The sequence below is a fragment of the Lithobates pipiens genome, unplaced genomic scaffold (assembly GCF_037356315.1).
Source record: "Lithobates pipiens isolate NorthernLeopardFrog02 unplaced genomic scaffold, aLitPip1_a1.2 Scaffold_16, whole genome shotgun sequence".
NCBI lineage: Eukaryota > Metazoa > Chordata > Amphibia > Anura > Ranidae > Lithobates > Lithobates pipiens.
In genome coordinates, this window is record NW_027507748.1 from 49,282,877 (window position 1) to 49,427,055 (window position 144,179).

Here is a 144,179-nt window from a genome sequence, read left to right on the forward strand (position 1 = left end):
GGCACAAAAATCAGAGGTAGAGGGGGAAATGTAAATCCCCAAGTATTTCATTGTATCTGTCCACATGAGTGGCAGGTCGGGATCCGCAGCTGCTTTGGCCTCCCTATCTATTGACATAATTTGAGATTTATCCCAGTTTACCTTTGAGCCCTGAACAGTCAGTGAAGTGAGAAAGAATAAGTAGCGTCTCCCTGAGAGACTGGGCCGGGTCACTTAAAAAGAGTATGAGGTCATCTGCATATAAGGCTACCTTCTCCTGTATGGAACCCACTTGTATCCCTCTAACTCCCTCCGCCTTCCTGAGGGCCGACGCGAGTGGCTCCATTGCCAGGGCAAACAGAGCCGGTGACAATGGACAACCCTGCCGCGTTCCTCTCCTAACAGCGAAAGGCTCTGACAAGGCGCCACCTATCTTAATCTGCGCCAAGGGCTCCTTATATAAAATATGTATCCAGTTACAAAATCCCACTCCAAAACCCATGGCCTCCAAAACTAAGGACATAAACTGCCAGGCCACAGAGTCAAAAGCTTTTTCAATATCTAGTGTAACTATGACCCTCGTAGAAGACTCAGTGGCCGGCAACTGCAAATGTGTAAACACCCGTCGTAGATTTATATCAGTGGACTTCCCTGGCATAAATCCAGTTTGGTCCATATCAATCAGGGATGACAGGACCGTCCGTAACCTGGTGGCCAGAATTTTCGTCAAGATTTTCAGGTCATAATTTAGCAGGGAGATCGGTCTATAGGAAGCACACAGGGAGATATCCTTGCCAGGCTTGGGGATAAGCACTATATGTGCTTGATACATGGATGGGGGAAGCCCCATCTGAATTTTGCTATCGGAGAACACTTTTAACAACTTGGGAGCAATCAGTGGGGCATACATCCTGTACCAGTCGCCAGGTAGACCATCAGGTCCAGGAGTCTTCCCACCAGGGAGTGAGCGAATTGCCTCCTCCACTTCCTCCAAAGTAAAGTCCTTATCTAGAAATTCCCGGTCCTCCTGTGATAGAGTGGGCAATTTTAAAGAGGAAAGAAATTCCCTCTGCGCTTCCACCGACCCCCCTGGAACCTCAGCATACAGTTGTTCATAGAAGGCCCTAAATTCAGAAAGTATCATGTCGGGCGCGGACACCAACTGACCATCCGACCCATAGATCTCCGAGACAACTGTCTGCATTTTAGAATCAGCTAGTAAATTTGCCAGAAGCTTACCATTTTTGTCCCCGGATTCAAAGATTTTTCCCGCCATAGACTTCAGATCTAAATGCGTGGCCTCTGCAAGATGAAGGGATAAGGCCCGTCTTGAATCAGCCAGCCGGGGTCGGCGAGGCGGAAAAAGCCTCAGCCACCTCGGCCTCGCTCCCCTCAAGCTGCCGCATCCGAGATGACATCTCAGAGCGGACCGCCTTGATAGCCGAAATATATTCCCCCCTGGTATTGGCCTTAAAAGCATCCCAGACCATCTGTACCGAGGCAGAGCCCTCATTCAGATCCCAATATTGTTTCAGCTTAGGAGCGACCTCCTCCCCCACCCGCAAGTCCTGTAACCATTTGGACGCCAGACGCCAACAACCTGTACCCCTGGTGTCCGACAACTGCAAGGTGACCTCCAAAGGTGCGTGGTCAGAGAGACCTGCAGGAAAGTACAGAGCCCCCCTCACCGACGTCAGGGCCCCAGAGTTGCCGAAGACCAAATCAATCCGAGAGCCTGATTTATGTGTGGAGGAGTGGAAAGAATGGGCCCGAACGCCCACATTCTTCCATCTCCAGATCTCAGTGTAGTTAAACGTTTGGGCCCACTGCAGTAGATCTGACGAATAAACCCTGTTCGGGTTGGACGAATCCAGGGATGGGTCTAAAATAGAGTTAAAATCCCCAGCTATGTACAATCTGGAGAACTGTAGGGGAGCCAGCAGTTCACCAATCTTATACAAAATCTGTGGATTGAAAGGGGGGGGCACATATATGTTGACAAAAGCATAAACCACCTGGCTAATCTCTAATAGTAGGACAATAAATCTACCCCCTTGGTCAGTGTGCAGGTGAACAACTTTGTAAGATAGAGATTTGTTTAACAAGATGGCCACTCCCCTCGCATAACTAGAGTATGTAGCATGAAATGCCTGTCTCACCCAGGGCCTGCGCAGGGCAAGGATTTTATTTCCCAGGAGATGAGTCTCCTGAAGAAAAAGAACATGGGGTCTGTGATTATTCAGGTATTTAAACATCAACGCCCTTTTTACCTTATCATTAAGGCCCCGCACGTTCCAAGACACTAGTCTCAAAGCCATGGAAGCAATTGATAATTATGATAGTACAGTAATACACATACAATATCCCAGTATCCTGCCAGTGAGCATGGTACATGTCAGCACAACATTCAAAACAGGTGCATTTATCAGTGGATTCAGAGCGCACAGTGAAAAAAAGAAAAAAGAACAATAAAACAGCAACATAAAAAAGAACCAAAAAAACAACCCACAACTCCCTACTGGCCATGAGTGCCCCAATTGGGAAAAGAAAAAAAAGAAAAATCCAATTGGGCACTAAAAAGCAAGGCCAGTTTGATACGCCATGAGCCTTCTTAATTTTTTTTTTCTGTTATTTTGTATTATTTTTATGTATTTATACTATTAATATTATTATGTTAATGTTTTTGTTTATTATTTTATGTATTATTATTACTTTTATTATTTTACTTTTTTTTAAATCTTTTTTTTATCTTATTTATTTTTATTTTTTTAATGATGTCATAACCCAATTCAACCTGCCATGGCTTTTATTTTTGAATGATTTTTTAAATCTTTTTAAATTTATCTTGTTTATTTACCATCAGGCTTTTCCTGATCATTATTCCTGATCATTATTTTTTTTTTACTATTTTTATTTATTATTATTATTATTATTATTATTATTATTATTATTATTATTTTAATGTTTGACATTTTTATATATTATTATTTTTGAAATTATTCATTTTTTTAATCTTGTTTAATTTATCTTGTTTATTTTATTTTTTTAAATGACGCCTTGACCCAGTTCATCCTGCCACAACCTTCTGCTGACTTTAACCATGACTTAACCCACAGTCTGAGATCTGTTTTTGCATGAGTCTGAATGGTGAGAATGAATAGGGTGGGAAATATATCTATTGCCATGAGCCTTCTTAATTTTATTATTTTTTTTCTGTTATTTTCTATTATTTTTATGTATTTATACTATTAATATTATTATGTTATTTTTTTTATTATTTTATGTATTATTATTACTATTATTATTTTACTTTTTTTTAAATCTTTTTTTATCTTATTTATTTATATTTTTTTAATGATGTCATGATCCACTTCAACCTGCCATGGCTTTTATTTTTGAATGATTTTTAAATCTTTTTAAATGTATCTTGTTTATTTACCATCAGGCTTTTCCAGATCATGATTTTTTTTTTTTTTTTTTTTACTATTTTTTTTTATTATTGTTATTATTATTATTATTATTATTATTAATATTATTTTAATGTTTGCCATTTTTATATATTATTATTTTTGAAATTATTAATATTTTTTTATCTTGTTTAATTTATCTTGTTTATTTTTATTTTGTTAATTACGCTTTGACCCAGTTCATCCTACCACAACCTTCAGCTGACTTTAACCATGACCTAATCCACAGCCTGAGATCTGTATTCGCACGAGTCTGAATAGTGAGAATGAATAGAGCAGGAAATATATCTATTTGCCATGAGCCTTCTTAATTTTATTTTTCTTATTTTTCTGTTATTTTGTATTATTTTTATGTATTTATACTATTAATATTATTATGTTAATGTTTTTTTTTTATTATTTTATGTATTATTATTACTATTATTATTTTTTTTTTAAATGTTTATCTTTTTTAATGTATCTTATTTATTTGTATTTTTTTAATGATGTCATGACCCACTTCAACCTGCCATGGCTTTTATTTTTAAATTATTTTTTTAATCTTTTTTAATTTATCTTGTTTATTTACCATCAGGCTTTTCCTGATCATTATTTTTTTTTACAATTTTTATTTATTATTATTATTATTATTATTATTATTATTATTATTATTATTATTATTATTATTATTATTATTTTAATGTTTGCCATTTTTATATATTATTATTTTTGAAATTATTAAAATTTTTTTATCTTGTTTAATTTATCTTGTTTATTTTATTTTTTTTAAATTACGCTTTGACCCAGTTCATCCTACCACGACCTTCTGGTGACCTAATCCACAGCCTGTGATCTGTATTTGCATGAGTCTGAATGGTGAGAATGAATAGAGCAGGAAATATATATAATGTCATCAGCCTTCTTGCTATTGCCTCTCCCTCCCCCTTGCCTTTCACAACGTGTAACCATTTAGACACACTCCCTTACTCGCCTCCCTTGATATCACCGTCAGTTGCCTAAAGACTACACTGTGCCCCTGGAGGGACAAGGACTGTCTGCAGATCTGAGCTATTTGTTGATGGCAAACACATGAAGGAACAAGCATTAAGGCAAATGAAGCTTCCGCAGGGCTGCAAGGTAGGTGATGCTGAACCATTGGATCCATCTTCTTTTTTTGTGTACAGCATGTCTTAGTGATGTATTTTATTATACATTATATTTTGTTATTATTATACGGGGTTTCTATAGCACCAACAGCATTTTACAAAAATGATGGATCCCTCCAAACAGATATTTGCTTTAGTTGTTTCCCACATATATAGCACTGACACATTCAGCGATGCTTTAAACAGAACGATTCGATGCAGCCCCTCTCTGGAGAAGCCTACAATCTAATAAGGTACACCGCAATAGCCGTCATTTTGGTTGGAATCCATTTAACGCAGTTATATGTTTTTGGGGTTCTCGGAGGAAACGTGAGCAAAAAGCAAAGCGTTGCAAGCACATGGCGAGCAAATGAACTCACTGAACATCTGAAGAACTACAGAGCGGTCGAGATCTCATTGTAGGCGTACTTCTGTAATTCGAGTCTCCCACCTTGCTGTCTTCCTGCCACATTGATGAAACAAAGAAATATAAACACGATAACTATAAAAATCCTCCTAAAATGGATAGGTGAACCTGGAGAAAAAAAAAAGAAAAAAAAAAATGATAGCTATTTGTTCTTTGAAACTGCATGTACTGTGTGACTTACCCAGCATGTGCTCATTGCTTGGTGTAGAAGTTTGGTTGCTGTTCGAATGGGGCAAAAACATTCTTATGCCGCGTACACACGATCAAATAGTAACCGCACTACGCCGGACAATTCGATCGCGTGTGGGCTCCAGCGGACTTTTTCATTGTAAAGTCCGGCGGACTTAGAAAGTAGTTTTGACTCAAAATTTGTCCGCAGGACTTGGCTTTCAGCGGACAATCCGTTCGTCGGTGTGCTAGTCCGGCGGACTAAGAATGACGCATGCTCAGAAGCAAGTACGAGAAGGAAGCTATTGGCTACTGGCTATTGAACTTCCTTTTTCTAGTCCCGTCGTACGTGCTGTACGTCATCGCGTTAGAAATCGCCGGACTTTCGGAGTGTCCGTGTGTGGCCAAGTCCGTTCCTTAGAAAGTCCGGCGGATTGTTTGCCGGATTGTTTTACGGACTAAGTTTGCCGGACAATTCGACCGTGTGTACGCGGCATTAGAGGTTTTACTTTTAGCCCCCAGTTCACACTTGGGCAGTTTGTTTTTCGTTTTGTCTAACTGCGGCTGGCTAGGCAGAATCTAATTGTTTCAAATTACGCTTACTATACTTATTCACACTTGTCGCCCTACATTCAAAAAAATTACACAAGCTTTTTGTTTTGTGTATTCAGGTGTTTTTGTTCCCAAAGACTTTAATTGGAACTCCTGTAAATGCACGATACCCATGTTTTTATGTCTGAAAAATCTTCTTTTCCTATTGAACTGCTCCCCTTCCCATTTCACGGGCACAGGATAAAAAAAAATAAAAAATTCCTGATGTTTGATATACATTCAAAAACACCTATAATACACCTGAAAAACAAAAAAAGAAATAACATGGAATACGCTGTGGTTAGGCTTTGCTCAGGTGTGAATGCCGGCTTTAGATAGAAAGTTCTTACGTTATTTTCTGTTAGGATCAAATATTCTTAATGTTTCTTCCCTTTGATCGAATGTTCTTAGTGCATTTTCTCTTAATTTAGGATTAGGATTAAATGTTCTTGAGCTATTTCTCGTAGGATCAAATGTTCTTAGGGTACTTTATCTTAGGTTTACATGTTCTTAGGGTATTATGTCTTAGGGTTCAATGTTCCTAAGGTATTTTGTCTTAGGGTTGACTGTCTAAAGCCCTGTACACACGGTCGGAGAATCTTTCGGAATGCGTCTTATCGGACCGTGTCATCAGATAATCCGACTGTGTGTGGTATGCATCGGACTGATTCCGTCCAAATCTCCGTCCGACCCAATTTTCCAACATGTTGGAAATATTTCCCGACCAACTGGGCCGGTCGGACCTAGTCCGATCATGTGTATAGCAATTTGATCGGACCAAGTGCCACGCATGCTCAGATCCAATTCCTACATCAAAGCTATTGGCTACTAGCCTGAATGTAGTCCCATCGTAACTAAATTACGTCATCACGTTCTGAAAGATCGGATTTTTCGCCAACTTGGCCCGACCGTGTGTATGCAACAGTTTCGGACACAATCCGTCGGACTAAATCCGACGGGCAAAATCCGACGGATTTGGATGTCAGAATCTCCGACCGTGTGTACAGGGGCTTAGTGTCTATAGAGTATTTTCTCTTCTAATAGGGTTTATTTCTCCTCTGATCAAAAGTTCTAAGAGTATTTATTCTTATGCCACGTACACACAATTGGACTTTCCAACGGGAAATGTTGGATGTGAGCTTGTTGGCTGAAAGTCCCACCGTGTGTATGCTCCATTGAACACTTGTTGTCGGACTTTCCGCCAACAAATGTTGGCTAGCAGGTTCTCAAATTTTCCACCAACAAAACTTTGTTGTCGGACTTTCCGATCGTGTGCACACGAATGCTTGGAATTAGGGATGAGCTCGGTGTTCGACTCAAACGCATATTTGAATCGAACATCGGCCGTTCGTCTGTTTGGCGAATTCAGAACTTTGTGACCCGTTCGCACCAAATTCGTGTGGCACAAACAGCCCACAATGCACTACGCCATCTCAGTGCATTGCTGGCTCATGATTGGCCAAGCATGCAATGCTTGGCCAATCACAGCGCAGGCAGCGAGGAGAGCCATAATTGGCCACAGGCAGGATGCCTGTGGCCAATTATAGCTCAGGGGGGTTTAGTACACGCCCCACACTATATAAGGCTGCCAGCGTGGCGGCTTTGTGTAGTGTGTTCCGGTGTGCAGGGAAAGAGCTGGATAGGCAGGGACAGTGTGTTCTTTTCTCAGGCATCTTAAAGTTAAAGTGGTGTTGTGTGCCTCCAGCTAGTGATGGACGAACTTCCGACGGGACGTTTCGCGAAAGCGAAATGCGAACGGACCCAAACGTTCGCGAAACCGAACGTTCGCCGCGGGCCCCATTGACTTCAATGGGAGGCGAACTTTGCAAACCTTCATGTCGAATTTGCGGCCACGTGGTAATTATTAGGGGGTAAAACGTAGTCCCACCATCTGGACAATGACATAATACATGTATGAGGTGAATTTGGGATCGATAACTACAAGCATTTTTATTTTATTTGGGAAATTGTTCTAACAATTCAGGACTATGGAGCTAATGAAGGCAATGGAGGAGAGGGAAGGTCAGGGACCAGGGTAGGCAAAGAAGAGGGTGCAGGAGATGATCACCAGCAGCGTGACATACCGGAATGACACATGCACCGTGATAGAGGCATCTGACAGCAGCACCGTAATACAGAGCACTGACAGCAGCACCGTGACATACAGCGCTGACAGCAGCACCGTGACATACAGCGCTGACAGCAGCACCGTGACATACAGCGCTGACAGCAGCACCGTGACATACAGCGCTGACAGCAGCACCGTGACATACAGCGCTGACAGCAGCACCGTGACATACAGCGCTGACAGCAGCACCGTGACATACAGCGCTGACAGCAGCACCGTGACATACAGCGCTGACAGCAGCACCGTGACATACAGCGCTGACAGCAGCACCGTGACATACAGCGCTGACAGCAGCACCGTGACATACAGCGCTGACAGCAGCACCGTGACATACAGCGCTGACAGCAGCACCGTGACATACAGCACTGACAGCAGCACCGTAAGCAGCCCCAGGAGGAAGTCAGCACAGCACAGGGATGGTGTGATCCCCTCATAATAAGAACCCCCAGGAGGAAGTCAGCACAGCACAGGGATAGTGTGATCCCTTCATAATAAGAACCCCCAGGAGGAAGTCAGCACAGCACAGGGATATCATAAGCAGCCCCAGTAGAAATATGACACCGCTCAACCTCTTCAAAGAGGAGGGTAGGGGCATATAGTACGGTGTGCTTTTTTGGGTCAAGGAAGTGAGCCAAATGAATTAAGAAGGTCTGTGTGCTTGATTAAAAAAATAGTTTATAGACATATACATGGTCTACTGGTCACATGTGTTGAATTCCTCCGAGATCCATGCCTCATTCATTTTTAGAAATGTGAGGTAGTTAACACTGTGGTGAGCTAGGCGAGTACGCTTATCGGTCACAATCCCCCCTGCTGCGCTGAACGTCCTTTCGGACAGGACACTGGATGAGGGGCAAGCCAACAGTTCGATTGCAAATTGGGCAAGCTCTGGCCAGAGGTCAAGCCTGCCCACCCAGTAGTCTAGGGGTTCATCACTCCTCAGAGCGTCCACATCGGCCGTTAACCCAATGTAGTCGGACACCTGACGGTCTAGGCGTTCCCTGATGCTGGATCCGGATGACACCTGTCGATGGGTCGGCTGAAAGAATGACCTCATATCCGAAGTCACCAACACATCTTCAAACCGGCCTCTTCTTGCAGGCGCTGTTGGATTGGTACCCGCAAATCCTTCTCTGGGAGTGGGAATTGCTCCTCTGCCAGCGCACGCAAAAGCAGAATGCAGCATTTCTCGAAGCAAGGCCTGGAAGTGCTGCATTCTGACAGCCCTCTGCGACGGCGGTAACATTTCCGCCATTTTGTGTTTGTACCGGGGGTCTAAGTACGTTGCCACCCAGTACTGGTCCTTGACCCTCATGCTTTTTATACGGGGGTCCCTATTAAAACACTGGAGCATGAAGGCCCCCATTTGCACTAAAGTGGAAGCGGTGTGGTGGCCTGGCTCCTGCTCATCATCCAGGATAATGTCGTCCTCTTCATTCTCCTCTCCCCATCCTCGCACAACAGGGATCCCAGAAAGGTTTAAAGCATGCTCTTCTTGCTCCTGCTCATCCGCCCCGGCACCATCCTCCTCTGACTCCTCATCAGACTCCTGTTGTTGACTTGTCTCAGATAGAGTAGCCCCCCCTGGGAATTCATCCAGCATTGCGACTTCCTCATCTTCCCGCTCCTGCTCCTCCACAGCCTGATCAATGACACGACGCAATGCACGCTCCAGAAAGAAGGCATAAGGTACCATGTCACTGATGGCGCCATGGCTGCGACTGACCAGTTTGGTGATCTCCTCAAATGGCCGCAGAAGTCTGCATGTGTCGCGCATGAGCAGCCACTGGCGCGGTGAAAAAAAACCCAGCTCCCCAGAACCGTTTCTTTCGCAGAGTTCATACAGGTAGACGTTAACTGCACGTTTCTGCTGGAGCAGCCTATCAAGCATATAGAAGGTTGAGTTCCATCGCGTCGGGCAATCGCAAATAAGACGTCTGACCGGCAGATGGTGTCGCCGCTGAATGTCAGCAAGGCGAGCCATGGCCGTGTAAGATCTTCTGAAATGGGCCGAGATTTTCCTTGCCTGCCGCAAGATGTCCTGGACCCCAGGGTATTTGACAAGGAATCGCTGCACGACCAAGTTTAAGACGTGTGCCATGCACGGCACGTGCGTGATTTTGCCCTGTTTCAATGCGCTAAGCAGATTGGCACCGTTGTCACACACCACTTTACCAACTGTCAAATTGAGCGGTGTTAGCCACTCATCTGCCTGTGAACGCAAAGCTGAAAGGAGTGCCGGGCCAGTGTGGCTCTTTGCTTCCAGGCACAACAGACGCAGCACGGCATGGCAACGTCTCACCTGGCATGTGGAATAGGTTCTGGGGAGCTTGGGCGGTGCAGTGGAAGAGACGCTAGCAGCGGAAAAGGAGGAGGCAGCTGAGGAGGAGAGGGAGGAGGATGGAGTAGGAGGAGGAGAAGAAGAGTCAGGCCTGCATGCAATCCGTGGCGGTAAAACCAAATCTACACGGGTGCCACGGGTTACATGCTTGACGGCCGTCAGAAGGTTCACCCAGTGGGCAGTAAAACTGATATACCTTCCCTGCCCGTGTTTGCTAGACCACGTGTCTGTGGTCAGATGTATCTTGGCACCGACACTGTGTGCCAGAGATACATTCACTTGCCGCTGAACATGGCCATATAGCTCTGGGATGCCCTTCTCTGAGAAATACTTCCTTCCTGGGACCTTCCATTGTGGTGTTCCAATGGCCACAAATTTGCGAAAGGCCTCCGAGTCCACCAGTTTATATGGCAGTAGTTGGCGGGCTATGAGTTCTGACAAGCCAGCCGCCAACCGTTGGGCAAGAGGGTTATCCGGCATCATCATTTTTTTACGCTCAAACATTAGGCCCACGGAAGCCTGCCTTTTTGCAGAAAAATGTGAGCTTGGCGTGATGGAAGGTGGAGTGGAGGACAATTGTGAGGAGAGAGGAGAAGGAGAAGTAGAAGACGAGGCTGGACGGTGAGAGCCTGCAGTGTGGCTTTGTGTGTTCCGTTGCTCCCACTGGGCTCGGTGATGGCTGCTCATGTGCCTTCTTAAGGCGGTCGTCCCTAGGTGAGTATTGGGCTTACCGCGACTAACGCGTTGACTGCAAAGATTGCAGATGGCAACGCTATTGTCAGCAGCGGACACGTTAAAAAAAGCCCACACTGCGGAGCCATGTGCCGGTGTCCTGGGAGCGCCAGATGTGACCGTACATGGTCGATGACTCGCTCCTGATACATTTGCAGTCTGCTTTGTCCCTGCTGTGCAATGTAAGTCATTGCTGCTTCTCCTCCCTATCTGCTGGTCCATATCTCCCTCTGAACTCCCCTCCTCTTCCTCTCTTGTGGGCACCCACGTGACATCACTAGACACGTCATCATCAACGTCACCTTCCCCACCGCTATAAGTAGAGATCTCGGAGTAGGCAGCAACACCGGGGACCAACCTCCTCCTTGGGCTGATCTGGGTACTGGCGTCAGACTGCTGAGTAGCGCTTGTTGCTACCTCCTCTTCCTGATCCAATACCAAGAGTGGCTGCGCATCAGAAATGTCCTCTTGATATGGATCGGAAAATAATTCCAGTGACTCAAGCGGAAGGTATGTGGTGGTGGTGGTGGTGGTCGTGTTGTTGGTGGTAGTGTCTTTGGGGGTGCACATAGCAGAGAGTGAAGAAGAGGGTGCAGATCGAGAGGATGAGGAGGGTGCAGAAGAGTAAGGCTGAGCGAGCCACTCAACCAAGTCTGGTGCATCCTTTAAAGTAATTGAACGCACCTTCTGCAACTTCCCACTTTGGCTCAAGCCTGTTGCTCCTGCCCTACCCCTACCACCCCTGCGGAAGGGCCTGCCTCTTCCTCTGCCTGTCATTTTTTAAATGACCCTGTGACAAAACTCTTAGTCCCTATACCGCTGAAGGACTGCTGCAGTATAGGTGAGCGGTCAGCAGTGGTGCACGTCAACCCTATCTATTGTGGACCTATAGCGGTCCTTACAGAACAGCAGACTGTACCGCACTCAAGCCTATGTACCGTAGCACCCTATACCAAGTTACCAGTCCTTATAAGAACTTTTGTGGACCAAGCAGGTTGTGTATTAGTGTTTAGCAGACTGTACGTCAGTCCCTATACCGCTGAAGGACTGCTGCAGTATAGGGCAGCGGTCAGCAGTGGTGCACGTCAACCCTATCTATTGTGGACCGATAGCGGTCCTTACAGAACAGCAGACTGTACCGCACTCAAGCCTATGTACCGTAGCACCCTATACCAAGTTACCAGTCCTTATAAGAACTTTTGTGGAACAAGCAGGTTGTGTGTTAGTGATTAGCAGACTGTACGTCAGTCCCTATACCGCTGAAGGACTGCTGCAGTATAGGGCAGCGGTCAGCAGTGGTGCACGTCAACCCTATCTATTGTGGACCGATAGCGGTCCTTACAGAACAGCAGACTGTACCGCACTCAAGCCTATGTACCGTAGCACCCTATACCAAGTTACCAGTCCTTATAAGAACTTTTGTGGACCAAGCAGGTTGTGTATTAGTGTTTAGCAGACTGTACGTCAGTCCCTATACCGCTGAAGGACTGCTGCAGTATAGGGCAGCGGTCAGCAGTGGTGCACGTCAACCCTATCTATTGTGGACCGATAGCGGTCCTTACAGAACAGCAGACTGTACCGCACTCAAGCCTATGTACCGTAGCACCCTATACCAAGTTACCAGTCCTTATAAGAACTTTTGTGGAACAAGCAGGTTGTGTGTTAGTGATTAGCAGACTGTACGTCAGTCCCTATACCGCTGAAGGACTGCTGCAGTATAGGTGAGCGGTCAGCAGTGGTGCACGTCAACCCTATCTATTGTGGACCGATAGCGGTCCTTACAGAACAGCAGACTGTACCGCACTCAAGCCTATGTACCGTAGCACCCTATACCAAGTTACCAGTCCTTATAAGAACTTTTGTGGACCAAGCAGGTTGTGTATTAGTGTTTAGCAGACTGTACGTCAGTCCCTATACCGCTGAAGGACTGCTGCAGTATAGGGCAGCGGTCAGCAGTGGTGCACGTCAACCCTATCTATTGTGGACCGATAGCGGTCCTTACAGAACAGCAGACTGTACCGCACTCAAGCCTATGTACCGTAGCACCCTATACCAAGTTACCAGTCCTTATAAGAACTTTTGTGGAACAAGCAGGTTGTGTGTTAGTGATTAGCAGACTGTACGTCAGTCCCTATACCGCTGAAGGACTGCTGCAGTATAGGTGAGCGGTCAGCAGTGGTGCACGTCAACCCTATCTATTGTGGACCTATAGCGGTCCTTACAGAACAGCAGACTGTACCGCACTCAAGCCTATGTACCGTAGCACCCTATACCAAGTTACCAGTCCTTATAAGAACTTTTGTGGACCAAGCAGGTTGTGTATTAGTGTTTAGCAGACTGTACGTCAGTCCCTATACCGCTGAAGGACTGCTGCAGTATAGGGCAGCGGTCAGCAGTGGTGCACGTCAACCCTATCTATTGTGGACCGATAGCGGTCCTTACAGAACAGCAGACTGTACCGCACTCAAGCCTATGTACCGTAGCACCCTATACCAAGTTACCAGTCCTTATAAGAACTTTTGTGGAACAAGCAGGTTGTGTGTTAGTGATTAGCAGACTGTACGTCAGTCCCTATACCGCTGAAGGACTGCTGCAGTATAGGGCAGCGGTCAGCAGTGGTGCACGTCAACCCTATCTATTGTGGACCGATAGCGGTCCTTACAGAACAGCAGACTGTACCGCACTCAAGCCTATGTACCGTAGCACCCTATACCAAGTTACCAGTCCTTATAAGAACTTTTGTGGAACAAGCAGGTTGTGTGTTAGTGATTAGCAGACTGTACGTCAGTCCCTATACCGCTGAAGGACTGCTGCAGTATAGGTGAGCGGTCAGCAGTGGTGCACGTCAACCCTATCTATTGTGGACCGATAGCGGTCCTTACAGAACAGCAGACTGTACCGCACTCAAGCCTATGTACCGTAGCACCCTATACCAAGTTACCAGTCCTTATAAGAACTTTTGTGGACCAAGCAGGTTGTGTATTAGTGTTTAGCAGACTGTACGTCAGTCCCTATACCGCTGAAGGACTGCTGCAGTATAGGGCAGCGGTCAGCAGTGGTGCACGTCAACCCTATCTATTGTGGACCGATAGCGGTCCTTACAGAACAGCAGACTGTACCGCACTCAAGCCTATGTACCGTAGCACCCTATACCAAGTTACCAGTCCTTATAAGAACTTTTGTGGAACAAGCAGGTTGTGTGTTAGTGATTAGCAGACTGTACGTCAGTCCCTATACCGCTGAAGGACTGCTGCAGTATAGGTGAGCGGTCAGCAGTGGTGCACGTCAACCCTATCTATTGTGGACCTATAGCGGTCCTTACAGAACAGCAGACTGTACCGCACTCAAGCCTATGTACCGTAGCACCCTATACCAAGTTACCAGTCCTTATAAGAACTTTTGTGGACCAAGCAGGTTGTGTATTAGTGTTTAGCAGACTGTACGTCAGTCCCTATACCGCTGAAGGACTGCTGCAGTATAGGGCAGCGGTCAGCAGTGGTGCACGTCAACCCTATCTATTGTGGACCGATAGCGGTCCTTACAGAACAGCAGACTGTACCGCACTCAAGCCTATGTACCGTAGCACCCTATACCAAGTTACCAGTCCTTATAAGAACTTTTGTGGAACAAGCAGGTTGTGTGTTAGTGATTAGCAGACTGTACGTCAGTCCCTATACCGCTGAAGGACTGCTGCAGTATAGGGCAGCGGTCAGCAGTGGTGCACGTCAACCCTATCTATTGTGGACCGATAGCGGTCCTTACAGAACAGCAGACTGTACCGCACTCAAGCCTATGTACCGTAGCACCCTATACCAAGTTACCAGTCCTTATAAGAACTTTTGTGGAACAAGTGAGTTGTGAATGTTTAGCAGACTGCAGCAGAAGGGCAGCAGTCAAGTATAATATCCTTTCTATATTTGGAAGAAAGAATATTATACATGTACAAGCCTATTACTGTACCACTGATACCAGTCCTGAAAAGAACCTTTGTGGAACTAATAATAACAGCAAGTCTTTAAAATTACCCTCACTGCCTGACAACACTGCTTCCTTCCTGTCCCTATACAAATTGGCAAAAAAAGAGAACGATTAGTGGTTACTGGAACAGCTCTTTTGTGGACCTTGATAGTAACAGCTAATGATGATGATGATGATGATGATGATGAAAGACTAATCTGGCTGTCCCTGTAGCATACACCGTCCTTTCCCTTTCTCTAAACTAACAAAAGACACTCAGGCTGCTGCAAGAATCAGCAGCACAGCAAACCTATCAACACCTAACACCTATACCAGTCCTGAAAAGAACTTTTGTGTACCAAATAGCTAGTGGTTTATCTCTCCCTACTCCACACAGGAACCTGTCCCTATCGTAACAGAAGAAAGAATGTAAAATGGCCACCGGATCGGGTGTATTTATAGGTTAGGGGGAATGTCCAAGTGTCCATGTGCTGTCATGTCTCAATTGGCTGTCCTGTATCACATGATAAACGTGTCACCAAAGGTTAAAGTTCTTGTATACATTAAACACGTAAGTCCGCCGCGGCGAACGACGGAAAAAGGCGTTCGAACGTGCGGACCGCGAATGTCGGAAATTCGCCGCGAAACGACCGCCGGGCGAAACGTTCGTCCATCACTACCTCCAGCACCCAAACAAAATTGACGTTCTTTTTTTGGGCAAAAATAGAGCTTTCTTTTGGTGGTATTTGATTATCTCTGCGGCTTTTATTTTTTGCGCTATTAACAAAAAAAGAGCGACAATTTTGAAAAGAAAAAAAAACACAATATTTTGTACTTTTTGCTATAATAAATATTCCCATTTTTTTTTAAAGCAAATTTTTTCTCAGTTTAGGCCGATATGTATTCTTCTACATATTTTTAGTAAAAAGAAATCGCAATAAGCGTATATTGATTGGTTTGCACAAAAGTTATAGTGTCTACAAAACAGGGGATAGATTTATAGCATTTTTTTTTTTTTTTACTAGTAATGGCGGAAATCTGCGATTTTTATTGGGACTGCGACATTATGGCAGACACATCGGACACTTTTGACACATTTTTGGGACCACTGGCATTTATACAGTGATCAGTGCTATAAAAATGCACTGATTACTGTAAAAATGCCACTGTCAGGTAAGGGGTTAACACTAGGGGGCGATCAAGGGGTTAATTGTGTTCCTCTGGGTTTGTTTATAAATGTAGGGGGAGGGGACTGACCTAGAGGAAGTGATGGATTGTGGTTCCTGGCTAATAGGAACTCACGATCTGTCACGCCTCACAGAACAGAACAGGGATTTGTGTGGTTACACGCACACATCTGTTCTGCCTCTCGTGCCCACAATTGCTTGTGGCAGGTGGTCATTGTGACCTTCAGCCATGAGCATCGGCAATCCCGCTGCTATCCCAATCCCGCGAGCCGACGTATAGCTACAGGATCGTGCTGACCTGCCGCAGTAAAATGACGGCAGCTGGTCGGCAAGCGGTTAATAGATTGGCAAGAACGATTCTTCATGAATCCATGCTGATTACTGCTAATGATACCTTTTTCATTACTAAAATCTTGTAAATAGTCCCTTATCATCCCCAAGAGCTTGCATACTATTGATGTTAGGCTAACTGGTCTGTAATTCCCAGGGATGTATTTTGGCCCTTTAACTAGTTGCTGACCGCCGGCCGTCAAATGGCGGCCAGGCGGCACACCTATTGTGGCGGGAGGCCGTCATATGACGGCCTCCCGTTTAAACAGGGAATGCGCGCGATCGTGCGCGCGCATCCCGGTTTGTTCGGTGGCGGCGTGTCACGGAGACACCGCTCACCACCGAAGGGGGTGAACAGCCATTCGTTATGGCTGTTTACCACGTGATCGGCCGTGATGAAGTCACGGCCGATCACAGATGGTCACACCCCGAACGTGCACGGCGCATGCGCGCGAGCGCGCTGCGCGTGCACGTCGGTGGCGGCGTGTTCCCCAGGAACACTGCTCGTCACCGACGCTGGTAAACAGCCATTGGCCGGCTGTTTACCCACGTGATCGGCTGTGATCCTTTCACAGCCGATCACAAAAATGTAAACAAACCGCGGTAACTGGATGTTACCGGGTTCTCCTCCTCACACACCGATCGTGTGTGAGGAGGAGATTGCGGTAACATCTCGTTACCGCATAGAGTGTACACCAATCATACTGATTGCCCCCCCCCCCAATAAAGAGGACCTGTCACCACCCCTCATAGTACCTGTCAATCACAGTCCATCAGAGTACCTGTCACAGTCCATCAGAGTATTTGAGTACCTGTCACAGCACATCAGAGTACCCGAGTACCTGTCACAGCCCATCAGAGTACCTGTCAGCCCATCAGAGTACCCGAGTACCTGTCACAGTTCATCTGAGTACCCGAGTACCTGTCACAGCCCATCAGAGTACCCGAGTACCTGTCACAGCCCATCAGAGTACCCGAGTACCTGTCACAGCCCATCAGAGTACCCGAGTACCTGTCACGGCCCATCAGAGTACCCGAGTACCTGTCACGGCACATCAGGGTACCCGAGTACCTGTCACGGCACATCAGGGTACCCGAGTACCTGTCACGGCCCATCAGGGTACCCGAGTACCTGTCACGGCCCATCAGGGTACCCGAGTACCTGTCACGGCCCATCAGGGTACCCGAGTACCTGTCACAGTCCATTAGAGTACCGAGTACCTGTCACAGTCCATTAGAGTACCGAGTACCTGTCACAGTCCATCAGGGTACCCGAGTACCTGTCACAGTCCATTAGAGTACCGAGTACCTGTCACAGTCCATTAGAGTACCCGAGTACCTGTCACAGTCCATTAGAGTACCGAGTACCTGTCACAGTCCATCAGGGTACCCGAGTACCTGTCACAGCCCATCTGAGTACCCGAGTACCTGTTCCAGTCCATCTGTGTACCACAGTACCTGTCACAGTCCATCTGAGTACCCGAGTACCTGTCACAGTCCATATGAGTACCTGTCACCGCCCTTCAGAGTACCCAAATACCAGTCACCAAACCATCAGAGTACCTGTCACCAGGCCATCAGAGTACCCGAGTACCTGTCACCAGGCCATCAGAGTACCCGAGTACCTGTCACCAGGCCATCAGAGTACCCGAGTATCTGTCACCAGGCCATCAGAGTACCCGAGTACCTGTCACCAGGCCATCAGAGTACCCGAGTACCTGCCACCAGGCCATCAGAGTACCCGAGTACCTGCCACCAGACCATCAGAGTACCCGAGTACCTGTCACCAGACCATCAGAGTACCCGAGTACCTGTCACCAGACCATCAGAGTACCCGAGTACCTGTCACCAGACCATCAGAGTACCCGAGTACCTGTCACCAGACCATCAAAGTACCCGAGTACCTGTCACCAGGCCATCAGAGTACCCGAGTACCTGTCACCAGGCCATCAGAGTACCCGAGTACCTGTCACCAGGCCATCAGAGTACCCCGAGTACCTATCTCCAGCCCATGTCTCATAGAATATATGTTGGGGTGTTTGCTTTCCAAAATGGGGTCATTTTGTGGGTAATTTCACTGTCCTGGTGGTCCAGGACCTTCAAAAGTGTGATGGGTAGGAATGAAATGAGATGTGTCATTTATGCTCCTAGAACGCCTCAACGTACTACTTCAATGTTCGCCCTCTCTATGTGGCCAGGCTGTGTAAAAGTCCTACACATGTGGTATCGCCATACTCGGGAGGAGGAGCAGAATGTATTTTGGGGTGTAATTTTTGCTATATACATGCTATGTGTTAGAAATATCTTATAAATTGACAATTTTGTGTTAAAAAAAAATGCGTTTTAATTTTTTTCCACATATTCCAAAAACTTCTGGAAAAAAATGAACCGTTCAAAAGACTCATTATGCCTCACAGATAATACGTTGGGGTGTTTGCTTTCCAAAATGGGGTAATTTTATGGGAAATTCCATTGTCCTGGTACTCCAGGGCCTTCAAAAGTGTAATAGGTGGTTGAGAAATGAGATGCGTAATTTTTGCTCGTAGAACGTCTGAAGGTACTACATCAATGTTAGTGCTCTGTATGTGGCCAGACTGTGTAAAAGTCCTACACATGTGGTATCGCCGTACTCGGGAAGAGTAGCAGAATGTATTTTGGGGTGTAATTTGTTGTATGCATATGCTGTGTGTGAGAAATAACCTGATAATATGACAATTTAGTAAAAAAAAAAAAAAAAAAATCTTCATTTTGCAAAGAATTGTGGGAAAAAATTACAACTTAAAAAAACTCACCATGCTACTTACTTAATAACGTGGGATGTCTACTTTGTAAAAAGGGGTCATTTGGGGGGTATTTGTACTTTCCTGACTTGTTAGTGTCTCAAGAAATGAGGTACACTTGATGTACTGAAGGCCTGATCAGATGTGATCAATTTTCAGTGATTGGCACCATAGTTTGTAGACTCTATAACTTTCACAAAGACCAAATAATATACACTAATGTGGGTTATTTTTACCAAAGATATGTAGCAGTATAAATTTTGGCCAAAATTTATGAAGAAAAATGACTAATTAGCAAAAATTTATGACAGAAACGAAGAAAAAGGCATTTTTTTCACAAAATTTACGTTTTATTTTATTTATAGCACAAAAAATAAAAAACCCACTAGTGATTAAATACCACTAAAAGAAAGCTCTATTTGTGTGGAAAAAAGTACGCAAGTTTCATATGGATACAGTGTAGGATGACTGAGTAATTGTCATTCAAACTGTGAGAGCGCTGAAAGCTGAAAATTGGTCTGGTCAGGAAGGGGCTGTAACTGCACTGTATTGAGGTGGTTAAATATTGGTGCTACATTGGCTTTTCTCCAATCAGCTGGTACTATTCCAGTCAGTAGACTGTCAGTAGGGATGAGCCGAACACCCCCCGGTTCGGTTCGCACCAGAACTTGCGAACGACCCCCGCGTTCGGTACGAACGTTAGAACCCCATTGAAGTCTATGGGACTGGAACGTTCGAATTGGAAAGTGCTAATTTTAACGGCTAATATGCAAGATAGTGTGCTAAAAAGGGTTTAGCGACCTGCCTCCTGCCTCAGGGGACATGGGTCACTGCAAAAAAAAGTTTTAAAAACTACCGTTTTGGCGGGAGCACTGATTTTAATGACGATTAAAGTGAAAAAAAAAAGTGAAATATTCCTTTAAATATGGTGCCTGGGGGGTGTCTATAGTATGCCTGTGAAGTGCCACGTGTTTCCCGTGTTTAGAACAGTCCCTGCACAAAATGACATTAAACGGAAATAACACCATTTAAAACTGCTTGCGGTTTTAATGTTATATCTGGTTCCTGCAATATGGTTGAAAATCATTGAGAAACATGGCATGGGTAGCCCTCCCTGCCCATTACCAGCCTATTTGGGTCTTGTACACATATTAAGGGGAACCCCGTACCCATATTAAAAAAAGGAAATGCGTGTGGCCCCCAGGCCCTATATACTCAGAACAGCAGTATACAGGCGGTGCAAACAAGACAGGGACTGTGTAGGTTTGTTGTGTTAAGTTGAATCTGTTTGTCATTTTCAACCGGTACATTTTTAAAGTGTAGCTCCAGTCAAAAAAACTATCTTTAAGCTTTTTGGAAAACATAGGGAAGGGTTATCACCCCTGTATAATTTGTTTTGTCGTCCATCTTTTTTCATCTCACTTGCTGCTGTCTCCTTGCGTTTGCAAGTAGGAGATGTTTGTAAGTTGGATGTTTGAAAGTAGGGGCCTGCCCTATATTATAGCGGTATGTACTGGGTACAGAGCACGCAGACAGCACGCACTATCTCCTAACACTACTGACTGCAAGCTCTATTATTAACCACTTGTTAGCCCAATGTTTGCATAAAGTGAAAGATGAAGTTATGCTGAGTAAATAGATATCAAACATGTCACTCTTCAAAATTGCACATGCCCGTGGAATGGCGCCAAACGTCGCTACTTAAAAAATCCCCATAGGCGACGCTTTAAATATTTTTTTACTGGTTACATGTTTTGAGTTGCAGAGGAGGTCTAGGACTAGAATTATTGCTCTCGCTCTAACATTCTCGGCGATACCTCACATGTGTGGCACATGCGAGCACATGGGGACATGGGTGCTTTAATTTTTATTTTATTTTTTTATTGTTCATTTTACTTTATTTTAGTTTGACATTTTTTTTCCCAAAAATATATTTTTGATCACTTTTATTCCTATTACAAGAAATGTAAACATCCCTTGTAATAGGAATATGGGGTGACAGGTCCTCTTTACAGTGAAATCTGGGGGGTCAATATGACCCCACATCTCACCTCTAGGCTGGGAAGCCTGAAATAAAAAATTTAAAAAAAGATTCTGGCTTTGATCGTACTGGCGAGTTGGTAGAAGCACCGGAGGGCGGTGAGGGGTGGGGGGCGTCTATGGCTGGGTACTTCAGGGTATCACCGAGTATGGCTGGGTATCTCTGAGTATGGCTGGGTATGGCAATTTATGGCAGGGTATTACAGAGTATTGGCGGGGTATTGGCGGGGTACTACAGAGTAATAGCAGGGTACTGCAGAGTATTGGGGGTACTGCAGAGTAATGGCGGGGTACTGCAGAGTAATGGCAGGGTACTGCAGAGTATGCACTGGTATTGCAGAGTATTGGCAGGGAATTGAGGGGTTAAATTCGGTGAGCAGCGATGTGGGCACTGCAGATGCAGCCCACATCGCTGCTGACACCGATCTCTTTCCCCTCCGCTGTACCGATCGGTACAGAAAGGGGAGGGAGGAACAGGCGTCATAACATGACGCCGGTTTGTTTCCAAGTGATCACTCCGTCATTTGACGGAGCAATCACGTGGTAAACGGCCGCTATGAGCGGCCGTTTACCATGATGCGCCGGGTCCTATGGACCCGGCGGTCACGGATGCTCTCGACTGCGCACACCTCGGGGCACGCGAGAGCAGAATTCTGGGAGGCCGTTAATTAACGGCCTCTCTGAGTTAAACAACCGCCCTGAAGCCGTTAATCGGCAATGGGCAGTTGTTAAGTGGTTAAAGCTAGATCACTAGCTATATAGGTGAGGTGAATATAGTGGTGTATACTGCAGTCAGGGCACAGACAACAACCACTACACAGCAGCAAGATAGGAAATCAGCCAAAAACGATTGGTGTGTACTGTGTTGAAGGTACACAGAACACCCACTGCTTCAGATGCAAAGTAACACACTACAGGAGGCCGCCTTAAAGGCGGCCTTATATAGTGTGGGGCGTGCACTACACAGTCTGAGCTATGATTGGCCACAGGCAGGATGCCTGTGGCCAATCATGGCTCTCCTCGCTGCCGGCGCTGCGATTGGCCAAGCATGCGGGGTCACAGTGCATGCTTGGCCAATCATCGGACAGCAATGCACTGCGCCAACGCAGTGCATTGTGGTCCGCGCGCGCGTCACTCGAATTTTGACGCGAACGGCCAAATCGTTCGGAATTCGCCGAACGCACGAACAGCCAATGTTCGAGTCGAACGTACGTTCGACTCGAACACGAAGCTCATCCCTAACTGTCAGTAAAAATTAGAAACAATGGTCTGGCAATTACTTGACTGAGTTTCCTATGCTCTTAAAGCAAACCATTCTCTCATCCATTTTCTTTTTTCCTAAGATTTTATCCCAATTAATATCTTCTAGCAAGGCTTGTAGTTTAGGGAAGTTGGCTCTTTTGAAATTCAGTGTCTTTGTATTCCCCTTATGTTTCCTATTTGTGTGATTTATACTGAAGCTAATTGACCTGTGTTTCCTAAATTTCCCTGTATTTCCACATTCGCGATCAAGTCTGTATTGTTGGTAATTAGTAGGTCTAGTAACGATTTGTTTCTTTTTTTTTTTTATTCTTTATTTACATTTTTTTTTTTTAAGGAAGAGTATAAAATACATTCTACCACAAACACCATCTTTTCTTAATAACTTCTACAACAAAATAAGTTTAACATTTAATATCCCTCCTCCAACCCTCCCCCTTCCCCCCACCCACATCCCTTCCCTGCAGTAATCTCCTGAAGGCTGGTGTTTTATCAACCATTGATAATTATGCATTGTCTTTCCCACACTTGTTGTACGATTTCCTCTACGTACAGTATCTCCATGAGTTTTTAAACTCTTTCCATGATGCCCATTTATCCAGATACCCCTCTCCGGTTACTAAATCCTCCCCCTCTTCTTCAATACACTCCATGTTCTGTATTTCATTTACCCGGAACGATTTGTTTCTAGTTGGTGCATCTACCATCTGACCCATGAAATTGTCCCGCAAGACATTTAGGAACTTGTGAGCCTTAGGCCGCGTACACACGCGGGGACTGTTCGGCCAACTTTGTCCGTCAAACAGTTTTGGCAAACAGTCCGCTCAAAATTAGCATGGACGGACATGGCCACACACGACGTACGAACAGTTTGCTGAAACCGTGCGCGATTACGTGAACGGCACGTACGACGGGACGAAAAATACGACGTCCTATACACTGCATTATAACTTTCGGCGTGTAAAGCCTTTCTGAGCATGCGCGGAACTTAGTTTGTCGAACAAGCCTACACACGAGGGAACTGTTCGCTGAAACAAGGTTTCAGCGGACAGTTTTTCGGAAATTCCGAAAAACCTTGTTCAGCGGACTGTTCGCTGAAACTGTCCGCTGAACGCCCACACACGGGCGGACTGTCCGCCGAAACACTGTTCAGCGGACAAAGTTGGCCGAACAGTCCCCGCGTGTGTTCGCGGCCTTAGACGAATGTGCGGTTCCTTCTGTCCAGTCTATGTCTGGGTAATTAAACATTGTTGGAATATTTTTTTAATATATTATTTATGTTTTGTATCCACACTTTTCATTTATTTGATCACCTTTGCACCTCTTTTACACTTGGTTATCATTCAGAATGCAACACTGTAAAAATGTTATTGTGAAATGCAAGTGAAACTACGAGGGTTTACTTTCATTTTTGGTGTAACTTTTCTAATTTTACATTCTTTTCACATAATATTTTGACACTGTATTGCACTGCAGATTCTACAACTACCAGTAAACCTTTTGAAATGGGAAAGAGGCACACCTTCTAGTATAAAATATTTAGACAAAGGACAAACCTTTGCCACAGAATTCCACACAAAAAATTATCTTTATAGCATAGTAATTCTTTTTACTGCTTAGTGCCCTCTATACTCATTCACAAATAGGGATGTGAGCCGAACACCCCCCAGTTCGGTTTGCATCAGAACATGCGAACAAGCAATAAATTTGTTCGAACATCCGAACACTGTTAAAGTCTATGGGACTCGAACATGAAAAATCTAAAGTGCTAATTTTAAAGGCTTATATGCAAGTTATTGTCATAAAAAGTGTTTGGGGACCTGGGTCCTGCCCCAGGGGACATGTATCAATGCAAATTATTTTTTGAAAAACTGCAGTTTTTTCAGGAGCAGTGATTTTAATAATGCTTCAGGGGGACCCCCACGCTTTTGTTTTTCTTAATTAATGAATTTTCTCTGTATTTCCAGGAGCCAACAATTCATTATAGTGCTTTTAAATGACTTTTTTTCCTTCCCCAAACACTTTTTATTGCAATAACTTGCATATAAGCCTTTAAAATTTGCAGGTTTCTCCCATAGCCTTTTACAGGGTGTTCCGCGGCTTTTCGAATTTGCCGCGAACACCCCAAATTGTTCTCTCTTCGGCGAACGGGCGAACAGGCAATGTTCGAGTCGAACATGAGTTCGACTCAAACTCAAAGCTCATCCCTATTCGAAATAGTCAATACAATAATCGGACATTCTCTTTTAAGGAGCAGGGGGTGTGTCCTATACCTACATATCTTTGCTTATAGGTGTCCCTTGTTCTCATCTCAAAAAGTTGGGAGGTATGCCTGAGGGGTTTAATATATCCTTGATGTCTCATTAGCAACTTGATAACCAGCCTAGAGCAGTTTTACTGCTACAGGATGGCCGATGTGCGCAGGATCATGTATATATATATATATATATATATGTATATATATATATATATATATATATATATATATATATATACATATAATGTGTGTGTGTGTGATTCTGCACTTCCAGGTAGCAGGCGCGAATGCGTGCGGCTTATTATGCACAGCGGAAGCCGATCAGTGGGTACCAAGGATTTGATGTCTGCTGACACCTGCTGATCATTCGGTACACAGACAGAATGGCAGTCTGCCTATGTAAACAAGGCAGAATGCTGTTCTGTCAGGAGGGAAGACATGGATCCTGTGTCTTTCCCCTAGCAGAAGCATCTCCCACACCGTAAGAAAACACTGGCTAGGCACACGGTTAACCTTTTGATCACCCCTGATGTTTAACCCCTTCCCAGCCAGGGACAGTGCATATTTTTAGCGCTGATCACTTTATTACTGTCACCAGTCCCCAAAAAACTAACTAACTGTGTCAGTTAGTGTCTGATTGTCACAGTCCCGCTATAAGTCTCTGATCGCCGCCATTACTAGTAAAAAAATAAATATAAATATATATATATATATATATATATATATATATATATATATATACATACATACACATGATATGTTTTATAGCAGAAAGTAAAAAATATTGTTTCTTTTTTCAAAATTGTCAGTCTTTTTTGTTTAAAGCGCAAAAATGTAAATACCACCAAAAGAAAGCTCTATTTGTGGGGAAAAAAAAGGACATCGATTTTATTTGGTTACAGCATTGCATGACCGCCCAATTGTCAGTTAAAGGAACACCGTGACGTATCGCAAAAAATGGCCTGGTCAGGAAGGGTCTTCTGGAGGTCAAGTGCATAAAGAGGACCTGCCACTTGGAATATGCTATCACATAGAAGGCTATTAGTTACAAAAAGTAAAAAAAATATCAAAATAAAATAGCAAATAAAAAAAGAAAACATTTTTAAAGCCCCCTGTCCCCACATACACATGAATACATCTGTAAACACATGTTTTGGGTACAGCTGCACGCTGTGACTGGCTGGGCAATCACCTGGGACTTGTGATGTGTCCCAGATGATTGCCGAGAACGAGGGGAGAGAGGCAATCTCCTTTCTGGTGCCGCGGTGCGCCGGGAGGAACTCCACTTTAAGTGCAAAATAATATAAAAATGACTCTGGCAGCGAAAGGGTTAAAGGTTTATAATGGCACAGCTGTAAGTGGCAGGATTACCCATTAATGTATCCTCAGAATGATCTGCTGGGGTCCATCTGTCACACAAAATGACTCAGTGCATTTGTGTGCAAATTCTAAATTACACTGATAATCTGCTTTTAGATTTTTAATATAATTCTGTCCTACACAGACCTTGTGGTGGTTATGGAATACTCAGCTGACCAACGCAGAATGCATTTTGCATGAAATCAGATTTTTTTTGTTGTAATATTAATCTTCCTAGGGCGTATTTGAATCCTCTAGTAAAAGTGCTACCATGATAAATACAAAAGAAAATGTGCCATTTTAACCACTTAAAGTGGAGGGCCACCCTAAAATAAAATATGGCATTAAAATTCTTAAAAAAATTACCTGAAACCGCTGTTGCTAAGCAGTCTTCCTAATCTGCCTCTTCCTATTCAGCGGCACTTTCTCCTCTTCGGCGAACGGCCCCGTTGCCTTCTGGGACATGTGTGTGTCCCAGAAAACAACGGGGCCTGTCACAAAGAGCCACGTCACTCGCGCCTGCGCAGTAGGAAACGGGCAGTAAAGCTGCAAGGCTCCTTCGTGCGGTCGTGCCATGTGGCTCCCAAACAAAATTGACGTCCTTTTTTTCCCACAAATAGAGCTTTCTTTTGGTGGTATTTGATCACCTCTGCGGTTTTTATTTTTTGCGCTATAAACAAAAATAGAGTGACAATTTAGAATTTATTTATTTTTTACTTTTTGTTATAATAAATATCCCCCAAAAATATATAAAAAGCTTATTTTTTTCCTCAGTTTAGGCCGATGCGTATTCTTCTACATATTTTTGGTAAAACAAATCGCAATAAGCGATTATTAATTGGTTTGTGCAAAAGTTATAGCGTTTACAAAATAGGGGATAGTTTTATGGCATTTTTATTAATTTATTTTTACTAGTAATGGCGGCGATCAGCGATTTTTATTGTGACTGCGACATTATGGCGGACACATCGGACATTTTTGTCACATTTTTGGGACCATTGTCATTTATACAGCAATCAGTGCTATACAAATGCAGTGATTCCTGTGTAAATGACACTGGCAGTGAATGGGGTTAACCAAGGGGTGGCAGAGTAGGGGGTTAAGTGTTCCTAGGGGCGTGTTACTAACTGTGGGGGGCTGGGCTTTGTGTTAGTCAACAGTGATCTCTGCTCCAATCACATGGAGCAGAGATCAGCGTCACTTGTTGCTAGGCAGAACGGGGAGATGCTGTTTACAACGGCATCTCCCCGTTCAGCCGCCCCGTGAGACGATCGCGGGTATCCCTGCGGCGATCGAGTCCACGGGACCCGCGACCGGACTCACAGGGGTCCCGACTGGTACGTGAGCGCGCCGCCAGCGGCACACACACAATGGCAGGGTGGCATATAAAAATGGACGTACCTGCCAATATGCCTGCCCGTGCCATTCTGTCGACTTACATCGGCATGCGCTGGCTGGGAACTGGTTAAGGACCAAGCCTATTTTTTAAATTTGGTGCTTGATTTACTTAACCCAAATAACGTACGGCACAGTGGTGTAGTGGGTAGTAGACATGTGCACACTGAAATATTTTCATTTAGTTTCGGAATTTCGTTATCATCCGAAAAATGTATTTATTTAGCTACTCCCGAAATTTGTTTTTATTTATTTTGTTTAGTTGAAGAATGCATTCGTCTGAAAATCCGAAATAATTAAGATCGAACCTGTCATTGAAGGCTTATGGTGTATGTCGAATGTTCTAAGAGGATTCGTCAGAGCAGCTGAGCGGTACGACACCGCAATCGTACATTTCCGGTCCAATGTTCCGCCTACAAGCTATAGTAGAATTCTAATGTTGTATGACACTAGTAATAATTATATTTATTAATTATTATTACTAGTCAACCAACATTAGAATTCTTCTATAGCCTATGGGCGGAGAATTTGACCATAAATGTCCACTTGTGGCGACTACTTCTTGGAATCTTCATGTTGAATCTTTTCTCTCTATGTCGAATAAACTTGGACTAATAGAGTTAGGTTAGGCACATTCGACCTTTTTTGCTATTGTCTCTATAATGCCGAATCTTTTCTCTCTATGTCAAATCTTTTCTCTCTATGTAGAATAATCTTGGACTAATAGAGCTAAGGTTAGGCACATTCAACCACAGTTTTGATGGACACAGGTTGCTATATTCAGCATCATGTCGAATCTCCTATCTTTATTGAACTGTTGTCACAACGAAAGCGAAAATAAAGCATTTGTTTATGTCGGATCTTTCGGTTTTCGGATTCTGCACATTTGTTATTGTTTGTTAAAACGATAATGAAAATACCCGAAATTTGGACAAAAACAAATGCACATGTCTAGTGGGTAGCACTCTTGCCTAGCAGTAAAAAGGGTCGCTGGTTAGAATCCCAACCACAACACCACCTGCCTGGAGTTGTGCCTGCACGGGTTTCTTCTGGTTTCCTCCCACACTTCAAAGACCTGCTGGTAGGTTAATCGGCTTCTGTCTGAAATTGGCCCTAGTATATGGGTGCGAGTTGGGGACCTTGGATTGCGGGCTCCTTGAGGGTAGGGACCGATGTCAGTGTACGATGTATGTGTGGAGCTCTGCGTAAATTGACGGCGCTATATGGGTACCCTAAATAAAATAATAATATAATAGATGAGCATGAGTAGACACGCACCCACACTCACTCTGGTGGACTGGTCTTTGTTCCACCTTACTAACTATGTAAATAGACTGTGCACTTTGCAATGTGTAGTTGTCCCCTGCAAGGGCAGTTGCTCCAGAGCTTTGTAAATGAGCAGAAGCAGACTTCCACCATCCAATCAAGTGCAAGCAAAAACACATTTTTTTACATTTTCCTTGCATGTGATTGGGTAGTCTTTGCAAGATGAAGCTTTACCTCGTTTACTAAGCTCAGGAGCAACTGCACAGTCTATTTGCCCCTAGTAAATCAACCCCACTGTCTTAGTGCAGCTAAAACGCAAGAAAACTGCAGGTGCAGGTTAACTGAAGGGTTAATAGTAGGGCTGTGGAAATTAAAGATTAATTCCTCGATTAATCGTTAATTCTTTTGATCGATCAAAAAAAAGCACTTAGATCTTTTCTTTCTACCCATGACCTGGCGTCCTTGCTGAGATCTAAGGAGACGTGAGAGAAGTTTATGGTCCGTGTTAACCCTTTTGATACCCGCTTGCATGACCACCTGTTTGCACAGGGGTCCATGCCATAAGGTGAGAGTGATTAATTAGACCGGAGGTGGAGGGATTGTCACGCTACTGTGGAAAAAAAATGACTTACGTCAGTGCTACAGTTTGAATTTAAAACATTTGTGTGAACTGTGAAGTTAAGTCATGGATTGTGGAAACTAACTAGTGTCGGGTGATTGTATATAGTGTATACCACATTTACCACTGACTAATGCAGAGTTGCAATGCAAAGAGATCAGCTAAAAGTAGTTGGATCTGTATGTGCGTTATAATTAATCGAAATTAGTCGATTAATTGATTTTAAAAAAAAGATTAATCGAACACGAAAATTTTAATCAGTAACAGCCCTAGTTAATAGTGTTTCTGATGTCTGTTCTGTAGTTTACCATGTCACTTTGATAATATTCCTATTAACTAAGATTGACTTTGAATGTGCGTTTTTTCTAAAACATAGCTCCCAACTGTCCCTAATTTGGAGGGACTGCCCCTGATTTGGAGCAATGTCCCTCTGTCCCTCTTTCCTCCTCATGTTTTATCTTTCAAAAAGTGTTTCCCAGTGTTAAACCTTTCATCCAAATTCTAAATTGCAATTGTAAATCTTAAAAGCTAATATAAAGGAATACTAGTGGTTAAAAAAATCCCTTATGTGCGTGCCTCCTAGTGGACAAAAAGAAAAAAAACGACGTACAGTTACGTCCTTTCACCCAGGGCAGCCAACCTGCCGCAGTACAACTGCGGTGGCTGGTCGGCAAGAGGTTAAGATTGTTTTCCTGGCTTTTTCTTTTCTGTACAATTTGATTGCCATAGGACCATCCTGTACCATAATTTCTACATCTAGGAAGGAAATTAATGGTAAATTCAAGGGATTGAGAATTCCAACAGGTGCTCACCATGTTGCTCTAGACCAGGGGTCTCCAAACTTTCTAAACAAAGGGCCAGTTCACTTTCTTTCAGACTTTAGGGGGGCTGGACTGTGGTCATTGGGAGTAGAAAAGGTCCCAACTTCAGTGGGACATAGATAATACCCCATTGTTTGTTTGAGTGGGAGTAATTGTGCCCCATCAGTGGTGTCACTGGGAGCAATTGTGCTCCGCGGTTGGGGTTGCTGGGCCCCATTGTTGTTGTCACTGGGAGGAATTGTGCAACGTCATTGTGGTCGCTGGGCCCCATTGTTATTGTCACTGGGAGGAATTTTGCCCCATTATTGGGATTCGCTGGGTCCCATTGTTGTCACTGGGAGGAATTGTGCCCCATTATTGGTGTCGCTGAGCCCCATTGTTGTTGTCACTAGGAGGAATTATGCCCCATTATAGGGGTCCCTGGGCCCCATTGTTGTCACTGGGAGGAATTGTGTCCCATCATCGGGGTTACTGGGCCCCATTGTTATTGTCACTAGGAGGAATTGTGCCCCATCATTGGGGTTGTTGGGCCCCATTGTTGTTGTCACTGGGAGGAATTGTGCCTCATCATTGGGGTCGCTGGGTCCAATTTTTGGTATCACTGCGGAGGAATCGTGCCCCATCGTTGGTGTCTTTGAGAGGAATTGAGTCCCTTCATTGGTGTCAGTGGGAGTATTTATAATGCCCCATTGTTGGTATCAGCAGATGAAACAGTGCCCCAAGGGCTGGATAAAAGTGGGCAAAGGGCTTCATATGGCCCCTGGTTTGGATGGCCACTGCTCTAGAGTAGCATACCACATGATAAATGAATTAAAATGGTGCAGGAGTTCTTGGGAGAAAGAGAACAGCTGAGCTGATCTTTCAATGATTTCTTTGTATAACTGCTCAGACACACCCTGACTTGTAAGGAGATGGATTCATCTACTTGGTCAGTGGTAAGGTGGTGAGACCACAAAGACATATGAAACACTTTGCAACACATGAATTTATGCCAAATGGATTTTTATGTCTCTATGGATATTTTATGATGGAATTTTATAATCAAAAGCCAAGAAAATATTTTGTGTGTTTTTTGTGGTGTCTTAAAAATATTCGATTGTTTTGTGATTTTGCTTTGTTCATTCTGGTTGTGGCACCTTTTCCCCCCACCAGGTATTATTATTATTGAATACATTTTATTGGCATGTAACAATTTTGCAACATTTTTTTTTTCTTATAAAGCGGACCTTCAGTCATTTATTCATCTTTCCATCTATTAAATCTTCTGCCCTTGTTGTTTTAACTTTGGATAGTAAAACTTTTTTTTTCTGCCAGTAAATCCCTTATACAGCCCACTTCCTGTTTCTTGTCTGGTAAAAAGCCTAGGCTTATGGCATCATGCACAGCTCTCTCCCTTTCACTCTCGTGAGAGTTTGCCAGGAAGGGAGTGGGGTTAAGCCATACGAGGGCCAATGAGAGCTGCAGAGCTGGAGGTGTGTGTCTGTGTAAATCCAGGAAGCGAACAGGCAGCAAGTTCAGCTGCCCGCAGTTAAAATGGATGCAGCCAGACTCAGTGGAGGGAGATTTCTGCAGTATATTTGGCAAATACAGAATCACAGTATATATAAAATAATATGCAAAGTGGTGGGAGTGAAGCTTCAGAATGGCAAAGATGTTTTCATTACAAATTATGTGAGCAGACTGCAGTTCCTCAGGGATGGGGAGAGAGCCGAGGCTTTGGGCGGCCACATCGCTGGACCATAGGACAGGTCAGTGTGTGTTTAACCACTTCCATACCGGGCACTTTGCCCCCTTTCCTGCCCAGGACAATTTTCAGCTTTCAGCTGAATGACAATTGCGCGGCCATGCAACACTGTACCCAAACTACATTTTTATAATTTTCTTTCCACAAATAGAGCTTTCTTTTGGTGGTATTTGATTGCCTCTGGGGTTTTAATTTTTTGATAAACAAACGAAAAAATACCAACATTTAAAAAAAAATAAAGTTTTCTCAGTTTCTGTCATAAAATGTTGTTTTCCCCTTCACTGACGGGCACTAATGATGCGGCACTGATGGGTACTGATGAGGCGGCACTGATGGGTACTGATGAGGAGGCACTGATATGTAGAATTGATGGGCACTGATAGGCAGCACTTATTTGCAGCACTGATGGGCACCAATTTGCGGCACTGATAGGCTGCACTGATGGGCACTGATATGTGTCACTGATGGGCACTGACAGGCGGCACTGATAGGTGGTACTGATTGGCACTGACAGGTGGCACTGATGGGCAGCAATGATGATGAGGTACTGATGTGTTACTGACAAGTGTTACTGCTGGGCACTGATTGGCACTGTAATGGGCACTGATTGGCACTGTGGTGGGCTCTGATTGGCCCTGTGGTGGGCACTGGCAGTCTTTTATTATGGGGACACTGCTGGGCACTTATTGGCATGTGAGTGGCACATCTGAGCGGGCTGTGCTGATAATCAATGTGCTCATTATCAGCACAGACCGCCGATTGGCTCTCCCTGTCAGCGCGAACCGAGGAATGCCATTTACCGGCACTTCCTGGTTCACGCGATGATCAGCTGTGATTGGTCACAGCTGATCACGTGGTAAGAAGCCTATGACAGAGGCTTCTTATCATGGTTGGAGATGCGGCGTGTCAGATTGAACTTGCATTAGATTCACACGATATAGTGCAGGGACTTTTTTTCCCCGCACTAGAATCAGTTCGAATGGGTGTTCTCACGTGTGCGATCTGATTCATGTGTGAGTTCGCAGTTCGCACTGTGATCTGTGAACCTATCTGGGGGTGTCATTAACATTGTATTCACACCCGCAGCAGTATGCAGAGGGCAGTGTGAACTGCCTGCAGGAGAGATGCAATGTGGGAATTGGCGAAGTAATTGCGCTGGTTCCCGCATCGCACATATGTGAACCTAGGCTTAAAGGAGCCTAATGGGCCATCATAATCCTTTTGCTCACAGCCGTTTTGTGCTGTTTTTTTTTTTTTTTCAATTATTATTATTCCTGAAGCTTAAACCCCAAATATATGCAGAGCATGGTGTAGCGGGTAGCACTCTCACCTAGCAGTAAAAGTGGTCGCTGGTTCAAATCCCAACAATGACACTACCTGCCTGGAGTTTGCATGTTCTCCCTGTGCTTGTGTGGGTTTCCTCTGGGTACTCCGGTTTCCTCCCACACTCCAAAGACATGCTGGTAGTTTAATTGGCTTCAGTGCAAAATTCTGTCCTAGTGTATGAATGTGGGTTGGGGACCTTAGATTGTGGGCTCCTTGAGGGTAGGGACTGATGTGAGTGTGCAATGTATGTGTAAATTGATGGTGCTATATGGGTACCTTAATGAGACACAAAGTACAGGGATATGGACAATTGTAGACACTCACTCAAGATGGACTGGTGTTTTTATTCAACCTTACTAACTATGTAATTCTAGGACTAATGGGGACTCCAGGCCATCCCAGATGACAATAATGTCATCAATATACCTCCCATAAAAAATGATATGGGGGATATATGGATTGTTGAGCCAGATGTGGCTTCCCAGAGTCCCTTGGTGAGGTTGGCATAGCTCGGGGCAAAATTACCCCTCACCTGAAGGTAGAACTCCCCATCAAATTTGAAATAATTATGCGTCAGGCAGAATTCTGGAAAGGGAGCTAGCCGTGGCTCTGAGGCCTATGGGATGTGGTATTGAGGTGTATAATGAATTTACATAGAGGGATGCCCACATTTAAGTGGGTTCCCAAGAATAATGGACCAATTGCCAGTTTAATAAGAATACAGTTACAAAACCAAACAGAGACATTTGTTCAAAGGTATTCAGCATTTCAAGATGAAAGTGGTCATATGGCGAGTGTTCAATCAAAGCGGGAAATTCATATTCGTATATTAGCCTGACATGTTTCGCCTAAATATCTTCATCAGGGGACATACAAATCAAAAAGTGCCTTTGACGCTTCAAATCTCCGCCAAGAAGGGACCAACCAACCAAAGGGGGGAATGAGCCCTGTTCAGTCACAGAGGGCACAATAAGACCAGGTTAAAAGCAAATATATGCAGAGCATGGGGTGGAGGGCAACGGGAGTATGGGATGAATTATATCCAGTAAGGACAAGATAGACAGCTCTTTGACAACAAAGAATAGTTCATCAGTCGCCCTCCGTCTCAGTTAATTTTAGGGCACACAAAAACAATATTTTACCCAATTTTTTGGTAACATATAAAAGAAGAGGCTGCACTGAATAAATAAATACTATACATGTCAAGCCTTGAAATTGTACAACAAACTTCGGCACCCAGAATTTTTCATAAGTGATGCTTCAAAAGCCCCTATTGGTGATCAGTTTAGAGTTAACAATGCACACTGGCCCTAGAATTATTGCTCTCTCTCTCTGGCGAGCACAGTGATATGTGATGTATAGCGCAGTTAAGGTTTTCATGTGTTGGCGCCCCTGATTTGTGTGTTTACATTTATACTGTATGTGTGGGTACATGGAGGCAGGTGCAACATTTTCAGGGTGGGTTTTTAAGTGCTTGGGTGAAGCTTTCATTTTTTTATGCTTTTTTTTCACTTAACTGTATTTTTATCACATAGAGGACCAAAAGTTCCTTATATAATAGCATTTTACTATGACAGGTTATCTCTGAGACATCAGAGTGTGTGCGGCGATATTTTACATGTGTAGGGCAATCAATGTTTTCATGTGTAGGTGACCCGGAACAAGGGGTGGGCAGGAGGGATGGCTGTCCTGGACACTTTGGTATCATTCTAGGTGGGGGGTGCCACAAGGAGATTGGGGGAGGGGATTTGTGTTGGAATGGGGAATTTGGAGGGCGGCGGGGGGTAAGTATTGTTCCAGGAGGGGAAATGTTAGGGAGGTGCTAAGAGTGGTGATCTAGGGGGATTTGTGTTGGGAGGGGGGATGAGAGGAGAGAAGATGTGAAGGAAATTTTAGGGGTAGGGGATTTGTACTAGGAGGGGTGATTTTTTGGGGGGGGGTCATTTGGGCTGGGGGGATTTGGGGGATGGGGTGGCAAAGATTTGTGCTAAGAGGGGGCATTTCAGCAGGGCGGATTTGTACTGGGAGGTGGGGGCAGTTTGGCATGTATTGCCCTAGGCTCTAGGTGGCCTTGTCCTGGCACTGCCTTAACATATATGTGGGTATGTGGGGGCAGGGTGGGCCCAACATTTTAAGTGTTTGGATGTAGCTATAATTTATTTATTTTTTTACACTTTTTCACTTTTTTTTTTTTTTTTCACATAATGAATCAAAAGTCGCCTAAATGGCGGGTTCTATTTAATGAGACATCAGGGGTCAATAAGACCCTCAATGTCTGACCTGCTTTCCATTGAAGCTAAGGGAGCATAAATCATGCTTCATTAGTTTCTTCCCCATCCACAGAGCCCAGGGTTGGTGACAGCAGAACCTTGAAGTGACTGAGTGCACTTTGTTTTCATGTTCATTCAAGCTATGAAAATAAGCAAATAGAGTGGGGGACACTATCGCCAATGTATGACATACATCGGTGACAGCCAGGCCCGGACTGGCCATAGGGCAAACCGGGCACTTGCTCGGTGGGCCCGGGGCCACAGGGCCGCAAGCCCTTGCTGGGCCCGAGGCAGCTGGGCTGCACTTTGAGCCCACGCCACTTACTCAGCCTCTCGGCGCCCGCCCAGCTGCTAATTCAGCGCAGGCATACAGAAACATGCAGGGAGAGGAGCTCTCTGCAACTGCATGTACAGTGAAGCCATCTGTGCCGGGGGCGTGACCACGAAGGAGGAGGAGCTAGATAAGACACCTCCGTGGCCGCACGTATAGTCCAGCTGTCTGTTCCGGGGTGTGGCCACGAAGGGGGAGGAGCTAGAGGAGACCTGCTGCAGACACCTTGGAGCCAGATCATAGAGAACATGAGTGCAGCCCCCCTGTAACCTGGATAGGAGGAGCAGTGGAGTGTCTTCCTCCTGCAGTCTTTGAATGCCTGCAAGAAGGAGAGGAGAAGCAGGCATTCAAAGACTGCAGGAGGAAGATGGAGAGAATGATTCTTCTATATGCAGCCACCCCCAATGCTCCTCCTATCCTGCTTATTTCTGCTGCCCTTATTGTGCTCTCTGCCCCACCCATCATCTTTGTCCCCTCATACTCTCTGCCTCCCCTTGGCTCTGGGCTCTCCGCCTCCCCGTGCTCTCCACCATACTCTTTGCCCCCCCTGCTCTCCACCTCCCCCATGCTCTCCGCTGCCCCCTGTGCTCTCCAACTCCCCCCCATGCTCTCCACATCCCCCCATGCTCTCCACTGCCCCACGTGCTCTCCACATCCCCCATGCGCTCTACACATCCCCCGTTATTTCCACTGCCCCCTGTGCTCTCCACATCCCCCCATGCTCTCCGGTGCCCCCTGTGCTCTTCACATTCCCCCTGTGCTCTCCACATTCCCCCATGCTCTCTGCTGCCCCCTGTGTTCTTCCCCTCCCCCCCATGCTCTCCGCTGCCCCCCTGTGCTCTCCACCTTCCCCCCATGCTCTTCGCTGCTACCCTGTGCTCCCCCCCGGCTCTCAGCCTTCCCATGCTCTCCACCTTCCCCCATGCTCTCTGCTGCCCCCTGTGCTCTCCACCTCCCCACTGGCTCTCAGCCTTCCCCATGCCATCCACCTTATCCTATGCTTTCCGCTGCTCCCCTGTGCTCTCCTCATCCCCCAATGCTCTCCACCTCGTCATGATCTTCTCTGCTCCCCTGTGATCTCCACCTCCCCCTGCTCTCCCCCAGTGCTCTCCAGCCCACAGCCCCTCACTGTTGGCCACCTCCCCCAATGCGCTTCAACCCCCAGTGCTCTCCAGCCCCCCCAGTGTTGTCTGCCTCTCCCAGTGTTGTCCACCTTCCCCTGTGCTCTCTGCCCAACCCCTGTGCTCTCCTGCCCTCTCTGTGCTGTTCGCTGCCTCCCCCTTGTACTCTCCACGCTCCCTGTGCTCCCCTGCCCTCCCTGTGCTCTCCACCCCATCCCATGTTTTTGCATCCCCCTGTGCTCTCCAAACCCCCACCTCCTGTGCTCTCCACCCCCCCTGTACTCTCCTCTTCCTTCCTGTGTTCACTGCCTCTCCCTGTGCTCTCGCCCGACCCCATGTTCTCAAGGTTCCTTCATGTGCTCTCCACCCCCCCTTCATGCTCTTTCCCAGTCCCCCTCCTCCCTCCCCTGCACCTCTGCCTAGTTACCCCCCTCCCCTCTCCCGGGGAATCCGTCAGGGTGGAGAGTGGGGAAGGGGTCAGTTAACATGTGATAGGCTGCTCAGTCCAAAATGCCCAGGGCTATTTTTTTGTCCCAGTCCAGGCCTGGTGACAGCAGAATGGTTAAAGTGTATCAATAGAATGGATTTGAGATTTTGGATAGAGAAAGGGGTAAAGGATGAGTGCACTTTAAGTGTACATTTTTTTTTTTGTACCCTAATTAAGTTTTTAAAATTTTTTTCCCACAAATAGAGCTTTCTTTTGGTGGTATTTGATCACCTCTGGGTTTTTTATTTTTTGTAAAAAAAACAAAAACAAATTTAAAATAAAAATAAAAATACAAAACTGTTTTATATTTTGTTAATACATTTTGCAAACAGGTAATTTTTCTCCTTCATTGATGTATGCTGATGAGGCTGCATTGATGGGTACTGATAAGGTGACACTGATGTGCACTGATAAGACGGCACCGATGAGCACTAATAGGCCGCACTAGTGGGCACTGGTGACGTGGCACTGATAAGTGGCATTGGTGGGCACTGATGGGTGGCACTAATGGGTGCCACTGAAGGGCATTGATAGGTGGCACTGATGGGCACTGATGGGTGGAAGTGATGGGCACTGATAGGTGACATGGATAGGTAGCACTGCTAGGTGGCACTGATGAGGCACTCACTGGCACCACTGGTGGGCATTGTTAGGTGGCACTTGTGAGCACTGATAGGTGGCACTTATATACTGTGGGAACTGATTTGTGGCACTGTGGGCACTGATTTGTGGCACTGTGGTCACTGATGTGTGGCACTGGCAGGTAGCACTGGCAGGCGGTACTGGTGGGCATATAACAGGCTCTTCCTCTTCAGAACTGATGTTTCTTCAAACAGAAGCCGGTGATCGTCTTTTTTTCTCCTCACGCTGTCAGCGTGAGAAGAAAAAAGAAACGATTACCGATCTTCTGTTTACATCATGTGATCAGCTGTCATTGGCTGACAGCTTATCACGTGGTAAGGGGCCAGGATCAGTCAATAGACGTACTCCCGGCAAAGCAGATCCATGCTATAGCCGTCATTCGGCTATAGCACGGATCTGAAGCAGATGATAATAATAAATAGGGTTGTTACTGATTAAAATTTTCATGTTCAATCAATCTTTTTTTTTTTTTATTGATTAATCGACTAATTTCGATTAATTATAATGCACATACAGATCCAACTACTCTTAGCTGATTTAGCACCGTTGTTATGGCAATGATTGAAGCCAGACATAGCGGGGCATGGCTAGGACGTCACACGTCATAAACTCAGCCTCACTGTGCCCATAGTCTCAGCCTTACCATGCCCATAATTGCAGCCTCACCCTGCCCATAATCACAGCCTTACCGTGCCCATAATCGCAGCCTCCCGTTCCCATAATGCAGTCTCATGTGCCCATAATCGCAGCCTCACCGTGCCCATAATCGCAGCCTCACTGTGCCCATAATGCTTTCTCACCATGCCCATAATCGTAGCCTCGCCGTGCCTATAAACGCAGCCTATTAATGACTGTATATAGTCCATAAAGTCTGTAGTATGGCACTTGAAGGCAGCCCAGTGGCGATGAGAAGCAATACTCTGAAGAGGCTAGGAAAAGAAGCACAAAGAGACATTCTAAGTGCAGTAAGTAGAACAATTTAATAGGCAAAGGTTGCATACATACTCACAAGAGTAGGTTAAAAACAGGCATGTTGGAAATTAAAGAACAGCCATCCGGGAGGGAGTCCATCCAAGGCAGAGCGTTGATGCAGTGGAGCGGGTTGCACCGATGGATGCCGATGTTTCCATGCCCCCCGATCACATGGGGATCCGGGGGATGACGTCACTTCCGGTTGGACGGTGTGTCAGTAGGCAGGCAACGCGTTTGCAGAGCATGAGCTAATTCTTCAGGCCTGACGGGGGCCATTTTAGTTAAGGGCTTATATACTATGCTGCCAGAACTCCTGGGTCCTAGTAACCATAAGGCTTGGGGTGGATCAAAATAAGACTTGGAATCTTACATCATACATGACGGGAGGGGGGAACACCCCAACCATAGCATTTGAATGAATAAAATTGTTAATAACAATAAATATGAATAATAATAACAATAAGTTTGAATAATAATAAAAATAAGCTCATAAAAGGTTTTTATACACATGATTATTATTATTATTATTATTATACAGGCTTTATATAGCGCCAACAGTTTGCTCAGCGATTTACAACATGATTACGTAGGCATCACAATAATATTACAATTGTACGTTTATGGTAACAAGGGGTGTAACATAGGCTCTCCTATAAAAATGATTTCCTCCTTTATGCACTGTACACACGGTCGGACTTTCTGATGGAAAATGTGTGATAGGATCTTGTTGTCGGAAAATACGATCGTGTGTGGGCTCCATCAGACTTTTTCTGTCGGAATTTCCGACAACAAAATCCGATCATTTAAATTCCGATCGTGTAACCGTTTGTAAATAAATTCCGATCGTGTGTAGACAATTCCGACAGACAAAGTGCCACTCATGCTCATAATAAATTACGAGACAAAAGCTATTGGCTAATGCCCTCTTTATAGTCCCGTCGTACGTGTTCTACGTCACCGCGACCTGAACGATCGGATTTCCCGACAACTTTGTGCGACCGTGTGTATGCAAGACAAGTTTGGGCCAAAATCAGACGGATTTTGTAGTCGGAATGTCCGACCATATGTACAGGGCATTGCTCTCTGTAGATTCTCCACTCTGTACTTACAAACTACTTCTGATAACACTTCATACTGTGGCCTTTGCATTAGCAATTTGCCACTGGATATCCAGAAAACATGTCCATACAGACAAAATACATACTCGTAAGATCCTGACTTGGGCATCTGGATATATCTTTTTGTAATCTCTGGAAGGGATGTTCAGCTTTTGGTAACACCTTTGGTAGCAGGTAAAACAAGTGGTATGTTATAAAAAAAAAACAACAACTGTGGAGAGCCCTGGCTCTATCCCATGCTCATTTACTAAGGCAGCCATAACTACTTGTGACTGATGACACGGTCCATCTGTCAAGCTGGAGGGAAAAGAGTGACTGGCGGATATAAAAGATCAAATTTTTCCAAAATCCTTTTTCATAAAAAGTTGCCCCCTGTGGACCACTTGTTCTTCTCGTTCTGGGGTCCTTAAAGTTGAATTATTAATCCCAGCTATACTGGGCCAGAACTAGGGTGAAATCTGGGAGTTGCACAGATCCAGCAAGTGTCTGGGGCTGTAATGTAGTATCCTTAGGCCGCGTACACACGGGCGGACTGTCTGTCCAACTTAGTCCGCTGAAACGTGTTTCAGCGGACAATCCGCTCGTGTGTGGGCTTCAGCGGACTTTTTCAGCGGACAGTCTGGCGGACTAAGTCTTTCGGAATTTCCGTAATACAGTCCGTCCAAACTTGGTTTCAGCGGACAGTCCGCTCGTGAGTAGGCAAGTTGGACGGACTAAGTATGGCGCATGCTCAGAAAGGATTTACACGGCCGAAGGTTGCATTGCAGTGTATTGGACGTCGAATTTCTAGTCCCGTCGTACGTGCCGTACACGTCATCGCGCAAGCTTTCAGCGGACTGTCTGTTCGTCGTGTGTGGTCAAGTCCGTTCATTCAAAAGTAGGACGGACTGTCTGTCAGATTGTCTGACGGACTTAGTTGGACGGATAGTCCGCCCGTGTGTACGCGGCCTTAGTCACCTGGTCTGCTTCCATGTGTGAGTTTTAATGTTAGTATGGATACCTCAGCAAGTACCTGGAAGGCTGAAAACAGCCAATCAAATTAACTTAGCGTGCTTGATTGGTTTACGTGCCGAAGTAAAAACAAACTTCTGGTCCTTCAAATGGAACCAAAAGCTCTCTATATCTCGACGATCTATATAAATATTTTTTTATAGCTCACAGGCTTTGCTAAAACATGGAGCTCTGCTTCTTGAGCTGGGGAAAAAGGATCCAATGACTCTAAATACAGAGTATCCTTCTGGGTGATAAACTGCATACTCAGTATGGGTATTGCCATCCTCAGTATAAAACTGGGATCAAATCTACAAAAAATTTAATATATGGGTCTTCAGGGAGTGTCTCCTGCACTGGACTCACTGCTGATTCCTACGTCATTAATTTAACACATGTGGCTTCCTTTGTCCCCAGCCTCCTCCAATAGAGGCAATAAGGTGGCTGGATTAAAATGTACGCATTTTTCATTGTATGCCCTTGTACACACAGTCGGAGATTCCGACAACCAAATCCGTTGGATTTTGTCCGTTGGATTTTGTCCGTTGGATTTTGTCCGACGGATCTTGTCCGAAACTGTTGCATACACACGGTCAGACAAAGTTGCCGGAAAATCCGATCTTTCAGAACGTGATGATGTAATTTCATTACGATGGGACTATGTTCAGGCTTGCAGCCAATAGCTTTGATGTAGGAATTTGATCGGAGCATGCGTGGCACTTCGTCCGATCGGAATTCTCTACACATGATCGGAGTATGTCCAGTCGGAGCATTTTGTCGGAAAATATTTCCGGCAAGTTGGAAAAGTTGGTCCGACGGATATTCCGATGGAAACAGTCCGATGCATACCACACACAGTTGGAATATCCGACAAAACGCTCCGATCGGACACATTCCGTCGGAATCTCCGATCGTGTGTACAAGGGCTTAGATTTGTACATAAACAAACAAAACAAATTCAAATTTTGAACCTTTTGTTAGACAAACATTTAGTTAGCTGTATATTTGCTACGCAGAATGTGAGACCATTAAAAATTAAATATTTGACCAAAATATTGTCTAACATTGTCTAATAGCACCTTTGCATAAAGCTACAGCTCTGATATATAGGGGTGAACCCTTCAGTACTCGGTCCAGCTTGCATAAATATATTACAATAGCTTATTTTCTATCATGCTGTTTGTGTAAGAACTCCAGTTTCATGTTTCAAAAAGACAACTTTTTCCTGGCAATATTATAATTTCTCATTGCTTGTTCTTTCGTTAGTTTAAGCTAAATAGCACAAGTCCTTAGTTTCCATCTGACATTATTTTCCTGATGTCATAACATAATAAATTTAAGAATACCCTGCGGTCATGCAGAGATGTCCAATAAATCCAAAGTACTCTTCTGATTATACCCACTGCACTTAGAAGGAAAAGGGGCACATCATTTCACAATCCACACATTCTGCTTTGGATTTCAAAAATAAAAATAAATAAAAACAAAAGGACCAACAAGATATATATGACAGAACAGAAAGCTCTCAGCCAGATCAAAAATTATAAAACAACTGTCTGCAGGTGGCATCTATCCTAACAGGGTGTGTGGACTTGGTGTGATGGGTCTGTTATATTTAAATTTTTATTTATTATTACTCTCACATCATAGACCGAACATCAAGTTATTTTTTTTTCAAATATAGTTTTTATTCAGTACCAACAGAAGGGAGGAAGGGTCCCCACATTACACGTCAGGGTTACAGCACATTCCGGTATGGGATCACAACTTTCATGAGAACACAATAAACAGCAAGGTAACCCCATCAGTATACATCATGACAACAACGAGAGGCCCAAAAAGCCAAGAGACCCCCCGGGCGGTATCAATACACCTCCGCCGGGGGGAGCAAGGGCCCTCACTCCCATCCTTTTCCGTTTTACAGGGGGGTCAAGGGGGAAAGGACAGTTAGAAAGGGAGGAGAAGGGGATAGCGAGAGGGAGGAAAAGAGAAAGAGAAAGAAAAAAAAAAAAAAAAGGGGAGAAAAAAGGGGGGGTGGGTAGGAGACGCGATGGCAGCCAGAACGCAGAGGCTGAAATGGGCTGGTAAAAAACACTAAGTCTGTAAGAGACGTCTACCCTCGTGTGAGAAGATGAAGAGGTTCCAATTGTCCCAAGTTCGTTTAAACACTTCTTGCTTATTTTGTGATGTGAGGATCAAATCCTCCATCTTCTTCATCTCCTCAACTTTTCTAATCCATAATGCGATAGATGGGGGAGAGCATTGTTTCCATAGAAGAGGTATACAAGACTTAGCTGCATTCAAAAGGTGTCTCAGGATCGATTTTTTATATGTTTTAATGGGGATCTCGGAGAGGTGCAGGAGAAAGAACTCGGGCTCGTCATGTATAGAAAGCTCCGTAAATCTTTGCGTGATGCAGCGGACTTCTCTCCAGAAGTCTCTCACCCTTGGACAAGACCAGAAAATATGTAACAAAGTGCCCTCCCCCTCCCCACAGCGCCAGCACCGGTCAGAGGCAGAGGGGAAGCACCTATGCAGTCTAGTAGGTGTCAGATACCAGCGGGAGAGGAGCTTGAAGTTTGTTTCTTGGATTTTAGTGCATAGTGAGGATTTAAGTGCCAGTGTAATGATACGCTGGCGTTGAGTAGGGGAAAATGTGCAATTCAGGTCTTTCTCCCACTTGGATAAGCAAGGTAGTGGCGTCTGGTCCGATGGTGTGTTCAGTAGGTAATAGGTTTGAGAGAGGGTATGTGGCAACGGGTCCGTGCCTGTACAAAGGTCCTCGAACGTCGTCAGTGGTCGTGTGAAGGCATGGGGATCGGGGATGGAGTGTAGAAAATGGTGCAATTGTACCGCCCTCCAGAAAGGCACCCTGAAGGTGCCCGATAAGTCAGACAAGGCTGAGATGGATGGCCACTTCCCTTCGGTGACAAAACGCGCCGTGTAGATAGGCCCGGAACTCCTGAGAAAGGCATATTCCGAGCGTAGTAAGCCCGGTTCAAATTTCGGGTGGCCGAGCACGGGGAGTAAAGGGGAGGAGGAGGAAGTGAGGGCTGCTTGAATAGCCGCCCGGTGACCATGCCGCAAAGTAACCCCAATGATCGGGTGAGATTTCATGGTCCGGGGTAAGTCTTTAAAGCACCACAAGGCGCTATGCAGCGGTATGCGAGTCTGAGATTGTTCAATCCGAACCCAAAGCTTCGAAGGTATATTGTGGTTCCAATCGAGAATGCGACCCAAGTGGGAGGCCAAGAAATAGCGTCGAAAATCTGGCAACGCGAGTCCTCCGTGCTGCTTGGAAAGGGTCAACTGTGAACGTCCAATCCTAGGTTTTTTATGGGCCCAGATAAAGCGGGTAATCAGGGCCTGCACTCGCTTAAAGTAGGAAGATGGGATATGCACTGGGAGGGCCTGAATGAGATAAGTGAATTTAGGGAGAATGCTCATCTTAACGAGATTACACTTCCCAAACCAAGAGTGGAGATGATTATGCCACTTCTCCAGTAAACTGCGTATAGTGATCAGTAAAGGGGGGAAGTTCAGCTCAAATGTGCGCGAGATGTCCGCAGGGATGTACGTGCCGAGGTATTTCAGGGCCGAAGTCGTCCATTTAAGGTGGAAATTAGATTTCATATCCAACAATGTTTGAGGGGGCAATGCCACCCCCATGGCCTCAGATTTGGCAAAATTTATCTTTAAGTTGGAGAGAATGCCATAGGTCTTAAACTCCGCCAGAAGGTTCGGGAGGGAGAGTCTAGGATTCAACAAAGTGAACATCATGTCATCCGCATAAGCCGAAATTTTGCAGGAGATGTCACCCACTTGGAGGCCTATGATATCAGGGTTCCGTCTTACCGTAGAAAGAAACGGTTCCAGTGAGAGGGCAAAAAGCAGGGGGGATAAGGGGCAGCCCTGCCTGGTTCCATTCCCAATAACAAAGGGGGATGAAAGCACCCCATTAGCTTTCACTTGAGCCGATGGATGCGAGTAGATACTACTCACCCATCCCATCATCCTGTCGCCTAGGCCAACGTGGCGAAGAACCGAGAACATAAAGTTCCAGTTAACCCGGTCAAAGGCCTTTTCCGCGTCCGTGCTCACAAAAACACAGGGAGTTCGGGTGGACTGCGCTACATGCAAGAGATTAAGCACTTTAACAGTGTTGTCTCTCGCTTCCCTTGTGGGTATAAAGCCTACTTGATCAAGATGGATTAGAGATTGAAGGTGCCGTGCAAGTCTCGTCGCCAAAATCTTAGAGAATAGTTTCAGATCTAAATTGAGAAGGGATATGGGTCTGTAGCTCCCACATAGGGCTGGGTCTTTCCCCTCCTTATGGATCAAAGAAATATGGGCCCTAAGGGTGTCTCTGGGAAACCTGCTCTCCGAGCCCAATTCATTAAACAACGTCACCAGGCGTGGTCCAAGAATAGGAAGGAGGACCTTGTAATATTGGGCCGTAAAGCCATCAGGGCCCGGAGCCTTTCCCAATTTCAAAGAACCTATCACCCTCTGCACTTCCTCCAGGGCAATCGGCTCATCAAGAAGTTCTTTAACCTCTGGGGGCAAAGATGGCATGTGGGAGTTTGTGATATAGGTATCTATGTCTCCCTGTCTGGCCTCTGTGTTAGGGAGGTTGTAGAGGTTGGAATAAAATGCCCCGAAACCCTCCGCTATCTGGGTAGGGGTCGAGGCCCTGAGCCCATTCCGGTCCACAATCTGAGGTATATATGATCTAGATTTTACGTCTTTAACTGAGTTGGCTAGGTTCCTCCCGCATTTATCCCCCGACTCATAAGTTAATCTACGGGAAAATTGCAGGGCCGCTTTCGCTTTGTAATGTAGCAGATCCGTAATCTGTGTGCGTAGAGTCTGTATTTCCGTGTCTAGGGAGCGTGAAGGGGCGTGTTTGTGTCGAGCTTCAAGAGCCGCTAGGTGCGAAAGTAGGGGCGTGAGTTGTGCATTTCTTGCCTTTTTAATCCGCGCACCATGTTTAACAAAAATTCCCCGGATAACACACTTGTGAGCCTCCCATAACATCCCAGGGTCAACACCTTGCACGTCGTTTTCTCGGAAATAATTGTCAAGCTCTCTAGTCACCTCTGTCAGAACATCGGGCGTTTGGAGGAGGCTTTCATTTAACCGCCAAAACAGAGACCTGGGTGAAGGGCTAGCGGATAGAGTGTAGACAAGAGAGATGGGTGCGTGGTCAGACCACGTAATCAGTCCAATGGAGGAAGAGGTCACTAAGTGGAGTTGGTCATGCGGTATCATAAAAAGATCTATTCTGGAATACAGCTTGTGTGGGGGTGAATAACATGTGTAATCCCGTTCCCCAGCATGTTGTAAACGCCAAATGTCAAGTAATTGAGCCCTAAATAAAGATTGTGTTATGCGTTTCCTGGTCGCCACAGGGACCGAAGAGCTACCCGTGGAGGAGTCAGTGGAGGGGGTCAAAGGCACGTTAAAGTCTCCCCCCAGTATTAGTTGACCTTCCTTAAATCCCATCAGGGAGTCCAGGGTCACCCTAAGAAATTTGTCCTGGTGGGTATTGGGGGCATACAGCGTCGCCAGCGTAAACTGGGCATCTCCAATCTGACCCTTAAGGAAGATGTATCGACCCCCAGAGTCAGCCAGTACGTCTTGGAAGCACCACGGCAATCTGCTAGAGATCAGAATAGACACTCCCTTCGTCTTAGAGGAGGGGTTGGTGGAATGATAAGCCTGGGGGTAGAGTCTGGTCTGGAGACGGGGAAGTTTATCATCCTTAAAGTGGGTTTCTTGTAAGAAGGCCACGTCGGCGTGGGACTTCCGAAGATCTCTCATGAGCATACGTCTCTTTTCTGGGGTGTTCAGTCCCCGCGCATTAAAGGAGGTCACTGTGATCGAGCCTGCCATCGCGTCTCACGGGGATGGGGGGAGGTCTACAAACTCGGGAAGGGTTGTAAGGGAGGGCAGTATAAGCAAAGAGGGTGGGGAAAGGTAGGAAGGGGAGGGGAGAAATATATAGCAAAGGGTAATAAGTCCAGAAAAAAGAGGAAAAGCGGGAGAGGTCAAAGAGCCGGCACTAGAGCGTGCGGCACAGGGGAATACTAAACCAGCAGAAAACTGCTTATGCACTCACCAGTAAACCACTGGAAATTGAGCGCTAACCTATGTGGGTTGGTGGACAGACAGAGCCGGATAGCGAGCTCCCCAGTCCCGTCCCCCACCCCCGGCATATAAGGATGTCGTATCATTTGCCGATAAAAAAAAAATACAATAATATAAACAAAAGCAACTAGCAACCAACCTAAAAATACTAGGTCCCCAAAGACAATCGGAGGTGATTGTGCGTATCTGAGGGAGAAATCACATAATCAGGTATAACCAACACCGCAATTCCCCCCTATCTGAAGCAACCAATGGCACAGAAACAAACATGGGGGGTGCACATATAAGGAAACATTATCCGACTCACAGATCCCCGCACCTCCCGCCACCCTACATAACAAAGCCAAAGTTAACAGTTCCACGCCACCGCAGCAACAAATGTCATATGTTGGTAGATTGTAGCAAAAGAAAAAAAAAAGAGAAAAATAACCGAAAGGTTCACCACGCCAGCCGGGATGGATTCAGGTAGCCAACCCCCATCCCCCTCCCCACAGGGGCCGAGAGAACACCCACCCGGTTTCCATGGCAAGGAGGAGAGCGACCAAATGCACCAATAATTAATAGACCGGTGGGGCACTCCGAGTGTTATAGGATTCACAGCCTGTTCTCCCCTCATGTTAGCCAGGAGGGGGGGGGGGGCATCGGGCCGGAACGACAACACCCGCCATAGCGGACCAGATTCGGAGTGCGCATCATGCCAGCCGGCATGTGGATAGGTTGCCAACCCCCACCCCACCCAGGCCGAGAGAACGCACTCAACCAATCTCCGCAACTGGGAGGGGGGTCGATCAAAGGCATCAGAGTCAGCTCGGTCTATGAGAAACATTGAGTGGTAGAGGGTGCATAATCCGGTCTCACCCCATAGCAATAAGGGGGGGAGAGGGGGGGAACGGCCCTAAAGGCTGCAAACCAAAAAGGGGGCACTGCGGGGGGGGGGTGGCAGCCGCCAATGATAGGGTGTGCGGTTGTATGCAGGAACAGAGGGCTACCAGTCTACTCACGTGGGCCCTCCCTGGAGGCCGAGCGACGTCTTCGCCCGGCTCTTCGCTGCTGGTGCTGTAGCGGGCCGCGGATCAAGAAAGCACCCGCTCTGCCGGCCTGACGAGGGAGGATCTGCAGCCAATCAGGGACTGGAACCGGGTCGGCGCCCAAGAGCTGGAAGAGGGCTGGTAGGTCCGCGGGGGTTTGCAGTGTGTAGGCGTCAGCATCTTTGCGGAAAGTTACAGACAGAGGGTACCCCCAACGGTAGGTAAACCCTCTCCGCTTCGCAATGTCCAGGAGGGGACGGAGTAAAGCCCTGCGCCTCAGGGTCGCCCTCGATAGGTCCGGGAGAAGTTTCACATGCGAGCCGTCTATAGCCACATCGCCGTGCTCCCACGCCCATCGCAGGATGGTTTCCTTCTGAGAGTAGCGATGGATTCTGCAGACTACATCTCGGGGTCTGCCGGGGTCGGTCGGCTTCGGGCCTAGCGCTCTATGGACCCTGTCCAGCTCGCACTCCAACTCCGGGTTCGCCGTCACTATACGGAAGATCCTCTGCACCAGGGCTCCCAGATCCTCCGGAGCCGAGCTTTCCGGGATCCCACGGAGCCGCAGGTTGTTTCGGCGGCTCCGGTCTTCCATGTCTTCAAGGTGGAGCTGGAGAGATATGGCAGTATCCCGATGCTGCTCACTCGTCCGTTCCAGTAACGACACTCTGCGCTCCAATGAGGAAGCCGAGGCTTCCCCCGAGGACACTCGCTCCGCAAGAGTCGTGACCTCCCCCCGCACCTCCTGAATGTCTCTGCGATGGGTTTCCTCCAGGCGCAAAATCAGCGCTTCAATATCAGACCTGGTAGGGAGGGCCTGAAGGAGAGTTCTAATGTCATGGTCCGCAGAACGGAGGTCGGGTGGAGGGCTGACGGCCATCGTTTCCCCCTGTGTGCTTCCCTGGGTACTCCGAGGGAGATCGCTGAGGGTTGGAGAGTCAGGAGGGGCCGCGCTGCTACTCTGTGATCCTGGCGTCAGACGAGCGACACGTGCAGGGCCTCTGGACGCCGCAGGCGAAGCGCCTGCAGAGGGGCTCTGTAATTGCTGGAAAAAGCGGTGGATATCGCCCGATTTTCTAGCGACAGGGGTCCCCCGGGTTGCTGCTCTCGTCCCGTGCTTCTTAGCAGGTAGCATACCGGTTTACAGTCACGGAGATGCCGGGTGAGGGAGGCCGGGACCAGGAGCTCTACAAAAAACCTGCTTCACTCGGCCATGTCCAGGCCACGCCCCCGAACATCAAGTTATTATCAGACCTTTAAATTTCATTTTTGTAGAAAAATTTCTTATGTATCCAATCCATCTTGGCTTTGTTAAATATTATGGCAGCTGCATTCCAATTAACAACCTCATCTTAATCTTTTTTTTCTCTCATAAATGTAACATTACAAAATTGTTATCGTAATCTAAACTATTTTAAAATTTTCTTAACAATCTGGATTTAATTTCCAACCAAAAGTTGTCTAAACCAGTTACAATATATATATATATATATTATTAATACAATTATTAAACTCATATCAGAAATGAATACTCACTTATTAATACTTAATAAGTGATTATCTGAATATCACATCCTAATTCTAATATATATCCACAGATGTATTTCCTTAAATGAGGACATTTTCCACTATCAAAGGATATTCAATTTGTGTAATACACAATTAAATGTAACCTTCATTTTACCATGTTTGGGAAAACAGATTCAAAATAGTTGTGATCACATTGTTTATCATTAAATTAATTAACCCAGCACATTTTGTTATAAATGTTTTGTCTAAAAAAAAAAATTGGCATGGTGTCCTTCCACCTTATCACTGATCACTTATCTGCGTACATGACACACACAAATGATAGAACTAAAGGTTCCAGCATTCAAACACATATCTCTCTAAAATTGCTTTTTTTACCATTCATACACAAAACATGTACAAATGGGATAGCAGAACAAAATAAGGAAAGCAGAATTTAAGCAGGGAAATATTAAAGAGTTAAAAGAAAGTGAGAGAATTATACCGAAAGGACTATTTCTAGGAGTAACTACAGAGTAAAGAGTGCCCTCGTGTTACTGATCAACATCTGTTGGAGTTTCCCACAACTCCCAGGGACTAAGAATCATGCAGAGTAAACAGCTAGAGAAACAGCTATCTATGTAAACAGGATGGATCAAGGGTGACAATTAACACTAGACAGAAAAGGACATTTTCATGCTAAGTTGTGGGATGAATTTGGGGTCAGGCACTACAACTAGTAAAGTCAAAACAGAGAAATGAGAGTTAAAACAGAATACTTTCTCTATTGTCAGAGAGGGAAGATGACAGAATCATAGAAGCTATATAGGGTATATGAAGTATGGGATTACAATACATGAGATACAAAGGATATCAGAACAAAATAAGGAAAGCAGAATTTAAGCAGGGAAATATTAAAGAGTTAAAAGAAAGTGAGAGAATTATACCAGTGAAGGGAGTATTTCTAGGAGTAACTACAGAGTAAGGAGTGCCCTCGGGTTACTGCTCAACATCTGTTGGAGATTCCCACAACTCCCAGTGTCCTATCCAAATTTGTCTAGTAATAAATACCAAAAAAGCAACCCCTAGAGCAGCTTTTTCCAATCTTTTGAAGGTTCTGAGGAAATGACTATATCTACAATATATGGTACATTAGTGTGATGGTCAGTGGGAAGAATGCCCCTTTCATTTGTGGCTATTGGGAAGAATTACCCTATTATAGATAGCTAAAATGATCAATGGTGTCAGTGGGATCTTATCTGAGAGTCAAAAATTGCTCATTGCTCAAGGAACCCTTAGCAACCTCTGGAGGAACCCAAGGGTTCTATGGAACCCTGGTTGAGAAACCCAGATCTAGACTGTTTATTGGGCCAGAAGAGTGAATGTTGCTGTGTGCCTGGCTGCCACTGCACAAGTGGGGAAAGGAACCCGTGGCAAAGCAGCGGCCCTTTAGGGGGTAGCGCTACATAAACAAACAGCAGAACAGTAGCCCTTGGATTGAAGTAAGGTAAGGTTAGGTCAGGGTCCTGGACACAACAGGAAGTTAGTGAGAAGGAATTTCTATGGGTGAGTTTCCCGATGTGCAACAACGCTCACATACTGCCTAACTTTCTGAGATGGGAATAAGCGACATCTATTAGCAAAATATTGTAGGCATAGGATACACCCTACTTAACCCCCCTAGCGGTAATCCCGAGTCTGGCTCGGGTTAGGAATTTGCTGATAGGAGCGGTAACCCCGAGCCAGACTCGGGATGGCTTCGCTGGATGCAGGGAGGACACAGGGAGAGTTACTTACCTTGTCCCCTGGATCCAGCGATGTCCCCCGCGCTGTGTGATCGAGCTGTCCTCCGCTCGATTCACAGTGCCGAATGCCGCAGAGCTCCGTTCCCTGCGACGTTACGACGCACGGGAGCGGAGAACGGCGGCAAATTCAAAAAAGTAAAAATACACAAAACACACACAGCACTGTAATCTTACAGATTACAGTGCTGTATTAAAATATACACACCCCTTTGTCCCTAGTGGTCTGTGCAGTGCCCTGCATGCACTTTTATATTATAAATACTGTTTTTTTCTACCTGGAATTTGGAGATTGCCCATAGCAACCAAAAAGTGTCCCTTTTTCAGTGTTTTTGGATTTGATTACATTATTGAATAATTTTTATTATTCTTTATTATATTATAAACTTTATCATACCCGGGATGTCTGCTAGACTCTGGTTTGAACAGATTTAAGAGAGTTATTCCTAAGAATTACAGGACTACAAAATAAAACGCCAAATTCCCATGCAAAATAATTGTACCGCTTTCAGCACCTAAAACCGGACTGAATCATACCGCCAGGGAGGCTGCAGGAGAATTGTACAAAAAAAGATTGGTTAAACCTGCAAGTGCTTTTTTGCCACTACTATTGCTTTATATTGGCTTTTAAACTTTGCAAATGCAGCAATTTAGAAATTGGATGAAAGGTTTTAGTACTGGGAAACACTTTTTAAAAGATAAATAGCGCATTTTATGTACAACTATGTAGATCAGACCAAAATGAGGGACAAATGAGGAGGAAAGAGGGACTCCTGAGAGATCCGAATGAGGGACAGTCCAACAAAATCAGGGACAGTTGGGAGCTTTGCACCCAACCAGAAAAAATCCATAGTTTTTAGTGGAGCTGATTCATATCTGAGCATGGAAAAGAGAAATGAACACCCATGCAAGCCGTATAGCGTTGCCAACATCCCTGGTATAAATATAGAGCAAAGAGTACCCCCCGGTACTATTGGGACTTTAACGGCAACATTTGAGACAATATTTTAAATATATAGGTTTACTTAGACATAGGTAAACAAGAAAAATGGTGTATAACATCACCAAACTAGCATTTGTAACAGACTGTAGTTGGTTCTGTGTAATGGTCCAAGGGCTCCAATGCGTTTCGGGACTGAGCATGTCCCTTCGTCAGTGAAACTTATCACAAAAGGATCACATTATTCAGCATATAGGTCAGAACATTTAACAGGGAACATATTACAAAACATTTCATCATTTATGATAGTGTGAAAATATTGGATATGCTGTAAGTAACATACCAGAAATTCAGTCAGCAGTAAAATCCACTGTATGGCCAGCAACAGCAGCCATGCCATGGAAATACACCCCATGTCCCAACTGGGACAATGATGGAGTAGGAAGTGGGCCCCCACTGTTCCACATAAGTATCCCGTGTGTAGCAACTGTGGATGAGTTTGTGGTGACACAAAAATTCTTTTCATTCAACCCAGCTGTGGGTACTCTAACAAAAAGGGAGATTGGAGTAGAGCCATGATAATATTATACATAGGGGATATACTAAATGCCCCCATATGAGCCACAGAGTGGCGATAGTAACATATAGGTAAGCTGAAGAGGGGGAGAGGTGACCCCCTGGGATAATCCCAGGGTCAAAACCAGCCCCCAAGTCCAAGCCAAGCATAGGTGGGATATTGTAGCATAGTGTCCTCCTACCTCCTGGATGGTGAGCGTTCACTCGTGTGCCGTGTGGCTGCAGCAGCATCAGCCTTTTATGTGTGTTCAGGAGTGGCGTGTGACCTCATTACGTCACATGTGCTACTAACGACCATGCATGTTCTCTGTTCAGGAGTATACTGTGCATGTGTGGAGTAATATTATGGATTTTCCACATCATACAGTCCACACAGCACAAGAGTCTGGCTGATAGCACAGGAATATCGTGGTGCATGTGGAGACCTCGGGTGGCAGCATGGGGAGACCACCATGCAGCGGCCACCCACAGATGCAAAAGAAGCACAGAAGCGTGGTCACGGATACCCAAAGTGAATCGAGCTCCATGGTACCACCGCCCCAACTGAGCCACAATAAGGCCCCCGTGCACAAAAGAGGGGATCCAAGGGGGGTGAGGCAGACCAAACATGGACACACACCACAATCAAGAGAGATAATGATAATAACGAGAATATACCAATGAGGGGGTAATAGTAAGGAGAAATGATAAGGCTTACCCTTTTTCACAGCCCCCCCCCCCCCCAGGCAAAACCCTGAAGCTCATCTTTTCATTAAGGCCGTGAAGGGTGAAGTCGCCCTAAGATCCGCAATCCAGCGTGCTTCGCGCTGTAGCAGGATCTTGTTCCAATCTCCACCCCTGGGATTTAGGTGAATCCTGTCTAAGATGAGAAATTGTATTTTAGGAAATCTACTCTGATGACAGTGAATAACATATCTACCCAGAGGGAGATCAGGATTGGCCAGTTTCATAAAACTCACATGTCTAGATGCTCTTTTGTAAAACTCTAATTTTGTCTTGCTAACATAAAAGCAATTACATTGACATGTCAGGAGGTAAACTACCCCTTCAGTTTTGCAATTGGAAAAGTGTTGAGGTTTGTGTGTCCATCCATTGGGGAGTGTGGTATTCTGCCGGGTGTTCATGTATTGACAGATAGAACAAACGCCACATGTAAAAGTGCCTAATCTTTTACAAGGGTCATTCCTATACTTGCCTACAAATTCACTTTGGACCAACTGGTCCTTTAGTGACATTGCTCTCCGATATGTGATTGCTGGAATTGTTGGTGTGTTTGTTTAGGGAGGGGTCTATGCATAAGAGGTGCTGGAACTTTTCAATGATTTTTCTGATGGATTTGTGTTGTTTATTATATTTTGTGATGATTCTGATGACATGGGGGTCATCTGCTTTTTTTCTTGCCAAATAATAGGTCCTGTCTTGCCTGGTTGTTAGCACGTTTGAATGCCTTCTTCAGGCAGGTGTGGGAATATCCTCTCATGAGGAGTCTCCTACTTAACTCACCAGCCTCCCGGAGTTGGGTTTAATTCTAAGGTATTGACTATATGGAATTGAACGTATAAGAGGCTGTGGGTATAAACTGGAGGCATGTAGAATTGTGTTGCCTGCTTAGGCCTTACGGTATAGTCCGCTTGAGAGGCTACCATCATTGTTTTTCGTTATTGAGACATCTAGAAAGGTAATGTTTGTCTCGCTATATGTCATCGTGAATTTTAGATTGAATGTATTTTGATTCCTGAAGGAGATGTATTGCTGCAACTCTGTTGCTGAGCCCTCCCACAACAAGAAAATGTCATCAATGTAATGGAACCATGCTGTTACATGATGTGAGAAGGGCATAGCCAATTCGTCAGCCAAAAACAATTACAATTTTACTATCTGAGGTGGGGGTGTTGCTTCAGTCCTGACATGTTCCTGCAAAAGTGTTTCCAGATCTATGATATCAATCAAATCAGATGGATCTTGTTCCTCCAGTAGTGATAGCAGATCATCTAGATCTTCATCAGACTGTGTTTGTTGTAGTTTGTTTTTCTGCATTCTTGTAGTAGAGACTTTTGAACAGGAGTTTCCTAGCAAATAAGTGGAGGTCCTTAATCATCTCAAAGGTGCCAACATTTGAATCTGGGCAAAAATGTAGTCATTTGGAAAGCAGAGCCTCTTCTTCAGTGGAGAGCGTATGATTGGATACATTGATAATGTTCATAGTGTTGGTGTTGGCATGCTTGGTACCATGAGATTATGAATCTGTGTCTGGGGTCCGTTCCGACCCTGGTGGTAAAAAAAATATTCGCTTTGTTAAGGATGGGATGCGTTGGGCCCATTGGAACACTACACGGAATCAACTACAGTCTGTTACAAATGCTATTTTTTTGGTTTGGTGATGTTCTTATACACCTTTTTTTATTGTTTACCTATGTCTATATAAACCTACAATATCCCACAAAAGTGAGTACACCCTTCACATTTTTGTAAATATTTTATTCTATCTTTTCATGTGACAACACTGAAGAAATGACACTTTTCTACAATGTAAAGTAGTGAGTGTACAGCTTGTATAACAGTGTATATTTGCTGTCCCCTCAAAATAACTCAACACACAGCCATTAATGTCTAAACCGCTGGCAACAAACGTGAGTACACCCCTAAGTGAAAATATCCAAATTGGGCCCAAGGTGTCAATATTTTGTGTGGCCACCATTATTTTCCAGCACTGCCTTAACCCTCTTGGGCATGGAGTTCACCAGAGCTTCACAGGTTGTCACTGGAGTCCTCTTCCACTCCTCCATGACCACATCACGGAGGTGGTGGATGCTAGAGACCTTGCGCTCCTCCACCTTCCATTTGAGCATGCCCCCCAGATTCTCAATAGGGTTTAGGTCTGGAGACATGCTTGGCCACTCCATCACCTTTACCCTCAGCATCTTTAGCAAGGTAGTGGTCATCTTGGAGGTGTGTTTGGGGTTGTTATCATGTTGGAATATTGCCCTGCGGCCCAGTTTCCGAAGGAAGGGGATCATGCTCTGCTTCAGTATGTCACAGTACATGTTGCCATTCATGGTTCCCTCAATGAACTGTAGCTCCCCAGTTCCGGCAGCACTCATGCAGCCCCAGACCATGACACTCCCACCACCATGCTTGATTGTAGGTAAGACACACTTGTCTTTGTACTCCCCATGTCCTTAGTCTGCTTGTCTTCAGCAAACTGTTTGCAGGCTTTCTTGAGCATTATCTTTAGAAGAGGCTTCCTTCTTGGATGACAGCCATGCAGACCAATTTTATGCAGTGTGCGGCGTATGGTCTGAGCACTGACAGGCTGACCCCCCCACTACTTCAACCTCTGCAGCAGGAATGAGCAAGATGTTCGAGTCGAAAGATGTTCAAGTGAAGATGTTCCTGTCGAAAAATTGGCCAAATATGTGTATGTATAAAAGGGAGTTTGGGACTTTAAATGAACCATTTTTGGGGACACTTTCTTATGCTGCTGCATTTCTTTGCCTTGCTTGATATCGCATCCACTCCTATGCCGCCTCAGTTCCCGTGGGGGGATTATGCTCCTGGCCCACCCTGAGCCCACCGTCGCATGCTGCACTTGCCGTCTGGACTGGTGAGTCTGCCCTGGCTAAACCACTTACACGTATCAAACCCTCATTAATTTATTTCTATCTATATGGTTAGTATATTATATTTTTTATTTTATTCTATAGGAACTTTTGGGTTGCATCAGCTCCTGGTGAGTGGGGAGACACCCACGAAATGCGTTGAGCTTTTGATTTGATGTCCCAGTTACAGTTTATACGGAACCATATCCATTTCATTATGAATTGACTTTTTATACTATATATCAATTTTTGTTTTATATCTAGTGGATGCATACTTACCATGTGGGTATACTTGTCGATGGCGGGCTTGCTGTCATGGGCACTACCATGCCATACTACTCAATTATTTTTTTTTACTATTATCATGTGTTGTTATATGTGGATACTATATATCATGTTTTTACTGTATTGATACCTACAAATATTATGAATTTGTTTTATTATTTTTTATGGTTTTCTACTGAACAACCAATAAACATCTAAACATGGTTAAAATTTACCTCCACTATCCAAGTGTTTCATTTAAAGTCCCAAACTCCCTTTTATACGTATCGATTACCAGGATGGAGGCACTTATCCAGGCTTCATTTAAAGTCCCAAAAACTTCCCCTTTTTTGTGTATGTGTATGTGTTTGTAAGCATGTCGGGACCCCGGGGCAAAGGACCGCGCTATTCCACAGATGGACATCGGCGGCAAAAGCGCCCTGAGGTGATTCAGTTTGCATAGGTAGTACTATACAAGTCACTCATTCAATTATTCATTTATTCGGATGAATAGCGAACAATTTGGGGTGTTCGTGGCAAATTCAAAAGCCGCGGAACACCCTTTAAAACTCTATGGGAGAAATCAAAGGTGCTCATTTTAAAGGCTTATATGCAAGGTATTGACATAAAAAGTGTTTGTAGACCTGGGTCCTGCCCCTGGGGACATGTATCAATGAAAAAAAAAGCTTTAAAACATTTTTTTTCTTTGGGAGCAGTGATTTTAATAATGCTTAAAGTGAAACAATAAAAGTGAAATATTCCTTTAAACCTGGGGGATGTCTATAGTATGCCTGTAAAGTGGCGCATGTTTCCCGTATTTAGAACAGTCCGAGAGCAAAATGAAATTTCGAAAAGGAAAAAAAGTCATTTAAAAATACTTGTGGCTATAATGACTTGTCAGACCCGGCAATACACATAAAAGTCATTGAAAAAAACGGCATGGGATTTGGGTCTGGTATGAATATTAAGGGGAACCCCGAACCAAAATGTAAAAAAAAAAAAAATGGCGTGGGGGTCCCATTAAAAATCCATACCAGACTCTTCAGGTTCGGGAATACGGGATTCAGGCTACAGGAAAGCCATAAGGATGTCCCTGTGTGTCAGAGGGGGGGCGGGGTCACCCAGTGACGTCGCCGTGTGGCCCCTCCCTCAGTTATAAAAGAACTGTCACCTGAGAGGACGGTCGTTACGGCTGGTGCCTCACATGGAGGCAGGTCAGTTGCTTTTCTTTTTTCGGTCCATCGGCAGAGCAAGAGACGAAGAAGTAGACTTCATGGGACTGTTTTATTTTTTATTTGTATTGTAATTTTTACCATTTTCACACTACTTTTGTGAAATGGTAGGGGTACATTTGTACTCCATTAACGTTTCACACAGGTAGGAGGCTGGGATCTGGGGGTCCGCTTGTTAAAGGGGGGTTGCAGATTCTGGTAAGCCCCCCCCCCCCGCCCGCAGACCCCCACAACCACCGGGCAAATTTATGGTTTAAGAGTAGGGATGCACCGTTACCAGTTTTGCCAATACCAAGCATTTGTATGAGTATTTGTACTAGCCCAAATGCTCCCGATGCCAAAACCGATACTTTGCAGTGCGATTTGCGTGAATATAAAATGAATGGGCACAAATCGCACTGCAAAGAATTGCATGTAATTTGAACAGGAAGGCCGTGGGATTCCTGTCCGAATCGCTTGTAATTTCTTCCACTTCTCGTGTGTGTGATGGGAAAAGCACCATCTAATATTAGAACTCACAGTACATATCTTGGCCACATGCAAAATAATCTGCATAGGTGTCCCGGTCCACCGATGATAGCAAATCATGGCCGCTGGAGGTGCTCACATGACTGGAGGAGAGGTAGAGGCAATCCGCCCCCCAAGCTGACGTCACTTCCGCCCTATACCCAAGGGGTCCCGGAACTTCTCCTCCAGCCCTGTGAACACCTCCAGCGGCTCTTGATTTGCTATCATCGGCTGGACCGGGACACCTATGCAGATTATTTTGCATGTGGCCAGATATGTACTGTGAGTTCTACCATTTTTTAAACTGCCCACTAGATGGCGCTTTTCCCTTTTTATACACTCACATACAGGAGTAGTGGGGAGGCCACATGCGATTCAGACAAGAATCGCACCGCATTCCGGTTCAAAATGCATGCGATTCTTTGCAGTGAAATTTACTCCAATTTTTTGTATTGCCGCAAATCTCACCGCAAAGTATCTGTGCTCGGTATCAGTGAGTACAAACCATTTACCTTTGACAGGGGTGCTCAGCTGTTATTTATTCATATAAAAGCTTTATCCAAAAACAAAAAAGAAAAATGTTGCTGTAACTGCTTATGTAACCGCAGTATTAGCTGGAGTTTGGCTCCAAATTGTTAGTGTATCTAAATCTGCTAGTGCATTTGACATTACCCTCCCCGCAGATTAACAATGCAGCTATCAATATGCCCCCCGTGCTTCTTCATCCAGACTAGAGACACTCTAATACAGGAGGTGTGCTACTGGCCAGATAACCAGGTGAAAAAAAGAGGGTGAAAAAAAAAGCCTAAGTAAAAAAATAAAAACGAATGCAGCCAACACATCGAATGATTGTTAATATAATATAATATAATTTATTATATTTTTGGTTTTAGGTGTAACACCGCTAAATAGCCATCTGCTTCCTGTTTAGATCTGTGCCTGAGCGAAGTCATATGCTGCAGAGAACTGCAAAGGAAGTCGGTGGTGAAAATGAAAAACTGTAAAATGTAAATAAAAAAAAAAACATAAAATTCACCACACTCAAGGACTTCCAGCTGAACAGAACAGGAAGGTATATAAACTGAGCAGTAGGAATGAGCTTCGTGTTCGAGTCGAACGTACGTTCGACTCGAACATTGGCTGTTCGTGCGTTCGGCGAATTCCGAACGTTTTGGCCGTTCGCGTCAAAATTCGAGTGACGCGCACGCGGACCACAATGCACTGCGTTGGCGCAGTGCATTGCTGCCCGATGATTGGCCAAGCATGCACTGTGACCCCGCATGCTTGGCCAATCGCAGCGCCGGCAGCGAGGAGAGCCATGATTGGCCACAGGCATCCTGCCTGTGGCCAATCATAGCCCAGGCTGTGTAGTGCACGCCCCACACTATATAAGGCCGCCTTTAAGGCGGCCTCCTGTAGTGTGTTACTTTGCATCTGAAGCAGTGGGTGTTCTGTGTACCTTCAACACAGTACACACCAATCGTTTTTGGCTGATTTCCTATCTTGCTGCTGTGTAGTGGTTATTGTCTGTGCCCTGACTGCAGTATACACCACTATATTCACCTCACCTATATAGCTAGTGATCTAGCTTTAACCACTTAACAACTGCCCATTGCCGATTAACGGCTTCAGGGCGGTTGTTTAACTCAGAGAGGCCGTTAATTAACGGCCTCCCAGAATTCTGCTCTCGCGTGCCCCGAGGTGTGCGCACTCGAGAGCATCCGTGACCGCCGGGTCCATAGGACCCGGCGCATCACGGTAAACGGCCGCTCATAGCGGCCGTTTACCACGTGATTGCTCCGTCAAATGACGGAGTGATCACTTGGAAACAAACCGGCGTCATGTTATGACGCCTGTTCCTCCCTCCCCTTTCTGTACCGATCGGTACAGCGGAGGGGAAAGAGATCGGTGTCAGCAGCGATGTGGGCTGCATCTGCAGTGCCCACATCGCTGCTCACCGAATTTAACCCCTGCCAATACTCTGCAATACCCTGCCATTACTCTGCAGTACCCCGCCATTACTCTGCAGTGCAGTACCCTGCCATTACTCTGCAGTACCCCGCCATTACTCTGCAGTACCCCGCCATTACTCTGCAGTACCCCGCCATTACTCTGCAGTGCAGTACCCTGCCATTACTCTGCAGTACCCCCCATTACTCTGCAGTAACCCCCATTACTCTGCAGTACCCCCCAATACTCTGCAGTACCCGCCATTACTCTGCAGTACCCCCAATACTCTGCAGTACCCTGCTATTACTCTGTAGTACCCCGCCAATACTCTGTAATACCCTGCCATAAATTGCCATACCCAGCCATACTCAGAGATACCCAGCCATACTCGGTGATACCCTGAAATACCCAGCCATAGACGCCCCCCACCCCTCACCGCCCTCCGGTGCTTCTACCAACTCGCCAGTACGATCAAAGCCAGAATATTTTTTTTATTTTTTATTTCAGGCTTCCCAGCCTAGAGGTGAGATGTGGGGTCATATTGACCCCCAGATTTCACTGTAAAGAGGACCTGTCACCCCATATTCCTATTACAAGGGATGTTTACATTTCTTGTAATAGGAATAAAAGTGATCAAAAATATATTTTTGGGAAAAAAAATGTCAAACTAAAATAAATAAAGTAAAATGAACAATAAAAAAATAAAATAAAAATTAAAGCGCCCATGTCCCCATGTGCTCGCATGTGCCACACATGTGAGGTATCGCCGAGAATGTTAGAGCGAGAGCAATAATTCTAGTCCTAGACCTCCTCTGCAACTCAAAACATGTAACCAGTAAAAAAATATTTAAAGCGTCGCCTATGGGGATTTTTTAAGTAGCGACGTTTGGCGCCATTCCACGGGCATGTGCAATTTTGAAGAGTGACATGTTTGATATCTATTTACTCAGCATAACTTCATCTTTCACTTTATGCAAACATTGGGCTAACAAGTGGTTAATAATAGAGCTTGCAGTCAGTAGTGTTAGGAGATAGTGCGTGCTGTCTGCGTGCTCTGTACCCAGTACATACCGCTATAATATAGGGCAGGCCCCTACTTTCAAACATCCAACTTACAAACATCTCCTACTTGCAAACGGAAGGAGACAACAGCAAGTGAGATGAAAAAAGATGGACGACAAAACAAATTATACAGGGGTGATAACCCTTCCCTATGTTTTCCAAAAAGCTTAAAGATAGTTTTTTTGACTGGAGCTACACTTTAAAAATGTACCAGTTGAAAATTACAAACAGATTCAACTTAACACAACAAACCTACACAGTCCCTGTCTTGTTTGCACCGCCTGTATACTGCTGTTCTGAGTATATAGGGCCTGGAGGCCACACGCATTTCCTTTTTTTAATATGGGTACGGGGTTCCCCTTAATATGCGTACAAGACCCAAATAGGCTGGTAATGGGCAGGGAGGGCTACCCATGCCATGTTTCTCAATGATTTTCAACCATATTGCAGGAACCAGATATAACATTAAAACCGCAAGCAGTTTTAAATGGTGTTATTTCCGTTTAATGTCATTTTGTGCAGGGACTGTTCTAAACACGGGAAACACGTGGCACTTCACAGGCATACTATAGACACCCCCCAGGCACCATATTTAAAGGAATATTTCACTTTTTTTTCACTTTAATCGTCATTAAAATCAGTGCTCCCGCCAAAACGGTAGTTTTTAAAACTTTTTTTTGCAGTGACCCATGTCCCCTGAGGCAGGAGGCAGGTCCCCAAACCCTTTTTAGGACACTATCTTGCATATTAGCCGTTAAAATTAGCACTTTCCAATTCGAACGTTCGAGTCCCATAGACTTCAATGGGGTTCTAACGTTCGTACCGAACGCGGGGGTCGTTCGCAAGTTCTGGTGCGAACCGAACCGGGGGGTGTTCGGCTCATCCCTACTGAGCAGCCGTAACATTAGAACCACCCATTATATCCTGTCAAGGCATGTGCTCCACTAGACCTCTGAAGATATCTGGCGCCAGTCCATTAGTAGTAGACATGTGCGGTTCATTTCGTTCCAAAGTGAAATTCGTTTGTATCCGAATTTCCGAATTACAATAGTAATGAATTCAAATAAATCCGAAATAACGAAACCAATTTTTTTGGCGAGACTTGAATAGTTTTCGATTTGAATTGGAATCAATTTTTAATCAGATTCTAATCGTTTTCTATTTAAATTTCAATTTCTGAAGAGAATTAAATAGAATAGAAAATAAAGGGAAAGAATAAAAAAGAACATAATAGAAAATAAAGTAGAACAGAATAGAGTAAAACAGAGCAGAATAGAAAATAAAAACATACAAGAAAATAGAATAGAAACACCATAGGGATTGCACAGAAAATAAAAGAATAGAGTAAAACAGAACAAAACAGAATAGAAAATAAAGAACAGAATAAAATAGAATAAAAAAAAAATAGAATATAATAAAATAGAAAGGGTATAACCATCTTCTGAAATTTGAATAAAATAAATGTGAATTTTAATAGAATAGAAAAGAATAGATTAGGATAGAATAGAAAATAAAAGCATAGAATTGACTAGAATAGAAAAGAATAGAATAGAATAAAATAGAAAGAAAAAACAATAGCACAGAATAGAATAGAAAAAATATAACCATCTTCTGAAATTCGAATAAAATACATTTGAATATAACCGAAAAGAATAGAGTAGTATAGAATATAAAATACAAGAATATAATTGACTAGAATATAAAAGAATAGAATATAGTAAAGTGGAAAAAAAATACAATAGAATAAAATAGAAAGGGTATAACCAACTTCTGAATTTTTAATAGAATAAATTTGAATTTGAACAGAATAGAAAATAATAGATTAAAAATTCAGAATAGAATAGAAAATAAAAGAATAGAATTGACTAGAATAGAAAAGAATAGAATATAGTAAAATAGAAAAAAAAATGAATTAAATAGAAAGGGTATAACCATCTTCTGAATTTTTTAATAGAATAATTTTGAATTTGAACAGAATAGAAAATAATAGATTAGGTTAGAATAGAAAATAAAAGCATAGAATTGACTAGAAGCCCACGGAGAGAGCAGGGGGAAGATGCCAGTGAAGCAAAGGAAAAGCGCTGCCTGCTCCGGACCCGCCCGCCCGACCGAGGGGGGGAAAGTGGTGGCACTGTTTGCTGCCCCCCGCCCAAAAAAATTACTATAGGCCACCACTGGTAAATTGTGTTCAAACCACACATGTGAGGTATCACCATGATTTCTAGAACAAGAGAAATAATTCTAACACTAGATCTCCTCTGTAACCTGTAAAAATGTTTAAAGTGTCGCCTATGGAGATTTTTAAGTACCGTAGTTTGCCACCATTCCACGACCATGCGCAATTTTAAAGCACAGCATGTTGGGTATCTATTTACTCGGTGTAACATCGTTCATGACATACATAAAAAATTGGGCTGTTTTTTTTTTTTTTTTTTTTTTATTCATGAAAGTGTCTTTTTTCCCCTAAAAATTGTTTTTGAAAGACCACTGTGCAAATAGTGTGACATAAAATAGTGCAATGATCTCCATTTTATTCTCCAGGGTCTCTGCTAAAAAAAAAAAAAAAAAAAAAAAGTATAATGTTTGAGGGATCTAAGTAATTTTCTAGCAAAAAAATATACTGATTTAAACAAAAGGTTCCAGAAAAGGCCTGGTCAGCAAGTGGTTAAAGCGGAGCTCCACCCAAAAAGGGAAGTTCCACTTTAAGTATTCTCCACCCCACCGCCACATTTGACATGTCATTTTCTTTGGGGGGGGGGGGGGGAGAAGGGGGGAGTGGACACAGAGTTTTGACAGGTACCTGCTTCCATTTCCGCTGGGATCACCTAGGTGTTTCAAACTGAAGTTCTCCTCTCCCCCTCACATGTCACAGGTCCCAGAAGACGTGAAGAAGTGATTTTGCATGTATTCCCGACACACTGAAATGTGAACACAGGCTAAATGTCTTAGTTACATTGGTGGTCAGTGTAAATCTTCTCATTACATTGGGGCTTGGCATGCAATCCTTTCATTCACACTAGTGACCAGTGTGAAGGTCCCCCTTGGTCAGTGTAAATCCCTCTTTACTTTGGTGGTTACTGTGAATGTTCCTATTACATTAGTGGTCAGTGCAAATCCCCATTGGTGGCCAGTGTAAATTCTTCATAACATTGGTGATCAGTGTACATTTTCCTTTACATTGTTGGTAAGTGCAGAATTGCCCTTACACTTACAGAGTAAATCCCCCCCTAACATTGGAGGTTGATATATAAGAGTCACCTTACATTGGTGGTCAATACAAATCTCCTTAACAGTGGTTGTCAGAGCAAATTCCCCCTTACATGGAGGTCATTGTATATTCCCCCTTATACCAATGGTTGGTGTAAATGCTCTTATTACATTAGTGTCAGTGTAGAAAGCCCTCTTTTCTTTTGGTTGGTGGTGTAAAATCCCCCATTACATGGTAGTCAGTGCAAATTCCCCCTCACATTGATGGTCAGTGTAAATCCCCCCTCACATTGGTGGTCATTGTAAATTACAGATTACATTGGTAGAATCCCCCACTATATACTTGCCAAAGATTTCCAACTTTGCTCTACATGATTCAGATTTTGCCACAGCGTACTGCCTCCTAACTAATCCAACCCCCCCAACACTGTTACTGATCCCATCAACCTCCCAGCATTACCACTAATCACACCCCCCTCCCCACAGAATTGCCACTGATCCTAGGAGTCCTAGGAGTTTTCTATCTGTTGATGGGTCCCCTCAGCTCCCCAGTCCATGGTGTGCAGGCAGTGAGGAGATGATGTGCTGTAACCTTTAGCAACCAATCAGTAATGCTGTACACTAACATTTTGCAACCAATTATTGAGCGGCAAGGATATGCAGTAACCTCTTGGAACCAATCGGTAAACAGAAATAATGTGCAGTAGCCTCTAGCAACCAATTAGTGAGTGGTATAGATGTCCTTTAACCTCAAGCAATCAATAAGTGAGCAGTATTGATGTACAGTAATCTCTAGCAACCAATCAACAAGCAGAAGTAATGTGCTGTAACCTCTATAAAATAATCAGTAAGCCACAATGTGTGCTGTAACCTCTAGCAGCCAGTCAGTGAGCAGTAATGATACACTGTAACCTCTGACAACCAATCACAATCGCTGCCTGATCGGATTTAGTAAACTGATTTTGAGTCTAGCTGGTATTTATTGTATGTCTCAAAGCATGTGGAAAGCGAAATTGCATGGAAGGGGGTCCAAGAAAATATTTGCCCAGGGTCCAGTCAATATTAAAGACGGTCCTGCTTAGGGTTGTATTAATAAAAAATTTGCAAAGCTGTCCATTCATCAAAACTGCATGAATATTTGTTCTGTGAAAATGGGCAAAGCGGAATGTTCCCGGTCTATATTCGTTTCAGTTTAAATGTGTGAATGTTGAAAATACAACATGATGGCCACTAGATGGAGCCCATAATACTTATTTCCTCTGATAGTCAGCACCATCTAGTGGCCATAATGCAGTATTTTCTGCATTCACACAATCGATCTGCAAAGAATATAATCCGAGAGCTATTTGCCTTGAAATTATATTTTTCCCTTGTTGGCACAGAACAAATTTGCATCCATGTTCAATAAACACCTATGCAACTGCCTTACAAATACACACCTACGTATTAAAAACAGAGCTACGTGATTTTTTTTTTATATATATATATATATATATATATATATGTACACCCAACAGTGTTTAGGGAGTGCTGGCTATTTTTTATATTTGCACTTTAAACGTGTCCGCCTTTGTTCTTCTCCATTTCATAGGGAGTGGGGAGATTAGTAGATTGCATAAGAAAGATAAGATTGTTTGTGCTTTTAGTTCAGCACACAGAAATGACAAGAACACTGTGTTTCTGGTAAGATCAACTGGTCTCTGTACTTGTTGAGTCAGGGTAGCTAACATGTACAGTCTTGAAGAAAGCAGGAACATGATTAAAACCTTACATGAAGGATCTGATTAAGGTTCAGGAGGGCAGTACTTTCAATATGAAGCTGAGCTCAAGAACACAGGGGACTCACACTTACAGAAGGAACTAACCTTAGAAAGTATTAATTTACTCCTCTTTGGACAGGCGTAGCCTCAGGGAAGTGCCTCCGTCCCATGATGCCTCCCAGGAACAAATATTGCATGATCTCTTCCAGTCTTATGGCATGGTGGACGTGTGGCGCGAGCAACATCCGTTGTCACAGGAATTTACTTTTTTTTCTAACCCCCACCAGAGTTTTTGTAGAATAGATCACGTGTTTTTGCAACTTAGCTCCCTGCCGTTGGTACATAAGGTCATTATTGCTACCTCTCCCTGGTCTGATCATGATCCCCTGATTCTTGGAATATCCTTGGCAGGATTCTCCTGCCCGGCCTATCTCTGGCGGCTTAATGAATCCCTCCTGAGTACGCAAGCTACTCAGATAGAAACATATATCCAAACCTATTTCACAGAAAATGTAGGCTCAGTTGATTCTCCAGTTACCTTGTGGGAAGCCCACAAGGCGACGGTCAGAAGACATCTAATCCAGCTCGCTTCCCGTACAAAGCGGGCCAGGGAGCAGCGGATACGGGAGTTGACCTCCTTGTTAGAGGCGGCGGATGCGACGTGGAAGGCGCGTCCTTCGGTAGCCCATAGGCGGACGCGTGACAACTTGGCCACTGAGTTGGACCTGCTCGCCTCCGCTCAGGCGGAGAAAGCTCTGCGCTGGTCCAAATATAAATTTTATAGTTGCTCGAACAAACCTGGTCCCATGTTGGCTAGGAAACTTAATTCAGTGGGGGGTCCGGGCAGGCCGGTTCAATTACAGGTGACGGGTGGGGGATTCACGTCCAACCCATCCAAAGTAGCTACTGGCTTTGCCTCCTTCCTCTCCTCTCTCTATAGTGGACCAGCTGCCTTCGACCGAGACAGGGCAGAGAGTTTCTTCCAATCAATTAGTCTTCCTTTATTGTCCTCAGCGGCACAGACTAGCTTGAATGCTCCCATAACTGAACTGGAGGTCGCCCAAGCCCTAAAGTCCCTTAAGCCGTCCAAGGCCCCGGGTCCAGACGGATTTACCGGTCTATACTATAGGACATTTGCATCCCTGCTCACGCCCCATTTAACGTCTTACTACAATGCCTGGCGGGAAGGTGCGAGACCCTCGCCGGACTCGCTGAAAGCCCACATCTCTATGATCCCTAAGTCATCCGAGGAGGCCACAGACCCACAGTCCTTTCGTCCCATCTCCCTGTTGAATGTTGACCTGAAGGTTTTGGGAAAGGTTCTGAGCACACGAGTCAACAGATATCTTCAGGTCCTCATTCACAGGGATCAGGTGGGCTTTGTGCCCGGTCGCCAGGCGGGGGACAGTGTCCGCAAGGTGGTCCATCTCCTTCATATACTTCGTCAGCGTAAAATACCAGGACTTTTGCTATCCCTAGATATTTATAAAGCGTTTGATTCGCTCTCCTGGGATTACCTTTACTTTGTTCTAACCAAATGGGGATTTGAATGTTGAACGTTGAATGTTAACCTCCCTCTGGAACTGGTGCAGCGCCTTCAGGACCACTTTCCATACCATTGGGCTTCCCACTCGATTGATTATTTAGGTGTCAAATTGACACCGTCTTATTCTTCCCTTTTCTCGGCCAACTATTATCCCCTGTTGCGAACGGTGTCCACCCTTATGCAAGCCTGGCAATTCCCCACACTCTCATGGGTAGGCAGGATCACTGCGGCGAGGATGACCATCCTTCCTAAAGTCCTTTATTATTTTCGTGCTTTGCCTGTCCGGGTACCCCCCTTTTTTCTTCGACTCCTGCAGAATAGGATCCTCCAATTTATATGGGCGCGCAAACGTCCCAGGATACCTAGAGTGACTCTATAAACCCACAGGCTCCGGGGAGGCCTGGGGGTTCCTAATATCTCTCAATACTACACAGCGGCCCAGATCGCTCCGTTGACTATGCTCCATGCAATCACGGATGTTCCTCTGTGGGTGCTCCTGGAGGTGCCTGGCTGTGACCCTTGTGCACTTCAGGCACTCCTTTGGCTCCCCAGAAATCTGCGCCTTCCCTCAGCCCCATGCTTCTACATAGTCTGCAGGTGTGGGACTCAGTTCGCTTTTCCAGCAATCTGATGTCCCCCTTTCTACCCCTACTTCCCATCATTCATAACCCTCTTTTCCCCCCGGGTCTGGAGGAGCCCCAAGCATTTTCCTGGTGGTCCTCACATGGCTACCCACGAGTCCAAAATTTCCTTTCCTCACGCCTATTCCCCTCCTGGGAGAGTATCCGGGAAACAAAAGGGGCGCCCGCTAGCGAACATTATCACTTTACCCAATTAAAGCACTGGATTGCAGCGTTGCGCCGCAGGTCCACCTACCCCTTCCAAAAACCTTTTTTTGAACACTCATGCCAACACGCCCCAGGGTCCCCAGGCCTTATTTCGGCCATTTATGCCTCCCTGAATAGCCGTTCGCCATTAGCACCCCTCTCTTATATGACTCAATGGGAAAAGGACCTTCAGACCCCAGTGGACCCAGAGGACTGGAGCAGGGCCTGGAAAACAATCACCAAATGCTCGTTCAACACAAATACCCTGGAGGCTGCATATAAAGTAATGCTCCGATGGTATTGGGTACCTGCCCGCACAGCTCGGGCTTTCCCTGGGAGTACGGACAGGTGCTTCCGCAACTGTGGACAGCGAGGTGATGTTATGCATACATGGTGGGCTTGCCCAAGGCTGGTGGGGTTCTGGGTGAGGATTTTTGGTTTGCTGCAGACACTTTTCCACCTAACCATCCGAAGGGACCCTAAGCTAGCCCTCCTACATTGCCCGGTACCTGGTTTGCGGGGCCCTCAACAGAAGTTGGCTACTTATCTATTTATAGCGGCCAAGCGGACCATTGCCCAAGCCTGGAAGTCCCGACGGGTAGATTTTCAAGGTGTTAAAACCCGAATGACTGCAATGTTACTGCAGGAACGTATGTCCAGTATTGTTCATGATTCTCATGCTAAATTTCAAAAAATCTGGGAGCCGTGGATCTCCTATGAGTTCCCCGCGTTCCAAGCTGCATGCCTGGGCTTGGTCTGACTCCTCTTGGCGAGGCATCCACACCCGAACGTTTCCCCCCCCCCCCTTTCTTCCCCTTCTTGTCTCTCTATCTTTTCTTCTTTTGTTCCCTATTTTTCTTCACTTTTCTTTGTAATCTCTCCCATTGCTAACGAACTCTGCTGCCCCCCGTTGGAGGGGGTGGTGGAAGAAGGGCCTGCCCTCCGGACACGACGAGGGAACGAGTTGCCTGGTCCTGGAACCAGTCTCGATACCATCCCCTACGCATATTCCCTCCTTTTTTTTTCTTCTTCTGTTTATTATGAATATAATGTGCTGGCTGGCCCTTTGGTTATACATTCATGCTTTGTAGCCCCTGCGAGGGCGCACAAGGAGCAGATTGTAGTCTCTTGTTTATTTCTGTTTGTTAAACTTTTCAATAAAAATATTGAAACAGAAAGTATTAATTTACCGAAAGAGGGGTTGGTGCTTGATTGACATAGACTTCCATCACAGGAAGGGCTGGATTTTGTTTGTTCAGAGGTTCTACAAATGACTGAACTAAATTTGTCCATATTTGGTCAATGACATCACCTGATAGATTGCACCTCTTTGTTCACCCCAGCTCTGGTCACTGGGAGATGTAATTCGAGTGAAGCAGCGGGAATGGATTTTGTTGGTGGTCGCCAGGTATTTTTTCTTGTGGAGGGGTTGGCAGGAAATGTTTATCATGATTGACGTGGACCTGCATCACATATGGACAACATAATTGATGGTGGATTTAAATTGTGGAAATTTTTGGGGGTGTGTTGTGTACCCTTTACGCATTCACATGGGAGAGAAGTTGGTATCTGGGGAACTCCTGATTGTTAAAGAGGGGTTCAGAATCATATAAACCCTCCACTTGCAGACCCCCGCAACCACCAGGCTGCTAGGTTGTATGCTTGGATTATGGTATGATGTGGATTTTTAAATAGGGTCCCCGGTAATTTTTTTAATGTTTTACATCCATATCAGACCGTTATCAGGGATGCAGCTCTGTAATGTCATTTTAGGGGATCCCAACACCATATTTTCTTTTTTATATGGAGACCCCCTATTAACATCTATATCAAACCCTCATCTAAGATAAGGGTTTAACAAAGTCCAAAAAAAAAAGCCTGAATATTCCAGTTTTGGTGATCCCACAACCGTAATGGAATAGGAATCCTTAGAGCAGGGGTAGGGAACCTATGGCTCTCGAGCCAGATGTGGCTCTTTTGATGGCTGCATCTGGTTCTCACCTCTCAATCCGCGGATTGAGTGGTGTGTCGATCCGTGGATTGAGCCCATAGGAAAGGCCGCCGCTTCGGCCTAGCTCCGGAGCTGTGGTCCTCTTGGTACACCCGGCGGCGGCCTAGGTGAGCGGCGCGCTGACATCATCATCACCCGCCTCAACTGCTCGTGGATCTGCCTGCCTGTGTAGTGGTAAGCAAGCAGACAATCGTAGGGGAGATGTGGATATTACAGTGGGGGAGATGACGTGGATATTACAGTTATAATTGAAATTAGTCGATTAATCGATTAAAAAATAAATACATTTGTTTTAAACATATTGTATGGCTCTCGCGGAATTACATTTTAAAATATGTGGTATTCATGGCTCTCTCAGCCAAAAAGGTTCCCTACCCCTGCCTTAGAGAAAGCCTGGTGACACCCTTCACTCTCATCTACCGCTTACCAGATATTGTGTGAGCCCCCCTCAACGTGCGCTTTTATTACAAAGAGAATCTGACATCCATGTGAGTACATGGATTGAAAACTGGCTACAAGGGCGAGTTCAGAGGGTGGTGATAAATGGGGAGTACTTGGAATGGTCAGGGGTGGGTAGTGGAGTCCCCCAGTGTTCTGTGCTGGGACCAATCCTATTTAATTTATTCATAAATGATCAGGAGGATGGGATAAACAGCTCTCCATCGGGTAAACCGTGCAGGAGCGCTCTCGTGTCCTGCTGCTGCCTCCATTGACACGGACAGCAGGACTCGTCCCTGCCCCCCGGCTCCCACGTCGCTTATCCTTTAAGGGATCTTGAGCCTTACCAACGGTGGAGAAAACTGACTGAATCCAGGACAGATCTCGGATGGATTCCTTCATTTCCAGAGCGGAGCTCCTCAGTCTATCTCCGGCAGTTTCTGGCAGACATAGTAGACGCCATCTTTGGTTTTTGGTCCCTATGGTCGTTCTCTTGATACTGTTAACCTTGAACTCCTAGGTGACATGTCTCCGTACCTGAAATTAACTTTGTGTACAAACTCTCAGGAGCCTTTTTCACTATCAATAAACGTCAAGTAATACATGGTAACAATTTCATAGTAAATGCTTTATACTGATCTGTTATCCACAGAGGATCAGAAACACTGTTAAGGTGTAAGTCCAGCTAAATGATTTTTATAGTTTTTGGACAGAATGGGGTAAGATGAGCACCTCAGTTGGGTTGTTGATGCTCTCAAGGGAGATTTCTCCTCACATCCTGTCATTATGGCATTGGTTTCACTTCACAGGACGTGAGGGAATATCTGCACACAGACACAAACAGCAATAAGAAGCTTACGCCAATTAAATTTTACATGTTAACTTATAATTGGGAGAGAAAAGTAAGACTGAGAGGGGGTAAGTAGGAATTTATGGGGCCACATAGCAAAATTTTAAATTGAGTCCCTGGCTAACTCTCTTTATAGCAGCTGGCACTGTTAATTGTGACTAGGGAGGAGCCCATGGTTCGAGTCGAACATCGGTGTTCGTTTGTTCTAAAACGAGCTGAACATATGGGGCGTTTGCAGAAAATTTGAGCGCCAGGGAACGCCCGAGATCGCAGTGCATTGCTGTATGATGATTGGCCAAAGCATGCGCCTGACCTGCATGCTTTGGCCAATCACAGCACACTCTGCTGAGAGAGCCATAAGTGGCCAAAGGCAGGGTGCTCTTGGCCAATCATGGCTCAGGGGGACTAAGTCCACACCCCACACTGTTTGGTTGTTTGGTTTGTTCACTCAGTTTGTATTGGTGGTGTGTTCACATTTATATACATTTACTTTAATAAAATTACTTTCACCTATTTATGTCTGGTTCACTCTGTCGCAGTCACATAGTTCTGGTCACATCTAGTTTATGACAGACAGGATGGGGGGGAGAGGGGCGAGTGAGCCCCCCCTCGAACCATACCAGGTCACATGCCCTCAACATAGAGAGGGTGCTTGGGGTCCCCCCAAAGCACCTTGTCTCCATGTTAATGAGCACAAGGACCTCATCCTGACAACCCTGGCCATTGGTCGGGGTCTTATCGGAATCTGGAATCCCCCCTTTAACAAAGGGATACCCAGATCCCGCCCCCAGATGAATGGGTATTGGGCAAAAATTTGGGAGGGGGAGGGGTTGAAAACAAACAAACATTAAACTGTTAGTAACGCAGGACTGTAAATAGCCATTTATCAGGTGATTATGTATCATTACTGCTATATAAAACGGTGCCAATTGCAACGATCAATTGCAGCCTCACTGTGCCCATCATATGCAGCCTCATTGTCACAGTGGGCCAATCACATCCTCATTTCAAGTAAAATAAAATAAAACCACTTAACATATGGTGTCCGAGTCAGAGCCCCTTTTACATCAGATGTCCCAATCAGAGTCCCCCTTTACAGCAGGTGCTCCCCTTTACATCAGGTGTCCCAATTAGAGTCCCTCTTTACAACAGGTGTCCCCATCAGCATCCTCCTATACATCAGGTGTCCTTGCCAGAGTCCCCCTTTACATCAAGTGTCCCAATCAGAGTCCCCCATTACAACAGGTGTCTCCATCAGCATCCTCCTCTACATCAGGTGTCCTCATAAGAGCCCTCCTATACATCAGGTGTCCCAATCAGAGTCCCCCTTTACAGCAGATGCCCCCCTTTACAACAGGTGTCCCCATCATCCCCTATAAAGCAGGTGTCCTAATCAGAGTCCTCTTTTACATCAGATATCTCCATCATAGTCCCCATTTACATCAGATGTCCCCACCAGAGTCCTCCTTTACATCAGATGTCCCCACCAGAGTCCTCCTTTACATCAGATGTCCCCACCAGAGTCCTCCTTTACATCAGATGTCCCCACCAGAGTTCCCTTTTACATCAGATGTCCCCATCAGAGTTCCCTTTTACATCAGATGTCCCCATCAGAGTCCTCCTTTACATCAGATGTCCCCATCAGAGTCCTCCTTTACATCAGATAGCAGTATAGTCAGTGTTTATCTGGTTCTCCAAATGAAGTAATCCTTAGGGTATAGTCTGTGGCTGTAATAGCTGGATGGTGATGTATCCATAGGTTGGGTGGTTGGAAAGGAAATGGCTATTAAGGGTTAAAAAGCAAGGCAACCCTCCTTCAGAGTGTGTCCAGAACTCTGCAAGACGTGTAAGGAAAAAACAGGGAGGGGGAGGAGGAGCCGCCAACCTAAGTGTAGTATTAAAATTATGACTTTAATAGGATAAGATTAAAAAAAACATGTACAAGATGAAAGAACAGGGGTAGGCAACCTTTTGAACACAGCGTGCCAATTTTTTTTTCAAAGAAATTGAGCGGGCCGATTTTATAACAAAAAAATGTCAACTTCACACTCTCAATCACAAAAAGGATTTTTGTATAAAGTAATTGCTGTAAACTAATTTAGTTGTGAGAAATTAACATCCTGCACTCCCACACCTCAGATCAGCCCTAATTCATGCAACTCCACACCTCAGATCACTGTCCCCCCTGCTCATCTGCCCCACCACTGTAACCACCCTACACATCTGCCTCGCCACTACACATCTGCCCCACCACTGTAACCTCCTGCACATCTGCCCCACCACTACACATCTGCCCCAGCACTGTAACCCCCTGTACATCTGCCCCACCACTGTAACCCACTGTACATCTGCCCCACCACTGTAACCCCCTGCACATCTGCCCCACTTCTGTACCCACCTGCTCATCTGTCCCACCACTGTAACCCCCTGCTCATCTGCCCCGCCAATACACCTCCTTTCACATCTGCCCCCCTGCTCTCCCCCCTGCTTTTCTGTTCCAACACTGAACCCCCTGCTCATATGCCCCACATCTGTAACCCCCTATACATCTGCCCCACCACTGTTCAACCCTGTTCACCTGCCCAACCAAATTACCTCCTTTCTCATCTGCCTTACCAATTTCCCCCCTTTCTCATCTGCCCCACCACTGTAACCCCCCCGCACATCTGCCCCACCTCAGTACACCCCTGCTCATCTGCCCCACCAATGTTTCCCCTTTCTGATCTGCCCCACCACTGTAACCCCCTATACATCTGTCCCACCACTGTTCAACCCTGTTCATCTGCCCAACAAAATTACCTCCTTTCTCATCTGCCTCACCAATTTCCCCCCTTTCTCATCTGCCCCAACACTGTAACCCCCCCCCGCACATCTGCCCCACCTCGGTACACCCCTGCTCATCTGCCCCACCAATGTTTCCCCTTTCTGATCTGCCCCACCATTGTACCTCCATGCACATCTGCTCCACCACTGAACCCTCTTCTCATCTGTCCTAACGCTGAAATTATCTGTTCATCTGCCCCATGACTGTACCTCCTGCACATCTGTCCCACCTCTTTCCCCCCTGCTCTTCTGCCCCATCACTGTAACCACCTGCTCATGTGTTCCACCGATCTACCTCCTTTCTCTTCTGCACCCCTCTGCACATCTGCCGCACCACTGTGTTGTAATATGCCCAAGCCATAGTGACTGATATGCGTTGATATGCTCTGCCATTCCAGTATACAAGATAGCTTAAATGTGCAACTATAAAATGATGTTTAGAAAGATGCTCTGCACAAGCACTGATATATATCATTGTGGGTTGGTTTGCCTGGGACAGGATGCGTGATTTATGACTCAACCAGATGGCCTGTTTACCCGTGCTAACTAATGTTTAGGGATGAGCCGAACACCCCCCGGTTCGGTTCGCACCAGAACTTTCGAACGGACCCCAAATTCGTATGAACTTTAGAACCCCATTGAAGTCTATGGGACTCGAACGTTCGAAATTAAAAGTGCTAATTTTAACGGCTAATATGCAAGATACTGTCCTAAAAAGGGTTTGGGGACCTGGCTCCTGCCCCAGGGGACATGGGTCAATGCCTAAAATGTTTTTAAAAATGTCCGTTTTGGCGGGAGCACTGATTTTAATGACGATTAAAGTGAAAAAATTCCTTTAAATATGGTGCCTGGGGGGTGTCTGTAGTATGCCTGTGAATTGCCACGTGTTTCCCGTGTTTAGAACAGTCCCTGCACAAAATGACATTAAACAGAAATAACATCATTGAAAACTGCTTGCGGTTTTAATGTTATATCTGGTTCCTGCAATATGGTTGAAAACCATTGAGAAAAATGGCATGGGTAGCCCTCCCTGCCCATTACCAGCCCCTTTGGGTCTTGTACGCATATTAAGGGGAACCCCGTACCCATATTAAAAAAAGGAAATGCGTGTGGCCCCCAGGCCCTATATACTCAGAACAGCAGTATATAGGCGGTGCAAACAAGACAGGGACTGTGTAGGTTTGTTGTGTTAAGTTGAATCTGTTTGTAATTTTCAACTGGTACATTTTTAAAGTGTAGCTCCAGTCAAAAAAACTATTTTTAAGCTTTTTGGAAAACATAGGGAAGGGTTATCACCCCTGTATAATTTGTTTTGTCGTCCATCTTTTTTCATCTCACTTGCTGTTGTCTCCTTCCGTTTGCAAGTAGGAGATGTTTGTAAGTTGGATGTTTGAAAGTAGGGGCCTGCCCTATATGCACTGCAGAAATGGCGGAACAAGGTGTTGGTTTTGCCACAACATTGTAAGCCCTCAAAGTGACTCTTGGTGGGCGCTGGAGCGCTCTGCTGTGAACGATTATATCAAGAATTGTAATTACATGCCATTGTTGAACAGTGGTAGAAAAATTGACCTTTGGTGGTTGTGGTGCTGGTGCCACAACACTATAAGTCCTCACAGTTACTCTGGGTGGGCACAGGAAGGGGCCCTCCTGTGAAATATATCAAGAATTGTAATTACATGTCCCTGTTAAACAGGGGCAGAAAAATTGGGCTTTAGGCACTAGTGCTGGTGCCACCACACTGCAACCTCTCCCATATATACTCTAGTTTTATTGCAGGAATTAGCCCTGCTGCAAAGCATTGCATCAAAAATTGTAATTAAACGCCCCTGTTAAACAGGGGCAGAAAAATTGGGCCTTAGGCACTGGTGCTGGTGCCACGACACTGCAACCTCTCCCATATACTCTAGTTTTATTGCAGGAATTAGCCCTGCTGCAAAGCATTGCATCAAAAATTGTAATTAAACGCCCCTGTTAAACAGGGGCAGAAAAATTGGGCTTTAGGCACTGGTGCTGGTGCCACCACACTGCAACCTCTCCCATATACTCTAGTTTTATTGCAGGAATTAGCCCTGCTGCAAAGCATTGCATCAAAAATTGTAATTAAACGCCCCTGTTAAACAGGGGCAGAAAAATTGGGCTGATGGCATCACCCAGAGCCAGAAATGTTCTTCCAACATATCAGCGGAGGAGGAAGAGGATAGACAATCAACATAACAGGACAGTCACTCAGCATCAGCATAGGCAGTCTTGAAGGGATGTGATATTTCAAAAAAAATTATTCGGTTACATCAGCTTCAGGTGCTTGGTAGCTGTGGGTGATCCAAGACTGATTCATCTTGATGAAGGTCAGTCGATCAACTGATTCAGTGGACAGGCGCACCCTGTGATCGGTAACAAAGCCACCAGCAGCACTGAAGGTGTTTTCCGAAAGAACGCTGGATGCAGGACAGGCCAGTAGCTCAATTGCATACTGTGCAAGCTCTGGCCAGTGATCCATCCTCAAGACCCAGTAAGCCAGAGGATTTTCGGTGGGAAAGGTGTCCAAGTCTGACCTTGCCCCTAGGTATTCCTGCACCATGTAAATCAGACACTGGCGATGGTTGCTGGAACCGATCATACCTTGGGGCTGCGGACTAAAAAATTGTCTGAAAGCATCAGTCAGACGGCCACCTTCTCCACCGCTCCTTCTGACCGATGCCTTAGCAACACGTTGTCCAGGACCAGGAGTTTGTAACCTCCCAGTCTCTGGGAACGCGTTGCACAGACCTTTCTGCAAGGCATCCCGGAGATGTCTCATCCTCTGCTCCCTCTGCGATGGCAAGATAAGGTCGGCAACCTTACCCTTGTACCGTGGATCAAGGAGAGTGGCCAGCCAGTAATGGTCCCTCTCCTTGATCCGAAGAATACGAGGATTCTTCCGCAGGCTTTGCAGGATCAGGGAGGCCATGCAGCGTAGGTTAGCTGAGGCATTCGGTCCGGAGTCCTCTGGGTCACTAAGGACAACATGATCCGCAGCTACCTCCTCCCAGCCACGTACAAGTCCACGTGTTTCTTGGGACTGTAAATCATCCCTACAAGACTGCTGCTGCTGCTGCTGATGCTGAGTGCCAGCCTCCACCTCCATGCTGACACAATCATCCTCCTCCTCCTCTTCCTCCTCCTCATCCTCTTCCTGTGTGATGGGTGGCACAGCAGGAACACTGTCTGGATAAAGGGGGCCTTGAGAGGCAAGGATGTCCTCCTCTTCCTGCCTCTGTTCTGCCTCAAGTGCCCTGTCCATTATTCCACGCAGCGTATGCTCCAAGAGGTGGACAAGAGGTACAGGGTCACTGATGCATGCACTGTCACTGCTCACCATCCTTGTGGCCTCCTCAAACGGTGACAGGACAGTGCATGCATCCCTGGTCATGCCCCACTGGTGAGAAAAAACCGAGCTCCCCTGACCCTGTCCTGGTGCCGTAGTCGCACAGGTACTCATTGATGGCTCTCTGCTGCGTGTGCAGCCGCTGCAGCATGGGCAATGTTGAGTTCCACCTGGTGGGCATGTCACATATAAGGCGGTTCTTGGGCAGGTTCAACTCCTTTTAGAGCTCAGCCAGCCGAGCACAGACATTAAATGATCTGCGGAAATGCACACCGACTTTCCTGGCCTGCTTCAGGACATCCTGTAAGCTGGGGTACCTGCCCAAGAACCGCTGCACCACCAGGTTAAGGACGTGAGCTACACAGGGCACATGGGTCAGTTGTCCCTGTCGGAGGGCGGAGAGGAGGTTGGTGCCATTGTCACAAACCACCATTCCTGGCTTAAGCTGGCATGGCGTCAACCACCTCTCGGCCTGTCCCTGCAGAGCTGACAAAACATCCACCCCAGTGTGGCTCCTGTCCCCCAAACAAACCAGCGCAAGCATGGCATGGCATCGTTTTGCCTGCGTACTTGCGTAGCCCCTGGAACGCCTACGGAGCACTGCTAATTCTGAGGACAGAGCACTGGAAGAGGCCATGGAGGAAGAAAAAGAGGAGGGGGTGGAGGAGAGAGGTGTGTCACAACCAATAGTAGCATTTTGGAGGCGTGGTGGCGGAACAACCTCCAACACTACTGCACCTTGTCCTGCATCCTTCCCAGCTGCCAGAAGAGTGACCCAATGGGCCGTGAAAGACAGGTAACGTCCCTGTCCATGCCTGCTGGACCATGAGTCAGCGGTAATATGCACCTTACCGCTGACCCTGTCCAGCGAGGCAAGGACATTGCCTTCCACATGCCGGTAGAGAGCCGGAATCGGCTTCCGTGAGAAAAAGTGGCGTTTGGGGACCTGCCACTGAGGAACCGCACATTGTACAAACTCACGGAAGGGGGCTGAGTCTACCAACTGAAAAGGCAGCAGTTGAAGTGCTAGCAATTTAGCCAAGCTAGCATTCAACCGCTGGGCATGTGGATGGCTGGGAGTGAACTTCTTTCGCCGGTCCAGCAGCTGGGGCAGGGACATTTGCCTGCTATAATCGGACGTGGGTGTACTGCTAGCAGAGTGCCCGGAAGCACTTGGCCGTGACACACCTAATTCTACACCTTCATTCCTCTCAGAGCAGGTTTCAGAGAGGACTGAAGGTCTAGTGGGGTTGGAGATGCCAGCTGATGAGGAGCAAGGAGAGGTCCGCTTTGTTCTTTGGTGTGGGTCTTTGAGGTACGCTTGCCAACGAGCTGCATGGCAGGTTAACATATGTCTGGTCAAGCATGTGGTGCCCAAGCGGCTGATGTTTTGGCCACGCGAGATACGCTTGAGCCATATGTTGCAAATAGCAGCGGTGCGATCTGATGCACTCGTCTCAAAAAAGGCCCACACCAAAGAACTTTTAGAATAACGCGGAGAGGCAGCGCCCTGCACAGGCGGAGCTCTGCGGTGTGATTCAGTCGGTGTGCTGCCCCTAAGCTGGCCCCCGGAGGGCATCCTGCCTTGTTGGACATGTGCCTCCTCCTCTCTCCTACCAGGCACCCACGTGGAGTCAGTGCCCTCATCATCCCCTCCCTCTTCATCGCTGTAGCAAACCTGGCAGTATGCTGCAGCTTGTGGAACATGACTGCCAGATTGCTGTCCTTCTTGAGCATCCCCTCTCTCTGCGCTCACGCTACTGCCTTCCTCTAGCTGAGTGTCATCATCAGAGCCTACAAAACACTGGGCATCCTCCTGGAGCATGTACCCAACACTGTGCTCAAAGAGTTCAGGAGACTCCTCAGGAGGACGTGGTGGGTCTAGGGAAGGAGTCACTGATGATGACATTGAGAGGAGGGAAGACGATGCATTGGCAGCTGCTTTGCTAGTACCCTAAGACTGGGTGAGAGAGGATGAGGAGGATGAAGAGGGCTTGGTCATCCACTCTACCAAGTCGTTGGCATGTTGCGGTTCAACATGTCCAGCTGCCAAAAAGAAGGACAAGCGTGTCCCATGGCCACGTGCTGATGACAATGCACCGCGTCCACGACCAGCACTGTTGTCTCTAGACACAGAGCCTGCTTGCCCTCTTTTATCGGCTCGCGCCTGTCTGCCTCTCCTTGCTAGCCTTCCAGACATGGTAATGGCCTGAAGGGAGTTGGGTAAAACAGCAGTTGGTTAGTGTATATTGTGCTGGAGGCACACAACACCCACTAACTCCTGCAGATGCCTTTATTATAGAACACCAGAGATAAAGGGGTATACTGTAATGGAGCCACACAACACCCACTAAGCCCTGCAGATGGCTCTATTAGAGAACAGCAATAAAGGGTAGATATAGGTGTATATTGTGCTGGAGGCACAAAAAACCCACTAACTCCTGCAGATGCCTTTATTATAGAACACCAGAGATAAAGGGGTATATACAGATGTATACTGTGCTGTGCTGGAGGCACACACAACTTCCAATAACTCCTGCAGATGGCAAGTGGGCTCAAATAGAGAAGAGCTATGTAGGTGGATATAGCGGTGTGTACTGGGTACAGAGCACGCAGACAGCACGCACAAGCTCCTAACACTGCAAGCTCTATTATAAAAGATAGATCACTAGCTATATAGGTGAGGTGAATATAGCGGTGTATACTGCGGTCAGGGCAAGCAGACAACAACCACTACAGAAGAGCAAGATCAAAAATCGGCCGATAACGATCGGTGTGTACTGTGTTGAAGGTACACAGAACACCCACTAACTGCTTCAGACGCCAACACACTACACAAGGCCGCCGCGCTGGTGGCCTTATATAGTGTGGGGCGTGTACTACACAGCCTGAGCTATGATTGGCCACAGGCATCCTGCCTGTGGCCAATCATGGCTCTCCTCGCTGCTGGCGCTGTGATTGGCCAAGCATGCGGGGTCACAGTGCATGCTTGGCCAATCATGAGCCAGCAATGCACTGCGATGACGCAGTGCATTGTGGGCCGTGAGCGCCACACGAATTTGGCGCGAACGGCCCATAATGTTCGGAATTCGCCGAACGGGCGAACAGCTGATGTTCGAGTCGAACGTATGTTCGACTCGAACACGAAGCTCATCCCTACTCATGTTGATGTATCTTAAGGGAGCACTGACTTGTAGACATGTGCAGAGTAAAATATTTCGTTTCGGAATTTCGTTTTCGTCTGAAAACTTAATTTATTTAGTTACTCCCGAAATTTGTTTTTATTTATTTTGTTTTTCGTTCAAAAATTGCATTCGTCCGAAAATCCACATGAATTACGGTCGAATCTGTCTTTGAAGGCTTATGGTGTCTGTCGAATGTATAAAGAAGATTCGACGGAGCTAGTATATAGCATACTTTAGAACCCTATTAAAGTCTATGGGACTCCAACGTTCAAAATCTAAAGTGCTAATTTTAAAGGCTAATTTGCAAGTTACTGTCCTAAAAAGTGTTTGGGGACCCGGGTCCTGCCCCAGGGGACATGTATCAATGCAAAAAAAAGTTTTAAAAACGGCCGTTTTTTCGGGAGCAGTGATTTTAATAATGATTAAAGTGAAACAATAAAAGTGTAATATTCCTTTAAATTTCGTAGGGGGGGGTTGTCTATAGTATGCCTGTGAAGGGGCGCATGTTTCCCGTGCTTAGAATTGTCCCTGCACAAAGTGTCATTTATGCAGGAAAAAAAGTCCTTTAAAATCACTCGCAGCTATAATGAATTGTCGGCTCCCGTAATACAGAGAACACTCATTGAAAGTCATTGATAAATAAATAAATAAATAAATAAATAAAAAAAAAAGCGTGGGGGTCCCCCAAATTCAATTACCAGGCCCTTCAGGTCTGGTATGGATGATAAGGAGAACCCTGCCTCAAATTTAAGAAAAAATTTGACGTGGGGTTCCCCCTAAATATCCATAACCAGACCCTTCAGGTCTGGTATGGATATTAAGGGGAACCCCGCGTCAAATAAAAAAAAAAATTCCCCCTAAAAATCCATACCAGACCCTTTATCCGAGCACGCAACCTGGCAGGCCGCAGGAAAAGAGGGGGGGACGAGAGAGCGGCCCCCCCTCCCTCCTGAACCGTACCAGGCCACATGCCCTCAACATTGGGAGGATGCTTTGGGGGTCCGTGACCCCTCAAAGCACCTTGTCCCCATGTTGATGAGGACAAGGGCCTCATCCCCACAACCCTGGCCGGTGGTTGTGGAGGTCTGTGGGCGGGGGGCTTATCAGAATCTGGAAGCCCCCTTTAACAAGGGGACCCCCAGATCCCGCCCCCCCCCCCCTGTTTGAAATGGTAAGGGGGTACAAAAGTACCCCTACCATTTCACAAAGAAAGTGTAAAAAATGTTTAAATAAAACAAACACACTTTTGAAAAATTCCTTTATTAAAAATAAAAAAAAAGATTCCAGCGGCGGTAATCCACTCTTGCTATCCAGCGACGGACGGTCATCTCTCCAGCGATGTCTAATGTCATCCAGCGCAGCGCAGCATCCTTCTTCTGTCTCCTCCACGGAGACACTGCAGGCATTCCGGCGGATGACGTTTCTTATATACGGAGGGCGGGGCCACCCGTCACCTGACCCCGCCCCCCTCTGACGCAAGGGGAAACCCGGGGTTCCCCGTGACGTATGGGTGACCCCGCCCCCCTCTGATGTAACGGAAACCTGCCTGTGTTACATCAGAGGGGTGCGGGTCACCCCTACGTCACAGGGAACCCCGGGTTTCCCCTTGCGTCAGAGGGGGGCGGGGTCAGGTGACGGGTGGCCCCGCCCTCCGTATATAAGAAACGTCATCCGCCGGAATCCTTGCAGTGTCTCCTCCACGGAGACAGAAGGACGGAGGATTCGCTGCGCTGGATGACATGAGACATCTTGACATGAGGAATCTTTTTTTTATTTTTTTATTTTTAATAAAGGAATTTTTCAAAAGTGTGTTTGTTTTATTTAACCATTTTTTACACTTTCTTTGTGAAATGGTAGGGGTACTTTTGTACCCCCTTACCATTTCAAACAGGGGGGGGGCCGGGATCTGGGGGTCCCCTTGTTAAAGGGGGCTTCCAGATTCTGATAAGCCCCCCGCCCGCAGACCTCCACAACCACCGGCCAGGGTTGTGGGGATGAGGCCCTTGTCCTCATCAACATGGGGACAAGGTGCTTTGAGGGGTCACGGACCCCCAAAGCATCCTCCCAATGTTGAGGGCATGTGGCCTGGTACGGTTCAGGAGGGAGGGGGGGCCGCTCTCTCGTCCCCCCCTCTTTTCCTGCGGCCTGCCAGGTTGCGTGCTCGGATAAAGGGTCTGGTATGGATTTTTAGGGGGAACCCCACGTCAAATTTTTTTTAAAATTTGATGCGGGGTTCCCCTTAATATCCATACCAGACCTGAAGGGCCTGGTAATTGAATTTGGGGGACCCCCACGCTTTTTTTTTTTATTTTTTTTATTTTTTTTTTATCAATGACTTTCAATGAGTGTTCTCTGTATTACGGGAGCCGACAATTCATAATAGCTGCGAGTGACTTTTTTTCCTGCATAAATGACACTTTGTGCAGGGACAGTTCTAAGCACGGGAAACATGCGCCCCTTCACAGGCATACTATAGACAACCCCCCCCCCCTATGAAAATTTAAAGGAATATTACACTTTTATTGTTTCACTTTAATCATTATTAAAATAACTGCTCCCGAAAAAACGGACGTTTTTAAAACTTTTTTTTGCATTGATACATGTCCCCTGGGGCAGGACCCGGGTCCCCAAACACTTTTTAGGACAGTAACTTGCAGAATCTTTTCTCTCTGTCAAATCTTTTTTCTCTGTCGAATATTTTCTCTATATAATCTTGGACTAATAGAGGTAAGGTTAAGCACATTCGACCACAGGTTCTATAGACACAGATTGTTGTCAGAGTCATGTCGAATCTCCTATTCTATATCGAACTGTTGTAACAATGAAAACGAAAATAAAGCATTTATTTATGTCGGATCTTTCGTTTTTCGGATTTTGTGCTTTCGTTATCGTTTGTCAAAACGAAAACGAAAATAGCTGAAATTCGGACGAAAATGCATTCGGACGAAAACGAATGCACATGTCTACTGACTTGTATAACCATATAACTATATATTTCTATAGAAATACATTTACTAACCTCTCTCCCCTCCCCTCTTTCTGTTAGTATGTTGAACCATACATAAGCTGCAACGCACCTAACTAAAGGCAGACATTTTACGAATGCACAACTTGCTTCTCGTTTCATGGTGTCTCCAGATATCTGAGGGTGCTGCTGGTGTACCTATAAGAAGGGTGGTCATCCAGAATACCTACTATCTCCTTTCAGATGGGGGCTCGTTTCCGGGTAAGACAATCATCCATGTTGGGTAGACCTTCTTTACCCTGGCTCTGATAAAGTCTTAGCCTTTTAAATTTAAAGCGGTTCTGCACTGATGTTTTTTTTTTTTCTTGTACTGTTTAAAAAGCATTTCATTCTAATGCCAGACTCACTTGTACTGCTGATGCCCAGTATCCAGGTACATTTTTTGGTATAATCGACACTTTATAAAATCGAGCACTGCAGATGTCATCTTGCTTGTGGGCATTTGAAGCCCACAAGCAATCACTTCCGTGTTCCGTTGTAGTGTCATATCTTGCTCCCCATCGTAAGAATGCCCGGAAGTGACGTTGCGGACAGAAATTTCACACTGCGCATGCGCGATGCGTTCCAAACACTTGCGCCATACGTTCCAAAGGATTTTTGGCAATGCAGACCACTGTAATTGTCAGATAATTTCCTCCCAAATCCACATAGGGGAGGTAATCCCCTCCCCGAGCCACGGTTACCCGCTTTCTCTCTGCCGCTCTCCGCTCCGTCTAAAGTTTAATTTCACTGAACTGCATTGCCGCAAATCCTTTGGAACGAATGGCGCAAGGGGTTGGAACGCATCGCGCATGCGCAGTACGAAAATTCTGGCCGCAACGTCACTTCTATGATGTGACACTACATCGGCGTAATCCCAGGAGACAGTGCGTCGTTCACCGGACATGATGCGGATCCCCAAACAGACACTGCCCACAGCCACAGGGTATGGAAAAAAAAAAAGATTACATACATGAACAGGTACGGAAAAAAAAAAGCCATTGTGCACTCTTTGCTGCGTTGCCTAACTTTTAAAAGTGAGTGCAGAACCGCTTTAAAGAGACAGGAAGGACGGACCACACTTCTCAGACACACTCACAGGAGTGTAACGTTGGAGGGTCTTTGGGAGACCTGAGTCTTTGTTTAAGACTCAGTTCAGCCACCTTTTGGGAAGGGTATTTAGGTAACCAGCAGCGCCCGCTAAATTATTATTATTATTATACAGGTTTTATATAGCGCCAACAGTTTGCTCAGCGCTTGACAACATGAGGGCAGACATTACAGTTACATTACAATTTGGTACAAGAGGAATCAGAGGGCCCTGCTCATTAGAGCTTACAATCTAAAAGCTTTGCTTCTCTTTCTGTTTCATAGAAGTAATAAGATAACTTGTGATTGCTGATCTTTTTTTTTTGTTGTAGCAGCTTGAGGTTAACATAATGTTACAAGAAAAACATATGTAGCACTGTGCTAAAATAACTAAATAAATAAATCTAAAGTGCAAGTTAATAAATTAATAATAAATCACATTGTATACAATTAATTGTGTTAAAAAAAATGGTAAATATTATTCACACCATAAATTGATAGAGGTGACTAAAAAAATAGTATTCAATAAACACAAATGTGAAAGTGAATAAGTGCGAAAAATAATTATAATTAAGAATATTAAAAGTCTTTGCTGCAAAATAAACTCTAGAGCGGAATTGGTAGCAAATGATTTTCTTAGAAGAGAGACACACAGTGCTGCCACGTGAAATCCACCACCACGTTCGGGATTGAAGGCTTACCCGTTTATAAGCCCAAAAAGCATATCACAGTAGGTAGCCATTAGATGCCAACCATGGGGCTAGATCCCAGGCCAAATTAAGATTTTCGGGTAATCCAGAATCCAACATACATGGAGGATATACATAGCATGCTCTCATATACCAGGTTACTCTGGGTTGAGTATCAATTAGCCCAGAAGAAAGAAGCAATTCATAGTGAGATATCGCTTAGACATTTATTAAAAAACATAAAGTAAAACACTTAAAAATTTGCAAGATCACACAAGCATCAATTAGCCGGCCGGCTATGCGTGGATACCCGTCCACTACGACTCAGTACGCGGTGACGTCAGCACGCCAAACTCCTCCCGACACACGTTTTGTCCAAAAAAAAATGATATTGTCTGGGGAACCTAGATCGATAACATTATAATCTTACACCCAGGTTGGCTTTAAGTGTTTTGGGAGCTTTGTAGAAGCGTTTTGGGAATGCCGTGGAAAAGTGTACACCCACATTGGAAGCTTGCTGCTCGTGGGAATAAAGGTGATCGATCAGGTAGGTAGGAATTTTAGTCAGAAATAGGGACAAAGTAAATTAGAAATCTCCCTTGCTTATATCCAAATATCGTGAGAGTGGTGAGTACTTTTGGATATATGATTCATATAATGTTTTTCTTTAACCACTTGCCTACCAGGCACTAACACCCCCTTCCTGCCCAGGTCATTTTTCAGCTTTCATCGCTGTCGCACTTCGAATGACAATTGCGCGGTTGTGCTACACTGTACCCAAACTACATTTTTTAAAATTTTCTTCCCACAAATAGAACTTTCTTTTGGTGGTATTTAATCACTGCTGGGTTTTTTATTTTTTACAAAAAAAAAAAAGACCAAATATTTTGAAATAAAAAAAGTTTTTTTTACTTTTTTTCTGTCAGTAAATTTTGTAACTAAGTCATTTTTCGCCTTCACTGATGTGTGCGGATGAGGCAGCACCGATGGGCACTGATAGGCTGAACTGGTGTGCATTGATGAGGTGGCACTTATGGACACTGATGAGGTGGCGCTTTTGGGAACTGATGAGATGGCACTGATGAGGAGGCACTAATATGCCGCACTTATTGGCACTGATAGGTGTCACTGATGGGCACAAATAGGCAGCACTGGTGGGCACTGATAGGCGGCAGTAGTGGGCACTGATAGGCAGCACTGGGCGGCACTGATGGACATTGATGGGTGACACTGATGGGCACTGATGGACAGCAGTGATGGGCATTGATGGGCAGCACTGATAGGCAGCACTGATTGCCAGCACTGAATGGCATGGCTAATGGGCACTGATTGTGGGCAGTGCTGGGCACTGATTTCTGCCACTGGTGGGCACTGTATGCTGGCATTGGTGGGTAATGGTGGGGACTGCATTGTGACACTATGGAGGTTATTTACGAAAGGCGAATCCACTTTGCGCTGAAAGTGCACTTGGAAGTGCAGTCACTCTAAATCTAAGGGGTAGATCTGAAATGAGGGGAAGCTCTGCTGACTTTATCATCCTATCGTGTGCAAGCTAAAATTATGTTTTTTATTTTCCTTGCATGTCCCCCTCGGATCTACAGCGGCTTTACATCCAAGTGCACTTTCAAGTGCTCTTGCAGTGCAAAGTGGATTTTCCTTTAGTAAATAACCGCCTATATTTCTTTATTGTAATCAGGGCACTGATGATCAGTGCTCTGATTACATTCCTAGATGTTCCCCTGTGAGGAGATGCCACTGATTGGCTCTCCTCGCCACACACTCTGTCAGTGTGAGGCGAGGAGAGACGATTACCGGCATTTCCGTGTTTACATGTGACCGGCTGTGATTGGACACAGCTGATCACATGGTTAAGGAGCCGCAGCATGGCTCTCAACACAGATCGGGGTCGCGCCATGTCCTAGTAACATAGTGCAGCCGCAATTGCCGCGCTGCGAGCCCACAGTGGGCGCGTGACAGTGGATGTTCTGGGACGCCATCATATGACGCGTCCCAGTACAAGAGCCACCCCGCCGTCATTTGAAGAATGAACGAAGTTATGGGGAAAATTCGAATGTGTGTATGCCATAACATAAAGTGGAGATGCACCCAAAAATTGAACTTTTGCTTAAAACACCCCTCGCCCCCCCGATGCTGCACCCAAACAAAATTGATATGCTTTTTTTTCCCCAAAATAGAGTAAAAATAGAGAAAAAAACACAATGGGGATTATTTACTAAAGGAAAATCCACTTTGCACTGAAAGTGCACTTGGAAGTAAAATCGCTGTAGATCCCAGGAGGACATGCAAGGATAATAAAAAAAACAGCATTTTAGCTTGCACATGATTGGATGATAAAATCAGCAGAGCTTCCCCTCATTTCACATCTACCCCTCAGATTTACAGCGACTGCACTTTCATTGCACTTTAAGGAAATGCTAATAGGAACACATGATCTGTCACTCCTCTCAGAACAGAACAGGGAAGTGTGTGTTCCTGTTTTGTGTCTCCTGCTTATGACCGTGATGACCACCGGCCACGAGCATTGCGGGCGCTATCTCAATCCTGCAAGCCGCTGTATAGCTACGACGGTTTGCAGGATCTCTCCCGACTTGCCACAGTAAAATAACGGCGGCTGGTCGGCAAGCGGTTAAAGTTGTTTTTAAATGAAAACATCCTACATTGTAGAGTAGGGGTGCCCAACCAGTGGCCCTGGGGCCACATGTGGCCCACAAAGCCCTCTGATGTGGCCCGTAACCTTCTGCAAAAGGTTGGGCACCCCTGTTGTAGAGGGTAAAGCAAGTTAAGTTTTGAAGGAGTGGTGTAAGAGAGAAGTTATTTAACAATGAAAGTATCAAGGTCTTGGGATTGCAGTGGAAAAGTTAAAGCGTTTTTTTTTTTTTTTTTTAAGTCAGCAGCTACAAATACTGCAGCTGCTGACTTTTAAAATATGGACTCTTACCCACCCAGCGCGCCCGCGATGTCGGCACCCGAATCCCATCTCTCAATCGGCTCTCGGGTGCTGCCGCCGCCATCTTCGGTATGGGAATCAGGAAGTGAAGCCTTGCGGCTTCACTTCCCGGTTCCCTACTGCGCATGCGCGAATCGTGCTGCGCAATAAGGATGGTCCCTGCTGTCCCTGGGATCCGTGTGTTTCCCAGCAGACAGCAGGGGCACCGCAGGAAGTGGCGCAAATACCCGCAGAATCTGTGGCTATATATGCCCGGAAGTGGGTGCAAATACCTGTATTATACAGGTATCTGCACTCCCCCTCCCCCCTGAAAGGTGCCAATTGTGGCACCGGAGGGGGGGAGGTTCCAATGAGTGGAAGTTCCACTTTAGGGTGGAGCTCCGCTTTAATAGAACTTAACACTCCTGGGGCCAGGTAGAGCTCACATCTAGAAACTTACGACACTGTAGATCCCAGGGGGACGTGCAAGGAAAATAAAAAAAACAGCATTTTAGCTTGCACATGATTGGATGATAAAATCAGCAGAGCTTCCCCTCATTTCAGATCTACCCCTAAGCCCTTGTACACACGGTCGGAGAATCTGTCGGAATGTGTCCTATTGGACCGCGTCGTCGGATAATCCGACTGTGTGTGGTATGCATCGGACTGATTCCGTCGGAATATCCGTCGGACCCAATTTTCCAACATGTTGGAAATATTTCCCGACCAACTGGTTCGATCAGACATACTCCGATCATGTGTAGAGAATTTTGATCGGACCAAGTGCCACACATGCTCAGATCAAATTCCTACATCAAAGCTATTGGCTACTAGCCTGAACGTAGTCCCATCGTAACGAAATGACGTCATCACGTTCTGAATGATCGGATTTTTCGACAACTTAGTCCGACCGTGTGTATGCAACAGTTTCGGACAAGATCCGACGGACAAAATCCGACGGATTTGGTTGTCGAAATCTCCGACCGTGTGTACAGGGGCTAAGATTTAGAGAGACTGCACTTCCAAGTGCACTTGAAGTGCAAAGTGAATTTGCCTTTGGTAAATAACCCCCCTGTGTCTGCAGTTAAATCCATTATGGAAGGTGAATTAGTATGCTACCGATATGTCTGCCATACAGTTCAGAGACAAGATACGCAGGAGTCAAATTTTTCGTTTTAAAAACAGGAAGTAACATTAGAGGTTTAAAGGGACAGTGGGAAACGTTAATGGCGAAGCGTACCAATCCTGGCAAAGTGTCCATGTTTGCTGTAGCATCGCGGGAAACATCATTTTCATGTATTTATTGATTATGAAAAATATTTGAACCAAAGGATGGTGAGGAATTACATGAACTTGTCAAGGACTGTCTAGATCGATCGCTGGTTTAATATGACGAAGTAAATTTTTTTTGCAGCCTGTCTCAAATCTACGCAGTAGCTATTGAGAAATTGCGAGATATGTGTAAGCCCATGTACAGTATTAATATAAAAAAAAAGAGGAACTTGCCATTCAGCATAATAATGTTACTAAATGATTAGGCAATTACAGACCAAGTGTTTTAACACATATAACATTGCCATTTTCGTTCTGTATGTGTGCAGGGCACACACAAGTGGTATCACTGGTAGCATTTTTTGAAGCTTGTGAACTACTGGGGAATTACTGGTTATTAGGTAAGGGAAAGTTGTTGTTAATAGAGAGAAATGCTTACTTTTACGTGTATGTGAATTTTTGTCTTGTCTTGGAATTCCAGTTTAGAGTATAAGTTGTTTTTTTTCTTCTGAATGCAAATGGATTGTTAGGTAGTTGATATGTGTCCTATGATCCTGCCAAGATGGAGAGCGTTGCTAAAGAGGGCAGGAGAGAGGGACAGAGTTGGGTATTCATATGTGTGTGGTGGTTTAAGAGGACTGAATCACAGATTTGGACAAGGACAAGTTACTATTTGAGTGATTCCTCCTATCCTCCTTTAGCACAATACACAGAGGTACACATATCCACTTACACTATGCTGCTTCAGGTGAAAAAAAAGGGGATCAAACCGAAGACCATTCCTTCGCCACCGCTTTTGCGTTACATATTCAGTGAGTCCGAGAGACTTGCTGAGGTGGAGAGTGAATGTTAAAGAAGGATTTAATTCAGAAAGTTATCTATAAAAATTAGGGCTGTTACTGATTAAAATTTTCATGTTTGATTAATCGATTTTTTTTCATCTATTAATTTCGATTAATTATAACGCACATACAGATCCAACTACTTTTAGCTGATCTCCTTGCATTGCAACTCTGCATTAGTCAGTGGTAAATGTAAAACACTATATACAATCACCCGACACTAGTTAGTTTTCACAATCTATGACTTAACTTCACAGTTCACACAAATACATTTTAAATTCAAACTGTAGCACTGACGTAAGTCTTTTTTTTCCACAGTAGCGTGACAATCCCTCCACCTCCGGTCTAATTAATCACTCTCACCTTATGGCATGGACCCCTGTGCAAACAGGTGGTCATGCAAGCGGGTATCAAAAGGGATGACACGGACCATAAACTTCTCTCACGTCTCCTTAGATCTCAGCAAGGGCGCTAAGTCATGGGTAGAAAGAAAAGATCTAAGTGCTCACCGCTTAAGTATAAGATTGAATTTTTGTGTTCAAACATAAACTACTCACATAAAGATGATAACAACACAGCATGTAAAGCCGACAATCGTGTTAGTTCCGTAGAGCAGCAGCGGGTGACATCATGCATAGCGCCTCCCCCATACGTGTTACGTTCAATCAGAACTTCAACGTTACCGGAATCCTCCCCCCTTCCCTTCATTAGTAGACGGAGGCACTTGGGGAAGGGGGGAGGAGTCCAGTGACGACGATGTCCGTGACGTCACTGGATCTCCGACGGAACTCCCTGAAGACCCGGAAGCCGGCGGAGAGGTGAGTACCGATCAAAATAATTTTGATTGATCAAAAAAATGTATCAGTTAATCAAGAAATGAATCTTTAATTTCCACAGCCCTAATAAAAATGCATGTTTATTGTTAAAATGTTGCAACTATTGCCAGTCTATTCATGAAATGTGTTGGGCACATATTAAGCCCATGCCCAATGCATAGTTAACCGGTTCCCGACCAGCGCACGCCGATGTACGTTGGCAGAATGGCACGGGCAGGCAAATGGGCGTACCTGTGCGACCCTTTAAATTTGCCACCCTGCCATCATGAACGCGCCGCCAGCAGCGCGCTCGCGTGTTGGTCGGGACCCCCGTGAGTCTGGTCATACCCGCGATTGTCTCACGGGGCGGCTGAATGGAGAGATGCCGTTGTAAACAGCATCTCCCTGTTCTGCCTAGCAACTAGTGACGCTGATCTCTTCTCCATGTGATTGGAGTAGAGATCAGTGTTCACTAAATGAAAGCCCCAGCCCCCAACATTTAGTAACACACCCCTAGCACTTAACCCCTACACTGCCACCCACTGCTTAACCCCTTCACTGCCAGTGTCATTTACACAGGAATCACTGCATTGATATAGCAGTGATTGCTGTATAAATGACAATGGTCCCAAAAATGTGTCAAAAATGTCCGATGTGTCTGCCATAATGTCGCACTCACAATAAAAATCGCTGATCGCCGCCATTACTAGTAAAAAAAAAAAATATTAATAAAAATGCCATAAAACTATCCCCTATTTTGTAAACGCTATAACTTTTGCACAAACCAATCAATAATCGCTTGTAGAAGAATACGTATCGGCCTAAACTGAGGGAAAAAAATGTTTTTTTTATATATTTTTGGGAGATATTTATTATAACAAAAAGTAAAAAATAATGCGTTTTTTCAAAATTGACGCTCTATTTTTGTTTATAGCGCAAAAAATAAAAACCGCAGGGGTGATCAAATACCACCAAAAGAAAGCTCTATTTATGGGAAAAAAGGACGCCAATTTTGTTTGGGAGCCACGTCGCATGACCACACAATTGTGAGTTAATACGATGCAGTGCCGAATCGTAAAAAGTGGTCTGGTCTTTGGCCAGCTAAATGGTCCGGGGCTGAAGTGGTTAATTGGGAACTTTAAAAGAGGAATGTGACACGTCACTGATAAATTTCATGTATGTGCTGGTACCAATTTTTTTTTTTTTTGGAGGAATCTATTCAGATACAAATTTTTAAAAGTAGTATTTCAATTTATGTATAGGGTATTTTGATTATTTCAGTTAGAGTCTGACTTTAACCACTTAGGCCCCAGACCATTTGGCTAGCCAAAGACCAGAGCACTTTTTGCAATTCGGCACTGCGTCGCTAAAACTGACAATTGCGCGGTCGTGCGACGTTGCTCCCAAACAAAATTGACGTCCTTTTTTCCCCCACAAATAGAGCTTTCTTTTGGTGGTAGTTGATCACCTCTGCGGTTGTTATTTTTTGCACTATAAATGAAAAAATAGCGACAATTTAGAAAAAAAAACGCATTATTTTTTACTTTTTGCTATAATAAATATCCCCCCAAAAAATATATAAAAAAACATTTTTTTCCTCAGTTTAGGCTGATACGTATTTTTCTACAAAATCACAATAAGCGTTTATTGATTGGTTTGTGCAAAAGTTATAGCATCTACAAAATAGGGGATAGTTTTATGGCATTTTTATTATTATTTTTATTTTATTTTTTTGCCACCTCAGTAAACTCGTTTGGGGAACACAAATCAACTCTAATGTTCATCGTTATCCCGACTTGTTACAACATCATTGTAGCATTCTTCTCTCCAATAAATGTGTTTTATTTTTATTTTTTATGTGTAAATTATGTGTAAATTATGCCCCTCAGGGAAAGTTAATCTACTTTCTTTAAACATATCTTTATAAATCTTACCAAAATATTTTCCCATCTACTACCAAACCTTTATTTTTATCTTTGTTAGTAATATCTTTTACCTGTGCCTCCCTATTTCTAAACCACCCCCCAAATGTCCTATCCTATCTTTCCCTGGTGAAAAATAATTAGTGTTGCATAAGGGTATTAACGGGGAATTATATTATTTTTTTTTTTATTAGTAATGGCGGTGATCCGCAATTTTTATTGGGACTGCGACATTATGGCCGACACATCGGACACTTTTGACATTTTTTGGGACCATTGGCATTTATACAGTGATCAGTGCTATAAAAATGCACTGATTACTGTGTAAATGACACTGACAGTGAAGGGGTTTACTACTAGGGGGTGATGAAGGGGTTAAGTGTGTCCTAGGGAGTGATTCTAACTGTGAGGGGTTAGGCTTCAAGTCACATGACAGTGATCACTGCTCCCGATGACAGGGCACAGGCACGCTGTATGCGGCGAATGCACGCGCCCGCCTGCTATCCCCGCCTCCTAAAGGTCACCTGTTTGCGTAACCGAAATATAAGTAGATGAATTGACATCGTGGGACATTTTTATTTTTTTTAACCAAATTTTTTTTCATGCCCTGGAAGAATTTACCCCCTTCCTGACCCCTTCCTGTATTCTCCTACACATTTTTTGGTTAAAAAAAAATCGCAATAAGCGATTATTGATTGGTTTGTGCAAAAGTTATAGCATATACAAAATAGGGGATAGATTTATGGCATTTAAAAAAAAAAAAAATTAGCGATTTTTATCGTGACTGCAACATTATGGCGGACACATCGGACATTTTTGACACATTTTTGGGACCATTGTCCCCCCCCCCCCCCCCCCCCCCCGCCGCCTGTTAAAGGGCAACGTGATTCTGCCTGTACATTCCTGTACCCTTCTGCTGACGTATATCGGTGTGAGGCGGTCGGGAAGCAGTTAATAAAGGACTTATCCTCTCGTTTTTAACATTTTGACACTTTTTTAGGAAATAGTAGGGGTACATTTATCTGAGGGAACTGTTGGTGTACCTAATAGATGGGTGGGCCTCCAGAATACCTACTATTTTCTTTTACCCTTAACCACTTCAATGCACTGTATTATACAGTATACTCTGCACGGACTGCACTAAATATATATATATATATATATATATATATATATATATATATATATATATATATATATATATATATATATATATATATATATATATATATATACATATATATACTAGACTGCCTGCACTGTAGTCTACACTGAAAACACTGTATATATATATATATATATACACACACAGACACTGCACGATATATATATATTAATACATTGCCTGCACTGTATATTCTACACTGACTGCACTGTGTGTGTGTATGTATGTATATATATATATATATATATATATATATATATATATATATATATATATATATATATATATATATATATATATATATATATATATATATATATATATATATACACATATATATAAAACTGCCTGCACGCAACTAACTAGCCTGCCTAATCTAGCTCAAGTTCTCTCAATCTCTCCACGTTATCTCACTACATACGGTCACCATGTAAGCAGCCTTATATAGTGTGGGGCATGGACTTAGTCCCCCTGAGCCATGATTGGCCAAAGGCACCCTGCCTTTGGCCAATCATAGCTCTCCCAGCAGATTGCGCTGTGATTGGCCAAAGCATGCAGGTCAAGTGCATGCTTTGGCCAATCAGCAGCCGTCAATGCACTGCAACCTTGCAGTGCATAATAGGGCGCTCCGCGATGCTCGAATTTTCTACGAAAGCCCCATATGTTCAGTTTGTTTGCAGACAAATGGACAACCAATGTTCGAGTCAAACTTACGTTTGATTCGAACATCGGGACCATCCCTATTGTTTACATAGGCAGACTGCCATTCTGCCTCTGTAGCAAATGATCGGCTGGTGCTGGCGGACATCGAGTGCATGGGACCTGCAGATCAGTTCTTGCTGTGTATAATCACAGAAAGAGCGGGCCATGGGTGGTGCGTATATATGCCCCCTACCTGGAAGTTTCAGACCACATACTAGATACATGATCTGGCACAGCAGTACCACCTTGCCGCTGTATACAAGCATACCCACTTTTAAGTACACAATGGGGTTAATTTACTAAAGCTGGAAAGTGTAAAATCAGGCTCACTTCTGCATAGAAACCAATGAGCTTCTAATCTCGGCTTGTTCAATGAAGCTTTGGTAATAAAACCTGGCAGCTCATTGGTTTCTATGCAGAAGTGAGCCTGATTTTGCACTTTCCAGCTTTAGTAAATAAACCCCATTGTGTACTTAAAAGTGGGGTATGCCTGTATGTAAGTTATACGGTCGGCAAGTAATTAAAGCGGAAATAAAGTTCCTTTGCAAAGTGCACAGTCTATTTGCCTTTAGTAAATCAACCCCTATAACGTTTGCACAAACCAATCAAAATACGCTTATTGGCATATTTTGGATCAAAAATTTGTAAAAAATTTCATATTGGCCTAAATTTATGTAGAAATTCGATTTTTGTTCAATTTTTTTTAATTTGATATGTTTTATAGCAGGTTGTAAAAAAATATGTTTTTTTTTTTTTCAAAATTGTTGGCTTATTTTTGTTTATAGCTCAAAAAAAAAAAAAAAACACAGAGGTGATCAAATACCACCAAAAGAAAGCTCGGTTTGTGGGGAAAAAAAGGGCATTTGGGAACAGCGTTCCATGACTGCGCAATTGTCAGTTAAAGTGATGCAGTGCCGTATCGCCAAAAATGGCCTGGTCAGGAAGGGTGCAAATCCTTCCGGGGCTGAAGTGGTTAAATACAAAATAGTCACGTATGTGTGTAAGCGGTTTCTAACTGTATTATGGCCCTAAGGATGGACCTCACTGTCGGCGCACCATTGTCCACAGCGATCTTTCATGGGAATGATCTGCATGTAAATGAAGTTGATGGCATTCAGAAAGTGAACCATAGAGGAACGGGGGGGGGGGGGGGGGGGGGGGTTTGCGCTTGGACTGACAATGAATTCATTTTTAACAGGCTGCCCCTGTGTTCCTTGCCAAAGTCCATTAATGACGGTCGCATGAAGGGTACAGCTAACAGCGATAACGAGGAGAGCAAACAAAAAGGAAAACAAAATCTGTGTTTGCTATGGTTGGCTTTGAATCTACGTAGTGGTCACACTATGATTAGACGCCAAGGGCTCCGAATGACAAAAGTCTATTGTGCTGATCATTTACTAGTAAAACGGAATCACCGTCCTGTGAGTCTGTCTATAGGCGACTATAGAAGGCTTAATATTTGCATGCAGTGCTCTTGATTTAGTTTGCAATTATTATATGTTTTTTTAAACAAATTCAGCTCCGGAAGATTTACCCCCCCCCCCTTCATGACTTGGCCATTTTTTGTGATACGGCACTTCCTTACTTTAACTGACAATTGCGCGGACGTGCAACGCTGTACCCAAATAAATTGTATATGTTTTTTTCCCACAAAGAGCTTTCTTTTGGTTGTATTTGATCACCACTGCGGTTTCTATTTTTTGCATTATAAGAAAAAAAATACGACAATTAAAAAAAAAAAAAAAATACCTATATGTCCCTCTGTCTCTCTTCCTCCTCTTTTGTCCCTCATTTTGGTCTGATCTATATAGTTGTATATAAAATGCACTTTTTTTTTTTTCAAAAAGTGTTTCCCAGTGCTAAACCTTTCATCCAAATTCTAAATTGGTGCATTTGGGTGCGTGTCCTATACCTACATACGTTTGCTAATAGGTGCCCCTCATTCCCATCTCAAAATGTTGGGAGGTATGCAAAATGTGTTAATATACTTACTTTACCCTGGCTTCTATCTGTGTTGCCAAAGTGAGGTACCATTGCTATAATTTCTGGAGAGATCCCAGGGAATGTGCTGCACTGTGCCAAATACCAGGGGCGGACTGACAACTGATGGGGCCCCCGGGCAATAGAAGAGCATGGGGCCCCCTGCGTCCCAAGCCACACCTGCACAGGGGGGCATTGGGGGGGAGCACACAGGGAGACACTGCGGAGGGGGCGAAAGCACACAGGGGGACACTGTGGAGGGGGGAGGGCACAGGGGGACACTAAGGGAGGGAGAGGGCACACAGGGGGACACTGGGGGACGAGCACACAGGGAGACCCTGGGAGGGGGGAGAGAACTCAGGGGGACAATGTGGGGGGTGGGGAGTACACAGGGGGACACTGTGGGGGAGCATACAGGGGGACACTGTGGGGGGAGCATACAGGGGGACACTGTGGGGGGGGGGGGGGAGAGGGCACACAGGGGGACACTGGGGGGAGCACACAGGAGGGACAGTGTGGGGGGAGAGCACACGGGGGGCAGTGTGGGGGGAGAGTACACAGGGGGGACAGTTTGAGGGGAGAACATACAGTGTGGGGGGAGAGCATACATGGGGGACAGTGTGGGGGGAGAGTATACAGGGGGGTCAGTGTGGGGGGAGAGCACACAGGGGGGACAGTGTGGGGGGAGAGTACACAGGGGGGACAGTGTGGGGGGAGAACATACAGTGTGGGGGGAGAGTACACAGGGGGGACAGTGTGGGGGGGGCACACAGGGTGGACAGTGTGGGGGGAGAGCACACGGGGGGACAGTGTGGGGGGGGAGAGTATACAGGGGGGTCGGTGTGGGGGGAGAGCATACAGGGGGGCAGTGTGGGGGGTGAGCATACAGGGGGGCAGTGTGGGGGGTGAGCACACAGGGGGGACAATGTGGGGGGAGAGCATACAGGGGGACAGTGTGGGGGGTGAGCATACAGGGGGGACAGTGTGGGGGGTGAGCATACAGGGGGACAGTGTGGGGGAGAGCATACAGGGGGACAGTCTGGGAGGTGAGCATACAGGGGGGACAGTGTGGGGGGTGAGCATACAGGGGGGACAGTGTGGGGGGTGAGCACACAGGGGGGACAGTGTGGGAGGGGGGAAAGCACACTGAAGTGTGGCCCGGGCCCAATACATCTGTACTGCCCCCTCCCTCGGATGGCGACCCTCCAGTAAAAAAAAAAAATTCACTCACCCGATGCCTGCAATAATACCGCTAACGGCGTGCTGCTCCCTGCCGGCCCCTCCTCTCGTCTGTCCTAGACTCCTAGGTGATACAGTACAAGCCTTGCACTGTATTACCTAGGAGTCTAGGACGGACGAGAGGAGAGGAGGGGCCAGCGGGGAGCGGTATTATTGCAGGCATTGGGTGAGTGAAGCACCTGCGATAATACAGCTAATGGCGCACTGCTCCCGCCGGCCCCTCCTTCCCTCCTGTCCTTAATGGATGGGAGGGAAGGAGGGGCCAGCGGGGAGAAATCTGCGCCGTTAGCGGTATTATTACAGTCTCTTATTGGGCCGGGCACTGGCCCCTAATGACCCCGGGCCCTCAGGCAGCGGCTGAATCGCCGATGGGTCAGTCCGCCCATGCCAAATACAGTATTAACTCAATACTATGGGGGTTGATTTACTAACGGCAAATAGACTGTGCACTTTGTAAACTGCAGTTACACTCTGCAAGAGCAGTTGCTCCATAGCTTAGTAAATGAGCGGAAGTGTTGCTGACTTCCATCATCCATCCATCATGTGCAAGCAAAAACGCTGTTTATTTTACTTTCCCTGCACGTGATTGGGTATTCTTTGCACAGTGAAGTCTTACCTCATTCACTATACTCTGGAGCAACTTTGCAACGTGCACAGTCTATTTACCTTTAGTAAATCAACCCCTATATTCCTCTAATGGGACTTTAAGGGCAACCAGAAGACTTATTATGAGTTTTTATATTTTATTTTATGTACTGTATATATTTATAATTGTATTATTACAATACTTAACCACTTTCAGACCGGACCATTTTGCTGGCTTAAGACCAGAGCACTTTTTGCGATTCGACGCTGCGTCAATTTAACTGACAATTGCGCGGTCGTGCGACGTTGCTCCCAAACAAAATTTACGTCCTTTTTTTCCACAAATAGAGCTTTCTTTTGGTGGTATTTGATCACCGCTGTGGTTTTTATTTTTTGCGCTATAAACAAAAAAAGAGCGACAATTAAAAAAAAGCAATATTTTTTACTTTTTGCTATAATAAATATCCCCCCAAAAAATATATATATTTTTTTTACCCTTAGTTTAGGCCGATATGTATTCTTCTACATATTTTTGGTTAAAAAAAAGTCACAATAAGCGTTTGATTGGTTTGCGCAAAAGTTATAGCGTCTACAAAATAGGGGATAGTTTTATGACATTATTATTATTACTTTTTTTTGCTAGTAATGGCAGCGATCTGCGATTTTTATCCTGACTGTGACATTATACAGATCGGACACACTTGGCACTATTTTGGGACCATTCACATTTATACAGCGATCAGTACGAATAAAAATGCACTGATTACTGTGTAAATGTGACTGGCAATGAAGAGGTTAACACTAGGTGGTGCTGTAGGGGTTAAGGGTTGCATATGTAAGCGGAATTTCCGTTGAAAAAATCTTGGATGGTTTTTCCGACGGAATTCCACTCAGGCTTGGCTTGCATACACAAAAGTTCTCAGAACTTTCAACCGTTAAGAATGTGATGACGTACAACACTACGATGAGTAGAGAAAATTAAGTTCAATGCTTCCGAGCATGCGTCAAATTGTTTCTGAGCATGCGTGTTTTTTTGCGAGTTGGAATTGCATACAGAAGAACGCATTTTCTGATTTTCCAAACTTTTTACGACCTAAAAAATAGACAACATGCTCTCAGTCTTTTGCTGGTGGAAATTCCGCCAGAAAAAGTCAGATGGAGCATATACATGGTCAGAATTTGCTGGGGGAATTTCCGCTCGTGTGTACGGGGCATTAGAGATCATCTTGTATACTATACTAAACATCCTCCTATGTCCTCAAAAAGGGGCTAAGCACCCATAGGGACATCCTCTACCAGATTGGAAACGTTTTAACAAAACTTATGACAACTGACAACTAATTGGTATACAAAAGGTTGGTTGGGCCTGAGCAGTCTTTGTGTGCCCCAGTCATGTCCCCATGGGCGACTGGCCCCTGCTTGATGACATAAAATGACGTTTGAGCCTGAGAGGTCTTTGTGTACCCCAGTCATGTCCCTCTGGGCGACCGCTTACTGTGTGATGGCATAGAAGGACATTTGGTGTAATATACAAGGTGATCTCTTACATATGCAAGTCGTACCAAAAACCCGAAGAAGATAGATGAATGCAAAAAAAGTCAAAACATGTTGATTTTCCCAGCGCATGGACTAATGCTGGACATACACGGTTCGAATTTTGAAATAATTTTCTTTCGAAAATCGTATCTAAGAATTTTCGCACGAATTTCGCACCATTATTGGCTTTGGCAACAGACGATTTTCGTGCGGAAATCAAATTTTAGAAATCGGACATGTTGGAAACTTTTTGAAAAACAAATGATTTTCTAATCAATGATGGGAGTATCATGCAAGAAATGTAATAAGAAAAGAAAATTTACAGAGAGAAAAGAAGATTCCCGGCCACAAAAATTATTTTCTGTAGCAACATGAGGTTAAATTGAAGGCTTGGTCGGCCAAATTTAGAAAATCAATGGTGGCACCATTGGATCACAAAAAAAGAACTTTCTGATTTTGAAAAGAAAATTCATTCGAAATTCAACCATGTATGGCCTGCATAAGGCAGGCCATACATGGGTCGAATTTCGAAAGATTTCTCTTTCGAAAATCTTATCTAAGAATTTTCATTTGTATTTCGCACCATCGGTGGGCTGCGGCAACAGCCGATTTTCGTGCGGCAATCAAATTTGAGTAATCGGACGTGTTGGAAATTTTTTGAAAAACAAACGATTTTCTAATCAATGATGGGAGATTTGTGTGAGAAATATAATCGAAAAAGAAATGCGCATGTGCAAGAAAAGAAAATTCCCAGAAAAAAAAAGAAGATTCCCAGCCACGAAAATTCTTTTGTGTGGCAACAGGAGGTGAAATTGAAGGCTTGGTTGGCCGAATTTCGAAATCAATGGTGGCATCATCGGATCACAAAACACACAAATTTTCTGATTTTCAAAAGAAAATTCTTTCAAAATTCGACCGTGTATGGCCAGCCTAACTCTTAATCAGAAAGTGTATGGTTGTACAGTAGAAACCAGTTCTGGGAGACATTGCACTGTTCTTGGGAGATTTCAGGTACTCAGTAATGCCCAGGGTCATGCCAGAAAGGATGGCGATATCAACTACTTCACTACGAATAGCAAGGAAAGGTACATTTATTTACTTAGCTTTGTTACCCAAAATGCTTTGCTTTTTTTCCCCCACTTTGTCTACTTTTTCTTTTTTTGGGGAGGAAGGCCAAAAAAAGTTTTTTCTTGGTGTTTGCCCATTAACACACTAGTGTTCTGTTGCAGTGCATCAATGCACATGTGTTAGCGTGCATTGCATTAGGGCAGCTCTTTTTCACGGATGCCCTTTCAATGCACCACAATGGATGAAAAACATGCATGGCCTTTTTTTCAAAAGGCAGCACACCTCAACACGCTGTATATGCATTGTGGTGTGCTACGGTGTGTTGTTGGGCTCTACTTTGCAGTGTGATGGGGTGCCCAGCACAATGAATGGCACTGCAATGCACTTGACACAAAGCAGGTGAGTTGTCATGCATTTTGACAATGCACATTAATGCATGCTTTTTTTGGCAGCAGATTTTGATTTAGTTTTAGTCTTTAGTACACACGATCGGAATTCCGGCCAGAAAAAGACCAATGAGAGCTTTTCATCGGAAAATGTGACCGCGTGTATGCTCCATCGGAATTTAGCTGTCCGAATTTCCGCCAGCCAAAAATTTATGGCATGTTCTCAATTTTCCCGATGGAAAAACTTTCTATCGTAAATTCCGATCATGTGTAGGCAATTCCGACGCGCCAAAAATCACGCATGCTCAGATTTAACTACGAGACGGAAGCTATTGGCTACTGGCTATTGAACTTCCCTTTTCTAGTTGTACGTCACCGCATTCTAAACTATTGGAATTTAGTGTGACCGTGTGCAGGCAAGACAGCTTGAGCGGAATTCCGTCGGAATTCTGTCGGGAAAGCCATCAGAGCTTTTTCCGACGAGAATTCCGATCATGTGTACGGGGCATTAGTCTTATAGAAAAAAAGGGGGAAAAAAGGGCATTAGTCTTAGGACTAAAATGACATGGATGATTGTGCAGGCTCTGTTTACATTTACCTTTGATAAGCATATACACAAAGGGGTGAGCACGCGGTGGATTGGTGAAGGTGAAGCAGCCAATGATACAAGCATACAGATTTTGCTTTCATCATAAACTCTGCTGGTGTCTTTGGCAATTTGTTGCATTTGAACTTTTTATAGGTGGAGAGGGCTGACTATACCACTCTATATTTCTGCATAGTGCATTTGCAGGACATTTCAGTGGACGTTTGAAATCATGAATATTTGAGAGTTTATCATTCATTCATTTTTTACCGTATTTTACATTGCACCATATGAGATATCATTATGTGTTTTAAATATTTTATTCATACTAAGCGCTGTTAATGGTTTGGTTTTACATTGGAGCATATTTTAGTATTGGGTGTAATTCAATTGTAATGCATTAGTTTACAATTCTCTACAATTTGCAAACTCATTATATAATGCTGGAGTGAAAAATCGAATATGTTATTTAATTTTACATTGAATTATGAACATGCACTACAGACCAGTGGTAGGATGACTGGGTAAGATTAAAGGATAAAACGCTTAAAAATAAATGCAGTCATCAAAGACTGTAAAGATTGTGTGTGCATATATCAGGGCTCGACAAAACCCGGACGCCAGGTCGCATTTGCGACTAGAATTAGCGACCTGGTGCCTGGGGCAGCACAGCTGGGGGTATGCTGTCTCCGCGCCCCCCCTGGCGCGATCGCGTCGGGCCGCGCCGCCGGCGTCCGGTAATTGAGCCCCCGGCTTTGAGGCCTTCTACGATCCTATGGTTTCTTCTGGAATCTGGCGCCCTCTTGTGGTGGCCGTTGGAATTACAACCAGCAATGCTAATGGATACAATGCTAATTCCCCTGCCTGCCAGCCTATCTTCCTTCCCTTTACTCAGAACCCCTAAACATTATATATATATATATATATATATATATATATTTTATTCTAACACCCTAGAGAATAAAATGGTGGTCGTTGCAATACTGTCTGTCACACCGTATTTGCACAGCGGACTTACAAGCGCACTTTTTTGGGGAAAATGTATTTAATAAAAAAAAAATAAGACAACAGTAAAGTTAGCCCAATTTTTTTTATATTGTGAAAGATAATGTTACGTCGAGTAAATCGATACTCAACATGTCATGCTTCAAAATTGCGCCCGCTCATGGAATGGCGACAAACTTACCCTTTAAAATCTCCATAGGCGACGTTTAAGAAATTCTACAGGTTGCACTTTTTAAGTTACAGAGGAGGTCTGGGGCTAGAATTATTGCTCTTACTCTACCGATCACAGCGATACCTCACATGTGTGGTTTGAACACCGCTTTCATATATGCGTTCGCTTCTGCACGCAAGCTTGACGGGACAGGGCACGTTTAAAATATTTTTTTTATTATTATTTTAACTTTTATTTTTATTTTTTTCACTGTTCTTTTAAAAAAAAAAAAAATTTGTGTCACTTTTATTCCTATTACAAGGAATGTAAAAATCCCTTGTAATAGAAAAAAGCATGACAGGTCCTCTTATATATGAGATCCGGGGTCAGAGAGAACTCACATCTCATATTTACACTAAAATGCAATTTAAAAAAAATTTGTCATTTGAAAAAAAAAAAAAAAAAAGTCCCTCCAAGAGCTATGGGCAATGACTTGGAGACAGGTGGGGGGCTGGGGGCGCTATCTTCCCCTCACTCGTCTCCATGTCAGGCCAGGGACAGGTCCAGATCGCCGTCACGGACCTGGCTCCTAACTTTTTTAGCTGGCTGAGAGAAAGGGGGGAGATGGAAAAATTTTGGGACTTTAAATGAAATTACGGCCTGGTAAGGTCGTGTATTTCCATCCCTGTCATTATGACTATATATTTTTCAGCACGTGGGCGAATTGCTAGCGATTTGAAAGAAAAGGAGTTGGGACTTTAAATGAAGCACATGGTTTGCAAGACAACACAAAATGGTGGATAAATAAGCGGTTTAATAATTCATATACAAAACAATGGTATAAAACGGTATCCTATTAATATTTGACAAAATATCTAGAATGGATAGTGACACTGATAACCAGTGAAAACATACAGACTATGATATCAAATGGCAAGATAGGTAGAACAAGTAATAAAAATGGTACAGATATCATTGCTTGGTACAATCAAGGGACCACCAGTGTCAAATCGGGTAAACAATTATTGCTCGATCATGCCTGCCCGATCTTGGACCTCAAAAATCCTGTTAAAGGGGTAATTCATATGTTGTCCAATGAAATTGGTAAATATAAGATGGCTGGTAGCTCGACGCATTTCGTGGTTCAAGACCACTCATCAGGAGCAGACACGTCATGTTTCTAAGGTTTAAATGATATAATGAGTCACCATGGTTAAAGGGTACATCAGGGGCAGATACATCCCCTGAAGGGCTAAAATACTCACTAAAATATGAGCTGAGCGGGACTTTAAATGAAGTACGGGGTTAAAAAAAAAGACAAATTGGTTATTGAAAAAAAGGAAAAATTTGTTATTCGTTTTTCTAACAAGACATAATAACATGTATATTGGAGAGGTGCGCGGACAGACATATTATTGACATTAACATTTTGCTTTATACAATCATCATGACTGATACAGAATAAGTTAAAAAAGCGCACCTCCATTATATACATGGAATAACCAAATATAGTAATAGATTAGACAAATAATGCAGTATAGGCAACAACTTTGAATCTATGACTTCTTGGTTGTTGCAATAAATTAGTAAAAAAACATAATTAATGCAGTATTTCAAAAATTAATGCTGGTTGAAGTTGGGGTACCAAAATGCACGGCAACTATTAGCTCTACGCGTTTCGCGGCTTACTGCCGCTCATCAGGAGCAAACTCGTGATTGGTCTGAAAATACAGAATAGTAGTAAATTAATTTTTGCAGTGATGGAACATAGGGAGGTTGAAAAACCCACCTAGTGGTCACTTACACATAGCCATGCAGTCAGAGGTGCAGTCTCGAAAGCCACCAGGCACCCAAAGCGATGGTACGGGAGCTGAGGAGGCCCATCTGGCGTCAAAGAGGCCCGCAGAATGCACACACAGGCAATCACCGGCACAACAAGGGCGTTTGATAAGTGAAAACAAAATCAGCGTGTAAGTATGAGCCTAGTGGGTGAAAAAATACATGATAAGAAATACAGGTGTTATGTAAATTATATGGGGGAAAAATGCAATAAAAGGAAGTGGGATGGATATGTGTGAGTGTAGGAAGGGTGGGCAGAGGGAGGGGAGGGGGGGGGGGGAAGAGTGGCCAATATATGCCATGACCCAATCTGAATTCCAAGTGACAAAGTGATAGTGAAAGGAAAGTGAAAAGAAAAAGGGACACTGAAACTATTAGTGCAAAGATACCTTGTGTGTGGAGAAAACACGGAAACAAGAGGTAGCAATATATGGTAAGTGATTGGCCCCGGTTGTTCCGGTCCCGCCTGCCGCCGCCAACCACGGACACAGCCACACCGCCGCCAGAATAGTTGCCGTGCATTTTGGTACCCCAACTTCAACCAGCATTAATTTTTGAAATACTGCATTAATTATGTTTTTTTACTAATTTATTGCAACAACCAAGAAGTCATAGATTCAAAGTTGTTGCCTATACTGCATTATTTGTCTAATCTATTACTATATTTGGTTATTCCATGTATATAATGGAAGTGCGCTTTTTTAACTTATTCTGTATCAGTCATGATGATTGTATAAAGCAAAATGTTAATGTCAATAATATGTCTGTCCGCGCACCTCTCCAATATACATGTTATTATGTCTTGTTAGAAAAACGAATAATACATTTTTCCTTTTTTTCAATAACCAATTTGTCTTTTTTTTAACCCCGTACTTCATTTAAAGTCCCGCTCAGCTCCTGTTTTTAACTTTGTGCCTTACAATGGATAGGGATGGAGGCTATGACCTCACTTAAAGTCCCAAATTTTCCCCTTTCCCCCTTCCCTACTATGTGACTCACTAAAATATGTTTGTTAGTGGTGGAAGGGCAGGAGTGGTAAGCCATCCAAGGAGACTGCAACCGGGAGTTGGGGCGGATGACCCCCACCGCGGCGACAAACAGAGGCACCCATCAAGGATACACAGGACCACGAGGCACCCTAGGGGGAAGATGGCAAATGAGAATGTGAAGTGTGTGCAAGTATGTGGATGAGAAGAGAGTGTGTGTTGGGAGGAAGAGTTTTTAGCTGGCTCCTAGATTCCAAGCAAATTTGTCAACCCCTGGTATATATTATACATATACACATACATACATACATACATACACACACAGTATATAATCTTTGATTTGGGTTTGGGATACCCTTTAAGAATAGACCTGTATAAATCATACACATATTTTTTATAGGGCTGTGGAAATTAAAGATTAATTCCTCGATTAATCCGTTAATTTTTTTTGATCGATCAAAAAAAGCACTTAGATCTTTTCTTTCTACCCATGACCTGGCGTCCTTGCTGAGATCTAAGGAGACGTGAGAGAAGTTTATGGTCCATGTTAACCCTTTTGATACCCGCTTGCATGACCACCTGTTTGCACAGGGGTCCATGCCATAAGGTGAGAGTGATTAGTTAGACCGGAGGTGGAGGGATTGTCACGCTACTGTGGAAAAACAAATGACTTACGTCAGTGCTACAGTTTGAATTTAAAATGTATTTGTGTGAACTGTAGAGTTAAGTCATGGATTGTGGAAACTAACTAGTGTCGGGTGATTGTATATAGTGTATACCACATTTACCACTGACTAATGCAGAGTTACAATGCAAGGAGATCAGATAAAACTAGTTGGATCTGTATGTGCATTATAATTGAAATTAGTCGATTAATCGATTTTAAAAAAAATTGATTAATCAAACACAAAAATTTTAATCAGTAACAGCCCTAATTTTTTATATTTTCACACTTTAAGTGTATTGGATTCCATTTTTTTTCTATGCACTATATTAATGATTAGTTCTTATTGTATAATTAAGGATGTTATTGACACCATTTCTCATTTTTTGTCCCCAGATGCCTCGGAAAAGAGTGGCTTTTGTGGCACTCCTGTTTTTTCCTTGTTTGGGTATGTTTGGGTTCTTCATCACGAACTATGAATCTGACTTGTGCTTTTATTGCTTCCACAAACCTGAAAACAGTTTTTCCATTAAAACTGACTATAAAAAGAACCACTTCATGAAGTTGCCTGAATCAAACTGCAAACAAAACCCTCCGTTTCTGGTGCTCCTGGTGACTACAGCACACGACCAGATAGAGGAGCGAATGGCAATCCGCAAAACGTGGGGGAAGGAGCAACTCATCCAAGGAAAGCGAGTGGTGACCTTTTTTCTTCTTGGCATGAACTCCAGTACACTCGACAGTTCATCCGAAGAGTTCAATACCTACAAAGACATCATTCAAAAAGATTTTGTAGACACGTATTACAACTTGACCATAAAAACTTTAATGGGTTTAGATTGGATTGTGAATCATTGCCCTCAGACCCACTATGTAATGAAAACGGATGCGGACATGTTTGTCAATACGTATTTCCTTGTTAAACTTCTCCTAAGTAAAAATCAGACTTCAAATTTGTTCACAGGGATGCTAAAGCCAGACGACGCTCCTATACGTAATGCCTTGAGCAAGTGGCACGTAAGTAAAAAGGAGTATGATGGTGAGAAATACCCCCCCTTTTGTTCGGGTACAGGCTATGTCCTCTCGGCAGATGTTGCCCAAAGAATTTTCAACATCTCATCCTCTATACCGTTTTTTAAACTCGAAGATGTGTACATAGGAATGTGTCTGGAGAGGTTGAAGATCTCATTACAGGAGCTACACACTAAGCCTATATTTTTTCCTTCTAAGGTATCATTCTCTTTGTGCACTTATCAGAACCTTGTGACATCTCATGAAGTCAAGCCAGAGGAAATAGTCCTCTACTGGGAAGCCTTACGCAATGCACAAGATGAACAATGTTAAGCAGCACATGGAGTCCAGCACTGTCTACCCAATTGGCCTTCTAGTGTAATTTGGCTGCCATGAATGAACTTGATCTTATGGCCTCCTGAGGTGTGTGACATTATCCCAGGAGGTGAGGGTAGGGGTTCTCCAAGGCGCGGAATGAGAAAGTGGAAGCAATTACCATTAAGAAAGGCAATTGCACCTGCCCCTCAAAAATGCAGTTTAGTTACAGGCTGGGGTATATTGAATATGGGGATACATTTCATTTTTGGGTAAAGGTTGCCTTTAACAGAGTGTAGGGAACCAGGGTGGACTGCACAAAGACAAAAGGCCCAACCAGGTAAACACCATGGAAGTCAGAGTTATTTCCATTTGTAGCACCCTCTAGTTAGTGAGTGCTAGAAGTGAGGTTTTTTTGACAGGGCAGGAAAATTTGGGCAGGCCTAGCTGGTGGCTAGACCTGTTTGTTTTCATTCTGGGCTGGGAGTGGCTCAGGAAGAATTGGGTGACTGACAGGTGGCATCACCATCACCTCCCCCTTCCTTCCAGAAGGTCCTGGAAAGAGAGGAGGGGAGGAGAAGTGGAGCTGCTTGAGGTATCTGGGGAGCCTTGACCAATCCCCAACTTGGATTGGCAGGGGGCAACCCCAACAGGTACATGGCTACATTTGGGGGTGTTGTCTGGGATCATATGTGAGTCATTGTCCCTAGCAACCAGGATCAATTGAGCCGGTGAACTGTGTTTTGTTTCACCACCAGTGAGAAAATAACTTGGGGAAAGGTCTTATGTACCCTGCCTACTACTAGTGCTACACGTTTATTGGTACATTAAGGCTAGGTTCTCACTGATGCTGTGCAATTACAATGAGTTTTTTACATATACATTGATTTTGCTGCCTTAGAAAAATTATTTTTCCACAAATATATGTAATGATTATATTGTTGTTTTTGAAATGAGGATATTCCTTTTTGCCTCCAAGAATACCAAGTCCAGAAGAAGCAAATAATGTGAAATGCATCAATCTCTTGGGCTATGTTCGGGCAAAATAACAATAGTTGAATGGCATACAGTGCGTTGAAAAAGTATTAATACCCCTTGACGTTTTCCACATTTGTCATGTTACAACCAAAACCGTAAATGTATTTTATTGGGATTTTATGTGATAGACCAACACAAAGTGGCATGTAACTGTGCAGTGGAAGGGAAATGATGAATGGTTTTCATTTTTTTTTACAAATAAATATCTGAAATGGCGTGCATTTGTATTCAGCCCTGTTTACTCTGATACAAGTAACTAAAATCTGGTGGAACTATTTGCCTTCAGAAGTCACCTAATTAGCAAATAGAGTCCACCTGTGTGTAATTTAATCTCAGTATACATTCAGCTGTTCTGTGAAGCCCTCATAGGTTTGTTACCTTAGAGAGCAAACAGCATCATGAAGGCCAAGGAACACACCAGTCAGGCCAGGGATAAAGTTGTGGAGACATTTAAAGCAGGGTTAGATTATAAAAAAAAATATCCCAAGCTTTGAACATCTCACAGAGCACTTTTAAATCCATCATCTCAAAATGAAAAGAGTATGGCACAACTGCAAACCTACCAACACATGGCTGTCCACCTAAACTGACAAGCCAGGCAAGGAGAGCATTAATCAGAGAAGCAGCCAAGAGGCCCATGGTAACTCTGGAGGAGCTGCAGAGATCCATGGCTCAGGTGGGAGAATCTGTCCACAGGACAACTATTAGTTGTTCACTCCAAAAATCTGGCCTTTATGGAAGAGTGGCAAGAAGAAAGTCACTGTTAAAGAAAGCCATAATAAGTCCCATTTGCAGTTTGCGAGAAGCCATGTGGGTGACACAGCAAACATGTGGAAGAAGGTGCTCTGGTTAGATGAAGCCAAAATTTAACTTTTTGGCCTAAAAGCAAAACGCTATGTGTTGTAGAAAGCTAACACTGCACATCGCCCTGAACACACCAACCCCACTGTGAAACATGGTGGTGGCAGCATCATGTTGTAGGGGTGCTTTTCTTCAGCAGGCACAGGGAAGCTGGTCAGAATTGATGGGAAGATGGATGGAGCCAAATACAGGCTGTTAAGAGTCTACAAAAGACTTGAGACTGGGGCGCAGGTTCGCCTTCCAACAGGACAACGGCCCTAAACATACAGCCAGAGCTACAATGGAATGTTTTAAATCAAAGCATATTCATGTGTTAGAATAGTCCAGCCAAAGTCCAGACCTAAATCTGAATCTGTGGCAAGACTTGAAAATTGCTGTTCACAGACGTTCTCCATCCAATCTGACAGAGCTTGAGCTATTTCAAAAAGAAGAATGGGCAAAAATGTTCCTCTCTAGATGTGCAAAGCTGGTAGAGACATCCCCAAAAAGACTTGCAGCTGTAATTGCAGTGAAAGGCGGTTCTACAAAAGTATTGACTCAGGGGGGCTGAATACAAATGCACGCCACACTTTTCACAGATTTATTTGTTAAAAATTTTGAAAACCATTTATAATTTTCCTTCCACTTTACAATTATGTGCCACTTTGTGTTGGTCTATCACATAAAATCCCAATAAAATACATTTACGTTTTTGGTTGTAACATGACAAAATGTGGAAAATATTAAGAGGTATGAATACTTTTTCAAGGCACTGTATGTGGTTCACAAGGGTCCACCATTCTGAATATTTTAATCTGTGATGTTGTAAAATTTGTAATAAACTTTATGTAAACTTTTTATTAACTTATGTGTCCATCCTCTCTGTACTGGTAAAGTCTAATCATTACCTGGGTTTTGTTTTTGTACAATTTATGGATGTGGTACGTCAATAGCAGTTGTAGTTATTTGTATATGTTCAGTGAGGAAATGGAAAACCCATCCTATACCAGACACATCTAAGAAATCAGTTGATTAGAATTACTCTTTAACATATAGTTCATTGAAATATGTTATTGTAAAACTATACTCTGAATTGTGCATTATTTTTTTGTAAGCAGATATCACCTGATGATTTTTGTTATTTGTTATCCTGTGTCAAGGATAGCAAAGCAAACCATCCAGGCCCTCTCTATAGCAAAGCAAACCATCCAGGCCCTCTCCTGGGCTCATAAGGACTCTTCAGAAAGGCTCTTCTAAATGCCTTTTGCATTCCAAAAGGCTGCCACGACAATGCCCTGAGATAGCCTTGAGAGGGATTTTTTGTTTCTGAAACCTTTCCAAACATTTTCAAGTAAAGTCAGTCTTACGGCAAACCTGTCAACATTTTAGAATGAACCTCTACTGAGCAATTAAATGTTGATCTAGTGCTGGTCAGTGGGTGCAAAGAGTAGAGCTCTACTGAGCAACTACAATTGCATTTTCGTTGGTTACTTATCTGGTGTCTGAAAGATGTAAATACTTTTCCTGGAGGAAATTCTGATCCATGTTCCTTCTAGTGCTGGTGGTCATAGGGGGGGAAGGATGGACCTCTACTGAATAATTACAATTGTAATTTTGTTGGGCATCTGGTATCTGAAGGGTGTAAATACCTTTCCTGCAGGAAATTCTGATCCATGCTCCTTCTAGTGCTGGTCGTAGGTGCGAAGAGTGGACCTCTACTGAGCAATTACAATTGCATTTTCATTGGGTACTTATCTGGTATCTGAAGGGTGTAAATACTTTTCCTGGAGGAAATTCTGATCCATGCTCCTTCTAGTGCTGGTGGTCATAGGTGGGAAGGATGGACCTCTACTGAGTAATTAAAATTGCAATTTTGTTGGGTACTTATCTGGTATCTGAAGAGTGTAAATACCTTTCCTGCAGGAAATTCTGATCCATGCTACTTCTAGTGCTGGTCGTAGGTGCGAAAAGACTGGACCTCTACTGAGCAATTACCATTGCATTTTCGTTGGGTATGTATCTGGTATCTAAAGAGTGTAAATACATTTTTTGGAGGAAGTGCCGATCCATGCTCCTTTCCAGTGCTAGTCAAAGGTGTGAAGAGTGGACCTCTACTGAGCAATTACAATTGCAATTTTGTTGGGTAATTACTTGGTATCTGGAAGATGTAACTACCTTTTCTGGAGGAATTTCTGTTCCATGCTCCTTCCAGTGCTGGTCAATTGGTCATAGGTGGGAAGAATATACAGTACCCCTACTGAGCAATTACAATTGCAAATTTCGTTGGGTACTTGCATGGTGTCTGAAAGGTGTAAATACCTCTTCTGGAGGAATTGCTGTTCCATGCTCCTTCCAGTGCTGGTCATAGCTGCAAATGCCCAGGTGCTTGGTTATGTGATCTCTGCCACAGAGGAGGATTGGCCCATTTGAACTCTGACAGCACCAAAGGTCATGTGACAAACTGCAAAGGCTTTTGGTCATGGCACCAGCCTCAGAAGGAGCGTGGAGACACATTTTCTCCAGGGAAAGAAAATATTTTATCCCTTCTGTTTCCTTTTCTTTTTCCATCCAGAGAACACTACTGACATAAGTCTAATTTTTGAATAATCCATAGTTTGAGCTTCAAATCAATTATACTCCCAAATGTGCTTCCACAAAAATCCAAATCCTCTTGTGTGAGTCTGGGAAGCACCCCATGCTGCAATGTAACAGAGACCTTGACTTCTTCAACTGTGTGGCCACTCAGCATATCATAGCTGTAATTGGAAGGGGGATCTCAGACCTGTTACTGCTCCCTATGATTTGTGACAACCGTAAAGTAGGCTTTACACTTTAGTCCATGTGACCCTCCCTCTTCCCTATGTAACTTTTTTTTTTAGCACTTTCATCCACTTTTTTGTTGTGAATAGGGCATCAGGAATAAGAAGACCGTGTCACTGAGGTGCAAAATGTGCTTTAAGGAGCAGTGTACATTGGCTCTTAACATGCATTTACCATGTGTTTACCATGCATTCCTATTGACTTTTATAGAGGCATAAAAGCAAAGCAAAAACTGAACAAACATGGACCGTTCTAAAAAGCCCAAATACACCCTAGGGTAGGGAAAAAGTTGTATTTGTTTTCTGAAAATTTGCACTAAGCAAGAATTGTTCAGATATTACATTTACAGCTTTGACATTGAAATGGGAGACTGCAGTTCCTCTGCCCCCTTGTGGCCAATTATGATATAGCATTGAAACAATAAATTGTTTTTTCCTTACTGATTTGAGGTAGAAATTTAGATTTAATTTTTAATTCAACCTGATGCTTATATTCTTACATATTTTATATTTTTTTGTTTGACCAGGGTGTTAGTTTTTTTTTTTCATATTCAGGTTTGAATTAACTTGAAGGCACACGTCTCTCATAGTTGCCATGTGTTATTGAACTTGCTGGACGCTAGAAGGCTCTCATTATTCCAATACCCGGCACTAAAACCTAATACTGTCCTGATCTCTGCCCAGTGGTGTTAGTATAGTCCTGGCCTGGGATCATTGGAGAGAGAAGAAGCCAGGACCTTGTAAGCAACCGTAAACACCACTGAAAGGAGGGGTTTAAATTAAATGGCAATGCCGATCAGGGGAATTTATTTAGGTCACACTGACCACTATTGAAGGGGGATTTAATGTCAGTGCCACTGGCCACCAGTTAAAAGGGGGGGGGGGGTTGATATTCCTTCCACTGACGTCCAGGGTTGCCAACCTCTTGCAGCATTTCTTACTGACAAAACATGGAAATTTTGCTGGCGGAGCACATTTTTTTACTGCCAACCTGAGAAATTACAGAACTCCTATTGAAAACTAACACAGTGAATATTTTAACAGCATAAACATGATATGGAAACACTGACAATACCTAAAACAAAGTAAGTTGCTTACACTTAAATAGTTGACACAGCTTGAAATTATCAGCCCGTGATATTTACTGGCAGTTATAAAAAAAAAAATTTTTTTTTACAAACTGTCAGTAAATTTACTGGCGGTTGGCAACTCTGCTGACGTCAATGAAAGGGGGTAAATATGACTGCCATTGACCTCCAGATAGAGGGTTGATGTTACTGCCACAGGAAGATTTTATTTTAGTTTTTATTGACATCAGTGCTGCAGGTATATGTTGTGGACAACAGTGCTGGATATTATTTTTGCATCTATTGACGCTAATTCTGGGGGTCATTATTGTGTCCCCTGGCACTAATGCTGGGGGTTATTATTCTGTCCATTGGTACTAATGCTGGGGGGGGGGGTCATTATTCTGTCCATTGGCACTACTGCTGGGGGTCATTATTCTGTCTACTGGTACTAATGCTGGGGGTCATTATTCTGTCCATTGGTACTAATGCTGGGGGTCATTATTCTGTCTACTGGTACTAATGCTGGGGGTCATTATTCTGTCCACTGGCACTAATGCTGGGGGTTTTTAGTTTACTTATTTATACATGTACTTATATAGCACTGACAAGTTATACAATACTTTACATATATTTTTTACATTCACACACACACACACACACACACACACACACACACACACACACACACACACACACACACACCCTGCCTTCAAGGAGCCTACAATCTCCTCGCTTCACTTCCTATCAAGTTGATGGGTGTCAGACACAACAGGAAATTACAAGAAATCTCCCTAGCAGGGACACAGCCAGCATTGCAAAAGAGGTTTCCACTCTATCCCATAAAAAAATGTTTTAGGTGGATTTGGATTTGGACATCAAAACGTGCAAAGGTTACTTCCAGTTAAGCAATCACATGCAAATGAATCTTACAAACAAAAATTTTTTATGCAGCACTGTTATCTATAACCTGCCTCTAACAGTTACATAAAAACATCTGAGATCTCAGATGCATAGATGTGCAAACATACAGTAACTGAAAGCTACAAATTACTTATTAGGAAACTGTAAAATGTGGTCCTGGTCCAATTCAGCATCAAAGAATCAACTACCATTAAACATGGGAAAAAGATTAACAAAAATCTGCGCTCAGGTATGATTAACTGAATATCTAAGTTCTATTGTTCAGAAGATGCGATTCTTACATATCACATAAATAGGGATCAAGACAAAGAAAAAAAAACAATAGAATTGCTCTACCCATATACTTCTGAAACTAAATGAAAAAAAGCACACCCATTAAAGAGGGATTCCACCTACAAAAAAAATATTAAAAGCCAGCAGCTATAAATACTACAGCTGCTGACTTTTAATAAATAGACACTCACCTGTCCCGGGTTCCAGCGATGCCAGCAGCCGAGGCCGATCGATCGCTCGGCTCTCGGCTGCTGCCGCCACCATTCTAGGTGAGGGAATCAGGAAGTGAAGCGAATCGGCTTCACTTCCCGGTTCCCTACTGCGCATGCGCGAGTCGCGCAGCGCAATAGGAATTGTCTGCGCTGTCTCTGAGACCCGTGTGTGTCCCGGCAGGACAGGAAATTACGTAGACTCCCACGGGAGTCTATGCCCGGAAGTGGGTGTAAATACCTGTCTTTGACAGGTATCTCCACCCCCCTCCCCCCTGAAAGGTGCCAATTGTGACACGGGAGGGGGGGGAGGGTTCCGATCAGCGGAAGTTCCACTTTAGGGTGGAACCCCGCTTTAAATGATGTGAAACATTCATACAAACAAACGACGCACGGGGATGGAGAATGGTGCTAAATTCAAAAAGTAAAACACACACTATACATACAGTATAATGTAATCTTACAGATGTACATTGCTGTATGTAATTATTTCACATCCCCTTTGTCCCTAGTGGTTTCTCCAGTGTCCTGCATGCAGTTTTACATTATAAATACTGTTCTTTCTGCCTGGAAACTGGAGATTGTCCATAGCAACCAAAACTGTCCCTTTATGTCAAAAGAGGTTTTAGACCAGCTAGAAAACAGCGATAATAAATTAGAATCACTCGCAGAATTAAGCGATAGTGATTTGTGGTGGGATCTGCCATCAAACACTGAAAAGTAATTACAGCGACAATTCTGCAACTGAGCAAATTTCAGTGTTTTTGATTTGATTACATTATTGAATAATTTTTATTATTATTATATTATTATTTGGTACAATTATTTATAGTTATTTATTTTCAAAATATATACAGTGGTGTGAAAAAGTGTTTGCCCCCTTCCTCATTTCCTGTTCCTTTGCATGTTTGTCACACTTAAGTGTTTCGGAACATCAAACCAATTTAAACAATAGTCAAGGACAACACAAGTAAACACAAAATGCAATTTGTAAATGAAGGTGTTTATTATTAAAGGTGAAAAAAAATCCAAACCATCATGGCCCTGTGTGAAAAAGTGATTGCCCCCCTTGTTAAAACATACTATAACTGTGGTTGTCCACACCTGAGTTCAATTTCTCTAGCCACACCCAGGCCTGATTATTGCCACACCTGTTCACAATCAAGGCATCACTTAAATAGGAGCTGCTTGACACAGTAAGGTCCACCAGAAGATCCTTAAGGCTGGGTTCACACTGCTGCGGGGGGAGATCCGGATGTGATTCGCACAGCAAATCACATCCGATCTCCGTAGCAATGCGAGTTCAGCCATACAGATAGTATGGCTGAATTCGCAGCGCTCCCACAGCAAACTCGCACGGGACCCTTTTTTGGGTCCGCAACAGAATCGGATCGCATGGGGGTTCACACCATGCGATCCGATTCCTGTGCGAGTCGGCAGATCGCACTGCGATATGCCGACGGATCTGGGGGTGTCATTAACATAACATTGACACTCCCAGCCGTCCGCATAGGGCAGTGTGAACTGCCGGCGGGAGGTGTGCGATGCGGGAAAACGCAGCGGATTCGCAGCGTTCCCGCATCGCAGCGGTGTGAACCCGGCCTAAAAGCTACACATCATGCCGAGACCCAAAGAAATTCAGGAACAATTGAGAAAGAAAGTAATTGAGATCTATCAGTCTGGAAAGGGTTATAAAGCCATTTCCAAAGCTTTGGGAATCCAGCGAACCACAGTGAGAGCCATTATCCACAAATGGTGAAGACATGGAACAGTGGTGAACCTTCCCAGGAGTGGCCGACCGCCCAAAATTACCCCGAGAGCGCAGCGACGACTCATCCAAGAGGTCACAAAAGACCCCACAACAACGTCCAAGGAACTGCAGGCCTCACTTGCCTCAGTTAAGGTCAGCGTTCATGCCTCCACCATCAGGAAAAGACTGGGCAAAAATGGCCTGCATGGCAGAGTTCCAAGGAGAAAACCATTGCTGAGCAAAAAGAACATCAAAGCTCGTCTCAATTTCTCCACAACACATCTTGATGATCCCCAAGACTTTTGGGACAACATTCTGTGGACCGATGAGACAAAAGTGGAACTCTTTGGAAGGTGTGTGTCCAAGTATATCTGGCGTAGAAGGAACACTGCATTTCATAAAAAGAACATTATACCAACAGTAAAATATGGTGGTGGTAGTGTGATGGTCTGGGGCTGTTTTGCTGCTTCAGGACCTGGAAGACTTGCCGTGATAAAAGGAACTATGAATTCTGCTGTCTACCAAGAGATCCTGAAGGAGAATGTCCGACCATCTGTTCGTGTACTCAAGCTGAAACGAACTTGGGTTCTGCAGCAGGACAATGATCCTAAACACACCAGCAAGTCCACCACCGAATGGCTGAAGAAAAACAAAATGAAGACTTTGGAGTGGCCTAGCCAAAGTCCTGACCTGAATCCTATTGAGATGTTATGGTATGACCTTAAAAAGGCCGTTCATGCTCGAAAACCCTCTAATGTAACTGAATTAGGACAATTCTGCAAAGATGAGTGGGCCAAAATTCCTCCAGGACGCTGTAAAAGCCTCATTGCACGTTATCGCAAACGCTTGGTTGCAGTTGTTGCTGCTAAGGGTGGCCCAACCAGTTATTAGGTTTAGGGGGCAATCACTTTTTCACACAGGGCCATGATGGTTTGGATTTTTTTTCACCTTTAATAATAAACACCTTTATTTACAAATTGCATTTTGTGTTTACTTGTGTTGTCCTTGACTATTGTTTAAATTGGTTTGATGTTCCGAAACACTTAAGTGTGACAAACATGCAAAGGAACAGGAAATGAGGAAGGGGGCAAACACTTTTTCACACCACTGTAGCATATACACTTCCTTAAACAGACACAGTGTGAAATAAACTATATTGACAGCGCTAAATAAAATTACAAAAAAAGGAGAAATATAGACTAAAAAAAAATTGATTACATTATTGAATAATTTTTATTATTATTATATTATTATTTGGTATAATTATTTATAGTTATTTATTATATTAGAATTTATGATTTAATTTTTGAAACTTTATCATACCCGGGATGTCTGCTAGAATTACAGGGCTACAATATAAAACGCCAAATTTTCATGCAAAATAATTGTACCGCTTTCACCACCTAAAACCTGAAATAATCATACCACCAGGGAGGTTAATACTAAGACGAAGCGTGTCAAGCCTCGTTTGAAGCATATCAAGCCTCGTTCGGGGCTAGCACACGTCACAGACATGCACAGTGATATAAACATATCAAACCTCGTTCAGAGCCGCCACACGTCACAGACATGCACAACCACGTAAAACAGACATCCATCAAAAAGGAGTCCGTCAAACCGCTATATGCGTGGCAGTCTCAAGGCTTGACACAGAACCGAGACATAACCACCAAAAAAATGTCTCTAGTCCACAGCCAAATGTCAATGGCTCAAACGTATAATGAATTGATCTAAAAACCTGAATAAAAGGAAAAATAAAAAATAATAAGTAATAAAAAATAAAACAAAATTGGTAAAACATAATCCTATCACACCAACATATACCGGAAATGAATCCTATGTATGTGATGGTGACACACTCCGCACTAAGATGGAGCGACCCCCAGTGAACAGTATAGCGATTGTCCAATCCACATAAATAGACCAAAAAGATCTACTTATTTTGTATAAATTAAAATTATATAACGATATGAACTGTGGCATCCAAATTGACAACAAATTTAAAAATTTAAAAATTAGATGACTCTACTATAGATAATAAACCGTAAATGTGGAGGCCCAGAGCAAGGATCAATAGTACAATAAACTTTACAGTATCCACCCCCCCCATACAATATGTATACTCAATGATACATACAGAATGTAAATTAAGCTGTCAAGAATATCACCATAACTAATAAATATACTCAAAATTGTACAGTATAAAAAGATAACAGCCCAGGCGTGAGTGTGGATAGCAAAGGTAACTATGAATTATTGATAAATGTGTTAACATCGGTATCCACATTCAAGCTGAAAGGTATGTTGGTCTTAAGCCGGTACACCCAGGCCATTTCTTGTTTGGATATCTCCCTAACAAGTGAGCTACCCCTCCAGTGGGGCCTGTACGTATTCTATCCCCATATAAAGTGTGTTAAAGGTGTCTCTATGGTGCACCTCATCATAATGTCTAGAGACTGAATGGTTTTTGAAACCCTTTCTTATGTTGCCAATATGTTCATTCAACCTTACCTGGAGAGCCCTTTTGGTCCTCCTCACGTTTTGTAGCCAGCAGGGGCATTGGATAAGGTAAATCACACCCTCCAATGAGAAAGTAATTAAGGGTTCCACTTCAAAAGATCAAGATGTGCTAGTCAACACAAACTTACAGATCTTTCTACAGCTATTGAGGGAACAGACCTGACATCTCTTGCACCGATAATAGCCTGTGAGGTTTTGGAAGAAACACCTGTTCACTTTTGGGCGATCCTGAACACTGGGAGCAATCCTGCTCCCAAGTGAAGATGCCTCTCGAAACACTACCTGCAGTTTAGCTGGCAGTATAGTCTTCAGAACCTGATCATTCCCCAATAAGTGCCAGTGCTTCTGAACCAATTTCTTAATGCTCCGATGTTGCACCGAGAATGTTGTAATGAACGGCAGGGACATTCTGTCATCCATTGGCTGGCTGGCGTGACTTATCCGCCAGAAGTAATAATCTATCCATGTCCCTTACAGTCTTAACTGCTTGGGACAATGTTTGTCATTGTCATATCATGTGAGTCATAACCCTTATCTCTAAATCTGGTGGAAAGAACAGCTGCCTGATTGTCAAATACCTTAACCTCAGTACAATTGCGCCTCAAGCATGTAAACTGGCCTTAGGGTACAGCTCTGAGCCAAGGTTCATAAGGGCAACTATCTAAAGAGATATAAGAGTTTCTATCTGTCGACTTGAAATAAGTAGACGTGATGAATCTCTCCCCTTTAACTGCTTCATAATTTAATTTGATACCCCTATTGTTTTCATTAAGGAGTGACATGAAATCCAACAACAAATCGAGATTCACTGCCATCCCATAGGAGGAACATGTCATCAATATATCTAGCCCACGAGACCACCTCTGGTCTATTTTGGGCATCGATGATGTCCTCCTCCCACTTGGCCATGAATAGGTTGGCCAGGCTCGGGGCGTATTTTACCCCCATAGCCACACCCCTATCCTGACGATAGAACTGTTGATCAAACAAAAAATTATTATGAGTGGCAGCATACTTCAACAAGTCCATAATGAAGTAAATCTGTAATGAAGCAAGTCCCAAGTCCCTCTCCAAATATAACCTGACCGCCTCCAAATCCAATTGATGGGGGATAATAGTATAAAGCGAGGTCACGTCTGCTGTGACCAACCATAACCCACTCTTGGGGGTAATCCCAGACAGCAGATTTATGACCTTTTTGGAGTCCTTAATATAGGACATGATTTTCCGAACCAAAGGCTGCAAATAATAATCAATATATTTGCCCACTGGGGACTTGACTGAATCAATCCCACTCACTATGGGATGTCCCGGGGGGCAAGTTTGATTTTTATGGATCTTCGGGAGGTAATATATAACTGGAGTACGGGGGCACATGGTACCAAAAATAATCTCTCTTTCTTTGAGAGAATACCCCTATTTAAACCCCTCTCTATAATAATCTCCAATTCTTTTTTGTACTTATGGACAGGATCCCTATTCAAAGGAATATAAGTTTCATTGTCCCCCACGATCCGATACATTTCTTTTACATAGTCACACTTCACTTATCAGCTGGACGAATGACTAATGATTTATTGTTACACAAATGCCGCGTACACATGTAGCGGACTATCCGACGGACTTAGTCTGGCAGACTTCCCGCCAGACTGTCCATCCGACTTTCCGAACGGGCTACTTGCTCGGCACTTTTTCAGTGGACTAATACGCCGTACTTTTGAAATGAACGGACTCGCCCACACACGCGGAGGAAAGTCCGCTCATTTTGAGCGGGTCTCCAGGTAGGCGGGGCCCACGAAGGAGATGTTGCTGGCCCCGCCACCTGGTATGGACTTAAAGGGGACCCCCAACGCCGAAAAAATCGGCGTGGGGGTTCCCCCCAGGTCCACATCAGACCCTTGTCCGAGCACGCTACCCGGCCGGCCAGGAAAGGGGGGGACGAGCGAGCGGCCCCCCCTCCTGAGCCGTACCAGGCCGCGTGCCCTCAACATGGGGGTGCCTTGGGGAAGGGGGGCCGCGCGCCCCCCCCACTCTAAAGCACCTTGTCCCCATGTTGATGAGGACAAGGGCCTCTTCCCGACAACCCTGGCCGTTGGTTGTCGGGGTCTGCGGGCGGGGGGCTTATAGGAATCCGGGAGCCCCCTTTAATAAGGGGGCCCCTGGATACCGGCCCCCCACCCTATGTGAATGAGTATGGGGTACAATGTACCCCTACCCATTCACCTGTGAAAAAAAGTACAAAAAAACACATAACACAGGGTAAAAATAGTTTATTGCACAGCTCCGGGGGTCTTCCGTCTTTGGGGGTCTTCTCGCCGGACTCCTCCACTATCTTCTGCTAGCTCTTTTGCTAGCGGAGAAGCACGGCTTTCTTCCTCGCTGACGGTCTCTTCTTCCGACTTCGGGGGTCTTGTCCCCCTCTTCTGGGGTCTTGTCCCCCTCTTCGGTTCTTCTGCCGGGCCACCGCGCCTTCTTATAGCTCTTTTACAGGCGGTGGCCCGGTCTTCTGTCACCGCTGTCGTCGCCGTCGCCGCCGCCTTCTGGCCTTCTGTTCTTTTCTTCTTCTCTTCAGATGTTGACTGGTCGCATCCTTCGCTCACAATGGCACCGACGCGTCGCGCTGCGACTTATATAGGGACATCACCGGATGATGTCCCCGCCCATTATGGTGTCACAGTCCCAGAGGATGCTGAGACTGTGACATCATAATAGGCGGGGACATCATCTGGTGATGTCCCTATTAAAGGAGGCTCCCGGATTCCTATAAGCCCCCCGCCCGCAGACCCCGACAACCAACGGCCAGGGTTGTCGGGAAGAGGCCCTTGTCCTCATCAACATGGGGCAAGGTGCTTTGGGGTGGGGGGGCTGCGCGGCTCCCCTTCCCCAAGGCACCCCCCATGTTGAGGGCACGCGGCCTGGTACGGCTCAGGAGGGGGGGGCTCGCTCGTCCCCCCCTTTCCTGGCCAGCCGGGTAGCGTGCTCGGACAAGGGTCTGATTTGGACCTGGGGGGAACCCCCACGCCGATTTTTTCGGCGTTGGGGGTCCCCTTTAAGTCCATACCAGGTGGCGGGGCCAGCGACGTCTCCTTTGCGGGCCCCGCCTACCTGGAGACCCGCTTGAAATGAGCGGACTTTTCTCCGGGCAGGAAAAGTCAGTTCATTTCAAAAGTACTGGCATACGCACAGCCGGATTGTCAGCCGAAATGCGAGTCCGGCGGGAAGATTGGAGTGCAAAACTACTTTCTAAGTCCGCCGTACTTTCGGGTCAAAAAAGTCTGCCGGAGGCTACACACGGGGGGATTGTCCGACGGACTTGAGTTTGCCGGACTTTTCCACCCAATTGTTTGATCGTGTGTACGCGGCAAAACAATCAAGAGCCATATCCTGGTTCCTCTGCATTTTAATTTTCCTAACCTTAATATGTTCTAAATCGCGCAACATTACATTTCTAAAGACCCAAATGGAGGGTGCCATCGAACCTAGGGGATTGAAGAGAGAAGCATTCGAAAGGCCAGAATGCTGAAATTCCGATATCACCACAGACGTCTCCCTATTGGGGTTAGACAACATGTAATGCTTGATGTTTAACTTACGTACATACTTGTGTATGTCCATATCGGTCTGAAATTTGCTCAGGCTCCTAGGCGGAGAAAACTTCAGACCTTTATCCAGTAACCTCTTCTCTGGGTCTGTTAAGACTTGTTTACTCAGGTTATAAATGCCCGCCCCTATGTTCTTCTTTTTTGCTGACTGGGTGCGCCTTCCCCCTCTAGTTCTTCTCTTTGTTCTACCCGCCGTTTGTAGCCTTGGTTGTTCCTGGGAAAACCCCAATTTTGATTATTGTAATCACCAGGAGGTCTGGAATAGTAGTCCAAACGTGGCTGGTTATAACCTGGTCCATAGTTACCAGAGTGATAAGTGGCTATATTTCTCCTTGGAGCACCACCATATCCCTCCACATTGATACTTGACCTCTCAGGGGTCTTCATATCAGATAAGGGAAAGAAACGATTCTGCATGGGAATATTTTAATAATTTATTTTCCCCATTTCTACCATAATAGGGGCCCACTTCGTCACAGCCCTCTGTGTAAGCGTATGAGCCCTGCCTCACTTGACTGTCATCCCAAGCTCGTGGAGGAACCTGTTGCGAATACTGGACCTGGTTATCCTGTCTGAAAGTTACCCCTACTTTTATTTTCCCCAAAGGGTTGAGCAGGGGCTTTCTTATAGGGTATCAGTTGTTTTTTACTTTTATTTTTATCTTTCGGGGTACCCCTTCTTGGTGAATGAAAAGAATTCCTCCTCACTTGGGCCAGAGCGGGATGAGCCCCTGGTCCACTCGATGTGGTCCAAACAAGAAATGGCCTGGGTGTACCGGCTTAAGACCTACATACCTTTCGGCTTGAATGTGGATACCGATGTTAACGCATTTATCAATAATTCATAGTTACCTTTGCTATCCACACTCACGCCTGGGCTCTTATCTTTTTATACTTACAATTTTGAGCATGTTTTTTAGTTATGGGGATTAGGGATGAGCCAAACACCCCCCCCCCACCCCCGGTTCAGTTCGCACCAGAACCTGCGAACAGACCTAAACGTCGTGTGAACTTTAGAACCCTATTAAAGTCTATGCGACTCGAACATTCAAAATCAAAAGTGCTAATTTTAAAGGCTAATATGCAAGTTATTGTCATAAAAAGTGTTTGGGGACCTGGGACCTGTATCAATGCAAAAAAAGTTTTAAAAACTGCCTTTTTTTCGGGAGCAGTGATTTTAATAATGCTTAAAGTGAAACAATAAAAGTGTAATATTCCTTTAAATTTCGTACCTGGGGGGTGTGTATAGTATGCCTGTAGAGGGGCGCATGTTTCCTGTGCTTAAAACTGTCTCTGCACAAAGTGTCATTTCTGCAGGAAAAAAAGTCATTTAAAATCACTTGTGGCTATAATGAATTGTCGGCTCCCCATAATACAGAGAACAGTCATTAAAAGTCATTAATTAAAAAAAAAAAAGCGTGGGATTCCCCCAAATTCAATTATTACCAGGCCCTTCAGGTCTGGTATGGATTTTAAGGGAAACTTCACGCCAAATTTAAAAAGTGGAGTGGAGTTCCCCCTAAAAATCCATACCAGACCCTTTATCCGAGCACGCAACCTGGCAGGCCGCAGGAAAAGAGGGGGGGGACGAGAGACCGCCCCCCCTCCTGAACCAGGCCACATGCCCTAAACATTGGGAGGATGCTTTGGGGGAGAAAAAACTGCCATTTTTAAATGTTTTCTTTGCATTGATACATGTCCCCTGGGGCAGGACCCAGGTCCCCAAACACTTTTTATGACAATACCATGCATATTAGCCTTTAAAATCAGCACTTTTGATTTTGAACGTTTGAGTCCAATAGACTTTAATAGGGTTCTAAAGTTAAGTTTAGGTCTGTTCACAGGTTCTGGTTCAACAGAGGATGCTGGGACTGTGACACCATAATGGGCGGGGACATCACCCGGCGATGTCCCTATATAAGTCGCCACGTGTCCTGTCATTGTGACCGGAGACAGTGACGAGGCAACATCTCCAGAAGAGAAGAGAAGAACAGAAGACAGCAACAGTGGCAGCGGCAACAGAAGACCGGGCCACCGCTTGTAAAGGAGCTAGAAGAAGGCGCGGTGGCCCAGCAAGAAGAACCGAAGAGGGGGGCAAGACCCCGAAGAGGGGGACAAGACCCCCGAAGTTGGAAGAAGAGGGCGGCGGCGAAGAAGAAAGCCGGGCTCCTCCGCTAGTAAAAGAGCTAGCAGAAGATAGCGGAGGAGTCCGGCGAGAATACCCCCGAAGACGGAAGAAGACCCCCGGAGCTGTGCAATAAACTATTTTAACCCCTTGTGTGTTGTGTTTTTTTTTTCACAGGTGAATGGGTAGGGGTACTCATTCATGTAGGGTGGGGGGCCAGGGGCTCCCTAATTAAAGGGGGCTCACGGATTCCGATAAGCCCCCCACCCACAGACCCTGACAACCAACGGCAGGGGTTGTCGGGAAGAGGCCCTTGTCCTCATCAACACGGGGACAAGGTTCTTTGGGGTGGGGGGGGGCGCGCGGCCCCCCTTCCCCAAGGCACCCCCCCATGTTGAGGGCACGAGGCCTGGTATGGCTCAGGAGGGGGGGCGCTCACTCATCCCCACCCCCTTTCCTGGCCGGCCGGGTAGCGTGCTCGGATAAGGGTCTGGTATGGATCTGGGGGGGACCCCCACGCCGTTTTTTCGGTGTAGGGGGTTCCCCTTACAATCCATACCAGACCTAAGGGCCTGGTATGCTCGTGGAGGGGGAACCCACTCCAAATTTTTTAAATAAATTTGGCGTGGAGTTCCCTTTTGAGAGCTGATAATTCTGTGAGAGTCGCCTCCGTATAGATGGAGATCCGACTTGGAGGCGACCTCCATTGAAATCAATGGGTACCGGTCGCCTACAAGTCGGATAGAAGTAGTACAGGAACCTTTTCTGAAGTCGGAGCAACTTCAGTAGTGTGCATTAAGACAGCTCTCATTCACTTGCATTGATTTTTACATGTAGCGCGACTTAAGGCAACTAGGGGCGACCTGAAGTCAGATCTGAGTTGCCCCTGTGTGAACCGGCTCTCAGTGTGAAAGCACTCGGGCTTTCACACAGACTGGAGGGGAGCCGCTTTACAGGTGCTATTTTTAGCCCAAAAGTGCCTGAAAAACTCCCCAGTGTGAAAGGTGTATGTTAGATTTTATGAGATGAAGGGGAAAAAAAACAAAAAATTTGGCCTAACATATCGGCCCAAAAAAAAAAAATCGGCCATCGCGATTTCTAAATATCTGTATCGATATGGAGGAATAAAAGCAAAGCAAAAACTGAAGGAACCTTGAGTGTTCTAAAAAGCCCATGTCCACTACAAGTTTTATCTGCTTTATGAAAATGTACATGTTACCAAAGAATTGTTCAGGTATTACATTTACAGCTTTCAAATAAAAATAAATATGTGGCGCTAACTGCAGTAAGAAAAAGTGTGTAGTCAAGCTGAATTAAATAAATAAAATGCATTTTATGTGATTGTTATCCACTCCTTGCACTTTATGTGAAGACTTTGGCACTTTATGCGATTCTATGCGACTTTTTTTACTTTATGCAATTTTTGGTTAATTGTTTTGTTTTGTGATTGCTATCCACGCGCATTTTTACAGTTGTATTGGTTACATCTGATTATTATTGGTTTCTTTTATCATATGGATTTAGTCAGTCCGGTGATGTTACACTGCTGATTATTCTTGTTTATTTATTTGATTCAGCTTGACTACACAATTGACTACACAATTTTTCTTACTGCAGTTAGCGCCACATATTTATTTTTATTTTTATTTGATTGCTTTTTGTGTGGAAACACTTTTTTATGTTTGCCAGCTTCTGTTGGTCTTCGTGGATTTGCTTTAGCTGTTCATTTTGGTTTTGCGCATTAGTCTGCCTTTAGTTTACATTTGCAGCTTTGATACTGAAATTCCAGAATGCAGTTTCTCTGCCCCCTTGTGGCCAATTGTGATATAGCTTAGGAACAATCTTTATTTTTTATTTTCTAACTGATTTGAGACAGTAATTTGCATTTCATTTTTAATTCAATGTGATACTTATATTCTTACATATCTGAGGCATTCATTTTTTTATTTTTTATTTTTTTTACCAGGGTGTTAATTATACGTTACATTCAGGTTTGAATTATTTTGAAAGCACACTTCTATCATAGTTGCCATGTGTCCTTGAATGGCCCAATGCTAGAAGGCTCTCTGTGTTTCAATGCCCATATTCTGGGGGAATCTAGGATGGAAAAGGACCTGGGGGTCCTAGTAGATGATAGGCTCAGCAATGGCATGCAATGCCAAGCAAATAGAATATTGGCATGTATTGCAAAGGGGATCAACTGCAGAGATAAAACGATAATTCTCCTGCTCTGCAACAATGATAGGGCCCAGGGCAGCTGCCCCTTTTGCACTGCCTTAAAAACGGCCCTGATTCTGCTCCTTCCAGAGGATCTGTTTGCTGTGAGATGGAGTGGTCCCTGGCCATCTGCATATGCTGCTTGTCCTCGTTTTCCAGCACCAGTCAGCCTGTCCTCCGGTCCTGGGAGGTCTTCAGATCTCTTCTCTCTCCAATGCTATAGATATTTGCTGCCCTCACTGCTCATCTTCCCTGTCAGGCCCGGATTGGGACAAAAAAAATAGGCCCGGGCATTTTAGACTGAGCAGCCCATGATAGAAGCCCCTTCACTGTTGTCCATCTTGATGAGGGTGAAGGGGGCCCGGGAAAGAGCACAGGGGTGGCAGAGAGCACGGTATTGAGGCGAAGAGCACTGGGGGTGCTGAGAGCAGTGGGGTGGACACCACGGGGGGGGTGGAAAGCATGGGGGGGCAAGCTGGAGAGCACAAGGGGGAAAGAGCAGGGGGGCTGGAGAGCACTTGGGGTAGAGAGTACTGGCGGGGGTAGAGAGTATGGGGGTGGAGAGCGGAAAGCACTGGTGGGAGCTGGAGAACACATGGGGCCAGAGAGGACAGAAGTGGAAAGCACAGGGGATGGAGAGCATAGGGGAAGCCAGGGAGAACAGGGGGGGAGTGGAGAGCACGGGAGAGGAACTGCAGAGCACGTGGGGTGGAAAGCACAGGGGGGAGCTAGGGAACACAGGGGGGCAGAGAGGACTTGGGGGGGCAAGGGGGAACTGGAGAGCACAGAGGGGTTGAGAGCACTGAGGGGGCCAGCAAGAGAAGTTATAGAAGGATAGGGGAAGCGACGGAGACAGCTGCATTGATTTTTCCATATTCCTCCTGCAGCCACAGAATGCCTGATTCTCCTCCTCTCCCTCCTGCAGGCATTTAACGGCTGCAGGATGAATATGAAAAATCAATTCCTCTACAGTATATGCAGCTGTCCCCACCGCTCCTCCTATCCAGGCACACAGGGAAGCTGCACTGTAACTCACTTTCTCTCCGGTCGCCCAGGCAGCATCAGGAGATTGGAGCTCTTTCCCCTTCACAGCTATGTGGAAGCAGGGTAGGCAAATAGGCGGCCGGCCAGACGTGGAGAGGCCAGGTAAGTGGCGCAAACTGAAGGAGCCGCCCAGCTACCTCAGCTGCTTTAGGACCCAACATGAACATGCAGCCTTGTGTGCCCTATGGCTGCCCGCACTCCTTGTAGAGATGGCACCTAGAGGCCTTTGCTATGCAGCTCCCCACACCTGCTGGTTGCCACTGTACCAGTCCAGGACGCTCTATCATGAGGCCGCTATTGGCCCAGGGCCCTCAGTCAGCCCTTGGGCCACAAAATCCTGATGGGAGGAAGTGGAGCCGCCGACACTGGTGATTTAAACAAATTAGGCAGCCGCGAGGGCTCTGTAAATGCGAGGCCTACAGCAACTGCCTAGTAGGGATGAGCCGAACACCCCTTGGTTCGGTTCGTGGCAGAACACCTGAATGGACTGAAAGTTTGCACGAACATTCGAACACCGTTAAAGTCTATGGGATCCAAACGTGCAAAATCAAAAGTGCGAATTTTAAAGGCTAATATGCAAGTTATTGTCCTAAAAAGTGTTTGGGAATCCGGGTCCTGCCCCAGGGTGCATGTGTCAATGCAAAAATTTTTTTCAGGAGCAGTGATTTTAATAATGCTTAAAGTGAAAAAATAAAAGTGAAATATTACTTTAAATATCGTACCTGGGGGTGTCTATAGAATGCCTGTAAAGTGGCGCTTGTTTCCCGTGTTTAGAACAGTGCCTGCACAAAATTACATTTCTAAAGGAATACAAGTCATTTGAAACTGCTAGCGGCTGTATGGAATGTCGGGTACCGGCAATATGGATGAAAATTGAGAAAAACCGCATTGGTAATCCCCCCCCCCCCCCCCCCAGCCCATTACCAGGCCCTTTGGGTCTTGTATGGATATTAAGGGGAACCAAGCACCCAAATGAAAAAAATAAATAAAAGGCGTGGGGCCCCCAGGCCCTATATACTCTGAATAGCAGTATACAGGAGGTTCAAACAAGACAGGGACTGTAGGTTTGTTCTTAAGTAGAATCTGTTTGTAATTTGGAACAGGTACATTTTGTAAGTGTAACTCCAGCCAAAAAAATACATTAAGCTTTTTGGAAAACATTAGGAAGGGTTATCACCCCTGTAAAATTTATTTTGCTGTTTGTGCCCCTGTTCATAAGAATTCACCTCACTTTCTGTCCCAATCACAATTGGAGTTTGAAAATTTGGGGTTATTAGGGAAACAAGGATTGGTGATAAAGCATCAGAACCTTTTTCCCATATTAACTCTTACAGGAGAGAATTTCCCTTCCTAGGAGTAGATTTCCTCTCACTTCCTGTTGTCTCCCTCCGTTTGTAAGTAGGAGTCCCTTGAAAGTAGGGGACCGCCTGTATACACTATACGGCCTGCCCTATATACTCTGCATAAAAATTGAGCCTTAGGTGTTGGTAGTACCAGAACACTGTCAGCCCTCACAGGAACAGGCCCTGCTGTGAAATATTATATCAAGAATTGTAATTACATGCCCCTGTTGAACAGGGGCAGAAAAATTGGGCCTTTGGTGATGTGGTGGTGGTGCCCTGAGACAAAAATGTTCTTAGACGCTATCAAGATGAACATGCAGGAGGAATAGGATAGTCACTCAGCATAACAGGATAGTCACTCAGCATAGGCAGTCTTCAAGGGATCTCACATTCATTGAAAAATGAATTGGTTACATCAGCATCAGGTGCTTGGTAGCTGGAGAACCCAGACTGATTCCTTTTTATGAAGGTGAGCCGATCAACTGAGTCTGTGTACAGGCGCACTCTGTGATCGGTTACAAAGCCTCCTCCTCCTCCTGTGTGATTGGCGGGCCCGCAGGAATACTGTCTGGATAAAGGGGTCCTTGAGAGGTAAGGAAGTCCTGTTCCTCCCTGTTCTGCCTCAAGTGCCCTGTCCATTATTCCACAAAGCGTGTGCTTCAACAGGAAGACAAGAAGTACAGTATCACTGATGCATGCACTGTCACTGCTCACCATCCTCGTGGCCTCCTCAAATGGTGACAGGATAGTGCATGTATCCTTGATCAGTAGCCACTGACGTGGCGAAAAAAAGCCAAGCTCCTCTGACCCTGTCCTGGTGCCATACTCACTCAGATACTCATTGATGGCTCTCTGCTGCGTGTGCAGTTGCTGCAGCATTGCCAACGTTCAGTTCCACCTGGTAGGCATGTCCCAAATGAGGCGGTTCTTGGGCAGGTTACATTCCTTTTGAAGGTCAGCCAACTGAGCGCCGGCAGTATACGACCGGCGGAAATGCCCACAGACTTTCCTGGCCTGCCTCAGGAGAGCCTGTAAGCCTGGGTACCTACACAAGAACCACTGCACCACCAAATTAAGGACGTGAGCCAAACAGGGAGCATGGGTCAAGTGTCCCTGTCGGAGGGCGGAGAGGAGGTTGGTGCCATTGTCGCAAACCACCATTCCTGGCTGAAGCTGGCGTGGCGTCAACCACCTCTGAGTCTGCCCCTGCAGAGCTGACAGAATCTCTGCCCCAAAGTGGCTCCTCTCCCCTAAGCAATCCAACTCTAACACCGCATGGCATCTTTTTGCCTGAGTGCTTGCATAGCCCCTTGAATGCCTACAGAGCACCGCTGGTTCCGATGGTAAATCTGCAGAGGAAGAGGCCATAGAGGAAGAAGAGGAGGGGGTGGAGGAGAGAAGTGTGGTAGAATCACCACTACTAGCATTTTGTAGGCGTGGTAGCAGAACAAGCTCCAACAATACTGCACCCTATCCTGCATCCTTCCCAGTGCGCCATGAAAAAAAAGTAACGTCCCTGTTCTGCTGGACCATGAGTCAGTGGTAATATGCACCTTAACGCTGACCACCCTGTCCAACAAGACTAAGACATTGCCTTCCACATGCCGGTAGAGAGCCGGAATGGCCTCCCGTGAAAAGAAATGGCGTTTGGGAACCTGCCACTGAGGTACCGCACATTCCACAAATTCAGAAAAGGGGGCACAGTCTACTAGCTGAAAAGGCAGCAGTTGGAGTGCTAGCAATTTAGCCAAGCTAGCGTTCAGCTGCTGAGCATGTGGATGGCTGGGACTGAATTTCTTTAGACGGTTTAGCAACTGGGGTAGGGAAATTTGCCTGCTACAATCGGATGTTGGTGCAGCAATAGCAGATTGCCCGCAAGTACTTGGCACACCTAATTCTACACCTTCATTCCTCTCAGTATAGGTTTCTGAGAGGACTTAAGGTTTAGTGGGGTTGGAGATCCCAGCTGATGAGGAGCAAGGAGAGGTCTAACTTGTTTTTTGGTGTGGGTCTTTTAACCAGTTCCCTACCAGCGCACGCCGATGTACGTCGGCAGAATGGCACGGGCAGGCAAATGGGCGTACCTGTACGTCCCTTTAAATTTGCCCCCCTGCCATCGGGAGCGCGCCGGCGGCGGCGTGCTCCCGTGCTGGTTGGGACCCCTGTGAGTCCGGTTGCAGGTCCCGCGGATTCGATCGCCGCAGGCATACCCGAGATCGTCTCACGGGGCAGCTGAATGGAGAGATGCCCTTGTAAACAGCATTTCCCCATTCTGCCTAGCAACAAGTGACGCTGATCTCTGCTCCATGTGATTGGAGCAGAGATCAGTGTTCACTAAATGAAAGCCCACACCCCCCCACAGTTAGTAACACACCCCTAGGAACACTTAACCCCTACACTGCCACCCACTGGTTAACCCCTTCACTGCCAGTGTCATTTACACAGGAATCACTGCATTTATATAGCAGTGATTACTATATAAATGACAATGGTCCCAAAAATGTGTCAAAAATGTCCGATGGGTCCCCCACAATGTTGCAGTCACAATAAAAATTGCTGATCGCTGCCATTACTAGTAAAAAAAAAAAATAATAAAAAATTATTAATAAAAATGCTATAAAACTATCCCTATTTTGCAAATGCTATAACTTTTGCGCAAACCAATCAATAATCGCTTATTGCGATTTTTTTTACCAAAAATATGTAGAAGAATACGTATCGGCCTAAACTGAGGGAAAAAAATGTTTTTTTATATTTCTTTGGGGGATATTTATTATAACAAAAAGTAAAAAATAATGCGTTTTTTTTCAAAATTGTTGCTCTATTTTTGTTTATAGCGCAAAAAATAAAAACCGCAGAGATGATCAAATACCACCAAAAGAAAGCTCCATCTACAGTCCCACTAAGACATCTTAAGACAAGGATTCTAAACATTAGCTTAATGGAGAAAATATTTCATTCTGTTCAAAACACTATGCATATATACAATAAAAAATGGGATCCCTGGTTTGAACATAGCAATGAGTTTTTCAACCCTGAATAATGTCCACATTTATATCTAGTCTTTGAAACTTTAGTTGCCTACATATATAAAATAAGTGTTACCCCCCAAAAAGAATTAAAAATATATATACCCAAAAATATGACAGAATTCACCCTTTTTTCCTTTTTTTTTTACTGTCAAGGAATGTTATTTATACCACATATGATTATTATATGCTCAAATGTATATTGAACTCTCTGTGATTTGTTTTATTCTACTGTACTATATATTTTGTACCACCTTTTGTACCAAATAAAAAAGTTTGTAAACAAAAAAAAGAAAGCTCTATTTGTGGGAAAAAAAGGACATCAATTTTGTTTGGGAGCCACGTCACACGACCTCGCAATTGTCAGTTAAAGCGAAGCAGAGCTGAATCGCAAAAGTGGTCTGGTCTTTGACCAGCAAAATGGTCCGGTCTGTAAGTGGTTAAGTACTGTTGCCAACGGACTGCATGGGAGGTCGACATATCTGGTTGAGCGAGCATGTGGTACCCAAGCAGCTGCTGTTTTGGCCATGCTTGATACGCTTCAGACATATGTTGCAAACAGCAACGGTGCGATCTGCTGCACACGTATCAAAAAAGGCCCACGCTAAAGAATTTTTCAAAATACACGGGGAGTCAGCAGCGCCCTGCACATGTGGATCTCTGCAATGTGATGCAGTTGGGTGGCTGCCCTTAAAGCGGAGGTTTACACAAAAATGGAACCTCCGCTTTTCTGAACCCTTCCCCCTCTGGTGTCACATTTGGCATCTTTCGGGGGGGGGGGGGTGCAGATACCTGTATAATATGTGTATTTGAACCCACTTCCAGCATAGACTCTACGCCTCTTCCTGCCCCCCCCCCCCCCGTCTACTGGGAAACACACGGGTCCCAGAGACAGCAGGGACCATCCAGATTGCGCAGCGCGTCTCGCACATGCTCAGTAGGGAACCCGGGAAGTGAAGCCGCGAGGCTTCATTTCCTGATTTCCTTACCGACGATGTTGATGGAAGCACCCGAGAGCCAAGCAACAGATAGGTTTCGCGTGCCAACATCACAGGCACCCTGGACAGGTAAGTGTCCATATTTTCAAACTCAGCACCTGCAGTATTTGTAGCTGCTGACTTTAAAAAATAAATAAATTCGGTGGACCTCCACTTTAAGCTGGCCCCTGGAGGGCATCCTGCCTCGTTGGACATGTGCCTCCTCTCTTCTATCAGGCACCCACGTAGAGTCAGTGACCTCATCATCCCCGGAGCAAACCTGGTAGTATGCTGCAGCTGGGGGAACATGACTGCCAGTTTCTTGTCCATCTTGGGCACCTCCTCTCTCTGGGCTCATGTTACTGCCTTTCTCATCCTGGGTACCATCATTGGAGCCTTCAAAATGCTGTGCATCCTCCTGCAGCATGTACCCGACACTGGTTGAACAGTTCGGGGGACTCCTCCGTGCATGATGGCAGGGCTAGGGAAGGAGTGACTGATGACATTGAGCTGATGTAATAGGCCGCTTTGGTAGCTGCATTGGCAGGCAAACTACTCTGAGCCAGGATGACAGAGGATGCGGACGGCTTAGTTATCCGATCTACCAAATCTTCTGCGTGTTGCGGATCAACACAGCCAGCTGCCGAAAAAAAGGACAAGCATGCCCCATGGCCAACTGAATCGCCTGCCTGCTCAATCTAAATCTCTTGGTCAACGCCAGCAACACACTAACAGGGCCGACGTGAAGGCGGCCTTATATAGTGTGGGGCGTGGATTTAACCCCCTTAGCCATAACTGCATATTCCAGATGAGGTCTTACTAATGATTTGTACAGGGGCAAAATTATCTCTCTCTCTCTGGAGTCCATACCTCTCCTAATACAAGAAAGGACTTTGCTCGCTTTGGAAACCACAGCTTGGCATTGCATGTTATTATTAAGTCTATGATCAACCAGAACACCCAGATCCTTCTCTTCATTAAGCCTCATTTACCAAATACCATAAGTGTACGCAGCCTATTGCATTAGGGTGTGTACCCTAAAGCTCAAACATGTGTGTGTGTGTATATATATATATATATATATATATATATATATATATATATATTCATACAGCTGCAAAAAAAGTATGTGAACCCTTTTGGAATGATATATATTTCTGCACAAATTAGTCATAAAATGTGATCTGATCTTCATCTAATAGACAATCACAGTCTGCTTAAACTAAAAACACACAAAGAATTAAATGTTTAAATGTTACCATGTTTTTATTGAACACACCATGTAAACATTCAAAGTGCAGGTGGAAAAAGTATGTGAACCCCTAGACTAATGAGATCTCCAAGAGCTAATTGGAGTGAGGTGTCAGCCAACTGAAGTCCGAGATGAGATTGGAGGTGTTGGTTACAGCTGCCCTGCCCTATAAAAAACACACGCCAGTTCTGGGTTTGCTTTTCACAAGAAGCATTGCCTGATGTGAATGATGCCTCGCACAAAAGAGCTCTCAGAAGACCTTAAGAAAGATTTAACACTGGAAACAGTAATCAGAATATGTATTTTGTTTGAACATTCTGAAAGGGCCACTAAGGAACTAAAAAGCAAGGCAGAAATGTTTGTGGTGCAACAGAACAAAATTCAGTGCAGCAACTATGGGAGTGAACACCCTACTGAGTGCAACAAGTGTCTGGCTTTAACCAAAAAGGTGTAACTCATGCAACTAATGGAATCATTTTGCAAAATGTTGTAGGTCCAAACCTCAAACTAGAGGTGTGTGGATGACACCATCTAATCATACTAAACAACAAAATGTGCACAGAATTAATGTGGAAAGTGATGATCACCAAAACAGTTTTCATTGTGAAAGTGTGGACCTTATGGCAAATAAGGGAGAAATATTCACCACCCTCTCAACTGCATGCAACAAACATGTTGAGTTGAAAATTGACACTGGCGCCAAATGCAATGTCATGTCCTTATCCACATTGCACAACATTGACCCCCAAAGCTGAAATTGATCAGTCAAATAAAGTAAACCTGATAGCTTATGGCGGTCTAACAATTCAGACACTGGGTACTTCTACTTTGGATCAATCAGGGGGCAGGCTGCTTAACCGATTGCCAGCCGTCATATGACGGCCAGGTGGCGTGGCTCTTGTTCTGGGCAGGCGTCATATGATGTCTGTCCATTTAGACAGGGCATGCGTGGGCGCAGCCCTGTACCGTCGGTGCCGGCGTGTCACGGAGACACCGCTCACCAACGAGGGGGGGGGGGGGACAGCCATTGGGAATGGCTGTTTACCACGTGATCGGCCATGATGAAGTCATGGCTGATCGCAGATAGTACCGCCCCACTTTGCATGGCACATGCGCGCAATCACAAGCGCACTGTGCGTGCACGTTGGTGGCAGCTTGTTCCTGGGAACACTGCTCATCACTGATGCTGGTAAACAGCAATTGGCAGGCGGCTGTTTACCACGTGATCAGCTGTGATCATTTCATAACCGATTACTAAATGTAAACATAGAGCTGTAACGATATTTTACTGGGGTCTCCTCCTCACACACCGATCGTGTGTGGGAAGGAGATTGCGTTAACATCTCATTACCGCTTACAGTGTACACCAACACACACTGATTGCCCCTCCCCCCAATAACAAGGACCTGTCACCACCCATCAAAGTACATGTCACAGTCCATCTGAGTACCTGTCACACACAGTCCATCTGAGTACCTGCCACAGTTCATCCAAGTACCCGAGTACCTGTCACAGTCCATCTGAGTACCAGAGTACCTGTCACAGTTCATCTGAGTACCTGAGTACCTGTCACAGTCCATCTGAGTACCCGAGTACCTGACACAGTTTATCTGAGTACCCGAGTACCTGACACAGTTCATCTGAGTACCCGAGTATATGTCACAGTTCATCTGAGTACCTAAGTACCTGTCACAGTCCATATAAGTACCAGAGTACCTGAGTACCTGTCACAGTCCATCTGAATACCCTAGTACCTGTCACAATCCATCTGAGTACCAGAGTACCTGTCACAGTCCATCTGAGTACCCGAGTACCTGACACAGTTCATCTGAGTACCCGAGTACCTGTCACAGTTCATCTGAGTACCTAAGTACCTGTCACAGTCCATATAAGTACTAGAGTACCTGAGTACCTGTCACAGTCCATCTGAATACCCTAGTACCTGTCACAATCCATCTGAGTACCTGAGTACCTGTCACAGTTCGTTTGAGAACCGAGTTCCTGAGTACCTGTCACCAGCCAATCAGCATCCTCGAGTACCTATCTGTAGCCCATCAGAGTACCCGAGTACCTGTCACCAGGCCATCAAAGTACCCAAGTACCTGTCACCAGCTCATCGGAGTACCCGAGTACCTGTCTGCAGCTCATCAAGTTACCCGAGTACCTATCTGCAGCCCATCAGAGTGCCCGAGTACCTATCTGCAGCCCAAGCCTCATAGAATATACGTTGGGGTGTTTGCTTTCCAACATGTGGTAGTTTCGTGGGTTATTCCACTGTCCTGGTGTTCCAGGACCTTCAAAAGTGTGATAGGTAGGAATGAAATGAGATGTGTAAGTTATGCTCCTAGAACGCCTGAAGGTACTACTTCAATTTTTTTTTCAATTTTGGACCTCGGTATGTGGCCAGGCTGTGTAAAAGTCTCACACATGTGGTATTGTTATACTTAATAGGAGTAGCAGAATGTATTTTGGGGTGTAATATTTGCTATGTACATGCTATGTGTTAGAAATATCTTATAAATTGAGCACTTTGTGTAAAAAAAAATAATGCATTTTCATTTTTTCCCACAAATTTCCAAAAACTTTTGGAAAAAATGAACCATTCAAAAGACTCATTGTGCCTCATAGATTATATGTTGGGATGTTTTCTTTCCAAAATTTGGTCATTTTGGGGGAAATTCCATTGTCGTGGTGCTCCAGGGCCTTCAAAAGTGTAATAGGTGGTTGAGAAATTAGATGTGTCATTTATGCTTGCAGAACACCTGAAGGTGCTACTTCAATGTTGGGCCTTTGTATGTGGCCAGGCTGTGTAAAAATCTCACATATGTGGTATCACCATACTCGGGAAGAGTCGCAGAATGTATTTTGGGGTGTAATTTGTGATATGAATATGCTGTGTGTGAGAAATAACCTGATAATATGACAATTAAAAAAAAGAATCTTCATTTTGCATGAATTGTGGGAAAGAATTACAACTTAAAAAAACTCACCATGTTACTTACTTAATACCTTGGAATGTCTACTTTCTAAAAAGGGGTCATTTGGGGGGTATTTGTGCTTTCCTTACTTGTTAGTGTCTCAAGAAATGAGATACACCTGATGTACTGAAGGCCTGATCAGATGTGATCAATTTTCATAGTTTGTAGACTCTATAACTTTCACTAAGACCAAATAATATACACTAATTTGGGTTATTTTTACCAAAGCTATGTAGCAATATACATTTTGGCCAAAATTTATGAGGAAAAATGACAAATTTGCAAAATTTTATGACAGAAACAAAGAAAAAGGTGTTTTTTTTCACAAAATGTATGTTTTTTTTATAGCACAAAAAAATAAAAAAAACATTAGTGATTAAATACCACCAAAAGAAAGCTCTATTTGTGTGAAAAAAGGACGCAAATTTCATATGGGTACAGTGTTCTATGACTGAGTAATTGCCATTCAAAGTGTGAGAGTGCTGAAAGCTGAAAATTGGTCTGGGCAGGAAGGGGGTGTAAGTACCCTGTATTGAGGTGGTTAAGAGCCTGCTAGGCTTACCAGACAGCATGCGCTTAAATTGAATCCAACTCACTCCAGAAGTACATGCAGTACAACAGCAGGCTCCTGAGATGACTGCTCATGAGGACTTATTTCAAAATGACACTGTTGGTAAGCTGCCAGTCACGTATCACATGCTCTTAGATGAAACGGCACAGCATACCATGTGTGCCCCTCGAAGGATCCCACTGCTCAGATAGCAAGGAATTGTGCTGCAAGTTTGAAAATTACTTACTAAGCTATTTGTAGACTTGCCAGGCTTCACATCTTTGTTTCACAATTGCAGCAAGTTCACATTGCATGATTCCAGATCAACTTTTTTTGCAAACATTCTGCAGGTCTGCTGCAAGTCCTGGTTCAGTTACGTTGTGCAATAGTCATCCCACCACACTGTCCTACAGTGTTTTGTTGTGCATTAACCGATGGTCTTGGTGCAGTCTGTCTTCAAGAGGGGAGGCCTGTGGCTTTTGCATCAAGAGCCTTCACTGAGACTGAAACATGCTATGCACAAATTGAGAAGGAATTATTGGGATTAGTATTTGCCTGGGTAAAATTCCATGATTATATCTATGGCCACCCTGTGACTGTGGAGACGGATCATCAGCCACTAATAACCATACTGAGAAAACTCCTGCACACACCATCTGCACACATCCAGTGAATGATATAAAATAATATAAAACAAGGCTGTAAACTGTTTGCTGCAGATGCTTTTTTGCATAACCAGGGCAGCTATCACAAATTTTGGGGCCTCTTACACAGCTCTAGGCCTGGGCCACCCGGCGGCCCCACCCCACACATTCTCCAGGGTCCGCCCACTGGTCACCCCACCGAATCGGCCCACTGGCCAAACCGAGTTGTTCGGTGCACCACTTTTATTTTAACACTCTTACACCTTAATATATGAAAAGTGTATTAAAAGTCATCAGTGCTTTCAATATTTAACAGTAAGGCCCCTTTTTACACTGGGGCGGTGGGTGCGTCAGCAGGAAATGTTCTGTCCATCAGATGTTTATGCTGATTATTTGAACCTGTGTTGTTAAATTTACATGTAAAGTGTGTAATTTACATAAGACAATCATAAGTGGTGTTCAGGCTCCTTCTAGCGTTCCTTTTCGGTATTGCTGCAGTTGTTCTGTTTTATTTTATTTACTGTATGTGTAATTAAGGAAGTTGTTAGTAAGCAGGGAATTCTGGGAAGAATCTTCACAGGAAGTGAAGCAGCCACCATTCTTTGAGAAGACACTGCAAGAAGCAAGACATGTCTTGCTCAATCTATCGCCATCTCCCCTTAGAGAACTTAACAAGTACATTTTTACTATCACATATTGTATTGTATATCGTTGTTTCTGCAATTTATGCTGTATTTTATGCAATATTGTATATATTGAGGTCTATTTCTGTTATTTTGTAGTTTCCCCTGGCTTGTTCTAAAAAAAATTGAGATCAAAGAAATATGGTATCTGAAGTTATTGGGACAAGAAGGTTTAAGTATATGTCCTTGAGACAGAACAGTGACATTTTTAAGCTGACTTCTGAAGGAAGATAAGCTGATTTCGGAAGTCGGTACAGCCCGGGGCTACCCAGTATCCATACAGTCAGACGCCTTAAAGAAACAGGTTTGCGGCAGGCGAAACAAGCAGCCACACTACACAGAGACACGCTCTGTCAAGCAGCATCGACACTAGAACGGTCTCTATACAGAAAGACAGCTTCTTCCCCACAGTCATGTCTCACAGTGGGACATCTTCTTACAAAAAACATTCACGAATAAGCTCACCTAGGTCATCTGTCGCAAATGCAGCAGCTATCGTCCATTCAAAAGCTGAAGCAGCAAGAGCCAGGGCCGCATTCGCAGACCAAGAGCTACAGATGAAAAAAGAAAAGGCCCACCTTGAAGCAGAAAGGGTAAGACAGGAACAAGGGTGAGAGAGAAGGGAAGAGTATACATGGAGCAATAAAGAATATGCCTAGAGGAAGAGCTAGCCCGGCAGGAAGCATCTCGGAAATTGCAGAAAGCATCTTAGAAGCTAACATAGAAAAGCTGGCAGTGGACCGAGATGCTGCCGCCGCCATTTCAGAAGCAGAAGCTTTAGAAGCAGCCGTCTACGATGAGCCAAGAGTAGGCAGCAGCATACCTGGTCTAGAGGAGGACCAAAAAGATTCTTCTCAATGCATGTCAGATTATGTCTACCAGCACTGTGACCCAAGCAGCATCTTACAACAAGAAATTAAATATGACGTCAGTGAGTCACATCAAATAAAGCAGCAACAAGATGACCGTGGAATCCAGTGCTACAAGCAAGAAAAATCTGACAGAGTTCCAGACTTTCCAGTCACAACCAAACCTTCTACTCCACAAGATACCCAGCCTTTATACAAACATCAAACACCAGTCTTCACTCCAAAGGTGTATGCAACCAGCTGGTACGAACTGCCAACCTTATGGAAGTTTGAACCCAGCGTGCCTAAAGAAGAGACTTCTACCAGGTATGCCTTACACAGCACCACAATACACCAGCAGCCTACCTCAATGCCAATCAGACTACTGTAGACTTTGCCAAGTTCCTGGTCAAAAGAGAGTTAGTTACCCAAGGACTTGTCAAATTCAGTGATCGCCCTCAAATCTACAGGGCATGGCGATCCTCATTCCAGAGTGCCATTCAAGGCCTAGATCTATACTGCAGGGACCAGATAGACCTCCTCGTAAAGTGGCTTGGCAATGATTCTGTTGAACATGCCAAAAGGATCAGAGACATTAAAAAGAGACATGAACATAAACCACCCAAAATGTCTAAAATAGCCGCCCAATGCTGGGACAGCATAACAAACATTTGTGATGCTGTCCCAGCATTGGTCAGCTTTTTTAGACATTTTTCTATAAATTTGGTGTGCTTGCGTCATTGGCCACGCCTCTGATGATATCCACATAGGATGAAACATGTCAGGCTGGCTGATGCAAGCACGTTATATACCGCAGATTTTTTTATATGTTCTGATGTTGCTGTCACTCTGTAAGTAGACTACAATACATTTTAAGTGTTATACCCTTACGGGTTTCACTATTGTTGCTCCTTTTTTTCTGTTCTGGTGATGATTGCTTTAATCCATTCCCTGATGTGAGTTTTGATGTTCCATCTGACACTGATGTACCTGGTTAACCCTGTGATCCATCCATCAAGTCTGGAGGGGGCCATCCACGTTTGCTATCTGCCATCTTTGATATGCCTGTCTTCTTTTTATTCTGGTAAGCAGATTGAGAGCACAAGGGTGTAGTGTGCTTCATATAGGCACTTTAACCACTTCCCGACCAGCGCACGACGATGTACGTCGACAGAATGGCACGGGCAGGCATATTGGCGTACATGTACGTCCAATATTCGTTGCCGCCGTGCCATCGGGAGCGCGCCGCCGGCGGCGCGCTCCCGCGCTGGTCGGGACCCCCGTGAGTCCGGTCGCGGGACCCGCGGACTCGATCGCCGCGGGCATCCCCGCGATCGTCTCACGGAGCGGCCGAATGGAGGAAATGCTGTATAAACAACATTTTTCCATTCTGCCTAGCAACTAGTGACGCTGATCTCTGCTCCATGTGATTGGAGCAGAGATCAGTGTACACTAAATGAAAGCCCAACCCCCCCACAGTTAGTAACACACCCCTAGGAACACTTAACCCCTACACTGCCACCCACTGGTTAACCCTTTCACTGCCAGTGTCATTTACACAGGAATCACTGCATTTATATAGCAGTGATTATGGTCCCAAAAATGTGTCAAAAATGTCCGATGGGTCCCCCACAATGTCGCAGTCACAATAAAAATCGCAGATCGCCGCCATTACTAGTAAAAAAAAAAAATAATAAAAAATTATTAATAAAAATGCTATAAAACTATCCCTATTTTGTAAACGCTATAACTTTTGCGCAAACCAATCAATAATCGCTTATTGCGATTTTT

At 44.7% G+C, this 144,179-nt stretch overlaps 1 protein-coding gene across 1 annotated transcript; it reads left to right on the plus strand.

Moving 5' to 3' along the window:
- The first annotated feature begins 4,355 nt into the window (after positions 1-4,355).
- LOC143981782 (beta-1,3-galactosyltransferase 5-like) lies at positions 4,356-112,399 on the plus strand. The gene is made up of 2 exons (XM_077479883.1): positions 4,356-4,562; positions 108,728-112,399. Exons 1-2 carry the CDS (start codon positions 4,515-4,517, stop codon positions 109,673-109,675), a joined length of 996 nt encoding a protein of 331 aa, XP_077336009.1. The 5' UTR covers positions 4,356-4,514; the 3' UTR covers positions 109,676-112,399.
- Positions 112,400-144,179: the final 31,780 nt, after the last annotated feature.

Coding starts and splice junctions, on each gene's coding strand:
- LOC143981782 (XM_077479883.1), top strand. CDS start 4,515: ATGAAGGAACAAGCATTAAGGCAAATGAAGCTTCCGCAGGGCTGCAAG. Junction 4,563..108,727: donor AGCTTCCGCAGGGCTGCAAG/GTAGGTGATGCT, acceptor TTTTGTCCCCAG/ATGCCTCGGAAAAGAGTGGC.